We start from the raw sequence: 142209 nt of genomic DNA on the forward strand, positions 1-142209 counted from the left end.
GGTTTCTGAGCGAACTCTCCTGAACTCTGCACTCTGCAGCTGCTCTCTGTCCCTGGAAAATTACCACAGCTCTGGGAAAAATACTTCATCTGTCGCGGAAATGTTGACAAAACATCGAAGCACTGCCTTCAAACCATTATACGAAAAAAAAAAATCTGTCTTATCTAACATTCTTTTAACATTGTTCTCAAGAACAAACCAAGCACCGACCTCACACCATAGGAAGCACACTTTCATGACACCTGTAGGTACACAGACCTAACTAACTAAACAGTAAAAATCTCCAAATGTCCAAATCTCAATGTCACTTGCTTTCCATTGAAGGCACCTGTGTGCTGACTGAGGTACAGTGCATGTGGAAAAGCAAGAACCTAAAATGTATATTGACTGGTGCAGCCTAATACACCTGCTATAGGTCTACCCTAAAATGTGAGACTGCATGGCCAGTTTACAACTTCATGTTGGCTCCTTATGGCCTGGTCAGACTACACGATATCAGCCCGATTTTGGCCTGAATTTGTCGTGACCGACAAGTTTACAGCGCCGTATCCGATTTCAAATGATCGGGCACGACATCGAACGCGGAGTGAATCTATAATGTGACATGCTTCACGACTTGCGATTTGTCGTTCACGACGTTCTAAAACAGCCCGACAAAAAGACTGGCTTGTCAGAAATTTGATAGAAGCCGTATGACGCGACCGATGCTTTCGGTGTATGTGGCCACACAGAGAGGTTTTCATGGTTCTAAAATCGTATAGTGTGAAATGGTAGATCGTAAACGACAATCGTGAGCGACAAAAAAATCGTATAGTCTGACCGTGCCATTAGATGTTCAACAGTGAGGAACTACAACTCTCCTGTGACCTCCATCACTCATTCTCTTATTGGTAAGTGGGACAATGTTGCTTTGCTTGATCGATTAAACTGCTTCTGCGTCCTTTGAGGATAGCAATTGAGGACAGGCACAATTTTCAGCGTCTGTAGTGATAATGCAACTTTCAGTAACTTGGACTGAAACAGAACCATCTAAAATGGTTCAGTGTAGCCCCTGAGCAAACTAATCGTTATAAATGTTTTTTAAAAGATTGTCTCAAGCAATATGCTGCAATGTTGTCCTATCTTCAAAGAGGGTCACACACAAGGTTTGTTAATTTTGCTCATGCACACAAATGTGTATTTATTTTTGATAATTTTTTCCTTTTTTATTCTTTAGGCCTACTTATCAATAGTATCAATTCCCTCAGCCTCTGGCCCATGAGCAGCAGATACAAACTTGGCTAAAAGATTGCAGGTGACAATAGATACTTCCTCCTGAGCGTCCCTGGTCCTAGCAATGATTAACCAGTCGTCTTCACATTTTGTGTTGTGGTGAGTGAGAAACAGTCCACACTTGAGCAGGACTTCAGGAGAGGAGACGGGGACACGAGATACTGTACCATCCTCTGGTATTTACTGGTGCTCCCTTCCTTCGGCTGAACACCAGGAAATACGTCACAGCACATTAACATGATATTCTTCACTGACAAAAAGACTCACGGACGTGACTTAAACCAGCACAAGAGCATCAGGTCTATGCAGTGGGAGATAAAGCGCTCTCTGGGGTCAGCAACGTGCTCAGAGTTTTTTTCTTATCCTCTCTTTCCCCCTTTTGAGCCCCTTTTCTTGACTACCTTAACTTCTTGCTTATGTTACAAGAAACACACACACACTCTCTCTCTCTCTCCCTCTCTCTCTCTCACACACACACACACACACACACAGACGATTACAACACGATTACAACAATAACAACAACAACATTCCATACACACCTCGCGCTGTTTGTAACAGAGCAGGGGGGGAAATGAAAGCGAAACAGGCGAATCCTTTGCTGGCTTCTTCTCCACCAGATGGCATACTGCTGAGGGAACACTCCTCCTTGCGAGAGCTGCATTCTTGGCATGCTTGCTAGACTCCAGAGAATGCCGCCCAAACTCTCACTCTGCAAGACCTGATCTGTCTGAACCTCTAGCAAGTGCCAGCCTCAGCTCAAGCCTCTATTTTCTGTAATATCTGTACAAAAATGTGTCTAACAGAGCGAGTAGGCTGAATGAAGGCCCAGTAGTTCAGCAGGCCGCCGGGGCGGACAGACTGCTGATCAGGGCCTGAGGTACAAGCCAGCCATTCCTGTCGACATGGCAACGTGGTTCTCGCACGAGCCAGAGGCTACCAAAACACAACCTTGCTTTCACTTCCTGGTTCGTGGAGAGCTAGTCATTAGACACTCTGTTGTGGGGTGTGATGATGTCTGTACTGGCAGCTGCTCTATAAGAAGGTCACCGATGGTTACGTTTGTTAAATTTACAAAACACAAACCTTTGGCTAATATATATACATTAGGAATCTGGTGGTGAAAATTAAGAACTTCAGGTACAAACAAACAAAATGTTTGAGTTTGAGGTTGAGTTGATTTCCTTTTTGATGTAATGATTAATCAATGTTCAGGCTCACACTAATAGTCTTCATTCACAAAATCTCCCATCAACAAACTCCCGCCCTGCGAGCTATTCAATCACAACAGTCTCCGTTAAAAACACACCCTCCTCATCCATCCCTGGTGACGACGAGGGAACAAGCTAGTGCCTCAGTGGAATGAGCCCTGGGGGGGCGTGTGTGTGTGTAGCGTGTAGCGTAGTACGCTGCAGCACAGCACAGCGCAGGGCTGCGGGTTCCGTCCCACATAAACATTCTGTTCTTTTCCCGGCTGCTCTGGAAGAGGGGCTGACATTGCATCAGGTGTGTGCTGTGGCCCCTGGCAACTGGCACGCCCAGCTCTCGTTACACACACACAACTCAAAGGAGTGTGTGGGAGAGAAAGAGACAGAGAGAAAGAGACAGAGAGAGAGAGAGAGGGAGGGAGAAAGAGTATGTATGCGGCGGGGCGGGGGGGTTGGGGAGGGGGGATCGTAGTGTGTTTGTGTGTGGAAAATTCCGCAAAGCAGCCAATGGATCAATGATTGAAAGGGGGAATGACTGTCAGCTCCAGTTGTAGAAATACCTGGCATATGATCAACTGAATAGGGGGTCAAATGCCATGACATGCTCTGCTGTTCATATTTTGAGATGCCTTTCTTTTGAAAATTAGACCAGGGAGATCTGCCTGATTTTCCACAGCGTTTTGTTTGTGTAAGACAGGAAGATTGTTTAAACAAACTTCAATTAAAAATGCATGGCTAGCAGGTCTCAAATGTACAGTATGTAGAGGTAACAGGTAACAGCTAAACAAACTGATTCTCTCTCGAATGGAACAAGGCAATAGCTATTACCCTGCTTTGCAGTTTGTGTCTCCAAACACCAAAAATGCCCTGTCTAGTTGAACAGGTTTGCTTCCCATCATTTGAAGCTTTGGCCATGAGTCACTATCTGATCCCTGCCATCAGAATCATCAGATCTGAGGGCACCTCAGTGCAGTGCACTGTCATAATCTGTCATATCATAGTGCATATCTGGCTGCAGCGCTATCATCTCACCCCCGCTAAACTGAAAGCGTTCATCCTCTTCCTTAGTGATGCGAGCTTCCTTTGCAAGTTACAGCTTTTTAAAAAACAACAAAAAAACAAACAATAACGTGACGTTGCTGGGTGTGAAAAAAAAAGTGGAACAGTGTCTTGATGCCTCTGCAGCAGCTGCTTGCTCGGTGCTGGTGTGGGGTAGGTGTGGGGAAGGTCGGGGTGCGACCACCCCTCAGCCGTTGTCTGTCTGCGTTCAGAGACCACTTCCGCTGCTTGGCGTCCTGGAAGCACACACACAGGCGGCTACAGAGGCGGCGGCCATTACATCGACGCACACACACACACACACACACACACACACACACACACACACATATGTACACACACACACACATATGTACACACACACACACACACACACACACACACACAAATGCACGGATGCATACACATACACATACACATACACTCATACATACACAGATGTACACACTATAACACACACACACACACACACACACACACACGCACACTCTCTCTCTCTCACACACACACACACACACACACACATCCTGTGCATCTGCCTGCCCCCCACCCCACGCCCACTTCTAGAGTGGAGCCTTAGCCTGACAAAACCACTGCAATAATCTCAATCATGCTGGTGTCGTCAGTAGACATGCACATCTTTTCTGGAGGGGATTTCCCTGCTTTCCACACTGCGTGCCCCCACCCAATCTTGCTGGTTATGCCTCGGGCAATGTCACATCCAACCCTTGCTCAATATCCACCCCAGACCCCATCATCCCATACCAACAGTTACAGACACTGTTAAAAGCCTTCATGAAAAAACATACAACATGGTGATACCTCAGCTGAAGAAACTTTCAATGAGGCTTGCAGTGAGCATTAAACCACAAACACACACACACACACACACACACACACACACACACACACACACACACACACACACACAAACCTCTATGAGATATTGCTGATGCCGTCCTGTTACTTCCTGACAGCGCATCAACCAGTTCACAGTTGGCCTGACATGTTGAGTGAGGAGCCTCTACTGACACACTTTATTGATGTTCCTCAATGAATGCCTGCGTGGCTGACTCAGAGAGTGAATGTTTTCATTACAAAGGATGTAGCTTACAAAAAGGTGTGCCCTGGTCTCAAAACAGAAGTTTTCGATCTTTCTCATTCTTCTTACCATAATCCTTTTGAAACATCCAAAATGTCATCTTTGGCACCCACACTTCCCAGACATTGGCCAAAAAAAGAAGAAGAAAATTTCAAATGCTTTTGCCCAGTCATTCAAAAAAAAAAAAAAAAACTTCCCGTTCACGAGACACCACCAATTTTTTATTTTTTATTTTTAATGATTGTATGACGTAACCCCCATGCACGGGTCTGTCACTAGGGCATTTTGGGTATTTTCCCATAATGCTGCAGTGCAGGGTGAGGTGAGATGAGAGGGAACATTGGTGAGACATAGTTTGCAGAGATCGGGCCGTTAGTCCGGGCAGTGACTCATAGTGAAAACTCACACCTACAACCATTTCCAGACTCGTCGAGGGATTTAAACCCTTGAAAACTCTATACTTGCACTGTCGAAGGCAATGACGTTCAAGGCTGTTTGTTGACAAATCAACAATCACAATTATGTGACAACAACCATTTTTTTTTTCAGTGCCCTATGCTGAGAAATACCGGCACAACTATTTCCAGTTTGATGTTATGAATGTCATGGCAGAGAGGCACATTCTTAATCGTTACCTTTATTTAGATCCACTTCTAAAGCTCTTATACATATTGTGAGATTAATTATTTTTATTTCTCAAGTAGACACATACAGTGTGATAGATTTTCATAATTGTGGATGTGGAGATAGAATTTGAACTGATCATACAATACTTGCCGTGTGTGCCCCTGCGAAGGTCAACAGTAACAGTCCTTGTGTGTGTATATATACGCCGCAGTTATGCTTTACCTCCCGGATCGGAATGTTCTGTATATTAAGGATTAGGGGCCCCATAATGTTTCTGCACAAAAGAAAAACAGTTGGACGGCTGCTGGACACTAAAACAAGTCTGTAGTCATCTGCGGGCTGAATTCAAACACAGAGGATGAGAGAAACAACAGAGAGCCCACTGATTACTGGTACGACACGGCGGACAAGAAAGAAACATCCTTCATTTCAAAGACCTTTATTCAGACAGAAACCACTTCATAGATTTTCATCAACTATGCTGTTATCTCCGTGAGAATGCTAAAAGTCAGATGACAGCATTTCCTCAAACCCAGCCACAGTTTCAGCAAGACACTTTTTAAATCCTTAGATGAGGTGCCTCAAGATGCAATATTTCATGTAACTCTTGCCAGTTATGTTTACGCTTATATTCGTGTTTGTGGTATTTAGCAGACACTTTTGACCCAGGTATACTGTAAATTACTAAGTATACCAACAGTGGTAATTGAGTAGCTGTTGTTAACGAAACTGTGACAGTATAAAACCATTGTCAGGGAGGAAGTTTCATCATAAAACCAGAGCCATACAGCAGAGGTCTGCAGGAGCACCCTGTAGATAGACTATATGTGCAGTTGTCCTGGGTGACAGGAAGCCTCCCCCCTCCACCCCCTCCACCCCCAGCCCTTATTTTACTCTTCATGATGCAAGAGCTTTCTATGAAGGCCTCTCTGACATCCTTTGGCCAAGTTCTCAGCCTGCCTCGGCCTGAGCCTCAGCGTGAAACTGAGACCGAGTAGAGCCTGCACGTGTGGAGTCAGCTCTGAGTCGGAGGGGAGGGGAGGGGAACACATGAACACAGGAAGTTCCTGTAAGCCGTTAGCAACACAGCATCCAGCACTGTATATACAGTATAGGCATGAACGCATGTGTGTACGTGTGTGTGTGTGTGTGTGTGTGTGTGTGTGTTTGTGTGTGTGTGTGTGTGTGTGTGTGTGTTTGTGTGTGTGTGTGTGTGTGTGTGTGTGTGTGTGTGTGAGAGAGAGAGAGAGAGACAGAGAGAGAGGAATTACCAGCAGGACGCTGATGGGCAAATGAGGAGTTGGTGTCCATGTGACTGTCCTCTAAGGATCCGAGTGTGCAGGGGTTGGGGGGCGTGTGTGTGTGGGGGGGGGGGGGGTGGAAGCTTGTGTGGATGGAAGCTTCTCTTAAACTTAATAAAAGCATGAAAGCATTTTTTTCCAGAAGTGAGGAACTGAAAAGACCTCAGAGTACTTGCTAACAGCAGATCCGCGGCGTGTTACACCCTCGTTGCATCATGCCACGGAAAAAGCGCACTCTGCTCGCTCGTGTCTTCCCTGACGATGAGCGCTGAAGCTGGCAGAATTTTTGCTTGGGAATAAGAGAAAAATTTTGCCGTCCTTGTAAAAGACTGCGTGGGGCTGCGTCTGAGGCACAGGCCTTCATTAGCGGCTGTTGTGATCAAATGTCTCATTGGGTGCCCATCTGCTCCAGTTGTTTTGTTGGAGTGGTTATTTTTTTTATTATTATTTCAATTTTATTTTTTTATTTATTCAAATTCTTCAGGAGTTGAGTAGCACAGCAAATATAAAGTGTGGCGGTGTTGCTGATGGGGATTTTTTTGTCCACACACACAAAAGAGCACCCAAACTCTAAACAAGCACACACACACACACACACACACACACACACACACACACACAAAAGAGCACACTAACTAGTAAAAAGGTGATCACTCTCTCCTCACCGTATCCACCTTTGTTATTGATTGTGGCCTGACTTATCCCTCCTCCGCTCAGTAGTCTAACCTGGACACAAACCTAACTACAGTATGTACCTGAACGATGACCAGCGATGTGGTAACAGAGAACTGACCTCTGATAGTAATGGCAAACACAGGCAACGGCAGCAATAGCAAAGAAAAAGTGAGGCAGTTTTGAGAACAGTGAGGTTTCATGAGATGTGCAGTCTACATCTTGGACGTCTTTGATAAATAAATTTAAAAACAAAAGCAGCAGTTGCTGGCTCTGTGCCCTTATGGGTGTTGTGGTTGTGGCCTTTGAGCCTCACGACGACAACGATGATGATGACGACGACGACGATGATGATAATGATAATGATGATGATGATGATGCAACGCTCTGGTAATACGTCACTCAGATCCCAGAGTTCAGATGAGGAAGAGCAAAGCACAGCGTCTGCTCAGCGGCCCACTAATGGACCAAAACAGTTGGTATTGATCAAGTACCCATACCTCTCCAACCCCTTCCTGTCTTGTCTAAGTGGGTCATTTATTTTTGTGTGGAATTGGTTGAGTAAAAGTTTGCCAAGGTTTTGCAGTAATTATCTCATGCGTGTGTGGCGGGGCACAGCGGGGGTGCCTGGTAAATTACACATTTCTCTCCAAACTCCTGGATGGTTTATGGTCGTGCATTATGCATTACTGCGTAGAAGCGCCTTAAACAACCCCCGAGTGAATTGAAATAAAGTTGACGCTGCTCTTTGTTTGGAGCTCAACATAGTCTTTATTTGGCAGTGCTGAATCGGAGATTGTTGTAGCGAGAAAGGAGAAAGGCCTTAATTATTTTGGAGACGTTTCTCCCCGTTGGTTTGCGAACACCTGGGGTGTTTTTAGTGGGACGCCGGATCCAGATGGGCGGATGCTCGGGCGATTCCAGTGAGAAAAATGTTCGTCTTGCTGTTTCATTGGAGAGATCACTGTTGTGTGAAGGTTAAGAAAACACTCAATCTCTCCACATCCAGAAAAAAAGAGGGAGGGGGGGGGGGGAGGAACACACATACTGTAGATGAATTCACATAAGCGGCTCTCCCAAATGAGTCCCATAAGCTTTGCATTAAAGCAAGGCCATAAGTTACGCCATCTCCAACCTTATGATGAGGTTATGAGCGGGTTGTATGATCACACATCCTCTAGATTGAGTTTCTAGTGAGTGACCAAGTCAAAGGTTTACACATTTATGGTCTCATAATCATAATGCCTAACTAAGATTAACAACAGGCTGTAGTATCAATCTGGATAGATAACAGCTTATATTGACACAAAATTTATTTATTTATGTATTTATTCATTTATTATTCTACATTGGATAAAAAAAAAACATTTGTTATAGCGTCTGTATGTGTGTATGTGTGTGCTTGTGTTTTTGCATGCATATGCGTGTGTGTGTGTGTGTGTGTGTGTGTGTGTGTGTGTGTGTGTGTGTGTGTGTAGATATAATTTTCTTTGTCATTGCATTACAGTTAATACACAGTCCAGTTAGCACGTCCAGTGTGGTGTTAAATGCCATTGTTAACAACCCTGAATTAGTTGGGGTCAGGTCCAAGTTTGCTCGGTCAAACTCGGCAGGGCAGGTCAAGTCTTGACGGAGGGCGCCGTAAAGCTGCTCGCGGGTTAGACCACTGTGAGGGGCCAGCTGAGTGGTTGACGCTGTCGCTCCTATAGTAGCCTACGAGTCACACTCCCTCTTCCCACCTCCCCACTCAGTGAGCCGATGACTGTAGAGTTCCATTTTGTGGGCCGCGGTGCAGGCCCCCACTGCCTCTGCAGGGTAGAGTCGGCCCACACACGCAAGCCGAAGCCAGCCAAGGTAGAGAACACAGCAGAAGAACCCTATTTTTAGAAACACCTCTTCCTGTCTCAACACTTACTTCTTACCACACCAAAAAAAACTTGCTTGCTTGATTTTTATGTGACTGAAGACTGTATGTAATTAAAAACTATGAACATATAATGTTGTGTTGCACCACAAAACATTCTCAATATTAAAAAAAAATATGTAAAAGGTAATAATCTATGATATAATTACATTTTGAAAGCAGTGCTAACTGCATTACCTTTGCACTGAATAACTGCATTTATTTAGGGAAATATTTGAGACCATTTTGTTTCTGGAGCCAAAACCATATGGAAGATTACAGCTCCTCCAGCAAATAGCTGAGGGAGACTCTTTCATTAGGGATCAAATATATGTCCTCGGGGTGAGAGGGCAAGAGTTGAGCATGAATTTCCTCCATATGCTCACATACATGTACAGTACATCCCTGTGAAGCATTCCTCCACTATGCGGCAAGAGAAACAAATTGTTTTGAGAGGCTAAGAATTGACTTATTTATATCCTGTATTTCTTGTTCAAAACATGTACCTATTTTCATTTACAAATAACTAACAGAAAATGGATGTATTACAAGAAAAAACACTCATGACAGATTCTATACTAAATTCCAACGTTGCCATCTTACCAAATTACTTCTTTTAATGTTGTAAAAAATGAAATAAAAAATTCTGCTTGTGCGATTATGCTTGAATTACGGCAAATGAGGTATATGTGTTTTTTTTTCATTGCTGTTTATATCGAAGTTCTCATTAAACAATGCATGTGAAACAACTCGTTTGGCATTATCTTGCCCGTGCACAGGAACGTCCTTTAGGAGAGCACTTTGACCTTTCAAAGTGGAGCATCAAATAGTGTTTGCCTCAGCACTGCAATAATTATGCAGTGCACTTGGTTAACCTTGGATTGACACTGATGTACTTTTTCCAACATTATAGTTGACAAACTAAAATGTTAAAATGTTATAAAAAAGACTGAAAGACTCATAACACTGAACGTTTTGCTTTTAGTAGTAAATGTGTGAGAACTTATCAGACTTATCCACTTCAACAGCAATGAGTAAAAGCTTGAATGAGTGGTGTGGAAAAGAATCACAACCAACTATTCAGCACCATTGACAGAGGAGGGCTATATCGTCATTCTTGGTTTCAAATCACCTTTACATTACAAGATTTGTATGTTATGAGTCATTCTATGAGGTCACTGAAGTTCAGCTTTGGTATGGGATTTTTTTGTGTGTGCTCCTCATCTCGCTCCCATGACAATTGTGCACTGACATTGGAGCCAGGCTGTAGATTCCATTTGAAATCATCTATGTGCGCACGTGTATGCACACACACACACACACACACACACACACACACACACACATACGTACGCACACACACACACACACACACACACACACACACACACACACACACACACACACACATACGTACGCACACACATGCACATGCTCGCACATATTCTCTCTCTGAGTCTCCTTCTCACACACACACTCACACACACACACACACACACACACACACACACACACACACACACGTTGGAGAGAAAAACAGAGTGCTGCGGCACAAGATGAAAACAACAAGATAAACTAGTGCAGGATCCGTCTCTGGGGCCAGAGTGTTGCCTGTTGAGAATGGAATTAACCCTTAGCAGTGAAGCTTTTCACGGGAGTCTGCACACAAGGAATTACACACATAATTAAATACATGTACACATGCATTTGTTTACCTACTGCAATAACAGCAGCTGTATCAAATACATTTCAGATAATTATTTTGATAAAGCCGATTCAATCCTGTCGAGGAAAAAAAAAAGTTTTTGCCAGGAAGACCCAAACAATTTAGGATTTAGGCTCTCTCTCTCTTTTACAGAGGCTCCATGTTAGAGTCAAATAATGAAAACCTTCAAAGTCTTGGAAAATTCCACAGCCATGCTGGAAACGCTAAGCCACAACAACAGAAGAATAGTGGGGCGTGTGCATGACACACGAGAGCGCGGGATATCACAAAAAGATGGCCTGGTGCAGGCGGGAGGTTGAGGAGGAGAACGAGAGGGCCTTTCAGCACCCTCACCTGTGTAGTGGCTTTAAGGACTATCAGGTGACTACACCTGTGGCCAGCCATTTAAGATTTTTAACCTGTTTTAACTGACTTGTAACTCTTGTGATGTACCATGCCACAAAGTACACATCTGGGATGCATCACAGCCTTGAGAGAACACACACTTTGGGTGTCTGGGGCAATATGACAATGTGACAATCCACTATTCACTTTTTAGTGCACTCAGTGCCACACCAGTAGCAGATTGTTTATCCATGACGGAAGGAAGATCTGAGATTTTATATGTGTGTGTGTGTGTGGCGGGAGGGGATGGTGTTTTGGGTGAATTTCGACGTAAAAAGTCAACATTTGAACGTAAGTGAGCCTTGATTTGTCTGACCAGTCTCTGCCCTTGTCTTGTGTCTCCCCACAGCCCAGCACATGTTGCTGCTCTGCCCAGGGATGGCCAGGGGCCGAGAGGAAGGGCCTCCTGCAGCCTGGACTCACCACAAGCAGAGCTACTCTGGTGAGACCCCAAACACACACACCGATTAATACTCGGCTCATTATTAGCATCATTAGGATATTTGAAAAGTGAGTTGAAAAACTAAAACTTATCAAATCGGAATGAACCAGGCTCAAACTCCCAGCCCCCCACCCCCAAATAGCAGCTGGCTTAACAGCAGGTCAGGCCCATTTATGCACTCCTACGTCCCGATGCGCATCCCGTCGGCACAGGTTACTATGCGGCACTGGCGAGGGAGACCATGGGTGCTTTATCCGAAAGCGTCAGTGAGCCCCCACTGTAGATAGATAGATAGATACTTTATTGATCCCCAAGGGGAAATTCAAGATTCTGTGGTGTCCATGGAGACAGAAAGTGCTCAAAAAACATCAGTCTCTCACTATCATTGAACTAGTCACTCAGCACATGCACCTCAAACATCTCTCGAAGCGCCACACGTCCATCAGACGATGCTTGAAAACATAGTAGGAGTGAGTCACACAGATCCCAGTTTGTGACACATTTCATAGTTTGTTAATAACCTAAGAAATAAAGTTATTGTTTCATCATTGAGAGAAAAAACTCAGTGTTTATAATATAGGGACTGTGACATCAGTAGGGTTAAAGAGCCAGCTCCTGTCTGTGGTCAGTCAATGGCACATAACCATAGAAAAACACTAACCCCATACATGCAGGTGCAATCAGCATACACATACACCTCATGCTCAGTTAGTAGAGCATGAATTCACAGCTAGCTGTTAACCTGGGGTCAGAACCATAGCGAATTGGGCCAGGTTCAACTCTTGGGTCCATTTCTATCTGTCGTGTATGGTTTTGAGTTATGCTAATTTATAAGAGTGCAAGCTCTGATGTTCACTGACAGGCGAGGTGAATAATGACACACGCATTCTTCCCTTTACGTACCCCGGAGACATACAACACACCAACCCCCCACGTCTGCAAGCTTCAGCCCATGTATGAGGGAGCACTAACTAGAACCAGACAACATGTGTGTGCCCAGACACTTCTCCCTACTGGTCACTGATACATGACAGATGATGCGTTAGCACCCCCCCCCCCCCCCATTCCCCAGCCTCCAGTGCAGGGTTCCAATCACCTTTAATGGAGCATAGGAATATTAGACAATTTGCAAAAGAGAGTTAGGCCCCTACGACAGGGGACCATTCTCAACATGCTGCACTCTGCAGGATCGATACAAGGAATAGTTAGTGTTTTCAGCTGCTAGGCCGGGTTGAGTTCATATTTTACTGGGTATTTCCCTTCTTGGGCATGAAATGCACAGGATTATCTGTGGTATGTTAAGAAAAACATTTAATAAATAAATAAAACAATCATAATAATAAAAAGAAAACTAGCACATTTTTTTTTGGTTTAATTTCAATTTATTTCACAATAATTACAAACAATTAAAAACCCACATTATTCTTCAAAAATACATGCCGTTTATTAACAGGTAGCTATTTGTTTGGGGCTTGTCATAACGTTATAATAGATATCTCAGAGCAGGTCCACTGCACATGGACAATAACGGCTGTCCACCCTAATAACTCTAAAAATATATCTAATACAGTTTGCACCAACAGGTCACAGAATTATTTTTTGTTTTTTTTGTGCCCCCCTTCCCCCAACACACATACAAAGACGCTAATTAGCGTGTGCTACCCCAGGCGCAGTTTAGTTGGGCGCTTTAGCAGTTTAAGCAGTACTTATAACACAACGATGTGTAAACAAACACCGTGAGGCGTTTAAAAACCCGCATATCTTTTCCGTTTCAGTTCATTTAATATGATATTAGCCTGGCTGATGACACAGAAAATAAGTTGACTAAATAAGACCTAACCTGTATACAGGTTAAATCACACATGCACACATTGAATAATGGCTCATCAAATTAGCAGAGGATTCAATGGCCATGGGGTCAGCTATAGCCTACCACAGACGTTTCTCTCAACATCCTTAAATGTAAATCCACTCGTTAGAATGTCTGTCTAAACCGACACAATGACCTTAAAATGCGGCATCAGCAACATCAGCATCTGCGCAGCCATTGCAGGTGACAAAAAGCCACATAATGTACACTTAATCGGATTAGGCAGGCCTATAGGATACTGCCTTTATCATTGCAAGACAAATTCCTATTCTTAAAATTATTGAAATTATGATAATTATTAACAATTATGTCCAAAGCTGACTGGGACTTAAAAACTGCATGGACTAGTTGCAAACTGCATAACTTGACAAGCACACATGGCCTCTGAAGTGGAAAGCAACTCACTGTGAATTCATCAAATCAACCCATTAATGCGCTTGAACGGCAACTCTACCAGCCACAGGCTATGCAACTCCTTCCAAAAGACTATGAAAATTCACATAAGCAAGTAGTTAGGTCTGCAGAAAAATAAACTGCGGCAATAGTAGCCTAATAAGTGTATGTTAAACATTTGTTTAAGGCCATAGTTCCTTCTTCCTATCTTGACATGACAAATTAGAGCAAGCGATCGGAGAGGAGGAAGACAGAATTCGCAGATAGGCAATTAGGTAGGAACAGTGCGCACTTACCCTAGTTGTCGAATTTTCATATTTTATTGGAACAAACGCCTTAACTCGAGTCAGGTCGGAGACAGTCCCTGACAAAAAATGAGGGGCCTGTCCAGACACACTCCTCTCAACTACACTGGGTTTTCCTCGGACTTCCATATGGCATTGGTCTAAAGACTACCCGCAGAGTAGCTGCGTCTTACAGATGCATAGTATTTGAATAAATAGAAGGCAAAACATGTGTATACGAATACAAAATGCAAAACTTCCGAGGGTATAGGCCACTGCGCCGCCAGTTTAACTTTCTCAGCAGATACTTGAATGATTGAGTTGATAGGCCTAGTTAATTATATCAAATATGCTATGACATGATTGTGTTATAAAGTTTATTCGTGTACCTTGGCAGGAGACGTAACTCTGGAGCATTCTTAAGTCCATCACATAGGCTATGCCAAAATTGTTCAGTTGTTTAGTCCAATGTGAAGGAAGTTTAGGCTACCTGACATTAACCTGCTATAGAAACCGATGGGCAACTAAAACACATTTTAACAGTCGACTAGTCAAGGAAGATCAAACTTTAAATACTCGTTCTATTATGCTGTTTCAATAAGTTGAAATGTAATGCTGTTGTTATAGCGTTACATTATTTTTATGAAAGCCTGTTTTGGTATGGACAACATGGCCTTAGACCGTCGTAGTTGCCCACTACAGTATATGCAAACCTTTAAACTCTCACCATTGCACCGCTTGTCATAGCCAACATGGATCAACCCACAAATGTATCATTATCCCTGCGAAGTGAATCCAACAGGGGTGTAGACTATGTGTGAACATACAACAAGAATGAAAGGGATTGGTAAACATCAGTCACGTCTAACAAAATAAATTGACTTGTTTTACAATTTAACTATATGAGTAAATATAAATCCAATGCCTTCCACGACAGCACAACAATGAAAATGTTTCAATATCTCAAAGATCGCGGGTATTAGTCTTCTAGTTCAACCACGTTACAAATAACCTACTCACAAATTCAGTTCGCACAAGCGCATCAAAATAACGATGCCAGTTATGCGCAATCCATGGCTAACGAGAGCGTCTTACGCGCATCAAACTGGGCAACAATAGCCTGTAGCATATCAATAAAAGTTCCTTGTGTTAAACAACAGCTATCTATCACTGTTCTAAGGAGCATAAATAATCCCCACCAACACACAAGCGCGCTCAAAGGTCGACAATATACATCAGTTGTGAAAATAAGAATAAAAATACCACGGGAGAAATAAAGAGCCTACTGTAAGAAATAAGAAACGAATGTCCGTGTGAATAACCGCTCCGCATATGTTCTGTACAGGTTATGGCTGTGGGTTTAATACAGGAAAGGCTACGAATGGACACTTTGCTTATGTCATGGAATAGCAAATTAGTTCTGAGAATATTGAGGCTGGGCTACAAGCAGGGCTTACGTAGCCAAATCGTCTGCCCATGTGACCGTCTATCCATGGGATCTTCCAAGTGAAAGGGAGAATGTATTGGCCCTGGCTGATATTTTTCATAGAATATAGTGCAATTGGGCAATTAATATTCACATTTTCATGCTTTATTTCGATTTTTCATGTATTATTATTGACGTTGAGTAGTCCCATCTTCTAAAAAAAATCAAAGCATATGTAGTTCTAAGCGCAACGAAATCATGGCACTCCCCTGCCTTCCACAAATGGTATAGTCACAAGCTCAAATTCCGAGAATTGAGCTCTCCTGATTCTTAGAACTGGGGTTCTTAGAAGTGGTGATGCAAGAAGTTTCTAGGAAAGCACTACCAGGTGATTATTCTAAATTATTTTCTTCATCTGTAATCTGGCGCGATGTTGCTCGTGTGCTCTCAGGTTATGGGTCTTGAAAATATGACATTCTACCTTTTTCGAGCAGTATTTTTTAAAGGTCTCTATTCTGAATAGTGTTTTACTCAGTCATATGCTTAGGAATACAGTTAGTGTGGAGAGTGTTGGTTAATGACAATGCTCTGAACTGATCCACCTCTCTTCCCTTGTCTGAAGCCCCGCTGTCTTTTCTCTCAACGCGGTGCCTCAGCAACGGCAAATCGGGAGGCGTAGTATAAAGATTGCTCTTTTCGACGGAAACATAAAATACAGTAGATGGGGTTTTAGTATCTTACCCCGAGCTGTCAGATACGGTGGTCACATACAAATAAACAACTTGTGTAAAGTGTTCCGAAAGTGATACTTGAACTAGCCTATATGTATTTAACTTTGGATCACGAATTGTGGAGGCATATTTTTCTTTTGCGCTCAACGATTGCTTGTGTGAACAGAAATTATGTTGCGTATTTTCTGAGATTTCACATCGGACAATGTGGGACGGGGTCAGGGAGATTTCAGAAAGCTATCATCTGTGTTTCGTTGTATGTTATGCTAACTCGAAGTTTGAGAGTAGTGGCATTTTGAAACCTGGTTTGATGTGTAACAGACACAGTTTTCGCCAAATGTGCTTGTTACATATAGGTAATCAGTAGTTTCTGCGTAACTACTTAGCTTTAGTCTTCATGACAACCTTGTTTTTTTCAGTTTGCTGGTAGCTTTCCACTGTCGCAGAAGTGTGAGTAGGTTTGACATTGCGCTCCCGAAAAGGAGTTGGAAACATTGCTGTAAGATTATTTATAAAGCAACTAATCTTCGTCCTGCAGTGTCACACACTTCGCAGTTCATACATCTCCAGCAAAGGTTGTTGTTCCCCGATATTAAAAAGTTAAGAACACTTTTAGAGGAACAAACTGTCACTGCCGTGCAACAGCTCGCGGGCGTTACTGAAATCGCCTGCTAAAATTGTGAACTCGTGCGTCAGGCAAAATACTTTGGAGCTTCAGAACTCAGTGTGTTATTCGCACATTAATAACTGTTCAAATATCAGTTGGGTTAAAAATTAAAGTTGAATAATAATTATACCTCGCCCTGACCTTTACAAAATGCGGGGCAGATAAATCTTACTGAGTAAATGCTCTTTGATATTTCAGCGCTTGAGTGACAGTTTTAAAAACGGAGCCTATTTCAAGGTGTTTGGTGACAGCTCCTGCCGATACTTTGCCATTGAAGGGAGGCGGTCATAAATATCTACTCCGTGTTGCGTGTTACGAAGGGCTCAACAAGCTATTCTTAGAGATAGCCTACCTGTTCGATTTTAAGTTCATGGAAAACTGTGCAAGAGAATGTATTAACTCTCATTTTCCGATGCCGTAGCCTATGCAAGTTGCATGAGTGTTATTGTACATTTAGCCTACAGATTGTATGACAAAGTTAAATGCATATGAGATGTAGACTGTCCAAAATTATACCAGGTGGCTTTGACAGCTAAAATTGCACAAACTCCAAAACTGGCTATACCCACTTTGTTTTTATTTTTCTATCGCGGAATATTTTGGTAGACTAATGCGGTGCTGACATCTTGTGGCAGTGAAGATCGAGATTAAATACAAATTAAACTAAAAACCATTACCAAGGTTTTGTGGTTACTCTCACAATGTTGAATTGTGGCGGCGCAAAGACGCCCAAGTTATAGCCTAGTCTATTTAAGTTAATTCCATTTTTTTTAATCAATGCATAAAATAATGTTATGCTGATGTCAAAGTTTTTATAATGCAAAGTCGTTCTTCATTTAGCCATAGTAGGTTATGTAGACGTGTTTTGCTTGCCAGGGGAATATACATGCAGGTATAGGCTATATACCGCGTTGGCTATGTAAAGTTTAATTAATAGCAAACGCATGTAGATGAGGATGTTTATCGCTGTTATGTAGTCAATGGAAACTCAATCCGCATCGAGACAGAATGTAACTTGTACCATGTGAGAGACGCTCAGATGGCGCAATTATTTAAAGACGCCCGTGTTTCCCACGACGGTGCAGGTGCTGAAAGCAAGGTGCTTTACTTCTGCAACCAGCCTTTTCACTGTAGTGATCGTCAAATTGCTCAGCCAATAACCTGGAGATTTAACATGAGTAACATAATGGCAAAGACTTCTTTAATAAGACTGGTAAACATTTATTTATCAAACTGTTGGAGTTATAGTGTTGTTGTCTGTGTCTTGTTAACTGTTCACCATTTTTACATTTGTGTCTTCCACTTGAAATCATGTGTTTGGCTGCTCCCATAAAATCACTTTCACTTCTCCGGTTGTCATTCGTAATAATGTAGCCTACAAGTTGTTTTGCAAATCGCAGAATGTTAGGAGTCTAACCAGCTGTTTGTAATTGTATTCACAACATGGGCTCAGTGAAGAACTATCACGAGACAACTTGGCCCTCTATTCGTTTAGCCCAGTTTGTGTCAGCGATGGGATGTTAAAAAATGATGGAGAGATTTTAGGCTACACGCTACAGCCAAAAAAAAAAAAAAAAAAAAAAAAAAAAACTTCAGAAAGAAAACACTCGCTGATTTACGCAAGAGTTGCAAGTTAGAGAAATTTAATACAGTGGGGCAAAATAGTTTAGCCTGCCAACTCTTACGAAAGAGTAATATCACTGACCTAACTGAACACCCAAAGCATCCAGCGGTTGACTCGTTTGTGGTTCCATTGCACGACCTTTGGCGCCATCTAATGGCGCAAAACAGGACTGTCATACACGACCGTGCACCCACAAAGGGATCTTTGTTGTTCTACATTTTATGGACTGTCCCTCCTTGTATTGGTTCTGTTTGTTTTAAAAAGGAAGGAAAACGTAGTTAAATTTTGAATGCAGTCATTGTAGACTATTTGTTTGGAATATCCCATATTGCTTTTACTCATGGACTTGGTAGTCATATCCTAAAGTTCAAACTTACTCCAACCTCTTTCCTATACATGTAATGTATTAAGCCTTGAGTGATGCCCATTATAAATGTTCTGCAGATAAAAGTTACTGATATTAAAGGTTTGCCCCGTTTGTTCTAACGTGGTCTATTCTCTGTTACTTACTTGACAGATCTTGACAAAATGGCTTGCGCAGCTGACAGCTGCATCCAATTCACACGCCACGCGAGTGATGTTCTACTCAACCTCAACCGGTTGCGCAGTAGGGACATCCTCACAGATGTGACCATTCTGGTCAGCAGACAACAGTTTCGCGCTCACAAGACCGTCCTCATGGCCTGCAGGTTGGTCGCAAGAACATGTTTACACTGCTTTGCTTGTGTTTTGTTTTTGACAGATGCATGCGGGGGGTTGTTTAAATCATTATGTTTCCCAGAATGCAATTCTAAGTGTTGTGTTGTCTGCTCGTTGTGTAGTGGGCTCTTTTACACCATCTTCACGGATTCGCTCAAATGCAACCTGAACGCCATCAGCCTGGACCCTAAAGTGGACCCCGAGGGCTTCGCCATCCTGCTGGAGTTTATGTACACGTCCCGGCTGACGCTGAAGGAGAGCCTCATCATGACGGTCATGAACACAGCCATCTACCTGCAGATGGACCACGTCGTCGACACCTGCCACAGATTCATTAAGTCCAGGTGGGACTGACGCACCTCTGCTCTCCCGAGTCTGTGCTGTTGTCTGTGCTCGGCCAAGTAGAGTCCAGAGTCTTACTGTTTTTCTCTCTCTCTCTCTCCCTTTCCATCACAGTGACTCCTCTCTCAAACTGCCAAGAGAGGACTTCCTGGTCAGCCCCTTGCTGTTACCTCAGGACGTCCACAGCTACAGGCCGCATGACATGGCCGAGAACCTCCCCAGCAGAGTGACCCCCTTCAGGGACGGGAGGCCGTACGGCTCGGGCATGTTCAACGCGGTCAACACTCCGGTCAGCAGCTCCTACCACCTGTACAGCCAGTTCCCCGTGCAGGGCTTCCCCTTCCCCCTCTGCAAACTGGCCGACACCAAAAACACGTTTGCGGACTTCTCCAAGCCCGGCGTGATCCACCACAAGCACTGTCCACCGCCGCCGGCGGAGAACCCGAGTGCGGCGGTGCTGGCCGAGTACTCGCGGGTGGCCACCGGGGGCAGCGTGGCGGGCGTGTGCCACCCGGGCGCCTACTCCTCCCGGGAGCTGGTGCGCGACGAGGAGATGAAACGCGAGAGCCTGGAGGGCGTGGTGCAGTCCATCGGCATGGGCTCCAGGAAGCACGGCTACCCCAGCCTGGCGGCCGAGCAGCAGGGCCACCACGGACAGCCGCAGGGGCAGCCGCAGCAGGGCCACCACGGACAGGGGCATCAGGGGCATCAGGGGCATCAGAAGGAGGCGGGCAAGGAGCAGGGGCCGGCGGCCGAGGAGGAGATGGGCCACCAGCACTACCCCATCGGCATGTCCGCCAGCGGCCGCAAGGCGCTGGTGAGCAGCCCGCAGAGCCCGCTCAAGTCCGACTGCCAGCCCAACTCGCCCACGGAGTCCAGCAGCAGCAAGAACGCGGCGCTGAGCCAGGCCATCCGGCCGCTGGCGTCCCAGGGCTCGCCGGACCCCAAGGCGCGCAACTGGAAGAAGTACAAGTTCATCGTGCTGAACCAGAGCACCAAGGAGGAGGAGGAGGGCAGCAGCCCCCGCGACGCCCACATGCGCTCCCCGGCGCCACCGCAGCGTCTCGGCCTGCCGCCCTTCCTGCACCCCGCCGACTCCGAGCACCCGGACGCGGTGCAGTCCGGCACCAAGATCACCGAGCACCCCGAGGACTTCCACGTGCCCCAGGCCAGCCGTCTCAACAACATCATTAACAGGTGAGCGCCCCTCTCTCTCTCTCTGTTTGTCTGTCTGTCTGACACAGCCAGCTGCGGGCTGTAAGTAGGTGCGGAGAGCTTGCTTATTGAGTAGAGGACCCTCACTGCTAGTGTAACTTACAAGACAGATGTAGTCTTGAATCGGTGGAATTGCCCTCAGCCTTTCTCTGTGCATTTGTCCGCCCTGGAATATTGAGGGGTTTTGGGAGTTTTTGTCAAGCGGTAACACCTCCCATGCCCCCCTTTTCTAAAGCCAGATTGAATTTTCCTCATCCACCCCAATCCTCTTAGCACACTGGGGATTTACCTCGCAGCCTAGAGGTGTGAAATTCATTGAATGTCTCGTGAATTTCAAAGCGGGATGGCAGCAGTCATATCAGTGGCTCTGGCGGAGAGATATCAGGGAAATGACGTTTGACTTTTTTTCTCTCTCTCTCCCCCCCCCCCCCCCCCCCTCCTCTCTCTTTCTCTTCCCCTCCTTCACCCCCTTCTCCCTCCTTCCTTGTGGTGCGGGTGCTAGGACTCTGGAGGGATCCCAGCGCAGCAGTGACAGCCACTCGTCGCTGTACATGAGCCACTTGAAGTGCACGTCCTGTGGCTCTCAGTCGCCGCGGCACTCCGAGATCTGCCCCAACACTCCCGCCTCGCGCCTGGCCGAGGAGATGGCCGAGATGCACTCCGAGTACTCCGACTCCAGCTCCGGTAAGAATCTTAACTCCCGGGCGGGCTAGCGGCAGACGCGAGCGCCGCAAGTCGGCTTTAAGAATGCGCCGGAGCGGAATTAGCAGCTCTTGTTTTTGTTTTTGTTTTTTTATCGCCACTTACAAGGTATTTCTCTCTCTCTTTCTCTCCCTCTCTCTCTCTTTCCCTCCCTCCCTCTCTCTCCTCCTCCCCCCCTTCTCCCGCCCTTCAGTAGAAAACGGTACGTACTTCTGCAACGAATGCGACTCAAAGTTCATAGAGGAGGAGGCGCTGAAACGGCACATGCTTCAGGTCCACAGTGACAAGCCATACAAATGTGACCGCTGCCAGGCCGCGTTCCGCTACAAAGGAAACCTCGCCAGCCACAAGACGGTACACACAGGTAGGCAGACAGCAGCAGCCACTCACCAGCGACGGCTCACTCTTTCCGTGTCTTTTGCGTCATGTTTATCGTCAACAAACAATGAATGCGTGGTCTCATTTTCTTTCCTGTTATTTGTCCTGTCACTTCAGGAGAGAAGCCGTATCGCTGCAACATTTGCGGCGCTCAGTTCAACAGACCAGCCAACCTCAAGACTCACACGCGCATCCACTCAGGGGAAAAGCCATACAAGTGTGAAACCTGTGGGGCGCGCTTTGTGCAGGTGAGAAACAGAGAGAGAAAGAGAGAGAGAGAGAGAGAGAGAGCGTGAGAGAAAGGAAATGTGTGGGTGTGGAGAGTAGAGACCTCCAATGTGTAGCCAACCCTCATGTTTGTATATCTCGCCTGGACATGATTGAGGATGCTAATGCTAACGCTGCCGCTGTGGGTTTTTCTGTCTCTCAGGTGGCACACCTGCGCGCCCATGTACTGATCCACACGGGAGAGAAGCCATACCCCTGTGAAATCTGTGGGACGCGCTTCCGACACCTGCAGACCCTGAAGAGCCACCTACGCATACACACAGGAGAGAAGCCCTACCATGTAAGCGTTCATCACACAGAGCGCGCTCATGCTGCTCACACACGCTCTGCTTGAGTGTGTGTACAGCACTCTCCCGTTTAACCGTTGAGATGTGGTGATAAGGACATGGTGCATTGTACTTATTTCTGTTGTTTTTCTCTGGTACCTTTTTCAGTGTGAGAAGTGCAATTTGCATTTCCGCCACAAAAGCCAGCTGCGCTTGCACCTCCGACAGAAGCACGGAGCGATCACCAACACCAAGATCCAGTACCGCATGTCCACGCCGGACATGCCCACGGACCTGACCAAGACATGCTGAGGACGTACGTGCGCGCACACGCGCCACTTGACCATGGCATTCAAAAAAAGACCCTGACTTTGTACAATCATCCAAAATTGTAGTGCCACACTGTGTTAATGTGATGAGGGGGGGGGGGGGGGGGGAATGTACGGGCAGTCGGTGCCATCCTAAACGGGTTTCGTCCACATGTGAACATAGAACCACAAACGGTTTCTTGTAGTCACTTTATTGTTTATATTTACATATAGATGTAAAGAAACGTTGGGAGTGTTTATAAGCTTTGAGTTACATAAAGCTTTATTTTGTTGAAAAAGAGGACGGAATGTAAAACAATGAAATCCAGTTTTTGAGAATATAGTATTTTATATCAAAGAGCTTACTTTTCTGAAAGTATATGGGGGAATTTTGATCGAAGGGCGGTATATTTTGGGAATTTCTGGCTGTGTAAAGAATTGTGTAAACTATAGAAAAAAAAAGGTTTTATATGCCAACGCCATGAATACACCATGTAGAATGACCTCCCTCATGGGGAAAAAAATAGAAAACCCAACTGTGTCTAAAATGTTTGATATCCAAATTGTCTCCTGTTGTATACTCAAGAAGTGATAGCTGCTCATCTAAGAGGACAAATGCATGGGGTTGGCAACTACTGGCGGCGTTGGGTCACATATATATAAAATGAGTGACATAATGTGTAATTATATCCCTTGGATTGCTCTCTGCTGGCAGAATCAATCTGAAAATATTAAATGTTAAAATATGCATTTAAAAATGGTACTGCTTTGGTATGACCAAGAAGATATTTTGCTTCAAATGTATTTGTATAGAAATGTGTTAGTTTTTTGTTTTTATTTCTTTTTGCAAGTGAAGGTTTACAGTTTTGTCCTTGTACTAGAGGCTTAAGTAAAAGATTAAAAAAAAAACAGGTGTAATACTGTCCAGTTCTGTTGTTTTTGTACATACACTGTGTACTCCAGGTGCCTTTTTTCTGTGGTGACTGAATTCTTTTGCATTCAGCCCAGTTCTATTAAGGTACTACTAAGGGACAACACTTGTCCTGTTTTTGTTGTTTGTTTGTCTGTTTGTTTGTTTATGTTTATATTTTTTTCCAGTGTGTATATTTTTAAACTGCTTTTCACCGACTTTGAAAACATGCAAATTCATCATTGCTCGAGCTGTACATCTTATGGACTGGATTTGGGATTGGGCTTTTTAAAAAAAAGAAAAAACCTGCATTAAGCTTATTGTACAATATAGATGTATGAATGTAAAATAAATGTATTGGATTTCTATGTATCAAACCAGAGTATACTGTATTTGCCCATGTAAATATAAATGGATTTAGATACACTTCACATTTGAGCCATGTATTGTGCTTTGACAAAAGTAATATTACACATAACAATGGTAGCTAACAGTTATGACACATTCTTGGTCTCTAAAATAACAGCGCACTTGATAGGAAGTTGAAGAGAGAGACTTTGATGCCAGTATACCAAGGGACAAGACAGTACACCGAGGATTGTGCCCACAATATACAAGGGTCAGAGTGCAGTGCAAACAGTCTTCCATGACTCTCAAGACATAATTCCAGGATTTAGAAATAATATATTTTCAGAAATTCACATAAATTTAAAACAATTAGAAGCTCTGTATCAGCTTAAGTATAGCCCAAAACAACCTGAACTATAACTTCTGACAATGCCCACAATTATTTTGAGTCAAAACAATGGATTCACATATTTTAGGAATTCCCTCTCAGGAAATCTAAAACAAACTTACATCTGCAATTTTAACCACAAGCAACTTTGCTGGCAATAATAATAAATAAATAAATAAATAATAATCACAACAAACCTACACAGGATCCTAAAGGGACTGGCATTTATAGTGAAAAACAGAGTGCATTGGCAGTGTGTGGCGGGTGCGTTACCTGTTGGTCTTCATGCAGCACCCACGTTAACAGGTGAGAGCAGACACGGGGCCCAGGCCTGGCTCCAGCTCGAAATCTACAGAAATCATTCAGCACACATAATGTCCTCACTACACACACTCACACACACACACACACACACACACACACACACACACACACACCAAGGCTGAGAAGCATTGACTCATTCCAGAGTGTGTCACAGCTATGATTGGAGCATAATGGTAGGTATTGGAGAGAATGGCTCATAATTATGCTGTTTTCCCCCATAGCATTTTTAAATGATGCTCATAGCTCTCACCTGACTCCCGAGTCTGTGAACAATGACAATACAGATGCATAGTCAATCATGGGGTGTGTGTTCAATCATGGTGTGTGTCAGGTCCTCCAAGCTAGGCTGAAACAAGACAGAGAGCATATAGACCTCTGAAGTTCGCCTACAAAAAGGATCCAAAGCTGCCATCTTTGCCCATATAAGGAGATCCGGGAGTTAATTGAAGCTAACTGCCTATGGCAAGTTGCATGGTAAGTTAGCTCTGGGGTAGCAAAGATCAAAGTGTGCCGTCTTCACCTACCGAAGATCACAGTATCCACTAGACGGCAGTGGACAAAACTATGTAGTGAAAAACGTCTGCATTTCCAATGTCATCATCCCCGCTAGAGTTTAACAGGTGCGATAATTGAAAATCCCCATGTTATTTTCCCATAGAAAAAAATCTCAAGATACCGGATCTCCTTATTTGGGCAAAGATGGTGGCTTTTTTGTAGGCGAACTTCAGAGGTCTATTTACTGTGACATTATAATACAGACTCTCTTCTCACAGTAGATTTGCATGCTATTTGTCACTTAAATATTCAATCACTTTCTGATGTCTTTTTCCTTGCTTAGGCAATAGTTGCCTTTGTCATGTCAGACAATGATATTTGAAGTTAAGCAATGTGGCTGGCTATAGCTGGGGATGTAAGGAGCATCAGGTTGGCAGGTGGATGTGACTGCATCCCTGGAAGAAAGCACTTAGCGTGACCCCATAATACACAGCATGTCAGTCAATAGGGAAAATTCCCATGAACACTCAATCCAGCCAGACCAATGGACCCTATAGGCTACACCTACTCACACTCTTTAGTAGCTGTAAAGAAAACATAACTTTTAAAACAGACATACTCAAAGTATACTCATAAGAGACTGACAGCTTTAAACGTCAATATTTTCATATATCAACAACATCTTTGTCAGATTATAACAAGATTGGTTTAGGGCAGGGAACGGCAGTAGTTATTAAATGCATATTTTAAATAAATGTTTCAAATACAACAGTATTTTGTCATTTGTATTTTTCCTGGATTGAAGAAAATGGCTGCGTATTTTGAATCAAAATACTTAGGTGTGTACTTTTATAGTTTAAAAATACTGCCAAATAGTTTTGGTAAAACCAATACTTGTGGTGATGTGACAATATCATAAACATGCCAAACAATGAATGTAGCCTCAGACTGACGCTGCCTTAGTCATTTGCCCAGACTTGTGAACAGAATATTGAGGTTCAGGAAGAGGAGTCAGTGCAAGATGAGTAACGTGTTGATTGCTCAAACACACAAGGGCCTACAGTATGTTTGCTCTCAGCTTTGGTAGGGACATAAACTGGTCATCCTGGAGATGTACACTTTATGAGGACATGTTTGAATGGATACAACTTCACATAAAACATGTTATGAGTGCGTTGGCTAAAATATTGGCAGGAATAATTTTGTCATCCCCAAAATATTCATTTAGACATGAGCTTATGACCTTAGGCACATTGGACATGACCTTTTGCAAACTGCATGCAAACCTACGCCCTTGACACACACAATACACTAACCCACTCACTCAACCACACGGCTACTTGCTCACTCACACTTACAAGTTTGCCTGTTTTTGGAGAACTTTGGAACAACAACTGATTGTGATGTGCATGTGTTCTCCGAAGCTAGATACACAGAGCATATTTCTGAGCAATGTTCCTGAGTATTGTTGTTCTGACACATTCCCTTTGATATTGGGCAACTTATCTTTATTGAATTCTTTAATCATTTGTCGTAGGCAAATCAACATGATCAATCAGATTCACTCAGAGCACAATGTGGAACTTGTTATGTGGTTGTCCTGCTCATAGGGTTGCCCCATGTATCAGCCAAAGCAACGTCAAGCATTCTGGGCATGCACTGACAATGGCCGGGTTTCCCAGATTCGTTAAGAAGCTCTTCAGTGCTAAGAACTTCTTAGGAGCATTCTTAGAGCGCTCCTAAGAAGTTTTTAGCACTTCAGAGCTTCTTAACAAACCTGGGAAACTCGGCCAATGTCAGCAACTTCATTCTCCATATTCAGTGAACTATGAGTTTGAAGTTCTTAAGGTTATAGAATTGCATTGGTTTGCTTAAGCCCACATTCTGTGGCTCTCAGCATGTTCGGTGGTTGGTTTGTACCACTTGACAAGTTCATTTGTGACTTTTACATTCGTGACATCTATTACAGTATTTATGTTATGGGATGTAATAGGTAGGTCAGAATTGATCTGTTGATTGTTTGCAGATTTATGCCGTGTCTTATAGGCAGAGAATATCTGTTGCTCTTACAAACACTGTCTGTGTAATGATGAAGGAATAGATTAAATAGATTAGACAGATATGGGTTTGAAAAGGGATTTCATGCTCACTATAAAAAACATATTTTTAGTATTATAAAATAAAAAATATTTTGATACGTGGTGTGGCTACTGCATTTTGTAGCTTATTTTGATACTTCAAATTAGGGCATTTTATATTGTACTTTAAAATGCATTTTGATGTATTTTGCCCTTACCACCACTAGACCAAAACACACTACTTTTATTTCATATAGTTCATTCTCTGACTACTGTGTAAAACTATCACATCAGTAGGCCCATGAAAATGACGTCACCGTTTCTAAAGGAAGAGACATGATATACTACAGTCTAAGAGCTCCATCCTGTGTTGCAGAAATATCATGCACTGCCTTCACAGTAGCCTGCATCCGAGTTCCCCAACAAACTGCAAATGGCCGTGAGAGGCACAATACGCCATACCATGCTGTTGCACTATGTAAGGATTACATTCGAAAAATAAACTTTGCTTAACGATCTAAAGGTTCTCACACCAAGGTTCATTAATTGTTCAGTATTTACAGAGCTTTAGAAACATACCAGTCAACAGCATTTAATCTGCTTTTCCTAGGGAAACATAACGAGAGACTAGCCTGCCTAAGAGACTCAGTTGTGAAACATAATTTACGTCACCACCAAGTTTTTACTCAATACTTGGTCATTGCTTGGCCAGTCTCAACAACATCGGATTATTGAGTGATTGGCTCACCTATCCGAACAGCCTGGACTTTCTACTAAGTGTCAATCAGCATACTTGACACACGGTAATGCTCAGTTTAGGATTAGTCAAATCATAGGATTGGTTCTCTCACTGGTTTCCATTGTGTGTTCTGCCACTGTGCACTGTGCCATATGACAGACAGACACAGGGGTTCAGAGGAGATGCCGGTCTTATCTAATGCAGGCCTCTGCATCTGTGCAAGATCAGGGCTGCCGCTGCAACAGTCTCTGTGTTGGGAGTCAGTAGCCTGTATGCTACATTGCACATCTGGAGATCAGATCTCCACCCTGACCACTTTAAGAAAGAAAACAAAGAAAGACCTCAGTTGGATGGAATTTGATAGCTTTATTTTAGGAATGTTACATATTTACATAAATTAAAAGGAAGGCAGAAGCCAATAAAAGGCAGCCCTATATTGGCATTTCTTTGAATCATTCATTCAGTCTCTAGAAAATCAAAAGCAACCGTTTCATTGAGGTTCTCAGGCCCAAGCCGCCAGTGTTTTTCTTTCTTAGTAGATATCTGAGGAATGACAACAACAAAAAAATCTTTGCTATTATTTCTAGTAGGATTCCATGATGACTGCAAAAGAAAAGAGCTAATGCTCGTACCTCATCATCAGACTCTTCGAGTGTCAAGTTAAGTAGAGTGGAGCTGGTAACGTGGCATACCTCAACCTAGACATAAAACACAGGCAACTTGTGTCTTTTCTCATTTACAGCACAGCACTTGTGTCTACGGAGAACTGAGGGATGGATGGAACACTCTCTGTTACATAACAGCATGTGACAACACTTAAAGTCCTTGCCTCACAGGAACGGTTTTGAAAGCACTCAGCCAGTTGAAAAGGTAATATTGTTTGGGGCGGGGGCAGGGAGAAATTATGTCCTGCGTGACCTCGACACACTGGGACATGCTGGGCTGTGTGGACAGCCTTGATTAATTGTTGGAGCAGTGCACTGTAACTGCACCCACCTACCTCCTCCTCCTCCTCCTCCTCCTCAGAGAACTGCTCTTGATCAGGCTTGCACAGAGCGCTGAAGCTTTTTCTCACGCCTTGGTCCTGTAAGAGCAAATCCATCACTCAGCAAGCTTACTGGTTTGAAAAGTCCCATTCAGGAAGAAATACTGATTTCAATTCCCATGATTGATATCGTCTAGTATTTCCACATGTGTAGCCTATTAGCATTTGTGTATGAGGGAAAAATATCTAGGCTACTCTATAGCTGTTCATTTCTTTGTCACAGTGGAAATGTCAGGTGGGTGATTGAAGACTATAGCCTACTAGCTTTCTATCTTTATCATCATCACCATAGCCTATAGGCCTACTTACCATATTGTTGAGAGGAATCATTCAAACTCTTTAAGTGTTTGCCTGGAGAATGACAGTTAGGCAATGCTTGCACAGTCTAGCCTACAGAAGACTATAGGCCTATATCTCTCTGACATGCAGTTTAAACTAGATCATACGCAAAGAACAGGCGGGGCATAGATATTAGAAAGCTAGAGAGTGTATTGTCCGTCGAGTTCTATAAAGTGACCGCCATATTGATGGGGATAAACACCGTACCGTCTATGGGCAACACTTGCCAGCAATCAGAGACGCCTGATTTCCAATTAGAGACACCTGTGTCTCCATCCATTGGCTCAGTGATAGTTGCCCCGACCATGATCACGGCGCTAAGTTCTGGAGCGCACAGCGTTATCTAGCTTTCTAATATCTATGATGCAGAGTGCAACAGTCCGCCTTCCAAACAAGCAAATCTGATCCTGATAAAGCACTTGCAGACAAAGCTCCTTATTGGTTAATAATGTGCCAGGTTTCACAGAGGCCAATAATACACTGCAATGTTATATTTTGACCAGTAGGTGGCAGTGTTTTCCCACATTCCTTCCTAGATGTATTGATACCTTGCTGACTGAGTTCATTGAACATGTCACGCTACATTATTGCATTGCTGTGTGGTGGCTCCCTATGGGTGGCTCTGAGCTCTGGAGTTGTGACACTCTCTGATGTTGCCGCCACGATCAAAAGTTCCAAAAAACTGTGCTGAATGGCTGAATCGCAGGAGGGGGAGATGTAGCCTGGATGCTGGAAGGTGTAATCCATTAACTCACTGACTACTGACCAAGAGATTGGCTGTAAATAGTTCCTAAAGTCCCATGACGAGGAAATAGCCTGGAAAAAGCGCTGCCATTATTTCCTATGCAGGTCTGAGAGTGTCACCACCCTGTTTTAAGTGCTTTGATGCACGTCGCAATTCTCCCTATGTTCTTTAATCTGGTCATTTACATAAATAAATTACTTTAACTTCAAATAACAAATGTATGAGTTATGCTACGCAAACCTGCCCTGTCTTGTATGTGGCCTCCAATTATGGTTAAGGAGAATGCCTCGTCAAGTCACATTTATTTATAGCACCTTGGGTCAATTGCATTGTGGTTAAGTGTGCTATGAATAAACGCGACTTGATTTCTAGTTGATGGCACACCAACGACTTGGGTGGGGATGGGTTGGATGGGGTTGCATAAAGTAGGCCTACCAGGTTATCTGTTGAATAGGCTAGTTGTTTTAATGTATGATAATCAAAGGACAATGTTGAAAACTCATGATGCAAGCATATAGGCAAAACATACAGATATGCAGAATGCTGGTACCCAATGACTGCACCTGCTTATGTCAGAGTAATCTCATAAATCTGATCATTTTTAAGATTATTTTAGACCTCATTGGAAATTGCTACATCTTAACTACTCTGCGTCTAATATTTCGCTGGAAGTAGCTATATCTAAACTACTCGAGAGACAAAGATCTTAAATGTTAAAATGTCCAATGCTAATAAACGTTAACCCTGATATGAAGGCATCAATAATGCTGACAAATAATATATCGGATGAGCGTTTATTGCTATAATTGTGTCCAAAAGTATACATGCTGACTAACAAAAACCAGCAGAATTTTTACAGCCAATTTATTTGTTGGCATCTACCTCAACTTTATTACAAAATGATTGATATTTTAATCAAATGAACAAAATACGTTCAAAAGGTACAAAGACACAATTTACATGAGTTTTGAGTAAATGAGAAAATCCCTGTTGAAGGTCACATCTAAGTACAGAGTATAATTGTTCACAAAATCTTCAGAGGTGGGTAAAAAAAAAACCAAACATAATTTCACCATAGTGTAATGAACGCAATCATTCTTCTTCTATTACTTCCATACATTTACCACAAAGATATAACTCCCTATCGACAAAACAAATTGAACGTAATTTGGAGGGAAACCTTTCTTTACAAATATGCTCTGTCAATCATGTCAATCATGTCGGTTCTAAACGTGTACAACCCATGCTTCTCACACAGAAAGCATAACTTAAAGAAAACACTGGAAGAAAAAAGGAAAACAAACAACCATACAAGCATCCACACACACACACACACACACACACACACACACACACACACACACACACACACACACACACTCCCAGTCCAATCTCCGTCACTGTTTTTGCTGCATGGCCTCCTTGCGGGCAGCGTCCTGCAGCAGCTGGGTGTCCACCTCGTCCGCGGGCAGCTGGACGTAGCGCACCACCGAGCCGCGGATGAAGCAGTTCTTCACCGACAACTGGGCAGAGCGAGCAAGCATGAAATCAACACGGACGGACAGACAGACAGACACACACACCATAGTTTGTATCAGCATCTTAAAAACAAGATCTAATTTTCTCTTGCAGAGGTAGGCTACTGCACTGCCATTTCTAATTTTGAATGTTAATGTAGAACAGATGTCAAACATTATTGTGAAAAAATATTAACATAGATCAGCTGTGATGATCTGTGATCAGCTTTTGCTCCTCATATGTTCATTCTGACACCGGATATCTTGTTTGCCCAATAATAACAATTTTGACACACTTAAATCCTTCTACATTGTAACATGCTGATTTACCAGGTGCAACACTCAACCAAGTCCGTGTAGACACAAATTACATTAACAATACAATAACACTTGGTTCCACTGGCTATAAATGAGTCTTTCGTGCATATGGCCCACTATCTGACATAAACAACAACTAGTGTATTTTGGCAATGTATTGTTTAGAAAGCTGACTAGATGTTCACAGGGTGGAATAGAATGGATTTCAAAGTTGATACCATCACAACCAGCTGTCTCTAAGAAACATTTCCCATCTGCAGGACATAGCTTTAACTGTCCATTTCATTTAATTTCATTTCAAGTAACAGTTAATGTATCAGTCACTAGGAACACTATATCTTCATTTGCAGACAGTGACGTTAAGATTGCAAGGATTATTTGAGGCTCTTGAGTGAGAGGATGGTATGTGGATAATACAGTCAGTGTTGCCAGATTGGGTGGGTGAATTGGGCTTCTTTTATATCGTTCGGCGGGGGGAAATAAGCTGTAGGCGGGTAAATAACATTTTGAGTTCAATGGTTCTCTATGAGAAAAACGTCATCGGGCGTTTTTTTGCTGAACACGGCGGGGCGATTGGGCGGAAATCAGTCAACCCAGTCTGGCAACACTGAATACAGTGGGATTCTTAAATGTGAAACTGTTAAGGAAAACACAAACGTCCATATAAACAACACTTGTTGAATTCAACAACTTACCATGTGTGGATATTTTTCTGGGTCAGTAACACTGATGTCTGTCAGCTTGATGTTCAGATACTAAATTTCAGGGGGGGAAAGGAAGATTCAGAGTCAGTTCATGTGCTGCAGGATAATTTGCTGTATGTGCTGTATGTTCAGTTGCTGTATGTCCAGTCGCTGTATGTTCAGTTGCTATATGCTGCTGTATGTTGCTGTATGTTGCTGTATGTCCAGTTGCTGTATGTCCAGTCAATGTGTCTATGAGAAATGTGTTTATCCTGTGTTTTGGTGAGCCAAAGACAATTTTCCACCTAGGTGGACAATTAAAGACGTATTCTATTCGATTCTATTCTATACATAAGATCTGGTGTCCTACCTGGTCCACAGAGTGAAGTGTGCCGCATATACTGAAAAAGATGGACATTTTGAGTAAACACATAAATCAAAGGCATGAGTGGTTATACTGGTATATCATTACGTTAGGTGCAATTTGTACAAGACGTGCCACTATAATGTAATGTCGTGTACATAATCACCTCAGGTCATTCTTGAGCTCCACCACGACATCCTTGCCCACCAGGGATTTGAAGAACGAATAGAATAGCTGTAGAGAGATGATACTGACATGAGTATTTCGCTGTCAGACACAGTGGTCTATTTTTTTAACGACGACTAACGCATGTCATGGGGCACACAAGCACCAAGACATGAGCCAAACACGCTTTGCTGTGTACCCACTGGTCGTCTGACTCTACACAAGCTAGCTGATAAAAAGCTAGGTGCTCAATGTGGATCATCATGGACACTTCTTGACAAATCACTGATCTCACTTTGCCAAATTGTTGCAAGTACTTTCCACTTTCATCACCTGCAACTCAACACTGCAATCCTAAATATGGATGACTAATCAATATAAATAACCAGATTGTCCTTAAATGTTAGATATCTAGCCAACTAGCCGCTAGCTAGAGAAACATGACAATGAATGAGTAACTTCGTCACATCAAATGCGGATTATAGAACACAATCTGCTCACTAGTAAAAACAGGAACAGACTAAGGTTACATTGTCGGCATTCGAAATGGTAAAAAGTGCCCCTTAAAACTCAAAATGTACATTTAATGCCTCAAACATGCGTTATCTTACCATTTTCAAACGCTGTCTCGAAGTCGCATCAAAATGAAATCACACCCGGGAACAGTGTAGTCAAGTTCTCATTGGCTTAGTGTCCTTAAACGTCATAAATGTGAGACCAACACCAGTGTGCCCTCTCTTGTGCCTCGTATCCATGCTGTTTTCCGAGGTGTTGAATTGAAAAGACATGTTTTTATGTTTGTGGACATAGTGAAATGACCGACTCATATACTGGAAAAACGGATACTTCATATGGTGCAATGGCAATGGGCGTTGTCACCAGCGGTTGTGGACTTTTCCTAGCATCTTCCTGGCATCTCAGGGGACGTATGGGGAGTGTCATCATGACAGCTCTTCGGCGTAAAAGTGGAAGCAGTTTTCGTAAAACTGGCCTCTTGGGTGAAGAGGTAAAGATGACACTCGTAGTACGAAAGGACCTAAATATGGGTAAAGGGAAAGTGGCAGCTCAGTGTTCCCATGCTGCTGTGAACGCATATAAAGAGCTTCAGAGGAGAAGCCCGAATCTTCTTAAGCAGTGGGAGTCTTGTGGCCAGCCTAAAGTGGTGGTCAGGGCTGACAATGAGGAGTCTCTACTTGAACTTTATCGCCAAGCTAAAGAATCAGGCCTAGTTGTCAGTTTGATCCAGGACGCAGGGAGAACCCAGACAGCCCCAGGTTCAAGAACAGTTCTTGCTGTAGGGCCAGGACCCGAAGATGTTGTGGACAAGATCACAGGACATTTAAAATTGTATTGAATGTGTTATTATGCATGTCCAGGATTCACACCTGTTCGACGCTGTCTTTAAATGTAATAAAGTGTTATTTTTGTCAGCGGTTAAATGGTTATTTTTTTCGGCCTTTTGATATATATAAAAGATATATTTATATCTAGTTGGGTCTGAATAGTTTATGATAGAAATAAAAGTGGAATCTCGCTGCGACCTCTAGGAAATAGCCATAGCTATAACCATTATATTCCAGCAGATGGCGAAATCTAAGTCTTCGATAAAATGTATACCTGCACACCTTTTTCGAAGTATGTCATCCTTTCCCCGGTTTATATTTTTGGTTTAGTCCTTTATGCAGCATTGTCACTGATAGGAGATATTGAAGAGGTCTTTACAACATGTAACGTGTTAAAAGGTTACTTGCAATTTAGGTACCATTAGAATGCCAACTTTCAGTACTGTTATAGGGATGAAAACTCCACCATACTATCAGCCTGAAGGAAGACACTGTATGAACACTGAAAATGAAACACGGCTACATGGCATTTCACATGGAATAGTGGTCTATGGATGGATGAATATGTTTGATAAAACGCTTCAACATTTCCCTGACAACCTAGTTACCACTAAATCTGACAACCTAGTAGCAGACGTTGGACTTCACATTCACGGACATCTGCTGCAACCATGCTGGATATCCACTGACATGATGAGTTTGAAAAGATAACCACACTAAACAGCATGTAGCCTCCGCACAGAAAAAGGCTCTTTATTTTTGGACTATTTGTGTTGTTTCAGGTATGGACACAGGAGGGTGCTGATGAGCCGAGCCATGCTAAACCCACAGGGGCCTTGTCCAGTGCTACAGCCAGGCGTTTGGGGCTTTTCCTTTGGAACCCAACAAAAGAACAACATGGAAGAACACACACATTTGATGCATAGAAACTGCAACAAAATGGGAAAAAAAAAAAATCACAATGTACATCAGGGTTTCAAAAACCTCTTTAAACCTTGTGTTCTACTGCTGAAAAGAACATTATTTTCAAACGCAACACAGCATTCAAAATAAGACTATACACAAACTGTACATGACTTTTACAAGCTCTCGCTCATTCATTCATTCACTCATTTGTTCATGTATTCGTTCACTCACTCAAGCGCAGGTATTTATACTGAACAGGTAAGAGGAGGTCTGCTAATTAAATTTTCCATGGATACAGTCCCTGCACAATACAGGATAAAAGTTCACAAGAAACATTGGATTTTTTTTTTTACATTACATTCCGTTTGCGAACCTGCAGACCGTATTCTGAACCGAGTCAGCTGATGCTGCGTTGACCTCTTGACCTCCTGTGTTGACGTCTGAGCTCATTGTCTATTCACACGCTCAGCAGTTTATCTGGAGTGTGGTCTCCCTCTTGTCCTGATCTGGGGCCAAGCTCCCCTGCCCTGCCTTGACCCCTCCAGCCCAGGACCGCTCACTCCACCTCGGCCACCTCGGCCACGTGTGCCACCTCCACCTCCATGGTCTGGATGACGTCGGGGGAGTCGTCCATCTTGGTCCCGGCCTGCTGGGCCAGCACGTAGTTCACCACCTGCATGATGCTCCTGTCTGAGAGCGTGGCCACACCGGCCGCTGCTGCTGCCGCCGCCGCCGCTGCTGCCGCCGCTCCGGCCTCCACGGCCTGCACGGCCTCCATGGCCTCCACCGTCTCCTCGGTGATGAGCACCGTCTCGATCTCCTCGGTGCCGGCGGCGGGCTCGGCGGGCCGCAGCTCGGGCGGCAGCTCGGGCGCCAGCAGGCTGACGGCGTGCTCCACCTGCGTGCCCTGGTTGTGGAACTGCAGCGTGTCCTTCTCCAGCATGATCTTGCCCGGCAGGTAGTCGCCGTGCAGCTTGGTCATGTGCTTGCGGAGGGTGCGGGCGTCGATGTGCGCCTCCTGGCACACCGGGCACACGTACGGGCGCTCGCCCGTGTGCGTGCGCACGTGCCTCTTCAGCGAGCGGGCGTCGGCCCACGCCACACCGCACGTCAGACACTCGAATGGTTTCACTCCTGTAGGACAGGGGCAAGCAGAGCTGGATTAGCAACTATACGTGGATACATTCATTAAATAGCACCTATACATGGATACATTTCATTAAATACCACCTATACATGGATACATTTCATTAAATACCACCTATACATGGATACATTTCATTAAATACCACCTATACAGGGATACATTTCATTAAATACCACCTATACAGGGATACATTTCATTAAATACCACCTATACATGGATAAATTTCATTAAAGACCACCTATACGTGGATACATTCGTTAAAGACCAACTATACAGGGATACATTTCATTAAAGACCAACTATACGGGGATACATTCATTAAAGACCACCTATACGGGGATACATTTCATTAAAGACCACCTATACGTGGATACATTCGTTAAAGACCACCTATACGGGGATACATTTCATTAAAGACCACCTATACGTGGATACATTCATTAAAGACCAACTATACAGGGATACATTTCATTAAAGACCAACTATACAGGGACACATTCATTAAAGCACCTCTGGAGAAAACCAAGTGTTTTAACCTTGGTAACATGTCCGTATGGTGCCTGCTAGAAGATACATCATGTGTGAAATAACCAGTCAATGTCATTGCAGAGGATTTTTGCTTTGAATCTACATTTTAACCGAGTCTGGCATCAGGACATGAGTGAAACATTTGGGTAAAGCGTCAATCCTTAGTACTTGGGAGTGGGACAATTCTACATCAAGACACAAAGAACAAACAGTTTCTGAATGTACACTATGGGTACCTACAGTAGGTAACGGACTATAGGAATGTGATGATTGATTGTTTGATACTTTATCATCATCACAATGTTTCGAAGACTCATCTAAGTAATGCATACAGTATGTGCATGTGTGTGTGCATGTATGTGTATGTGTATGTGTGTGTGTGTGTGTGTACAGGTATGTGTGCTACTAACCTTGGTGGTTGTTCATGTGTCGGCGGTACTCCCGCAGCTGAGTGAACTTGCGTCCACAGTGCTCACACTCCCTCTCCAGGTTCTGCTTCACGCGCCCCTTCTTGCCGTGCGTGGCTTTCTTCACGTGCCGACGGAACAGGGCCTTCTCGTAGAACTCCTTCCCGCACACGTTACACCTGAGGAGGAAGCACAGGCACGTCTAAGACTTATCGCCAGTAAAACATCACAAGGCATTCACTTGTGAAAGCAAGGAATAAGTGAACCTCTCTTTCAAAAAGGCTAAAGCCCTAACCATAGCAGTTGTCACCCAGAAATGGTTTAGTTTCCAGGCGCAGTTATGTGGCTCTGGCCATTAGCAACTACCATCAAAATATGAGAAAGAAAAGACAAAGACTTTTCCCTTAAACTGTAACAGCTCATAATCACTCAATTACACTCCCAATCACAGAGTACTTTTGATGTTGCATCATTCAAAAGACCGATGCAAATTTTTAATTAGTAGTCCATCTCACACACACACACACACACACACACACACACAGCTTTGCTTGCATGTACAAGACCTTTAAAGCTCTTACAGAGAACAATGACATCAGTGCCACTCTGGGGAGATGAGCAAAACAAATCAGGCACTTGCCTGTGAATGGGACTGCTCGATTATGACAATAAGAGTATTTTTGTCTATTTTGGGACCACAATTATTTTAAAGGATTACGCAATGATTTTGGAATTCTAAATACTATTCAACAACAATAACAAAAAAAACAATAATTATTCAACAAAGATGGATTTAAAGCTCAAGGCATTGTAGCAAAACATAATGGATTGTTAATCAATCAATTTGATCAGTAGCACAGCCCTACCAGAGAAGAGGAGAATAACCTGTGAGGACGCAGCTCACCTGTAGGGCTCTGCAACCGTGTGGGACTTGACGTGGGAGTACCAGTCCTTCTTCCAGCTGTAGCATTTCCCACACACCTGACACTGGAAGGGTTTCAGGCCCAGATGTTTGTTCATGTGCTGCTGCAGGTCTTTGGCTTCATAGAAACTCTTATCACAGCTAGACAGAGACACAAACAAACAAAGATAAAGAAACCGTGCAAGTCTGCTGTCTAGCAGTGCACCGGGCAGTGTGTGTGTGTGTGTGTGTGTGTGTGTGTGAGAGAGAGAGAATATGAGTGGGTGATTGAAAAGGATTATGTGTATGCAATTTCTCAATTGTCATATCTTTAGAATTATGTTCCATTGTGTTAATAGCAAGTAGTCTATTTCATTAATAAAATCATATTCAGGTTATCACTCTGATGTTAGCTTTTCCAACATATGAGCAATCAAGGTAATAAAGACACTACAGTACATGTAACTTAACTGTAGAGAGTGAGAAAAAGAGAAAGTGTGCGTGAGAGAGAAAGAAAGAGATGGTGAATTGAAATGAAAGTGTTCTCACTGTGAGCACTGGAAGGCTCGGACCTCTGGTCTGGGCTGGTGTCTTTTCAGGTGCTTACTCAAGCCTGAGGCCCTGTGGAACGACCTCCCACACGTTGTGCATAGATATTTGGACTCCCCTGTGAGGCAAAATGTCACTTCAGTCATTTCACTTTTTTACTTTACTTTATTACTCATGACTTGCAGGCTCTACAAAAAGAGAGAAGGAAACTAGCTTTGGGGCGTTTTTTTTTTTTTTTTTTAATCACCCTATTTTGAACAGAAAAGCTCAAATGTGGTGCAACATCTTTCTGACAAAATGAGACTCATGAGAACCATTTAAATCATTTTTGGAGTCACTCACAATTAGTAAAAAAGATCCTGATCTCTGAATCAGAAAATGAAACTAAGGCACTCCCGTTTGTAAATATTTACTTGTATTTGAGCAAGACAAGATCCTGATCTCTATTCTACTCTAAAGAAGGATGAACCAAATTGCCTAAACTGTTTCCCTGTGTTTTTAAATATTTACCTGTATTTGAGCAAGACAAGATACTGATCTCTATTCTACTCTAAAGAAGGATGAACCAAATTGCCTAAACTGTTTCCCTGTGTTTTTAAATATTTACCTGTATTTGAGCAAGACAAGATCCTGATCTCTATTCTACTCTAAAGAAGGATGAACCAAATTGCCTAAACTGTTTCCCTGTGTTTTTAAATATTTACCTGTATTTGAGCAAGACAAGATCCTGTTCTCTATTCTACTCTAAAGAAGGATGAACCAAATTGCCTTAACTGTTTCCCTGTGTTTTTAAATATTTACCTGTATTTGAGCAAGACAAGACCCTGATCTCTATTCTACTCTAAAGAAGGATGAACCAAATTGCCTAAACTGTTTCCCTGTGTTTTTAAATATTTACCTGTATTTGAGCAAGACAAGATCCTGATCTCTATTCTACTCTAAAGAAGGATGAACCAAATTGCCTAAACTGTTTCCCTGTGTTTTTAAATATTTACCTGTATTTGAGCAAGACAAGATCCTGATCTCTATTCTACTCTAAAGAAGGATGAACCAAATTGCCTAAACTGTTTCCCTGTGTTTTTAAATATTTACCTGTATTTGAGCAAGACAAGATCCTGATCTCTATTCTACTCTAAAGAAGGATGAACCAAATTGCCTAAACTGTTTCCCTGTGTTTTTAAATATTTACCTGTATTTGAGCAAGACAAGATCCTGATCTCTATTCTACTCTAAAGAAGGATGAACCAAATTGCCTAAACTGTTTCCCTGTGTTTTTAAATATTTACCTGTATTTGAGCAAGACAAGATCCTGATCTCTATTCTACTCTAAAGAAGGATGAACCAAATAGCCTAAACTGTTTCCCTGTGTTTTTAAATATTAACTTGTATTTGAGCAAGACAAGACCCTGATCTCTATTCTACTCTAAAGAAGGATGAACCAAATTGCCTAAACTGTTTCCCTGTGTTTTTAAATATTTACCTGTATTTGAGCAAGACAAGACCCTGATCTCTATTCTACTCTAAAGAAGGATGAACCAAATTGCCCAAACGGGTTCCCTGTGTTTTGCACAGCAGTGCCCTGCGGACAGACCTGTGTGTATGCTGGTGTGCTCCTCCAGGCTGCGCTTGCTGACGAAGGACTTGTTGCAGATGCCGCAGTGGAACTGCTTGGCGGCGTCGTGCAGGGCGCGGTGCATCTTCAGGCTGTGCTTGTGGGCGAAGGTCTTTCCGCAGACGCGGCAGGCGTGCGGCCGGACGCCCGTGTGGTTGAGCATGTGGATGCGCAGCGAGTACAGCTTGGGCAGCGTCTTGCCGCAGATGTCGCAGACGAACTCCCGCTTGGTGCGAGGCTTGAGCTTGCCCTCTCCCTCTCCGTCGCCGTCGGCCCCCTCCTCGCCCGCGGGGGAGTCGTCCGCCGACGGCCGGGGCAGCGAGGCCCGCTGGGTCTTCTGGTGCTTGTGCCGGGCCATGTGGGCTCGTAGGGACGCCGCGTACTGGAAGTCCTTATTGCACAGCTGTGTAGGGGGAGGGAGGCAATGAGTCAGAGGAGCAAAAGTGCAGCTGTGTACTAAGAGTCTAATAAAGGGGCGTAACAAAGTGCTGAGACACCCGAGTATTCCTATACTATACTTTGATACTGGATTGGTTGCTTCAATCAAAACACAGAGGTGCGCACTCAACAAAACAAAACAAAAACAAAAACAAAACCAAAACAAAAGGAAAGAGGAAAGAGTATGAGGGAGACTGGTAATCTTTTTACATTACATTACTAATGTGGAACAGATTGTATGCTGGTGTGTACTTTATACTATGACCTCTTTCCAAGAATATGATTAAATGCACTGTTCATTAAGAGGCAGCAAGACTCCACAAGGACAGACACACACACACACACACACACACACACACACACACACACACACACACACACACACACACACACACACACACACACACACACACACACACACACACACACACACACACACACACACACACACACACACACACACACACACACACACACACAGCGGATGCCTACCCCACACTTGAATCCGCGGGACTTCTCGTGCTTGAGCGTGTGCATGATGAGCGCGTAGCGCCGCTCGAACACCATGCCACACTCGCCGCACGTGTGCTCTCCGTCCACCGCGCCGTCCAGTTCCGCTTCCGTCTCCGCCGGCTTCTCCGCTACGCCATCCATCACCTCCTCGCCGCCTGGCACTGCCCCCTCCGCTGTGGTTGGCGCTGCCGCCGCTGCTGTCGCCGCCACCTCGTCCTGGCTCTCGGCCTGCTCCACGCCCTCTGGTGCTGGCTCTGCCACAGAGGCGGCCGCCGCTGCCGTCTCCTCAGAGTCGCTCTTCTTGGGGGTCTGGGCCCCGCGGGGTCCTCTCCTCACTGCCCGTGGAGTTGCCTGCGCAGAAATACAAGAGATTGATGACATCCATGGAATAATTCACAGCACTGGCACAATGGGAGCACATACAGTATTCTCGAGCAAAATGTAAATTCTTTTCAAAAACTCTACAATCACTGCTCCTCAGAACTTATTGATGAGCGTTCTATTTTTACTGTTCCATTCCTGAAAAATTCTGAAAACATATTTCTGCACAACAGGGACATTTAAAAATAATAAAGACAGCGACAACCCAATTATAACAATTTGCGCAACAGTACTACACTTGAGACACTGGTCCGCAGGTGTATATTTATATAGCACTTGCATTAGCCTGTACCCATAATGGCATAAATGAGTAAATGTGCAATGACCTTCAGAGTGTTGGCACGTGGGGTTCCTGGAGCCTTCTTCTCCTCCTCTTCCTCCTCCTGCTCCAGGCCCATGTGGAGGCGCACATAGCCCCCCTTGCCCATGGAGCGCTGTCGCAGGCGCCTCCTGTTGGGGTCGTCCGAGCCGCTCTCTTGCTCCTCCTTCTGCATCTCCTCCAGCGCTGCCGGGCTGGGCTCCGGAGTCGCCACCTCCTCCTCGGGCTCCACCACGGGGACCGGCTCTTGTTTGGCTTTGGCCGGACGCCCTCGCTTCCGCTTCGGGGGAGGAGGTGCCGGGTCAGGCTGAGCGGGAACCTCCTGGGCAGGAGGTGGCGGAGGGTCCTCTTTCTCTGCGGGGGGCGCTGCAGCGGTCATCTGGACCACCGCAGGGGAGACCTCTTTCCCGGCGTCCACGCTGATGAGGAAAGGGCCAGTTTCCATGCCCTCGGGCAGAGCCGAGGCATCGCCCTGTGCGCCGTCTTCGACTTTCCAGCAGGCCTGAACCACAGCCAGGGACTCGCCTGATCCCGCCTGCCCGCTGTGAGTGATGACCGTCATGGTCTCGCCAGCGGCACCGTCCGCGCTGGGGGCCATCAGAGTCAGGGACTCTCCGGCCCCGACCTGCCCAGCTTGTGCGAGCAGCGCAAGGGACTCTCCCGCTTCAGCCATCCCTGGATGGGCAATCACAGCCAGGGGCTGTCCAGCTTCGCCGTCCCCAGTGTGAGTGACCACCGCCTGGCCATCGCTCTGCATGGTGACCATGTAGGTGCCCGGCTGGTCGGTGGCAGTCTGCTGGGGCATGGTCTGCGCCGACACCACCGTGTGAATGTCGCCCCTCTGGTAGACGGTGAGCTTCTGTTCCTCCACCTTCCGATGCACCGACTCGCAGATCTCCAGAACCTCGGACATGAGCAGGTGACGGGCCAGAGTGGCCACTTCCGCCATCACGCAGAAGTTAAACGTCAGGTTGGACGTGTAGGCAAAGTCCAACAGAGGCAAGATGCTGGCCTTGGTGAAACCTACAACAGAGAAGCACACACCCCAATGAGCAGCCAGGAATGAGCTCTGGGTCAGATCGCCCTTGTCTCATACTCATATTCAGCTCATTTCCAGCTAGACTTGACATCATCTAAGAATGAATCTGCGCCTTTTAAATTGGCTATACTCCAAGAGGTGGTGTGTAGCCCCCACACAGAGAGCAATTCCGAAAAGCTGAAGCTCGCCCTAAAAAGGTGAAAACTACCGTAGAGGCAGAGTAATGTCTTAAACATTTGTCAACGTCTTAAACGACTTGCTGTTATTTACAATGTGGTGGAAATGCTTCAGTTGACCCCCATCCTCAGTACAACAGACATTTTTGGTGTGAGCTTCAGTGTTGGCCCCTATAGACTTCAACACACATGCTATTTGCTTGCGATGATAGCATAGTGGCTAAGGAGCTGAACTAGCATGCAGTAGCCAGAAATTCAATTCCTTGCTTCCATCGTTGTGCCCTTGAGCAAGGCACTTCACCTCGGCATTGCCCTGGGAACAAGGGCCCTAGTAAAATAACTGACATAATGTAAGTTGTGCTGGATAAGAAGAATCTGCTGAATGAATAAATGTGACCCTGTAAAGCGGAACCAGTCGTTTCGGTAAAATTTAGTAAATTAAGTTATTGTGCTCACGTGAACGGCCATAAACTAAGCTTTCCAATGATATGTATATCGAGGGTATTACACAAACTATCGCTAAGATAACCGCATCCAAAGTTGACATGGTTCTCCTGTCACGATATGCCAGAAGAGGAGAAATCACCTGTTTAAGCGGCGCGTGCACAATGGGAATGACAGCAAATGTGTTGAATCTTCGCCGGGTTTAACAGTCAAAACGTAGGTTTTTCAGTGAAATGCGTTCACGATATGAAACTGTACACTGTATACAGCCGAATTATGCGAAAACGTGAAATTCAACATTTTAACCCGGAAGTTTGTTATTGTTGATTTTCTCAAAATAACAATGTGCGCAAAACGACTGATTTCGCTTTGAATGGTCACAAATCTAAATGTGAATGCGACCGATGCTTTTATACAGTGGCGGTTCTAGACTGAATTACTCCCTGGGCGAGATCCCCCACGAGCATACAGGACCATACCATACAGGAGTTTGCTAGGATCTCAAAACCATATTATGAACGTGCCTTGCCATAGAGAAACACATGATAACGTTGGATTATGAACATAGGCCATTATGCCACACAAAAACATGGGGTAAGTGGAGCTAAATTAAGTTACTATTTTGCTGTCACTTCGTCTGTTGTATGGCCTAGAAGGTTGTATTTGGTATCTGTGGATAGCTCTAGCTCTCCTCTTTCATCTGCCATGCGTGCCATATCTTTCTGACTGATTTCTCGAGTAAATCAAACGAGAGTAGCCTAAGCTATATGACATTATTATTTGTTTGTCACTTCGTCTGTTTTTATAACACAATCGATGTATTTGGTCGATGTATTTGTGTACCAATGGAAAGCTCTGTTTCTCCTCTTTCATTTGATATGCGTGGCATGTTTGTGTGACTAATAATCGCGGAGCAATGTAACAGACAAGAATGGGTGTGTTTTTTTGACGCACTTTACGTCAGTCGGTCTCATAGGGTTAAGCGCTCGTGCGGCCCCATACAAGATGCCGCCCCGGGCGACCGCCCGGTTCGCCCGTACCTAAAACCGCCACTGCTTTTATATTATATTCCCTCCCAAAGAACTTACCAGAGAGGTCCACAACTGCCTCATGGCTGGCCGCCGCCCCCTTCTCAATGAACAGCTCGTAAAAGTAGTCGCTGCAGGCAGCCAGCACAGCCTTGTGGGCACGAAACTCCTCCCCCTCGATCAGCAGCGTGATGTCACAGAACTGGTTACTGAGCCGCTGCTGGTTTAATTTGTCCAACATGGACTGTCCATGTTTGGTCAAAAACTGTTTTACCACACCCTTGGAGTCCACCTGCCCACACACACAAAGGAAAAGGGAGAAGTTGTTAAAGTGTGCACAAATCAGGAGACACACTTGTGTTGAAGTTGGTGGCGCGCCTACTGTCTCATACTGTCCTGTGCCACTCGCCTGCTGACTTCGGCCATTTGTCTACTGTCCCGTGCCAGGCACTCACCTATTGTCCTGTGCCACTCCCTTACGGTCTTCTGTCATTCGTCTGTCACACGCCACTACCCTACTGTCCCATGTCACTCACCTACTGTCCTGTGCCATTTACCTATTGTCCCATACCACTCCCCTACGGTCTTCTGTCATTCATCTCTTTCTTGTGCCACTCGCCTCTGTCACATGCCACACCCCTACTGTCGTGTATCGCTCATCTACTGTCTTGTGCCACTTGCCAACTATTCCATGGGTTAGAGTTCGAATTGGTTTGGTTGGCAACTGTCACAGGACAGTAGGCAAGTGGTACATGACAGTGTTGTGGACAATGGTGCAGGACAGTGGGTGAGTGCCAACAGACAGCATAGGCAAGTGGCACAGGACGGTGTCACAAGACAGTAAGCAAGTGGCATGAGACAGTATTGCATGGCAGCAGACAGGATGCCACAGGATAATGTCATGGAACAGTTCAGTAGGCGAGTGATGCGCACCACCAACAACAGTATAGTACAGTAAAGTACAGTTGTTGCTCCTACTGTAATTCCTGCCTGCTGGCCAGTTTAACATTTAACAGAAATACTGATCAAAGGTTACGATCTAAGGATACGGCCAGTTCTATTCCACAAACATGTTATTCTTTTCATAGATGTCAGAAGTAGGTGAGTCACCAAGACCCTCCATTTACAGCGCCAGCCTTTTAATATGAAACAGTGGCAAAGAAGCATACATGTATGTCAACATCATGAGGCACCTCAAAGTGGTTTAATGTATTTACACACAATGACAGCAGACTGGCCGGTCCCTGTTGATAAAATAAATCCTACAGGAAATACTGCACATACCGAGATATAACTAGTTATTGATCTGTCACTTACAAAAACCAGTTCGTGCTTGTCAACTCGAGGATTCTTCGATTTGGATTGGGTGGCCGAGACAAAGTCCAGATCTTCCATCTCTTCCTCATCTTCACCTTCCTCTTCATCGCTGACGTCCACAACGACAGTTCTGCGTCTCCCTGGTCGCCCACCAAACCCCTGAACGCCATCCTCGGTGGAAGCTCGACCGCGGTCCTGCCTGCTTTGACACTGGCTACATTCTCTAATGTAATCCTTGACTTGCTTTAGGATACCTGTGAAAGGGACAATTTACTGTTAACTTCACGCTGGTAGCTATGCATGCATCCACACAGCCAAACTGACGTAAATCCACACAGCCAAACTGACGTAATCCATGCGCAACATAATGTCAAGTTCATGAGGAGAGGCCCTGGTGATCCTGCCCAGTGAGCTAGCTCAGATGTCAAATTTGGATGTTACCGAACTATTCACTCACTGTAGTGTAGCCTATGTAAAGGAAGTCAATTTCGCCTCCGACTGAAAGTTTACAGGTGTTGCTTTGTCAAGTTAGGGTACTATTTAATGATGACGCATTTGGGAAATAGCGTTCATCTGTCACACTGCTGATAACACATGGAGGTTACAAGTGAGGTTACCTGTCAAAGTAGGCTACTACGGCTAATGTAAATTGGCTAAGGCTAGCTATTTAGCTAGCTGTTAGTGGTAAATCGGTAAGGTTATAATATTAGCTGAACGTTTATTGCATTGGACATTGCCTGCGCATTATTTCCTTACCTCTCCACCAGTATTTTTGAGAGATGGTTTCCCAAGTTTGATGTTGGTTGAGGTGTTCTCCTCCGGCAGTGATGTGTGCTTCATCGATAAGTTCCTTCCTTCGTCCGGCCTGTAAGACAACTTCCAGCTCGGTGAATTCATGCTGGCCCTTCTGCCGACGCTGGTAGTACAGAACTCCGTTCCGCACGACATAACAAGCAGCTGCCTTGCGTATCTTTCTTTTTGTATTACCATGCGTCCCGGGTGCGTATGGCTCCCGCTCGTCGGTCAGATACCGCCGGATGGCTAAGTAGCTCTCCTCGCACGACATATCACGCTCTAATAGCGCTTACACCAGAAAAACCTAAGCCGAAGGGAGGAGCCTCCTCGAACTTAAAATTTGCCCAGATATTTTTTCAGCCGTTATCAGTTTCCATAAAGCACCTTTAAAGCGACTCAAATCGTATTATTATTATTGTTTTCCAAGTGGGAACTGCAGTTCTTGACCGTGTGGGGTGGACTTTCATGAACAGACAAAATGGCTGCTGCACAACCGGATATTGCGTTAAAAATGGTGGACATGGTCTCCGGACGGGAGTGTAATCCAAGATGTAAACATTTCTAAATCAGTATTTCTCGCTGGATAGCACACACTTTGGTGACAGTTATCTTAACGTACTTATACATGCATGTTTAAATGATTTAAACGCTTTCTTTACGAAGGCCTCCGGTTTTTCCTTCCAATTTTGGAGTCAGTATTTCATAACGAGCTAAGTAGCTAGCATGCCTGCATGGATGACACATGAACTTCATATCAAGGAGACTGGCCTCCCATTTCAGCTCATTGCCTGCATCTGTGGGCTAAATAAGCGGCCACATCATGCGGAGCAGACAATCACCGTTATAGCGGCAATGTACCAGTTCGCATACTTCTGTTCTTACAATAAAACCCAATGAGTGAGCACTTGTGCACTCATTTTAGATATTGCAAGTACATCATACTAAATGGAGCACAATCATTATACATGTTTGGATCACATATGTATTCAATGTGAGAATTTATCATTTAAGTACAAAACTGATGGGGTTGCAGTAGAGTTTACTAACCTATTCAAGCAACAGGCAATTTCCATTACAATAACAAAATTGTTTATCGTGTTAATGTTTACATTAAACATTAAGCACAAGGCGCTCTTCCAGGGCTTAAAACTTATTGTGAACCATAGATTCATTCCTCCCTCTACTTCTCCCACATCAATTCAATTTAAAATATGAACTATCGGAACTCAAGAGGGGAAACATGGTGTAGTCCAACTGTCCAATTCCAGAACTCACAAGTAAAATACAAGTAATCATTAACCACAAGATATATTTTTCTTCATTCAGCCTTTATTTAATTTCAATGAAAACATGGCCAGTCTTTGTTTCAAGTATGTGAACCTATAAACACCATATCAAAACCAGTAAGCCTGGTCCCGTGTTTGCTTTGAAAATCTGCCTTTCATTTCAATGCACCAACTTCATATAGGGAAAGGTGCTACTGTGAATGGCCTTGTTGACAAACAACAATGACTATTTAGCAGTGGTCTTGATGTTTTGGAAGGCGTGGTCATCAATGGCATGGCAAACCTGTGGATAGAAGAATACAATTAACCCTTGTCATATACAATCAGAAAGAAGCAAAGTTCAAATCTCGCTCAGACATCCAAGGAAGGTACTTGGGGCCATCTCTGGTCGTAAGACCTCTGGTGGAAACTACGAATGGCAGGAATAAACGTCATCACAGCGAGGCTAACTAGACAACCCTTCAAATTACAAACATACCTCAAGTGTTAGAATCCAATGTCCAGTAATCCCGTCTGGTTGCCAAGAGCAGCATGACAAGTCTTTCCGTGTGTTCCTTCTATGCAGCGAAAGATGACAAAACCCTGAAGAAACAGGAGAAACACATGAGGCATCTTCCCCAAGAGGAGTTTCATAGCTTAACATGGACACTTCGCTCAGACATCCAAGGAAGGTACTTGGGGCCATCTTTGGTTTTGCAACCTCTGGTGGAAACTACGAATGGCAGGAATAAACTTCATCACAGCGCATTTGATAACAAGATTCACCATTTTGGGTTGACCAGGTTTACACACCTCAAATCACTTTTGTATCCTCACACTGTAGATGAAGGAAATCCTGGCCCCATCATCTAATGAAAAACACAGACAGGCAAGAAAATCACTGAAAGCACAATCATTCTTCCAACAGTAACAAATCCATTATAAGTTTCGCTCAGACATCCAAGGAAGGTACTTGGGGCCATCTTTGGTCTTACGACCTCTGGTGGAAACTACGAATGGCAGGAATAAACTTCATCACAGCGAGGCTAGCTACAACTCAAAAACCCATTACAGTACACACCTGATGCTCAAGGCCAATGTAGCACATCAAGTCCTCATTGGACCCAGTAAGTAGTAATGAGCTCCTTCAGAGCAGTCATCATTTCCTGGGGGTTTTGTGAGGACAAAACTGCCACATGGATGGATTGGATTCACAACCCAAAATTCTGTGAAAAGTGGAGAATTTGTCTTTCAAATACTTCAAACGCATTCAAAAACTAGACAGGCATGCCATCATATCTCGCTCAGACATCCAAGGAAGGTATTTGGGCCATCTTTGGTCGTAAGACCTCTGGTGGAAACTACGAATGGCAGGAATAAACGTCATCACAGCAAGGCTAACTACCTGGCCCTTCAAAGTACAACCACACACACACACACACCTCACAAGTGTTGGAATCCAGTGCCCACTGGACTACATCTCCTTGCCAAAGAGTTGATGGGACAGCAGTGCACATCTTTCCATGCGCACTTCTTTGCAGCAAAAGATGACTTTAAAACTCATACACTGTGGAGAAACAGGAGAAACACATGAGGCATCTTCCCCAAGAAAGGTTTCATGACTCAACATAGACACTTCGCTCAGACATCCAAGGAAGGTACTTGGGGCCATCTTTGGTTTTACAACCTCTGGTGGAAACTACGAATGGCAGGAATAAACTTCATCACAGCAAAATGAAAAACAAATGTCAAATCCAGGGTCAGATAGATGTACTCACATGAATTCATATTCTAAAACAGATCTTCTTGAATCAGCAGACCCAGAACTGTTAACGTCCACCTAAAATCAAAAGAGGAATGCATATATTAACACATTTAAAATGTAGACAAAAGGTAATTAAATCTAAACTTCGCTCAGACATCCAAGGAAGGTACTTGGGGCCATCTTTGGTTTTACAACCTCTGGTGGAAACTACGAATGGCAGGAATAAACGTCATCACAGCGAGGCTAACTAGAGGATCCCTTCAAACTACAAAAACACACCTCACAAGTGTTAGAATCCACTGTCCAGTAATCCCATCTGGTTGCCAAGGAGATTACTGAGCAGCATGGCAAGTCTTTCCGTGTGGCACTTCTATGCAGTGAAAGATGACAAAACCCTGAAGAAACAAGACACATGAGGCATCTTCCCCAAGAGAAGTTTCATAGCTTAACATGGACACTTCGCTCAGACATCCAAGGAAGGTACTTGGGGCCATCTTTGGTTTTACAACCTCTGGTGGAAACTACGAATGGCAGGAATAAACTTCATCACAGCGCATTTAAAAACAGGATTCATCATCTTGGGTTGACTAAGTTTTACTCACCTCAAAACACTTTTGTGTCTTCATTGTGTAAATCCAAGACATTCTGGACCATCATCTAATGAGAACCACAGACAAGCAAAGAAATCACTGAGAGCATTTCTTTTGACAGTGACCATTCCATTCTAATCTAGTTTCGCTCAGACATCCAAGGAAGGTATTTGGGCCATCTTTGGTCGTAAGACCTCTGGTGGAAACTACGAATGGCAGGAATAAACGTCATCACAGCAATGTCCTTTACAAGGCAGGAAAATTGACCAGATAACTCACCACTGTCTCCATTATTCTTGCTGCCAGCATGTAAATCAGGGCCACCCAGTCAATGATTCCAGGGGGCACTCAAGTATAACCTGAATGATCAGGGGATTAGAAGACATTTAAAAACCTATTTATGGTAATATTGTACATTGCTCAAAAAATTAAGGGAACACTGGTTCATAAGAGTATAGAATCAAGAAACAATGAATAAGGTTCACCTGCTTTGCAGTCAACAAAATGTACTACAGGTGTACAAGAGGGCCAACTATGAGACAGCAGCATCTGCTACTTTGAGTAAGGAGGAACAGTTGTCTCATAGTTGGCACTCTAGCACACAGAAGTAAATTTTGTTGAAATCAAAGCAAGTGAACCTGATTTACAACCACCTCTTTGACATAACTGGCCAAATCAATATCCCACAAGTGACAGACTTGATGCTATACTCCTATGAACCAGTGTTCTCTTTTGTGTATAATTCACAATCAACACTCGCTCAGACATCCAAGGAAGGTACTTGTGGCCATCTTTGGTTTTACAACCTCTGGTGGAAACTACGAATGGCAGGAATAAACTTCATCACAGCGAGTAAGACCAAGACTCATGTCTTTGCAAACCAATCTTCTCACCTGAATGACCCCCTCTGGAAATCGCAATATCATGCGATTCTGGTAATTCCAGACCATTCTGACGTCCAATCCCAAACATCTAACAGAAGGAAGAGTAAAAATCTGATCACTGGGGGAACAGACTCACTGTAAACCATGATATTTGACGTTAATCACTTTGCACATAAATCTCGCATAGCAGTAAATTCTCCTACACTGCACGTGCACCCTCCATTAATTTAATAAGTACCAGCATCAAGTCACAAAGAAGTGACTTAATAAAAAATCTGTACTTAACACGTGTTAGTCTTGGAGTCACGTGGGGGTAAAGAAAGATACAAATAGTATTATTGATAAGGTTAACTATGTTTGCCTACTCAATGCCACCTAACATACCCAATTTTCTTATAAAGAAAGTACAATTGGGATTGATTACTCTAAAGAAAAGTTGGTCAGCTAAGTTTGCTAGCCTTAACGTTAGCTACCAATCGTTATTCAGACGTGAACTGAACAATAAACTCTCCACTAACGAAACACTATGCTTGCAAGATCGTTTTTCTTCTAACATATAATACAAGTTCACATTAAGCTTTTAATAGAACACATAATTAACATGGTGAAATCGCTGTTTAACTAACTTAACGCTACATATCAATACTCACCAGCCAGCCGATACACGTGTGGTGCCCAGCGAATCATGCATACGAAAAGGCCTACAATGCGTGCCGCGCGGATAGTCTAGTATAGACGGTGACGTAGAATATATGCGACGGAAGTCAAAGAACAGTTAATTTTTTTAAATGTTAATTTAAAAAATCACAATAAATAATTATTATTAATAATAAGAACAGTATCAGGTAATTTCTCACCAATTCGTCCATGCTGCTGTCTCGTAAGAAATGTCACTGTTGAGCATTTAGTTCGATTAAATGCAAGGATAAATACTACCCTAGATTGACACAAGGGAGCACTGTTGCTTCAATAACAGAGCTCTGACCGATGATTTTGGCGAGATCTGCGCATGTAGGCCTATTCAACAAGTTATGATCAATGATGATAGTCTTTCTTATTGTAGTTTATTTGTTTGCGCTAAATTCTACATGAATTGTGGTGGGTGTTTTTGTTATGTACTAGGCTATTAGGCCTATTGTGTCGTTTTTACTCAACAGTGTAATTTATTGCTGATGAAATAGGCCTGGTCTAAATGAAGCCTCACACCTTCAGAATGTAAACCTATACATGCAAATATATTATTGAGTTATCTAGTCTTCACCTTATTACAGAGACAAACGATCAATGGTAGGCCTACTTCAGACACAGGTTGCTGGGTAACATAAATTACTCATCACCAGTTCCACCACTGCATCAACCCCTGCTGGTGTTGTCACCTGGGGAAGAGAAATTTCTGTCTAGGCTCATTCTGTCTTATACAGGCCTGTGAAATCTGTCCCATATGCTCATGCATATGCTCTAAAATTATGGTCAATGCAATCAGTCCGACCTTAGATCTATCTATCTATCTATCTATCTATCTATCTATCTATCTATAGCCTATCTACCACACGGACACGCACACTCATAGGCCTAGTGCCTATCATGATGATAAAGATTGTTATTGAAGTGCTCCTTTACTCTTAAAGAGCACATTTGACCTGACTAAATTTTAACCCATGGTTGTCTGTAGATGTCTGTAGGTTTTGATCAGAATCAGAATCAGCTTTATTGGCCAGGTTTGCGTATACAAACAAGGAATTTGACTCCGGTTAATCTTGACTGGTGACTAATGACTGGTTTTGTCGACAGTCTGCATATTTTAAAATATTGTCAGCTTCTTGAAATATTTTTGCTTGTAATCCAAATCATTGATGTTATGCATTACGGTAAAATGATTTCAGCTTAACCATTTATTCTTAAAAAATGACATTTAAATAACTTTCTGTTTTGTGTTTAACTATAGGCTATTATGCTCTATCTCACTTTTCACACAACTTTCTTTTGATGTTTTCAGTCAATAAATATTCCACAGGCAGAGGGCGCTAAAACGTTGTGTCCATGTGGGATTCCAGGAAACATTTTGTATTCTTGCCAAGACTGGGCTCCTGTGGGAGAGCTGTGTCGTGACTGATAGGTCATATCCCATTTACTGGAGGTTGCAAATGCTGTTACATTTTTTACCATGGCTGTACAGCACTCACAGCAACACAAACTGAGCCTCGGGTGCTCAGAAATAAATATGACTTACAAATAAGTGTGGCATCCACAACCGATTCCTCACATATGGGCCTGAGTCATTCATTCCTATGACCACTATGTTACTATTTGTGTAACGCTAGATCTAAGTGAGATATTGTCAACGTACAGAGCATACACTCTTAGTCTTACCACATAATGTTAGCTCTGCTTATGTTATGTTAATTACACTTCTGCTATTAATTTAAAGCAAATCCAATTGACAAAATGTGCTATGTAAATGAACTTGCCTTGCCCTGCGCTCTCCTTTGTTGTTCTTGAGAGTGAACAGAGGTTAATGACGGTTCTGACTCAGTATCAAAGGTCAGTATTTAAAAGGATAATGAGAGGATGACACTTGAATGTCTACAAAGGCATACCAGCCTCTTGTCTCACCAGTCTCTAAAATATTGGCCTGATGTGTCAGATACAGTGTGTAAGACTAGATTAGATTAGATTCAACTTCATAGTCATCGTGCAGAGTACAAGCAAAAAAACAAACAAAATGCAGTTTGCGTCTAACCAGAAGGCAATGTCATTAGCAAAAGAGCTCAGGAACAACCATGATGTTTTCCTGATATTATATTGTCTCGGATCTTACTAAAAGCTACCATGGCTATCATTTAGCACATTTTGATTGGGTAGACACCAACGAGAGGTAACACCAGAATGGCTCACAGGTGTGCAGGAAAAGGTGATATCTTTGTGTTTATTTTAGTTTAATGTAAGTGTGAAATCCTTGCTGTGTTTGTGTGTGTGTGTGTGTGTGTGTGTGTGTGTGTGTGTGTGTGTGTGTGTGTGTGTGTCCTGCCCAGGGCTTAACCTTGAGGCTCGACCAGGACAGGTAGTAGTGGGATGTTCCATTCCATTGAGTCCATTATGGCCCTCATCTGAAGTGGGCCCTTCAGCCTACGGTAAAGTGTTTACACTGTGTGTGGCCAGAGAGTACTCCACCTTGGTGCGGATCTGGTCTAGATCTGGCCCTGTGCCGGCCCAGGTTTGGCCCCAGATCCTCAAGGGCTTGCGTAGATTTACCCCAGCATGGCGGTGCTTACTGTAAACATGGCCTTTCTTGCCAAGTTCTAGCGGCTTAGCGTACGGGCGTCTCATTCACTCCCCCTTTGCAGTTGGGTGGAAAAATCTTATCTTGTGAAAATGGAGACATTCAGCCTATGTTTTCATAGCAGCTGCTCACACCTCAAAGATGTGACACTGGAAATGGTCAGGCAGCCACCTGCTTTGGGTTTGTACAGGAGGCAGAGGTGACTACTTTCATATGCCTGCTGCTATTCTAACAATATCACCACATGAGTCAAGTGGTTTGAGGACATCGACAGTGGACAATAGGCTATAGGAATACCTATAGGGGACTTATTTGGCCAATGTCTATGTTGATGGAAACCATTTCATAGACTTCATTTGGAGGCCTTGTGAAATTGAGGTTTTCTGGCATGAGAGTCTACTGCAATGTACTGTATTCACTGACCACAGGTGCCATAAAGCCATGGAAGGTAAGTATGATCCTGAGGGCACTGATCGAGGGGAGGTTGGGTGGGCAAAATCTCACAGAATTCTAGTGACCCTGTCATTGACATTCACAAGACTTTCAAGGACACACAGGGTGTCGCATACTATACTGATTATCCCAGTAGCTCCAGACCATTATATATATTTAGGATGGGGGACCATGTGGTCCTTCGTGTTCTGCCTGGGGCCTTGCCATGTCTCTCAAGGCTCCTCCACCCTGGAGTAGTGGCCCTTGACCTGTGCTCAGTGTTCCCATACTGGACTATTGTTGACCTGTCTGGACAGCGCATTTAACATTTTAAATCTAAACTCTTCATTTTATTATGATAATAGTAACAACTTGTAATCTTTATTTACTGGGAAAAAAAAGTTTCAAAGTGCTGTATGTGTTATCACAGCGATCATAGTGGCACGATGTTTTAAGTCACAGTGAGATGTTACAGTAAGTTCATTGTTCCAAGTACAAGAGCAGATGATTTTACCCTACTGATTTGTCCTCATACTAGTATAACTCTGTCCGACTATCTGTGTGATGAGTAATCAATTGTGTGAATATGAGCTTATAACATGACAGTATTGTGCAATTTACATAGTGAAACTCCACACCAGTGACCGCAGTGTTGTAATTTCGTCCTCATTTCAACAGAGGGCGCATTGATGTGCCATTTCTTTCATTCCCCACCAGGTGTAAATGAACTAATGTCAGAAATGTTACATTCTCAAGGACAACTCAGGCTGAGAGTCTCAGCACAAGGTCATAACAGTGAGCTTGCTGACTCAATATTACATTTCTAAAGCCTGGCTTTTGTATGAATGAAATGACTCATGCTTTGATTTGTTGTTTATCGCAGGCATCTTTGCATTTCCTCTCTGTCAAAACAGACTCTAAAGCTAACAGATGTACTCTGCTGATCTGGTCGATGGGACCACTCTGTGATTTATCACGCTTGTCAAACAGTGATCTGACAGAAACCCTGTTATAAGATCGAGAGCCACAAATCAGACTCAGGACTATGGGTCTGACTCCACCTAAGACAAAGACAACTGCCAAGGGGAGGGACAGCTAACAGGAAGACACAAAAAAGAAAGGAGGAAGAGAGAGTGGAGGTAGGAGTCAGGGAGAGAGAAAGAGTGAGAGAATGTGGGAGAGAGAGAGAAAGAGTAAGAGTGTAAACAGGAGAGAAAGAGAGATAGAGAGAGAGAGACAGACACAGAGAGGGAAGATTGCCTAATCCCATGACCACAATACATGAGTGTTGCTTCCCAGAGTACTTTACCATCGCCAGGCAACCACTGTGGGTGCCACAGATATACAGGCCATTCAATCTGACGCCAAAGGCGGGTAGGGGAGCTGTAGTACCTATTTATAAAGGAAAGAATTTTTGCCTGGTGTCTTTCCCCTACTACACAACCAGCCAGAACAGGAACAAGCAGGACTAGCTCTGTTTTTGCCCCATTCCTGAGACAGCCGTTTGTCCTTGATCTATTCTTCAGCAAGAGGCACAGACAATGGAGGTTTTGGGTTACACTTTCCCTGTAGGGATGTTATGGGACACTCACAAGTGGTGAGGTCACAGACACTCAGGGAAGACTGGGCGGAGAGGAAGGCACCGGAGATGACACAGGAAGAAGAGCTAACAGGACTGCACAGTTTCAGGAAATGTTTTTTTTTATAGTAGGCTCTCATAGTAGCTAGGCCTCTGCAAATAAAACCTTTCCTCAAGGGCTTAGAGACATGTAGGCTGTGTTCCAATTCACATACTTGCAAACTGCAACACAGTCCTAATCTGAATTAGCCTGGTTAGCATGCATACCTTCTCAATTGTAATTTGGTCTGGAAAAGGTTAATTGACTTATGACTTCCAGCTAGCAGTGAAATGAAACTTTACCGGCAACTGGAGCTTTAAACTCTTACCAAATCATTTCAGCAGTCTAGCAATCTTGTAAACATAGGTTTTAAATGCAGTTGTTCATTCAATTCCAAAGAAATACACGTCAATGCCGGATAAGCGTTTGTATTCGCGTGCCCATGCTTTAGGAACATTGGAAATGGACTTCAATGGCCTCTTGGCCAGAGGGACCAAATTTGCCATTGGTTCGTATGGGTATTCTAGGCTAAGTCTGAATAGGTTACACTGTTCCATTGAAAGCACAAGGCATTGGCTGTCGGGTTATTAGCGTCCTTTGAGTGGAGGAATAGCTATTGGGTTATGAAGAGATGTCTGTCTTTGGAACAGAGATAGCCTACCTCTCCATCTCATTGACCTGCCGGTGTGGGGGTTAGACAGGAGGTCAAAAGGTCAACTATCTCACCCAGAAGGAGTCTGTCCCTTGTATCAAGACTGTCCAAGAGGAAACAAATATTCTCTGCAATAGTGAACTGAAGATTTCTAACCATAAAGTTAGAAAAAGTGACCATCAGAGAACAATTATAGAGAACCAGTCACAAGTCATTCATCCTCTTGAGTTGATTCCTGTTTTTCATGCCTCAGTTAAACCCAAGATGTTAACAGTTTGGGCCCACAACATACTGTACCTGTGTATGGACAACACAACAGGGAAAAGCACTGTGTGCAGTCCAATTATTTTTTTCCTGTGCACACTCTCTCAGTATTGTCATTGATCAATTAACTATTTAAAAAATGAAATATTGAACTGTTTAACTATTTTAACTTTTTAATTATTTAACCTCGTCACACTTTCCAGGCACTCTGGCAGAGAGGAGGTAGGCAAGTTGCCCTGGGTTACTAAGTGTGGGTGCGTGGGGGCGGCGGTATCTTGGCCCGGCCCAGGTTGAGCATGCCAGGGAGTGTGAAAACAGGGCTGCGTTCGGGGCAAAGCCGGTCTGGGAAAGAGACCTGCTCTTTTCACAGTCCAGGCTAACGGCCAAGGCCTCGGATTAGTACCCTGACATGCTCCTCTAGGGGGAGCGATGCGAGCAGCGTTGCGCAATCCCCCCATGAGCCTGCACAGTTATTCCCCAGTGAGCAGACAACATTCTTCAAACATCAACGGGAGCAACCCACCTCCCACTTCTGTCACTGTCGGGAGCAGTGGTGTTTCCATGAGGAATAGTTTCCCCTCTCTCTAAAGGCTGGCCATGATGATTACTCTGACGGAGATACTGTATCACGTCACGCTCTGTCAGTGCAGAAGGAATTGTCACAAGGTCACGACACTACTTAAATATCAAAGTTTAAAGAGGTCGCCTTTAATACTCCATGAGGTAGATTGGACCGAAGATTAGCCCTTTCCAGTAAGATTGAGAAAAGCGGCTAGCTAAGTGTTTGGTGTAGGGTGGTGGTGGTGGGGGGAGACCTGTACAATGAGAGATTACCATTCCCCTTTGTCACAGCAGCTTTTGAGCTGCAGCACTCTTAAAATCCTGATTTATTCCCTGAGGTTTAATTAGCCATGAAGTCGCGGAAGCCCTGAATGGAACAAATAATGAGACCTTTGTCAGGAGAGCACTCTCAACAGGGACATGGGGGTGGTGGTGGTGGGGACCCAGGAAGAGGCTGGTGGCTCATCCTAAAACTGTGGAGTTCTGTTCCCATAATGCACTGAGATCTTCCCAAAAGAACAGAGATGCTTTGTGGGTACAAGCCATAGAACTAATTCCACGGTTCAGTTTGTAATTGCTGTTGGAGAAAATAACAAAACAGGTTCCCTGAACTAACAGATTCACCATTGGAGAGTTTATTGACCTGTGCATTTTCAGAAACACGATTCCCCAAACATAGGGAAAGGGAAAGGGTTCAAGCGTCTGGCGTAATTGCTCTTAGTGTGAATGAGTTTGTAGTCTCCTTTTCAGTGAAATGCCTGTCCTTAGACTGGCAATGAATGAGCTGTTTTAAATAAACAGTTCTTTATGTGCTTATGGACAAAGCCCTGTGTGCAATCAAGTATCCCGCTTACAACGACAGATTGAGAAGACACTCTTGAGAGTCAGTCTGCCAATTCTTATGTCATTAGTGTATCTCTAACACACTCAGACAAACAACCTGGCAGCCACCTAACTATCCCCATGCAGTGTGAGGGAAGCCCCTGGACAGTCCTTCTACCCTGTCTTTCTTCAACACAGCACAACACAACACAACACAATCCCTACGCACGTAGCCCTTGGATGTTAGAATGAGCACAAAGGTTTTGTAATCGTGAAACACAAACCCTGTCCGTATAAGTGCTTCACCGAACCAGCTGTGCGGCGCCTGCGTGTTTGTTGAGTTTATTTGACACTGTGACACATTGAGGTGGTTATAAAGTGCAGTGACCTTTGACCTCCATACTGGACCAACCCCAGCGTAACACTACACCTGTCTGTGCAGAGGAGCACAGAACAGGCTGTTTACCCTGACCGGCACCACAGCAAGGGCCAGCACAAGATCCTGTTTTCCTTTGCATCACTCAGATGGTCTCTCCCAACTCACTGCACCAGAGAAAAAGCTGGGGGGGAAGGTAGTGAGATGGAAATTCCTTAAAAAAAAATCACACACACACACACACACACACCGGCACGTATGGTTTGACCTCAACATTATCACACACACATGCGCACACACACACACACACACACACACACACACACACACACACACACACACACACACACACACACTCAAAACACACAAAACACCTCACACATACATAATTACTTGCGTTTATTCATGCAAACTTCAAACAGAGAAAAACATTTTGAGATTAAAGAGTGACAGCCCATATGTTTCACAGAATTGTGGCTATGGTTATGGTTATGGTTATGGTTATGGAATTTGGCAGATGCCTTTGAAAAAGAAAAAAAAAACAATACAATAGCTAACAGTGAACAGTTTTAAACATGAGCAGAAACAAGTGAAAAGTGTTCCTTACTCATGGATTTTGGAGCATATAGCCAGTATTATTCCTCAGGGCTGATTCCATTACTGTCTACATTCACCCAAGTTCCTCTCTTTTCATATGGCATAGCGTATAGTCTGCTTGCTGACTATACTTATATTCCCATAGCATGTTACTATCATTCTCTATCCACTTCCCTGGACGTTGTGTGCAAACGGACCAGGTGTGTTAAATGCATGATGAGGATTTCCCATTGACATTTCATATGGACCATTCTTCACAGGAGTGCACAGCTTGCGCTCGTGAACATGAGCAACAGCCGTGCTGTGTGGGACTATTGACCAATGTGGGAAACAGCTGTGGCTGTGATGTGACTATTCTGCTCAGTGCTTCAGGGGGAGCTACAGCTGGACTTCCCTGGAAAAGATGGAGGTCAGTGGTGCTCCTCCGAGGGCCTTGTGAGGCTGTGCTGATCTGAGAGGCTCAGCGCCTGATAGACACAGCAGAGAGCTCCGAGACATCAAGAGGCTGTTGTGCTCTGTGTCATTACAGGCCAGGGAGAACAACATGGCACTCACCTCAGGGGGTAACAGAAGTTTGGGCCCCTGCAGTGCTTTGTGTGTGTGTGTGTGTGTGTGTGTGTGTATGCGTGTGCGTGTGCATGTGTGTGTGCGTGTGTGCGTGTGTGTGTGTGTGTGTGTGTGGTGTAAAACAAGATGTTCACATGCAGCACAGCGTGTGTGTGTGTGTGTGTGTGTGTGTGTGTGTGTGTGAGTACTTGTGCGTGTGAGAGCATGTGTGTGTGAATATGTGAGTGTATATGTGTGTGAGTATGTATGTCTGTTTGTGTGTGTGTGTGTGTGTGTGTGTGTGTGTGTGTGTGTGTGTGTCTCCACTGGCACTGTTAGTCCCATTGTGGTGTCTACACGAGGGTCACAAGTGTGGTTGTGTGGCGTGGCTACTTTGAGTCGCCGACTCGTCCCACCGACTCGTCCACCCGCCTCAGCAGGCGACCGAATCGGACACTTTCACCCGGTGGCCGGACCCCTGTAGTGACCAGTGGTTTTAATGTCCTAATCTGCTTGTGGCCGGCCGGCTACAATATGGAGCCATCAGCCACTTATTCCCAAACCGGAGTGCCTAATCCCCAATTAGCCTGAAAAGTCCCCCGCCGGTCTCGATCTGGTCTCGGCCGCCGGCACGTTTGTCCTCCGGCGAGGCGTGCCTAATGGAACATGTCGTCTGGACCCCGGGCCGGCGCTCGGAGACTTCCGCGGAGGCCCACTAAAGAATGGAGCTCCGCTGCACGCCCGCTACGCCCCGGCACATGCCGCGCTCGAAAACATCACGTGTCCGCGACTTCAAACAGGCGCTCGCCGCAACGGCTTTGGCCCGGATCTGATGCTGATGTGGCCCAGCGCAGCGCTCGGGCCAGTCTGTTGACTTCAGGGATGGGCCTATAGCCCCAGCCTTGGGGCACACAGACCCAGCCTATAGCCCCAGTCTCGTGTTCTTGTCCTTTTGTGGCAGCCATGTCACTTTTGGTTCAGTGCAAAACAATCGGCTTGCAAAGTATGTTTTGTCCACCCATGCTGCAGATGTCTGTATAAACTGTCACATTGTATCACACATGCTTTGTGATGCTTAGAAAAAACAGGGTGTTCTTGTACTCTTTTGTTACACAGATTTGGCTTTTATGAAGAGGCATTGAAACACCCTTGTTTTAGTTGACATGTAACATAGAGTTGTTTGTGCTATTTGTTTTTGTAGTTTTGCTGTTTTGATACTTACTCCTCTGTGGATACACTTGAAAAGCATTCATTCCTATCACCCATAAACTGCTACTCTGAGGAGGACATGAAGATGAGAACAGCCTGCGGATCACAGGCGCTGTGCTAACTTAGAAACAGAGAACCTTATTTTTGTGTTTTTCATCAGTTTGGGATTTTTTTTCACTGCCAGCTTCTGGACTAAACTATCATATTTATCCCATAATTACACATTTGCCGTGACTAACGGGTTTTCCAGAGTGATTGTTGTTTAAATGGTGCAGTCCCACTTGTTCCTGCCTCAAACCATAATTACAACCATTTGAACTTTAATTGCATTTTGGGAATTGACAGTGTTTACATTAAAGCCCTCAGCTCAGTACTTAAAAGACTGGACTGGAAAGGTTGCTGAAGCAAGAAATGCATAATTGATAAAGTAAACATCTCCACCCATTCATTCTGCTATGAGAATAATCTCTCATCTCCATCACTGTCAATTGTGAAAGTGTAGCTACCAAGTGGTTAGGAGATGTGTTTCAAGTGTTTGAACTAATAAATAAACTTTCTTTGCCTCTTCATCACTCTGTTCATTTCATTTGGAGGAATATCAAACACACACACACACACACACACACACACACACACACACACATACACACACACACACACACACACACACGCACACACACAGTGTCCATTATATCCATTCTGCTTTGAGGAATCCCCCACCTCCAAGCACACACACACATGCACGCACGCATGCACACACATACACACATGCACGCTTCCTCCACTCCTACACACACACACACACACACACACACACACACACTGTCTCTACTCCTACTGTAGGTGTCTCTGGGGAGCTGCCTGTGTCCCCATGGCCAGTGACGTGTCCTGTCATCGTGGGTCGGGGCAGAGCAGCAGAGCAGGGGCTCGGAGAGACGGCTCGTGTTACTCTGTGATGCTTGGCCCAGTCGCCATAAATAAACAGAGCGGAGGGCCGCTGGCCTGGACCCAACTGCTCACACTGGAGAGGGCGCTTGCAGCTGCTGGCCCGGACCCAGCCGGCCTGCACCCAGCGCGGAGTGGGGGGTGGGACCAAGCCACTGACCCGCCACCCGCGCAGTGAACAGCAGCCCAATGGGGAATAGAGGGAGAGAGACATGGCCGGACCAAACGTGGCCCCTTGAGGAGGAGAGGACTGCAGCTCACAGCTGTCAGGGCACTTTCTAGCCACGTTCCAGCACGTCCTACTTAATTGACCATGAATGTGGTTTAGTGATAAAGCTCAGCTACTCTCTGAGTTAACCTAGCTCATCATTGCTAAACCACATTCTTGGAATAGCCCCATGACGCAATCTTTTAAAAAGTTGTGTGCTGACTAAATGCCATACAGGAGTATTAGCTTCTATTGTGTAAATATTTTGGTTTCCGATTTAATCATTCTATGAATCAATTATATTTTGGGCCCTGTCTTAAGGGGTGTAAACACATTGCTTCTGGAAAGTTCCAAGGCACGACTGGACATTTCCCTACACTATATTCATTCCCTGACACTTATTCCCATGCTTTAAGAGTTCATGCAAAGCACATTTGTATACATTTTCCAGTGATGAGCTTTCAAGTCTTATTTGATATTGAACAGAACTTTGTGGGCTATTTTGAGTCCCAGAATGTCTCAGAATGAGTGAATGACCTTGAATGACCTTCAGAACATATGTCTGCCTGTCCTCACTACTGAGTATAGCTTTCCCTTTTGCTTGTGCACTTCAACACAAACCGCAGATGGTGCTTCCTCACTGGTCACCGCTGCCTGGCCAGTATTGTCTTTGGACGTGCCATTTAAAGAGCTTTCAGAGCATACCACACACAGCCATTTCCTACCCCGCTATGTATTCTGAGGGCAGGGTCCCTGTCTTTAAAGCTGCTGGACGAGGCACTGGTGTGGGTTTAGTCTCTGACAGCCCAGACGTGGTGTGGCCAGGGCAAGCGAGACACGCACCACGCGACGCGGCCAGCAGACAGCAGTAATTACTGCCCCGCAGCGATAAGAGTCTCGAGCTGGGAAGCGTTGGCCACGCGATACAGTGTGATTTATGTCGAGTCACTTTGCTGGAAAACAAAACAGTAAAGTGCGCTCCTCTCATAGGGAATATAAGCGATTCAACTTTATCTATATTGATTCACCTTTCGATATGTGGCTTACAATAAAAAATGGCATTCAAGAAATGATTAGGAATTTGCCACTCATGCATGGAAAGCCCATTCTGTCTGCACTCTGGTAATGAACTTGCTGATTGCTTTGGAGCACATCAACATGTTTACCTGGAGCTAACACAACCCAGCAAGGTGCAGTATGTGGGGTTCGATTTATGTGTCACCATGAACGTTTCAGAGTATTTGCAGAGAGATGGGAAGAAGGAGAGACACAGAACAGGCAGACAAGGGGGGTTTGTTTAGGGCAGTATCATTTTATTAGTTTTATTACAAGTGTTTATATCACTGACATGACATCATGAATGTGTTGTAATATGTTTGTGTATTTCTATCTAAATGTAAATAACAACAAAGATTGATTAAGATCATAAAGAAACAAAACGATAACACACTAGGACACAACTAGCCTACATTACACAGTGTCAGTCAAACAATATAATAGAGTTAGTTTTTTACAGATACTTTCCATTTACAAGAGTAATAGTGGTTTCAAATATGAAAATGTATAAAAAGAAATGTGTGTGTGCAAGCACCATCTGTGAGTTGAACTCACAACTTTTTTTTTTGCTCTCACTTGAGTTAAAAATTCTCAAAGTGACAGTCGTGCTCTGTCATCCTGCACAGGGTGTACTTCCACTGCCGATCCCTAAAACAAAGCAGAGAGAGGGTTACTGTCTCCACGGTCAACGCCATTGTTTTACATCATCTGCAAAACAAAGAGGTATGTCAGGAATCTGCAACGAGAGGAGGGAACTCATTGCTGTCTGCCAACCTGAGCACGCCACTGAAAGTAGTGCTGGCCCCTCGGATGAAGTAGCCGTAGCTTGGGACGACAAAGTCAGATTCTTCTTGATAGTAGTTAGGATTCTCCTGGGTTTTCCTACAGAGGAGTTCAATATACACAGTCTTTCATACAGGCTGAGGACAACGTCCTGACATGGTAAACAGACATAGAGGCACATGAACTTCGTAATTTCCGGGCTTATACATTCATTTTGCACATTTTCTTCAGCTAGAGGTTAATACGGAGGCAGAATATTGTATTAATAGGCTTTTGTTTTTTTTACCTTGCATAAAACACTGTCCTGCGGCTTATACCCAATGAATATTACATTACACAGGAAATGACTGTATTAGAATGACCTGGAATGACCTGACCAAGACCTACCAGCAGGAGTATGGGCAGCGGCGGCTGTATCGGCAGCAATAGAACTGCCACTCGCGGTCCAGAACTGCGCTAAAGTACTGGCTTTGCACGCCGGCCACCAGACCGTTATTGGAGCACATGGAAGTCCTGGGAAGCACAAGAGACGGAAGTTAGCACATGTTGCAGGTTAAATGGGTTTGACGCAAATGGTTTTCTTGTAGCTTTCCTGACATGGTAATCTGCCATAACACTAAAGTTATTGAGCACACAAGGCTATGTAGAAATGTATTTATGTCCTTTCAATTTGGCACATGAAGGAATCAGTGGATGCCAATGAAAGAATAACACTTGTGTCACAGACTGAACATTTGTTATTAAATCACACTGTTGAAAATGTATATTTGCATTACATTTAGTCATTTAGCAGACACTTTTATCCATAGGCTATGTCAAATATATTACAAGGGCTACTGTCCCTCCATGGAGCAGCTTCCAACACTGCACAAAATGTAGGCTTACAACATAAATGTGTAGTGAAAATCATAACAGGGTCTATAGTGGCTAATGTTTTCCAGATGATTCGTTTTTCCTTTTGCAATTGGCAGTAGTCTTGTTTGCATTTAAGGATCAGGTGAAAATACATTTGAACCATGCCAATGGTACTGTATGGAAGCGGTAGTTTGCATTTGCAGACAGGCGTAGCTAAATGTCACCAGCTTTGCTGACATGAGTGAAGACCACTTTCAGAGAGATATAGTTCTCCAACAACATTTCTGCACCATCTCTGGTAGCATAGTGGTTGTGACACATGATGGATGTATTCTCGTTTTTCTGTCAAATTATATATATAGAACCAGTGCTTGTCAACCCCCTGTACACACACTTTCGTTTGTTTGTAGGTCGGTTTGGCCCTCATCAGAGCAGAAAATACAGGATATGTTAGTCTGACTTGAATTGTACGCCTTGAAAACCATAAATCACATTGTAATGCCTAGCTGTTTTTGACTTCTGCCTCAGTGAAAATGAGACATACCCGAGACCTCACAAGCACAGCAGGTTACAGGAATGTGAGAAGAAGAACCAATCTGACACGTCAACAACTGGAGAACAACAACTCCATTGGGAGCCACTGAAGTCCTCATAAAGTCTCTCGAACTGTCACCATGACGAAAGATTATTTGTACGCTAACTCACAATTATTCTTCACTCCAAAAATGATTCATATTTTGTGGAATGAACAAAGAATATTATTGTCATATCAGAGATGAACTCAGGGTGACCTTTTGGTGTTTACTCATCTGAAAGCTCCTGACAGTTATTCCTCTGTAATTAGTGGAGAATTAATTAGATACCCACCTAGCACAGGGGTGGAAACTTGGGCCTTGATGCAAGGCCGTGATCTTTCTGATTCGATCAGAGATTTAAGCTCTGGAGATTTTGATCCATCACAGCCAGAGTTAGCAAAGCTCAATCAGAGAAAATCTGAAATTGCACTGCAGCCAAAGAAAACAATGTTTAACGGACTACTGAGGATAGGTTTTCAGAAAGAAGACATTTAGTATGTGTGAGTGTGTGTGTGGAGTCACAGGTGGTGTTGAATTACCTGGAGCACCAGTGTTGTCCTAGGGTTTTGTGTAAGCACGGGTTTGTTTACAGAACAACCTGTTTATGGCCCATAATGGCTGTTGTCATCACAACAGAGCCACCGAGCGACATCAGCCACATGTTGCCCCTGCACTGTCATGGCAACACAGGCACCCTGGGCAACGGAGTCCAGCCAATTGGAATGAGGCAAGGCCTCTCCCGGCGGAGTGGCATTTTCTTTGCCTGAGTGCAAATCAAAGTGACTGCTTTGATAGAGTGAGGGGGAGGGCAAAGAAAGAAAAACTGGGGGGGTTGGGAGCCTGGCGAAACCCTTAAGAGTATCAGCCATTGATCCACAGGGTGGGGTGTGGAAGGGTTCAACCCAGAGTATTCACACTTTGTGTGGGGGTAAACAAGTCCACCATCGGATAGAGACATCAGGATGTAGCCATGTGTGTTCACATGCAATGAAGTGTGGACAAATGAAACATATGGGGATGTGTGTGAAGCAATCAGTGACAACGATGTGCCTTGTTTACACACACTTCAGAAGAGAACCAAAACAAACAGCTGTAAGTCAGTGTACAAGGATGCACTCTTATCTTTTGCGGTTGAAAATACAGAAGACTCAAGTCTGTGTTTGACCAACACACATATCGGCCAAGCAATCTTGGGTGGAGTAGCCGGGCTTATCTGTGCAGGGCAGACGTGCACAAAGGAAACCCTCATATCGAGGGAGGGTAGATGGGCATATTTTCCACTGCATGATGGGCAGTGTTGGCGCATCCAATTAACCTGGTGCCCAGCCCCTTCTGTGTGCCACTTTAACACACACTACACAGGCTCTGGGGATCACTGGTTCATTAGAGACCCAATGTGGGTACCACCTGTGTCTTTTAATAAATATTGATTCTGATACCTACAGTTCACAGTATTCCCATCTTCTCTCTACGACCGTCAATCTTCAGTGAAAAGTAACCAAGCTCTCTTTCTCTCTGTCTTCCCCCCATCTCTCTCTCTTTCTCCCTCTCCCTCCCTCTCCCTCTGGCTATCCCTGTCTGTTGTCCAGTAAGAGGAATAAGCCACAGGAGAGGGATAGGATGGGGCTGACCATGACACTGATCAACATGAAGTTCACTCCCCAGTTCTGTGCTTCACCAGCTTAGCTTTGTTTCTCATCATTTCCTGACAGCTTTGTTCCGGGAACTTTGAAAAGAATGATAAATGTTTCAAGAGTTACGATGTGAATTTATAAACTCGGTCATGTTTCACTAAAAATGTACGGTCATGTAAGGACAAACTACGTCAGGGCTCCCCGGTGCAAGAGGTGCTTTCACCAGAATACCCACCACCCAGCCAAACATGAGTGCTCCTCCAAATAGAAAGGATATGGCTCTGACATTTATGGGCCTGGAGCACAGACCCAACATGGAAAATTCTGTGGAAGTGTTGAGAGCGCGCCAGCAGGGATAAAGGCCCCACCAGAACATGGATCAAGAACAAAGCGAGGGAGCCAGACTGAAGCTGGCGAATGCCTCGGATACTCCAGCAACTCTTTGGGTTCTGTCTCTGTGGCACAAATCACTCGTGTCGTTCCAGTCAGCAGAGCCACATAGGCTTCAGCGGTCGTGTTTTTGCGAGGAGGAAGTTCATTCCTGGGCCCCTTGCCCTGGTAATTTTGGTGCCCTATTTGAGCTTTTTTGGGGAGTATACATTTAGTGAGGCCGCAAGCATGTTACAGGCTACATGGTTGTTCTTGTGACAAACTTCTGTTAACAGCTAGTTATTCTATTTAGAGAGTCAATTTACGGTGCTCTGCGTATCTACGTTGTTTTACACTATTTGTGGTTGCTGTAACATGGTAGTCAAAAACAAACTCCAAGTCCACATTAAGTGATGTAACAGACTATGCTTTACATATTTAATCACAATCCCATCCACTCACTCTGCCTCCTCAGGTGGGTTTTTGTAAATATCGCTTTTTGCGAGGGACGCTTTTCTGTGGCGCCTCTTGGTCTTTCAGATGCAGTAAACTGCCGTGACTCCCCGCAGTTTACAAGTCGAATAAACCCATAAGACCAGCCTGGGAAGCGGATTGGGAGGCGTTTCTGTGCCGAATAATACAGCTTATGTGGTCCCATGCTGCTGCTCTGCAGCAGGAGCGAACAAGCCTCTGATTAGAGAAGCCTGTTCCTTAGATTGCCTTAACCCCTTAGGAAGTCTGTGTGTGAGGACAGAGGACTGCTGTCCCCTGAGAGTGCATACATTTGCTAAGGGAATCAGTACGAGGTCTTCTAATGAGACTGAGAGGAAATGGGGCTTTGTTGTGTCTGTTTGGCAGCCATGTGTAGTTTCTGAGGCGTTTTGGTTTTCTTTTGTAGTTGCTTTTTTTGCTATGTTTTTCGTCTGGATATTTTAGGAATACACACATTTTTGTTTCTCTCTGGGAGCCAGATAGGGGCATTTATTATTTTCAGATGTTGGTCTCTAGAACAAGTAAATAAAATGCATAGTTCCATGTGGCCTGAATGAGATCAAACTGCATGGACTGGGACTCATTTGAAGGGCTGACGTCAGGCCCTGGGATCACATGCCACACGGTCTGCAGTCCATAAGCAGCCAGCACGCGTTCACCTGTAGGTGTGTTTCCACGCGTAGGCAGGCATACCATTCACACGCCGTGTCGTGAGGAGCAGGCAGCTGTCATGGTGCGCGCCGCGCTGCAATCCGCACACACACACACACTCCGCTGCAATCCGACTCCCTGAGTGCCCTTCAGCACATTCATCATCCCCATTAGACAGAAGTGCTGCTGCTCTCTGTCTGCCAACTGGTTCCCTACACAACCACATGACAGTGCTGCCTCAGGAAGCTTATAGATTACACATGGCTAATTGTTCCTGTAGTGATGTAGTAGGCTAAAGCTGTTTCATTGTTCCTGTGGCGATGGAGTAGTCGACACCTGTTCAGCTGCTCCTGTAACTCTGCAGTAGTCTACACCTGTTGAACACCAGCTCAGAGTTCCTGTACATGTGGTAGACTACACTGTGTATTATTTGATTCTTGTATTATGACTACACCTGGGTATTATTTGATTGTTCTTGTAGCGATGTAGTAGGCTACACCTGTACTGTTGAATTGTTCCTGTAGCATAGTACCTTGTTTAAGGTTGAATTGTTCCTGTTGTAGTGTAGTACACCTTGTTTACTGTTGAATTGTTCCTGTTGCAGTGTAGTACACCTTGTTTACTGTTGAATTGTTCAGTGTAGTACACCTTGCTTGTGGACTGCAGGACAATACAAGGGGGCGATGATGGCTCAGTAGGTGGAAGAGTTGCTCTGTAATCAGACCCCCAAGACACTGAACCCCAAACTGCTCCCAATGTGCTGGTTGGCGCCGTACATGGCATCCTCCACCATCAGTAAGTTTGTGTATGTGTGTGTGTGTGTGTGTGTGTGTATGTGTGTGTGTGTGTGTGTGTGTGTGTGTGTGTGTGTGTGTGTGTGTGTGTGTGTGTGTGTGTGTGTGTGTGTGTGTGTGTGTGTGTGTGTGGCACTTTGAGGGCTCATAAATACAGTCCATTTACCATGTCCTTTTTACTACAGTGACTTGATGGTCACTGAGCGGTAACCCATCTGGTCATTGTTCTTGGGTCAAGCCAGTAAAGCATCTGGTCATTGTTTCTGGGTCAAACCAATACTGCACCTGGTCACTGTTCATGCAACAAGACCAACGTCAGCCGAAGCAAGGCGACCTAGGGGCGTGTGTTGTATGACAATAATGACCTTTACGTGGTTTGCGTACATGTCATTGGTCAAAACATCCCTCAGTGTTGCAATGCAAGGTTATGCACTGAACTTGACAGGTGTAAATATACAGCTCAAGAAGAACACGAACATCGGGTCACTTATTGAATGCATTACTGGACATTACTTGTTCAAAACGTACAATAATTCTGTGGTCAGCCCATGAAAACCATGTGCAGAACACATTGACCTCAGGGAGCATGTGGAACTTGTTGCATTGAAGTGCCATGAAGTGTGCAGATGTTGGCTATACATAGACTAGTGTTGATACAGTACATTACTTACACATGCAGCTCGGGCCTATCTTTGTTAGTTGAGAAAAATAGCATGCACTTAGCAAGTGGAGATAATTCTAATGGAAGGTATGGGTGAACACTGAGAGATCTGTTATCCACTTTCTTTCTTAAAGGCACGCTTAATAATATGCTGAATGCAATGCCGAATAATAAGCTGTATTATTCGGCACAAAAACGCCTCCCAATCCGCTTCCCAGGCTGGTCTTATGGGTTTATTCGACTTGTAAACTGCGGGGAGTCACGACAGTTTACTGCATCTGAAAGACCAAGAGGCGCCACAGAAAAGATGTTTTTTTTCCCCATATCATAACAATTCTAAAATCGTGTTGATGGCACATAACCTCATAACATGATGAACACCACTTTTGCCATTGTCTGAGCGGCCCTCTATAGGTGATTACTGATCTAACAACTTTCTGTGTTCGGGTGCCCCTGCTGTCAGTGTATTCCCTCTATATCACATTGGAGTTATGTTCATACTTTGTTGAATAAGACACATATTTAGTTTTTTTTTATTATTATTATTGCGCTTCAAAACTGTAGGGGGACCCCATGAGCCTCTTTAACCCCTTTAATGCATATTGTTAATGCATGCACTATTCCAGAGAAGTAAGAAGGAAATGTTGGAAAGGCATCTTGAGATATTGAGAGATGATTTGCTTTAACGAAAAAAATACAATAGTGTTCATTGTCTTTAAGAATGCATTGGTAAAAGCAAAAAAAAAAGGAAAAAGTCAATGTCATTCTTTGTTCAAAAGCATTTTGCACAATTGAATTGCATTCACGTAACACTAATGCTGTAATTAAGGGCTTCTGATGTTTTTACCAGCATATAAAGATGAAATGACATGTTATCTTGAGAACAGGCCGACCACAGGTGGGTTGTGTCCAGGCCTTCTGCGCCTCACAGCCGGTGTGTGTAGCCTCACTTTAATGGTCATTTTGAGAGTCAGAAAGCAGCAGCTGCACTTCGCCGCGATGTTCTTGCGTTGAGAGGGAGGATGTGCAGTCATCGCTCCGCTCTGCAGCCAGAGTGTGGAACTGGACAGTAAATTGGACGCAAATGCAACAGGCACAAACACATCTGCCTTGCATCCTTGCCTGTTTCGAATTTATCAATTGTATAAAGCTGTCCACGATAAATATACAGTATGACTCAGACCCTAATGCTGAACAGCTGCTGGTGCTGTGCTCTGTTTGCTTTTTAGAATGACACCAATCAGACGTCCATTTTTCATAACGACGAGAAGTGAGAAGTGACCACTCTGACCACTCTCTTTTTCCCATTCCGTGTGTTATGTAAACCTATATGCAAAGGCTGGCCACAGGCGCATGCAAAGCATGCAAACACACAAAAAACATTCCTTATTGTTCCCCTCCATTGCTGGAGCAATCATACTGAGATGACTGTCTGTCTGGGTCTTCTGGGTGCTCCAATGTCTCCACTAAGATTGCAGTGTGAATACAGTTAGATAGAGATAGAGTCTTTATAGTCTTTAGAGTCTCTGAGTGCTCTAGTGTCTCCACTAAGATTGCAGTGTGAATACAGTAGATAGAGTCTTCATAGTCTTTAGAGTCTCTGAGTGCTCCAGTGTCTCCACTAAGATTGCAGTGTGACTACAGTAGACCGTGGATGATGGAGAGCCATCTTCCACATCAGCCTCTCCAAGAGGGTTTAACCACAGCTATCCTTCTTTTTCTGGCTTGCGACTGACATTGTCTATTGTCTTTTGCATATTGCATATCGTCCACTGTGTTATTCATATCTGGAATCAGACTGACTCCCTGGCAAACGTTTGTGGATCTTTTTACATTGAGATGTGTCAGTGTAATTACAGTGCATTTGTCACAGTGTCTTCATTTATACTGTCTACTACAGGCACATTTGAATGGATAAAAACCATAAACCATAAAATGTATATAAAATAAATGTCAATACATGTGATCTGAGATATGGATGCTACATATAACTTTAGAGTTATCGATATTTAGAGACCCATTTGTAAGGGCTTAACTTCAGTGAGAAAGAGATGCATTTCCTTTGAATTTCCAGAGAAACGCTGGAATGAAACTGAGATCTGGACTCAGAGTGAAGGCTGATTACACAGTTGCGTAGACACTCTGGCATGGATTCTTTTACTGAAAAATCAACTGCTATGTTGCCTTAAATGGCCATAGAGCTGCACCCATGAACATGGAAGAAAAAAATATTTTTAATGATAGAGGTTACAGTGGGGTTTTGTAGATTACAACAGAATAACTAAGCCTGTAACTAATGCACCTCTCCATCAAAGGTATGAGACACTCGACCATGTTTGTTAGCCCTGAAATTTTCGAAAAGTCCATCTCCTGCAGCATAGTGCCACACACTTTCTTGGTTCATTTTCTGCGAGACCAGATGACCTGGGAATATCTGCAAGCTGGCAGTCCGAAATGGCACCGACCAGATGCTCAGGGATAGGACTCTGCCACCGCTGGGCATCTGATGGCCAGTTTACAGCTCGCTCTAGCCAGCCATCACATCTTTCAGGCCACACTCATTAAAAAGTGACAAACTTTCTGCAACACACCGCGTCCATCTCTCTCTCACACACACACACACGCACACACACACACACACACACACTCATTAAAAAGTGACAAACTTTCTGCAACACACCACATCTGCAAAGCACAGAGGAGCCTCTAGACAGACACCAAGCAGAGAGACTCTTCTGATGTGATGGTCAGAAAAACACTGGTCTCTCTCTCTCTCACACACACACACACACACACACACATGCACAGAGGATGAGGGCACCTACCATTCCAACCCGGCGCGGTTGATGTCGTCCCACCAGCAGTCGGTGGGCTCTCCGAGGCCGTAGGGCGTGCGTTGGCACTCGAAGCTCCACACCCGGTCCATGCCCTCCTTCTCGCTGAAGTAGCTGCGGATGGCCACCAGTGCCTCGCCGTGCGGGCACTGGAAGTTGAAGCCCTGGCGGAACTGGTTGACCCACGGCTCGCCGTAGACGTAGTTGGGCTGGTCGTGAGGGTAGGACTGACCGTAAGGGTCGTAAGGGTACGACTGGACGTAGACCAGGGCAGTCAGCACCAGCAAGGGCAGCGAACGAGGCAGGAGAGCGGGATGCATCCTGGAGCAGGGCTGCCTGGTGTGTGTGCGAGTGTGTGTGTGTGTGTGTATGTGTGTGTGTGTGTGTGTGAGAGAGTGTGTGAGAGTCTGCGTCTGATTCAGCGTCTGGCTGGTGGTGGGACTAGCGAGCGATGCGACACAGCCGAGGAGGGGAGGTTTCTTGCTCTGCCCAGATGTTCTGTATCCAAAGGCAGGAGTGTAATTTTAGGAGCTTTAAGGACACGTACAGTTTGGAAACCGAGTTTTTATCCCTTTCTGGAGGACCTGCCCGCCGTTTACCCCTCCCACTTTCCGGATATAAGAGTAGACTTGCATGGCGCATTGCCCATAAACTGGGCTCCTGACAGGTTTACCAGGGATTACAAATGAATAAAAGGCTATTAGCACGAGGGATATTTATATAATGAATATTTACATCTAGAAAGGCTTTGCTTGCCTTTAGGTCTGGGTACTTCCCAATGTTTAGACGGAACGACAACAAAGGCACCAAAACAGGCCATCTGTGCTGTTGCTGTGTGTGTGTGTGTGTGTGTGTGTGTGTGTGTGTGTGTGTGTGAGAAAACCTGGTGGACAAAGGCCAATCGCTGCACTGGAGAAGGCTATCATCAGTCTCTTTTGACAATAAAGAGAAATCACTGATTATTCTGGCTCTCCACACAAATGAGTCATATCTGAACATATCCTGCTGCAGCAGAGCCTTCTCTTTTGTAGAACAATGTTGTTCGTCAGCACTACATGCAAGCGTCAAAGACCATCTTAAATGGAGCCTGTGTCAGCCCGTGTCATCTCTTTTGAGGGATTCGGCATTTACTGGCTGGCTCACAAAAGAAGTCGCTGAACTGAGACAGATGCCATTAGGATGAAATTACGTAGCAACACAGGCCTTTTATAGCTCAACAAACCCAAGAGCACATGTGAATAACAAAATGTAACAACGATAACTCAACTCCAAATTAGTTTCAATGTCTTCAACATTCCCATTAAGCTCAAATTCTATTTGCTCTGTCCCTCTCTCTCTCCCTTCTTTCTACTTTTCTTTCTCCCTCTCTCTCTCAAACCAATTAAATCACTACAGGTTCCTCCCAGCAAATGTTTCAGTGCAGAACAAACATTCAGTATCGGAAAGGGCTTGGCAGGCCTTGACACCCTGATGACCTTTCACCCCACATCCACACCAACACACTGTAGGGGGCAGCAGTGCAGGGCAGCTCAAATGAGAGAGAGAGAGAGAGAGAGTGTGTGTGTGTGTGTGTGTGTGTGTGTGTGTGTGTGAGAGAGAGCGACCTGAGTATTGTATGCATATGAAACGTGCATAATAAAAACGTTAAACCATATAAACTCTTCCCCATCTCTGTTTCCCACTGAAAAGAGTATTAATATGTGATGTGGAAATCTGTATATGCGTCTCCAGATCAAGATCTTGCCGAGGAGAATTAAATGTATTTAAGCTTTTGGAATGACAAACATAACTTAACGTTTCTCCAGAAGCCTTTGAGTTTATCAGCATCGTTAGTGTAAACATTAACTGATCTTATCAATGATTGGATGAGTAGTTGTGTAAACTTTGTCCTGAAAGAGCAACCTGCCATATTAAGAGTGCAGGGCATTGCTGAGTAGGATTTCGACACCTTGACTAAGTCACTACTACGTTTCTTTTTTTTGACTCGGGTGACACTTTGTTCTTTTCCAAAGGTTGCGCAGGATGCCTCCAGGTGACGGCCTGGACTCTGTAGGTGTGTGTGAGGCATGCAGCTGGGCTCTGGGCAGCGTATGTGTGAGAGAGACTCAAAGGTCACCCTTAGGTTTGAAATGACAATAACGGAGTTTTCCATTCTCCCTCGGGTGAGCGCTGAGGTTTATGGCCGACGGCGGAGTTCAAAGTTATGTGGCAGCGCAGTGGTCCCATAAACGTGGCTCATCGAAAAACCACCGCTGGTCAAGGAAGTCCAAAACCAAACAGGGAATTCGCATCACTGAATTGGAGAACCACATAACGCTCCCTGCAGAGTGGCTGACTCAAGAGTGACCATGAGTCCGGGCCAGATTAGAGCCAGATCAGGGCCGGTACTGAGCCAGCTGCCCAAGGCAGCAGCAAAGGCCTTACTCACACTTGGTTTATTAAAATGAATCTGGGGCAATTAGATCACAAGTGGACAGCTGAGGCATTTAAACCATTTAAACCTGTTTCTGCCATGCATCTCCAGTGTTGGTGCTGGCTGACCAGTTTTTTAATGGGACGCATCAGGGTACATACAGTATGTGGTTAAATGCACCCAAGACCACCTTGGCAAGTGAGTTGAGTATTAGATCATTATGTGATTTAGTGGTAAATTACACTTGCATTAAATAGTGCATGTCCATTCGTGATTCGATTAGCCTGGAAGGTTTTTAAAACCTTGGGTGGGTGGTGAGTGAGAGTGAGTGAGTGAGTGAGTGAGTGTGTGAGTGAGTAATTGAAAGAGTGAGTAAGCGAGTAATAGAATGAATGAATGAGTAATTAAGTAAATACATAGCAAGTTAGCAAGTAATCTTTATTCAAAAGCAGCACTTACAATTGAACCATTTAACATGTTAAAAGCAGAACAGCAATTGACCCACGGTGCCTACTAACATGAACAGAAAGAGAAACACAATTCATTCTTGAGGAGGAATTTCAAAATGGCCAGGCAATGTGCTAGGCTATGCCCATGAATCCTCTCAGGGCAACGCTTAATCAGTTAATGAGCAATAAAACGGCCAGTTCCAATCACCTTATTGAGCACCTGCTGAAGACATGCCACTTTGGGTAGAGCTTAAGAATGAAGGGGAGCTCAAATTAAATTAAATTACATTGATTCTGTGTGCTGTAATCTGACACACTGCCTTTGATCTCGCTGGAAAACTGCCACCCTTTGGAGGTCTAAAAATAACCGGACCAGCTCCAGGAATAGAGTGTGAGTTTAAAGTATGTGAAGAGGTCCAGAGACATCGAAGTGGAGCACCCAGGAAACAACAGTATTTTTAGACTATGAACCTAAAAAAAAAAAGACCAGCTGCGTCTCACCTGGTGAATATTTGGTCCTGTTGGTCAATGAGTTTTGAACTGTCCCTCGTGAGGGGGAGAACAAGACATGGAAGGGCAAAGGAAGGGCAAGAGAAAGAGAGGGAGGGGGTTGAAAAGAGAGAGAGTGACAGACAAAAAGAGCAAGAGGAAGAGAGAGAGAAAGAGAGAGAGAGAGAGAGAGAGAGAGAGAGAGAGAGAGAGGGATAGATGAGAAGAAAAAGACCATGCCTGTAGGGTTTGTGTGTCTTTTCTACTAAGTGGAAAGTGGAGTCTCCTTCTCAGACACAGGAAAACAGAACAAACAGCCCATACTTGATTCTATGTGAAGGACATAAAGCACATAACTCAACTTCCTCTCTCATGTCTCCTGGAGTTTTCAACAGCACAGAAATGCATACAAATGTCACCTTTGTACATTTAGAAACGTGGCTTTCTGTGACTTGATGATCTTTTGATGATGTTTTTTTCCCTGAGCACTTCTCACTAACTCTAAAATAGCTTGTTCTCCTGTGGGTGTCAATTAGATATTTAGTGTGATGTGTCCATGTAGCTACAAATCTGTGGAGGTGCGAGACACCCTTGCTGACCGGGCGTAACCGAAACCGTTGCTTTATTTTGCACACGTGGCCATTGTGAATCATGCGTAAACAGCTACTGCAAATGTGGCCATGTAGACCCTGACCAAAAACAGTTAGAGTTGACACACAGAACATATTCTACATTAACACAAGCCCAAAGACTAGGCCAGCTCCCTTGAGATTACGGGTAATGACAGGATAGGTCAGTTCACAGCTACTTACAGTCACCCATGTGCAGGTTTAAGGTTTTGGATGTTAAGGGCAGCCAGAGCACACAAAAAAAAAAACAGTAAAAATGTTGCTGGTCCATCCCAAGTTGTCCATTATGTTTTGAGGAGCATGGACCATTTCAGTCTGTTTCGGGACAATTGAGATAAACAAGCAATGAAGGCAAAGTTCTGGGATAAGATAAAAAAAAAGACACAATCAATGCCAGATAGCAACCATCTGCTCCCTGCCGTCATGCTCGCATCTGACCCCTCTAGAGCGAGAATATAGTCCCTCTGACGGCACCAAAATCACTGTTTACACCGAGACACAGTTGAGGGCCAAGAGCCATTGCGCTGACACTGGGTCATTCCCAAAGAATTGCACTGCTAGCCTTCCTTCCCTCTCTCCCAGGCCCTTCATATCTCCAGCATGAGAGCACACTGGGGCCTTGGCCAGAGGACACCAGAACGAGCCACAGGAGATAGAAAAGCAGTCGGGACTCAAGAATGTGTTTTAATGTATGCTCTGTGACCCTGCGTCTGACTGCATCAGATCCGAGTGGTAGTTACTCACACAACCACTGTGGTCGGAGGTTTTGATGACAACAGAAAACCCTTTTTTCATCAAAACGTCTAAAAAAAAAAATCAGACCAACAAGTAGTTTCGTGTTTGGTTAGTTTTTTTTTACGTTGTTGACAGTCACTGTTTCAGATTTTTTAGAAAAAGGCTGAAAGTATGAAAGTATGTACAGATTGATTAGTCATCTGTACAATCAATCGTTTGTGTTTCACTGACAGTTCAATGTAAATACAGACAGCTAGTATCTTGTTTGTGTTTTTTCTGTTTACATGACACCTTGTCAATAAAACAAACAAAACTTGTAAAGCTGTTAGTGACTATCAGAATTTGTATCAGGGCTTATCTACTTTGAAGAACTTTCCCGCGCTCCGTCCCATTGTGATGCATCCTGACAGCCTTCCCATCATCCCACGGGGCGTGAGAGCTTGATGGGGAGACCATTAGTGAGCTATTGTCTTAGCTCTCCAGTCCCTCACACCTTTTGTTGTCTGAGAGCCACTTATCTCAGTCAAGGTCATACAGAGCTCTCTCAGGCCCATCTCGGTTGCATCACAAGCTTCACAAATTAACCTCGGCCATCAGCTGGGAGTGAAACTTAAATATCCCCTAACAGATCCCTGTCAATGATTCACTGTTGGGATGGTACTGGGAGTGTGATTTCTGTGATGTCCCAGGAAGTTCACGTGGCGAGAAAAACCTGACTTGAATGTGTCAAACAGAGAATGATTACAAATATCTGTAGTACATTGTTCAATTTATCATAAAAGATAGTTCAGTTTTACTCACTGCAATCAGGTCTGCAAATCAGTTCAGGAGTATTAACTGTGTTATTGCTGGGAGTTACAGTAAGATAATATCGCTGACTTTGGCAGTAGAAGATGGACAGGGCTAGTCAAAGAAAACAGTATTGTGTTTTCTTCATGAAATCACCCAGGCTGCACAGAGCCATAACTATGTGATTTCACAGTGGCCAAAGACCACGGAGTCTCCATTAAGAGAAAAAAAAAAGAGTGGTTTCCCGCGAACGTCGTCCCATGCGAGCGAAGCAGGGTCCAGAGCAGCTCCAGGGTCACCATGGAGACCGCGGCCAGCCCCCGGCGGTTGACTCCACATCCTCTCTCTGGCCCTCTCTTTTCCTCGGCCAACGATCTCTCCGGACCCAGTTTCCTCACGCTGGACCACGGCAAGCCTCAACACTCTCTCATGGGCCATAAAAACAAGCAACAAGCTCAATGTGCTGGCAGCGTTCATCTATGATCATAATGCTGGGTTCAATGGACGCCATGTTATACAAGACATACAAGGGCATGTCCTTCTAAACATTCACAATTATTACACTAGCTATAATACATGCAGCAAACCCACATACCAACACAGCCATACATAACAACACGTCTCTCTCTCTCTCTCTCTCACACACACACACGCACACACACACAGCAATGCAGACAAAGGTTTTTCCAATAGGTGACAGCTCAATAGCTTGATTGACACATTCCACTTCTTTATGATTTGACGCTGTTAGCTAAACCAAATCAAGTGTATATTCTATTACTGAATGTCTGTGTCTGTGTGTGTGTGTGGTGTGCACAGGAAGCCACCCTGTCTGCATCCAGGTGTGTGTGTGTGTGTGTGTGTGTGTGTGTGTGTGTGTGTGCACATGTGTGTGTGTGTGTGTGTGTGTGTGAGAGTGTGTGTGTTTGAAAGCTGACAGTTGTTCGACTCCCTTATGAAATGGAGGCCAAATCTGTGCAAGGAGACTCCCTCATTTCACCGTCAGAATCATGACCCACATACTGAATGTGTCTCACTCAGTTTAGCTGCCTGTTTTCACACAGTCTTACCAGCAGAGGGGCTTTCATACAAGCACCATGTCTGTGATATTTGTGAATCAGTAGAATATAAAAAACATTCAGTCCAACAGCAAATGATATTGTCTTGTGATATTGACTGTGTAAAATGCATGCTTAATCCTTGCCATGGTAAGAGTTTGCCTCGGAGGGGGCGTTTGGTTCCAGATAAGCATAATCAGTGCAAATACTATATCAGGTCCCCATAAAGCGAGGCTGGATCTTTAATAGTCCAGTTATGTGAGGCTTTTTAGCAGATCATTTACTCAGCCTGAGCCTTTGAATCACTTCAGATAAGCTGCTAGAAACAGGAGACTCAAAATGTCTGCATCTTCGTGCAATAGAGTTCTTATAATGTCAGCATTGTATTGAGACCAGGATGCCAAAAGACTCACATTCTGATGTGACTTAAGAGTATTATATGATCTGAATAGAGTTACATACAAGTGCTCGTTTTGTCTATTGTTGCTCTATTTGTTTGTGTATTTTATTCACTGACAAATTTACTTAGTCACACTTCTCTGACCCTGAGTTTATGGACCTTGATATTTCCCTAGAGGACATTAAATCACCGTGAAATAAGCACAAAAAATCAATGGTTTGTTATTGATATCGCCATAACGTGATGAAACCATATGCCTAGATAATGGGTAATAATCGTTACGCCTGAAGAGGTCAGGTCAAAAGTTCAAAAAGTGCTCAGGATAATTCAGTGAGACTCTTCGACAGCACATTAGAGAATGCTTTTTTTAAAAAAATATATATAACTTCTAAGAACTACATTAAAGAACAAAAAAAAACCCTCATGCTAACTCTTAGAGTAATGGTTACACAACCCCCTTCCTCTACACAGTTCTGTGAAACTTTCCTTTGAGACGGTTCCATTGCTCCCCTCCAGACCTTTGCAGTTTAATGGGCCTTCACTGATGAAATTAAAGAGGCAAACCCAAAAGGCCACCATTCATAATATCCCCTGAAAAACACGGCGCCGCTCCGCAGGGCAGACACCTCATTAGAGCAATGCATCATGGGATCTCCGAGGCCGCGTCCGAGGCTATTGTGGAGCGGGCGGCTGTCTCACAGTAAGTCGCACTGACAGCAGGGATAATGGGTAGAGATGGTCTGGTATACCAGTTAGTGGGGTGTGTGTGTGTGTGTGGTGAGTGTGTGTGTGTGTGCAGTGTGTGTGTGTGGGTGTATGTGTGGTGTGTGTGGCAATCATTGGGAAAGTAATCACGCCCTGAAGAGTTTTCAGACGAGCTCCATCGCGGCCAGCTTCTCAGTTTCTGTGTCTGTTCCCTCCTCTCCCTCCCCCCCCCTGTTTCTCTGCCCCCCCCATCTTCACTCTCTTCCTCTCTCCCCCCCCCTCTGTTTCTTTGCCCCCCATCTTCTCTCTCTTCCTCTCTCCCCCCCACCCCCTCCCTCTGTTCCTCTGCCCCCCATCTTCTCTCTCTTCCTCTCTCTCCCCCCTCCTTCCCTCCCTCCCTCTCTCCCTCTCTGTCTCTCCTTTTCCTCATGTGCTATTCTGAAGTGACACCTGCAAGGTTATTTAGTTCGGTTGCAACCTGCTGGGCTGCGTGTGTGTGTCGTCTGGCCTCTCTCCCCTGGGCCCATGGAGCAGCGCGAGAGAGAGAGAGAGAGAGAGAGAGAGAGAGAGAGAGAGAGAGAGAGAGAGAGAGAGAGAGATAGAGAGAGAGAGGGACGTGAATGAAGAGACCCAACAGTGTCCTCCACAGACTCCCATCAAACCTAATTACCTCTACAGCTCTGCCCACGTGACCAACCAAACCTAATTGCCTCTTACCCTCTTCACAGAACTGGACATGAGAAAATCTGGTGGTATAATCTTTATATTGCAACACACGGCAGTATACGATATCGTCCATATCACCAGAGATTACAATGTATGTTTGAACTTTGTATAGGTCAGAAATAACACAGATTATGATCATCTGAATGTATGTTTGAATAGGTCAGGATTGACATAGAATATGATATAATCTGAATATATCACAAGCTGATTCATAAAGACCTCTTCTGTCCAGTGCACTGGTCATTAACATGGCAACATGGCAGTATGCTATATCACCTGCATCATCACAGTAGATGACAGTGTATGTTAAACTGGTCAGAAATGCCTCCGGGTGTGTTTGACAGTGTATTTTGCCGACAGTGAGCGAAGTCAGACACACAAAGTGGGCAGAGTCAGGCCAAAGTTAATAGATAAAAGATAGATCACAATTGTGAACACTGGCGGCATGTGATTGGTTGATTCAGTTTCACACCACTGGAGAGGTCCCGCCTTGACATAGCTTCACACTGCCTAAATCGCTGTCCAACTCAGGGCCACAGACTAGTTCCTAACTTAATCCAAATCTCTCCCAAGCGGATGCATGAAGGCAGTACTGTCCTGTTGGTGGCACGAGGGCCTGTCTCTCCTCGTTGCCATGTGCGCTACTCTGACACACTAATTGGAATTCCATCAGGAATAAAGACCCCCTGTGATGAAGCAATAGTGTGTTCGCGCTGCAGCACATAACAAGCAATTGTCTGAGTTTCATATCAACTGAGTCTCAAATAGTCTTGGCAGACGACTATAATGCACAATCATCAGAACATTTCAGCATTGACTCTGCATTAGAGCATTTGTTTGATGACTACATAATTCAACAATTAGGAATGATGATTGCAAACACACACACACACACACACACACACACACACGCAAATATACACATTCACAAAAATAACACAATGCAACCTATACCTATTATACTCACAGGCCTATCTCCCCCACTCTCTCTCTCCCCCTCTTTCTCTCTCTCTCATCTTCTGTCAATCACACTCTCTCTCTCTCTCTTTCTCTATCTCACACACACACACACACACACACACACACACACACACACACACACACACACACACACACACACACACACACACACACGCACACACACATGAGTATGGTGCAAAAATGGGAAGACAGTGGTTTTGTGGGCTTCCTATAAAACACTTTAAGTCATCAGTGACTAAGTGTCACCCGTTCCTTTACAAAACACTCACACACACACAGGCTGTACATACAGGCTATACGCAAGGGCGCCATCAGTTTTTTCCCCCTGAAGTGCCATTACTTTCATATGACTCACTGGTTTTTGGTCTCTTTTCACGGTCTGATTGAGTAATCAGCTCGCTGCCTGTATTGCACACACACACACACACACACACACACACACACACACACACACACACACACACACACACACACACACACACACACACACACATAAACATACACACACACACACACACACACACACACACTCATATGTTTGCTGCGCTCTTTTCCATTGATCCTGATGACCTTGTGACTGCCCCTGTCTGAGTGGCCTTTGGCGAGTGAGCATCACCCCCCCTCCACACACACACACACACACACTGCCTATCCCTCTCTATCATGGCTGAGTGAGCTGGGTGCTACTTTTAAACAAACCACACTGGTCCACCTCGAGTTCACCAATCAGAGCGCTCCTTCTATGGGTCACCTGCATGTCATCACCGCTTCTGGGGCCCTCCCTTCCTGAGAGAAAAATATTGACTTTGGTGTTTCTCGCACGGTACTGTCAAGCTGGCCTGTCAGTCAGAGCAGAGAGTCTCGCAGGAAACCTCACCCTCTCTGATGTAGCCAAGCCGGTTCCTATTCCTAATGAAGTCTTCACACCACATTGATTGGGCAATACTGCACACTATCATCAGTGTGTGTGTGTGTTTGTGTGTGTGGTTGTGTGTGTATGGGTGTGAGTGTGTATGTGTGTGTGCGCACATGTGTGAGCTTGAATAAAGCACAGCAGAATGTGAGAGTCAATTTCATTTTCTCTCATCCACACACGTGTATTCAAACATGCGTCCGCTTGCACACACACACTCATACACACAGTTTTAAGAGAGATAGAGAGAGGGGGAAAGAGACAGATAGGGAAAGAAAGAGAAAGAGAGAGAGTGAAAGAGAGAGGGAGAGAGAAAGAGAGGGAGAACAAACAGGCCCATCTTTCAAACACACTCTTCCCTTGCACTTCCCTCTCTTGCCTCCTCTACTCCGTTCTCTTTGCTCTACACTGTGACTAGTGCGTATAGCGTCTGCACTCTCCTCCCCTAGCAACAGTAATGATGGATGTAGTATTCATTCCTACCTAAGGTCTCCTGTGCACTGGAGCTTCCATACCATTCCCCATTTTTGCAAGTCGTTTTGGACAGAAGCATCTGCTAAATGAATACACGTGGGATCGTTACGCTGTGCTCCAGCTCCTCCAACATTCTGATGCCCGTTTGGCCGACACACTGGCCGGTAGCCACACAGGCATCTCTCTCTGTGTGTGGAGTGTGTCGTGACGCTGTGGTCGACTGGAGCCAGAGCTGTGTGTTATTGATCCGAGTGCTGCACTGGACCGAGAAGCTAGCGTCCCTCTCTCCCCTCCGGCTAAGCAGACAGGCCGTCCGTCCAGCCAGTTAGTAGCTCTGCCCGTATAGTTTCCCAGACCGCCCCTCCCTAGTCATGGGCACGGATCCCCAGCTGGGCAGCCCAATCTGGCCAGTGGTCGAGCGATCCAACGGACAACATAATAGCCACTTCGTATCCGTGTCTACTAAACACCCAGCTGAACTCTCGAAAACCTGCACGTGTGTCTTCACAGTGGGAGAGAGACCATGTGCGCTCAGGGAACGTATGTTGCGCAACAAGAGACACCTGGACATAAGAGGTGCAGATATTTCACATAGCTTCAGCTCGGGTGAGTCTAATAGCAGTTTTAATTCAGTATGACATGCAGTATGTGTAAAACCTGAAGAATACAAATGGAAATATTGAGTAAAACATGATATATGACACAATTTGAGGTCCGGTTCTCCCAAGTCAAAAAGGGACAAATACGAGAGGAATTTGGCATCTACCCTCTCCTACAAACATGTGCGTGCACACACACACACACGCACGCACACACACACACACACACACACACACACACACACAGACACCTACACACACACACACACAGACACCTACACGCACACACACACACACACACACACACACACACACACACACACACACACAGACACCTACACACACACACACACACACACACACACACACACACACACACTACACACACACACACACACACACCTACACACACACACACACACACCTACACACACACACACACACCTCTGACACTATGCTTCCCTGCTCTCAGAGCAGCCATTTTGGGATGGGAAATTTAATTCACTGCCCATCTCCCTGCGCCACTGGGCCATGCTAGGCTAGGATGCCCGCTGCCAACACCAGCTGCCACCCATGGCTGCGCCACCCTGCCACTCAATTAAAAACAGCACGACACTCAGAGCAACCCCTTTCACTCACACAGCCATGCCCAGAGTATATTAGGATCATGTTACCAGTGTCTCTATGGTTAAGAGAACTTACAACCTTAATAAACAGTGAATCACATAAGAACATATACCAAGGGAGATTTCACAGAGCTCTGCACACAATGTTATTTAAGATGCAAGAATACAAGAGTAAGTAAAGGCATCAAACAGTCTATTGAATGCTTGGATACTCCTCTCTTAAGAGGTGTATGTTCATCTACTACGTAAATAACAAGGCGTGCTGTGTTCGCAGAGTGGATTATTGACCTCAGTAAGAGGTCATTGCTGATAAGGGTTTGTGAAATCTTTACATAAATGCAAGATCCAGACAATCACTATGCCATGGGATTTACGCCTTATCTTTCGCAATCTGCTAAACAAGAAGAGAATGGAATGCCTCAAAGCTTACTGAATGGTAATAGGTGTCACACTTCAGATTTTCTGTTCCAAAAAACAAACCTGAGGCATCCATTGCTCTCTGGCTCTTATTTCCCCTCCCCTGGAGTGGAGGTCTCTGCCATATTAGCTGCTGTGAATTCTCTCATCACTTTATATCAACAGCCCAGTAAAAGTGACCCCTAACCAACATCAGTGCAAACAGCAACGTGCAGAGCCCAGGCCTGTTAATATTGGCCACAATTCAAGTCTACTCTGTCTCAACACACAGCGACTTTGTTGACATCGACGGTGGGAATTCTCAGTTGATCTGATGTTGTAAGAGACTTGAGCATTGTGTGGCCAAATTTATTTTCATTTAGCAGCTTTCCCAGGGAAGATAAGTCACGTCTCCTGTGTTTGGCTTGTAAGAAAATTTGCGTCGCTGAGGAACTGTGACTGAAGTCTGCAGACGAGCTTAGCTCTCGCACCTCTCACACTTTAGACAGAAATACAGTTGAGAAACTGACAGGTACAGTCTGCCTCTCTGGCGAAAGGGTGTTAGTATTTGAGTGCTACAGCCAGTACCATCGAATGACACCCAAATGGCACACCCTTCCCTCTGACTTCTGAAGCCACATGGACATGTACTGTCTATGTACCATGTATGAATCGGAGTGAGCCACTTTGGTTTCTGTTTACATAGCCACAATATGTTTTGAGTGTGTGCATAGACACACACACACACACACACACACACACACACACACACACACATACACACACACACACTGCTTCAACTTGGACTTGCAAGTGTACTTGTTGTTTTCAGTGAGTTTACTTGGTGTTTTCGTAGCACTGCTTACCCACCTGTGTTAGGAGAGAGGCCACGTCTTTGCTCTGGAGACACCGGAGGTGACCCCACGCGGCGGGGTGCCAGGAAACGGGCCGCGGAGCGCGGAGCGTCCAGATGGGTTGCCGCAGGGTCCGCAAGGCATGGCGAGGGGCGTGAGGGCCTTTTGATCAGGGCTATGAGATGTCCGGCGGCCTGACCGCTGGGCAAAAAAAAAAAAAAAAAAAAGTCCTGAGATTTTTATTATTTGTGCGAGCCTGCATTCCAGAGTGATGGCTCTAAGTAAATATAGCACGGAGGTGGAGTAAGCAGACCATTCACTCCCTCTCTCGCTCCCGCTCTCTCTCTCTCTCTCGCTCCCGCTCTCTCTCTCTCTCTCCCAGCATGGTTTGGCTCTTGCAAAACAAGTGCTGTTATTCGAGAGAGGAGAGCACATCATTCTGAGATACTAGCAAATGCGCAGAAGTTGAGAAACACCAAAGCTCTGGAGTCTTTTGTGTCTTTTGATGCATGCTATATCCCTACCCCAAGTTTACTGAGTGGAGCGCACAAGTAAGAATTGCACTGTGCAGAGATGCATAACTGACAATAAAATGTCCATCTATCTATCCATCTACAGTATCTATCTATTTATCTATGTAAAAAAACAGCCCCTCTTGTCACAGAATAGAGACAGATCAGTGAAATGTTGTTCTGAAAGAGTCCATCTCCTGCTACTGAACAAACAGTGAACTTCTTGTACAACCTGGAGTCGTGAGACGCCAATTATTTACGGGGACTAAGAGGACGACACAGTCCTTGCCGCTTTTTTTAATTTTACTTTTCTATCTCAATCAAATGCTTTCAGGGTTGCTCCTGCTCAATGTGCCATCTCATTTCATCTCTCTCTCTCTCTCTCTCTCATCTCTCTCTCTCTCTCATCTCTCTCTCTCTCTCTCTCTCTCTCTCTCTCTCTCTGAGGCTCCACAATGTAACATAACCCCCTGAACTGTTCAATTACACCACGGTCCCTCTATTTCCTCCTGTCAGCTGAGGTTAAGAGACAGATACTGGTCTGGACACACTAAAGGGACAGAGGCCCAGACCTTATCGGTACCCAATGTCCTTTGATGGCTATATATCACACAGCTAAAGAGAGGACGTTTTTTTCCCCTCCTCTTGTGTCTCTGCGCATAAATCACCATAAAAAAACATTGAAAGTTAAACCCTTAACTATGAATCTCTTGAAGTGGTCGCTGTTGTTTCACACAAATGACTAAATACAACAGCGTAGTTGGTGGAGGATAAATCCAGCCTGTGCTGGCAGGTGTGGAACTGTGTCATCACCACCACCGCTGCCTCATCTCCCCTAAGAATAGCTTGCTGTTAGGAAGTCCAGACGGATTCCCCTGCCCTTGCTCACTACCACTACGCAGCCGGTTGGTTTTTGACCAAGAAAAGCCATGCCTGTGTTTACGCCATGCTGCAGGGGCGGTGGTAAAGGGGGCGACTGGACGGAATGTGTGGAGGCCGTCTCTGGGTCCCTGTCCAGAAGATGTCATCTTTACGCGCCACTGCATAGGTATGCCATTGTCGATGAGCTGGGACTGGGCTGTCCGGCCACATGCCAGGTTCAATCCACAACCTATCATGGAATGCTGCACCTCACAGAGGAGCTGGCAACCCCTCGAGCTGTGCAAACAGAGAGCCCCATGTCTCCTTATGGACGGCTGCTTTATCCCTGAGGCACACTGGAAGGGGTAAATGCTCAAGAAATGTGTTCTGCGGTGTTAAACGAGGATACATATGCTCAACACAATTGTTTGCACCGTGTAGTTGGTCTGATATGTACATTTAAAGTGGCACCATCTCTACAAAAAAGAATGAAGGAAAAAATAAAACTGTAGTAATTTAATAGATTATATTAACAATATCTTCTCTTTAATTAATGGTTTGGGTACATGATGTATGGTTTAATGCAGTTATTTGGCCTGAGTGGCTGATGAAATAACTAGTCTTGATAATATCTATATGACATACACACCAGACAGTCTATAATGCCATAATGGCATCAATCCTAAAAATGAATGACTTAAACAAACATTTGGTGTATAAGTTACTACGTAGTGTGATTAGCGGTCCATAACGGTTTTAAACCAAAGTTCTTTTCAATCCTACAACATGAGCCTGAAAGTCTTTTTTATTGTTATTATTTAATCAATTCCACACAGAAAAAAGCTCCTCTCTATCATAACTTTGCATTTTTCTATTATCTAAATTATGAAGTGACAACCCTTCTAGTTAAACAGCCTAGACAAGGCCACTGTGCAGAATCACTGATACAGCTGAAAGTATGAACCAAGAACCACATCCGATGAGGCCTTCACTGTCAACAAATTGACTGGAAAACCGCTACTACTTGATAGAACCAGAAACAACTGCCACAGGCTGATGTCTTGACTAATATGTCTTAGGTAAATTTTCTTTAAAGGATGAATTTAACTCTGTAGTTGGTGCTTGACTGCTTCATGCTGTTCACTGATCAGGACAGTGTGTTAGGCTATAGCACACCACCATTTCCATGAGTTTTGCATTCACCATTAACGTTTTCCATTCTCACATGCGTGTGGGGAGTAGATATTTGCTATGGCAGCACTGCAAGACTACATGCCTTTGTGGGTTGGAGAGGACTTGGCAAGACAGACTGACATGCTGATGCATGCATGTACAGCATGGTATGACGTACGCACATGGACCACTCCAGCTTGGCGGGCAAACCCACTCAGGAAGGTGGAACCAAAGCCTGAGGTAGCCACCTTACACTAGCGACAATCACGTGAATGGGGGAAGAGAGAACAAGACTTCCGCTGGGAGGGACACAGAAAACAACTCTGCACTCGGTGGTTAAACATACATCAGTTGTAATAGCAGGACACCACTTCAGTCATCCACCCATGTATAGCCTACTTGAAGAGCATGCATTAACGCAGAGCCAGAGGTGCATGTCAATTAAGAAAATCACACAGGATTTGCTTATAATAAAATAACATGGGTCTCCAGTATTGCTAGTGTAATGACTTGATTTTTTTTTTGCAGGTAAGTAAGAGCGTTTGCTTTACTATACAGGTGGAAACAGCTCCGCCCACAAGTGACCTTGAAAAGGCACTCAGTCATTGAAGTGTCTTGCAGACAATGCCACAATCACTGAATATTACATTTACTATCATTGGAATGACCGCAAATCTCGAAAAATGAAATTTCATTTCTTAATGTTAGCTTGTTGTATCACTAGTAATAGAAGAGCCAGGGAAAGTTACAGTGTTTCAAAATGACTGAAAGAAAGCGATTTAGATACCCTGATGGACAAATATTTTTACACGACAGCGCCATCTGTTTCGTCTGTTTGGATTCTACATGAACCTGGTCCAAATAGAAACACGGTATCTCACTGGTCGAGATTAGTAAGAGCTGGCAAAGATAGAAACACTTTGGTTGATATTTGTTTATACAGAAGCCTAAAACTAAATCCTAAATATACACCATGTGCAATGTTTTCCATGTCATAGTCTAGTATTGTGACGAAACAATTAGAATCTTACTGAATTTCTATGGGGGCGAACCATAGACTGTAACAAATAGGGGCGAACCTTTGAATAACATTAATATCAGACAGAATGGTGAAAGTGATGTGAGCCCTCACCATGCGGTAGATTGTGACGCCTAGAATCCTTCATACGATTGTGTTACGCAAACGCATGTCTGCTGGTGATTTGTCAGGTTTGGCCCTCCCTCTTTGTAGGTAACTTATTAAAAAGAGTTTGCAGGCGGAGTCGGGCACCGAGTGGGATATATTGGGTGGATACATCAGGACGCACCGGGTACGACTCTGTCCTTTCAGGAAAATTTTGAGGACTTCAGTGTCAACCCTGTACGTAAAGCCACCCAACACAGAATCAACAATCGCCTAAAAGGGAAGTTTAAAAAAATTCAGTATGCCGGCGGCCAACAAAGATTCTGAAGGTGGATGGAAGAGCTTTGTCTGGAATTCTGAAAGGAAGGAATTTTTGGGACGTACAGGAAGCAGTTGGTGTAAGCACACTTTTTTCATTTTCTGGATATATTTGGTAAAGTCGTGTCAACGTGGTTTGTGCGTGAGTAGTCCATACGCAGCGCCGGCTCCACAGAGACCATGCATTACGCACACCATTTCCTGACTTCGAAAAAATAGCAGCACCTGTTTGATCGAGCCAAACACGCCTCGTCTTGACTTCGTTTTGTTGATAAAAATCCTCAATAGAAAGGCATTTTGTCGAAGAATCTGATCAAGGCATTTTATCGATGACCTCACATGTATATCCCCTTTCCTGTGCGTTCACTTGTTGGATGGCAACTAAGCCCAGTCAACAAGTAGACAAATGTAGCTTAATTGGTCTGTACAGACGTTCAAATTAAGTATTTATGCTTGAATTAAGAGAAGGCTAGATTGGAGAATGATAGTCATGATCGTACACTATTTACGCACAGGTGGGCATCAAAAAGCAAGCTTTGATGGGTGTCCTTTGAGAAAGAGGTCATTTTGAAGGACGTAATTGGGATTGTATGACTGTAGGCAACAGGAAATGGTATTACAACTACAAACATCGCCAAATATGCCAGATAATCTTTTACTTTTTGATAAATGATTGATTTAACATGCTACCCATTGTAAGATTAAGCATCACTCTCGCCATTTCTTTGTCGTGTTCTCTAAAAGAAGACACTTAGAAAGCTCATGTCTGAAGTATCACAGTGTTACTACAGTGCATTCTCTATGTTTTTAATCATACGATCTAGTGGGTTATATGAGATTTTTTTTTCTGAAAGTCTATTTTTGTCCGGAAATATTCATGTAGATGTGTAGCTATAGCCTGGTAATGTAGCCGATAATTGCCATAGATTAACAACAGACAGTGAATCCCCTTCCTGTTTCCATGTGCCGCCGCAATATTTCTCTTTTAGTTATAACCTTCCCTTGAAGCCTGTTTTGCCTTTGCCGGCATTTTGCATTTGCAAGGACTGGGGCGTTGTGTCACTTTATCAGTTTTCCCCGTGCGTTTTTATCTTACAGGCCCAACTGTGGGCAAATCTGAATAGATGTCCCGAAGACTAGGCTAGACTACAGCTACTCACGTGCTTTGTCGTCAAGGCCTACTTATCCGCAAAGTTTTTCACTCAACTTCCCGATAAGATATTGTTACATTTAGGTCATTAACTGCATCTTATTGTCATGGAAAAGCCTCGCAGTGTCTCCAAGGCGACTTGAACAGCCGGGGCCACTACAACCGACCATTTTTTCCCCCTGCACGACTTTGATTGAATATCGGTGACATGTGGAATGTCATGTGTTAGCCTATACCACGGAAGGAAAAAAATATAGGTAGGCCTAGGCTAACAGTGCGTATGAACTTGGATGGTGAATTTAATGTCGGATAATAACTTATGTCAGTTTTCGTGAATGGCGAAAGTTGGACAAAACCGGTGTTCCATGTTCCTGACAGTTGTTACACAGTAACAAAATACTTAGCGAATTAGTAATTGTTTCCGTCACGCGACGAATTGCAACATTCACCAGGCTACGCAACTCGACCAGACATTTGCTATCGTTGTTGAAGTAGTCATGCAGATGTGTTTGCGCTTAATGTCCTCTGTACGATGTCGTTAATAGACTTGGGGTAAAAAGGACTTCTTATCCTAAATTCACCCATTCAATGTCGACGGCTATGTTAAAACATGCTACTGTTGACTACGAGTTTGAGTTTCAGTGTCAATCGAGTTGAGAGAAAACCTGTAGTCTCTGGGATTATATAATGGGGGAGGGTCTGTGCCATAGGCAACATGAAAGGGAAGTGAAAGGCACCAAGAAGCACCTCACCATCGCGTTTGATTAGCCAATAGCAACGCTAGGATCTCCCCCCCTTTTTTTTCTTTTTTGAATTGTTGGTTTCAATTGGCCTGGAGCTGACACTTAATGCCTCAAACAGACTATTTACTGTATGTTTGCCCTTTGCAGTTTATTTTGGTTTGTGAGCTGATCATCAGTAACCCTATGGCTGTCATGTTCAGTGTTAGCATTTGCTTTTTTTAAAATGTATTTTGTAGATTATACTGTAGGCCTATTCTTGGAGATAAGCATTTCCAACACATTCCCTCATCCTCTTGATACTCAATCTGTTGGCATGTTAATCCATTGTGTATTCTAACAATGAGGGGTACAATGTGTTTCCTGGAGATTTGAATGCCACTGTATGTGTTACTGTCATCATCTTGGACAGTATTTGTGCAAGTTCTCCAACGATCTGAATTACTAGTTGTACCAGTTAGCTTGTCTATGTGAGAAGGGGGGATGGGGTGACAGGACGTTGTCTCTCTGAGAAACCCTCCAAGAAGAAGCAGCGTAGAGACTGAGTTGCTGACTGCACTCTATTGAGCCACAAAAAAGGTTGTTTTTGTTTACGCCTGTAAATTGGCCTGTTGAAGATCACTATGAAGATGATCAAGCTAAGCCAGGTTCTTCGATACCTAGTGGTATCGAAGGAAAGAGTGACAGATTAAACAAGATATGTTGCTTTGCATCATGTTTAGATTTAAATCAGAATGCAATCAGACTTAGTCTACACTAATGACACTCTATTAGAAGGTTATACATATCTTATGACAGAAGTATTTCAATATATAAGCCTATGTCTAGTGTTAACAACTAGTATGTGACTACACCCACATCATTAATAATGGGATATTTTATACGTAGGCTTATATATTACCCTAATAGTAACTTTCATGGAGACCTTAGGAAACACAACTTGATGGCTTGGACAGCATTTGTGAGTTTATGTAAAAACTATAAGAGGTAGTATAAGATTGTATTCTTAACAGATGTTTGATGGTTGAGACGACCTTGTGTTACCTCTGTCTAGAGAAAAAGTGAAAATTAAGTGTTTTACACTGTGAAATTCTTGATTCCAACTCCTCCCTTGGAATTACATCTCAGATACCAGATTCAAGAAAGGACTTAGTGTGGAGCTGTGTCCAATTCAGTCCAAAGTGAGATGCTATCTGCCATATTCTCACCAAGCTAAAGCCTGTTTTTACAGCTTATGAGACCGCATTCCTTACAGTCTACGAGATCATATTCTATGAATCTTCCAGGAATCTCACATTTTTTTAAAAACGTCTTTAATGACACAGACTAATTTTACTTTCTTTCTTTTACAGTTAAAATTTTTATCTTCTATGTGGTCTTCTATGGATGCCTGGCTGGAATCTTCATCGGCACCATTCAGGCCATGCTGCTCACCCTTAGTGACTACAAGCCCACGTACCAGGACAGAGTCGCACCCCCAGGTGAGTGCATGCCTTTAGCTGTGTTCTTTTCTGCCCACATGCCATATCTGTCTACTTAAATGCCAAGGTCAGTATGAGATTGACAGGCTTTTGAGGTTTGTTATTGTTATGCTAAGCTGGGGTATTAGCATATTTCAAGCTACTCCTGTTACTTAATACCTGAAGCAATTAGCCTACATAAACTAAATGTATGAATGTTTGGGGTACGTTTTGACATTTGTTTTTGACCATCTTTGACCTCTGATATGTGACCTCTGTTAAGTTATTAATCATTTGTGAAAAGGAAAATAAAAAAAATTAGAGGTTTGAGGAAAGAGCCTTTGCAGAGTTTGTCATGTCATAGCCTACAGATCGAGACAGCTCTCTCTTGCATGTGTCTGAAGGTCTGCACGACCTCTCCCAGATTCAGCCATTTTGTCCTTCATTGTTCCTTTGCCCCACGCTGCTTCTCCCCTGGGGGAGGGAGGTGATGTTCTCAGTGATTATCATTACAATACTGTTGAACTGCTAACAGCAACCAACACAAAACATTCAAACCCAGAAATGTTAAAAATGAGATGGACTGCTACACATCTGAACTAGGGGAGAAAAAAACAGCTGTGCAGTCCACACCTTTTGGCCTCAAACAACATACATTGAGAAACTGTATGGCTGTGTTGTTTGGCTCTTGTGTTTCGCTATTCTCTGAGGAAGTTCCCTCTCTGTTGCCTGGCATCCGCGGCAGGGCTCAGCCCACCTCCCCAGTGTGTGCCAATGAATGTTTGCACAGCGCACACGGCCGCTTTGCCGTTTACACTCAGCCGTATTTCTGAGGAGCTGGCTGAGACCAAAGCCACCAGTTCTTCTTGCCAGGGAGGCGAGTAGCGAGCCATGAGTGGCCATTTCTCCTTCGAGAGGCAGTTTGAACAGGCCAGGGGCAAGGGTTGAGGAAGTGACACGAGCTAAAAGAGCGGTCCGGGGCCTTCATTGGCGCCATTGATAAAGGAAGGAGGTGGACGACACGCTCGCTGCACTCAAGCCCCGCCTTCTCTGTTATGGGCCAAAAGTTTCCATTGTGAGAGGGGAGCACGTGAGCTGGAGTGGATGAAGGTGTAGAGGGGTGGGGGTGGGGGTTTGGCGGCGGTTGGAGGGAGAACGGGGGGAGGTTGGACTTTTACAAGCTCTGTCTGAAAGTAGAGGACCCAGAGCCAGCGCTTGTCTTTCAGTACCTAACAGCAACGGGGCTGGTAAAGATCCTCCTGTGCTTCCTGCCACATTCTTTTAGGACAAAATAAACGTCTGGCGTTCAAAAATAAAAAAAGGACGCCTAGCTATTAAACTCTGCACTAGCGCTGTGTGTAAGTGCAGCAAATCTGCTGTGAGAGAGGAGGAGAAAAAGAGAGTGAGGAGGAGAGAGAAAGAGAGAAAGAAAGGGTGCCTTTTGAAAACAATACAGGGTTCCTCCCACTCAAGCTCCTCTTCTCACTCTGGCAATGCCACGCCTTACTCTGGCCTCGTGTGTGACTTATGTGGAAAATTACTGCCAAGCTTAGAGCACAAGGCTCATCTAAGCCCTGTGTGTGTGTGTGTGTGTGTGTGTGTGTGTGTGTGTGTGTGTGTGTGTGTTTGTATTTTGTATTTTGAGAAAGGGAGAGATAGACATGGAGAGAGTACATAACCATGGCCAGACTTGCTGCTAACACTTCATTCATTGTCCATAATAATGTTTACAGAGAGCACAGGCACATATTTGTCTTGTGTGAAGTGAAGTGGACATGTACCCAGCTACGGAGACAGTTTATAGGAGTTACTCTGGAGAGTGTTTATACGAGTTATTGAATTGGGTCCATTTGACTTATGAGTCTTATGAGGCTATGAGTCATGTCTTCTGTGGTGTAAACAGTTAAACAGGTGTGTGTAACGTTACCGAGTTTGAATAAAATAAATCCCTCTAACTGGCTATGTGTCGAAGTAGGGAGGAGCAAAACAGCATCTCTCGTCTTGGCTTCACAATGCTGAAGCTCTCTCAGCAAGACCCTGACGATTGTTTGCAATGTCTCCCAGTGCAAAGACTCTCATTTTTAATCAGACTTTAACATCAAGCTCTTTTGTTTGTTTTTAGGGTTGTCACACACCCCACGTTCTGACAAAGGAGAAATCTCCTTCACCATGAATGACCCAAAGTCGTACGAGAAAATTGTCTCTGCAATGAATACTCTGTTGGAAACATACAACTCCGCTGCCCAGGAGGACCAAGTGAAATATGAAGACTGTGGCAGTAAGTAAAGCATAATAACTAATGCACAAATTTCACTTACATACATTGCTGCACAGATATACTTTCCCCTACAGCATCTTCTGGCTGTTTTATGTGTGTCATATAAGCATAAGAATGTGCTATCTGTTTACTGAGTATTTAATTGTCATTCCTTCCTTCCTTAATTCATTCATTCATTCATTCATTCATTCATTCATTCATTCATTCTTCCCTATCTTCCCCTTTTCTCTTTATTTTTGTCAATTGAAGTCTATGTCAAAGCCATTGAAATGTCCAGTGTTCAAAGTGTTTTCCTCTCAGTCTTATGAAGAGGAGTGAGCATAGTTACAACTGAAACTATGTATCAGGTGTTAAACTCAAGTCTATATAAGCGAACTAGTTCAGCAGTAAACAGACAACTGACTTCGTAACAACATACTAACTTACTAAGCTAAAGGATTACCGGTAGAAGTCGCTCGAACGAAAAGCACACTCCTACAGAAAGTCTGGACTTTTCAAGTGGCAATCTACAGCGAGAGCCCACTGGTGGGCCATTTTGGCTGTTGCTTTGCCACTTTTGGCTGTTGCTTTGCCACCATACTGTGTAGAGTAATCTTTTTGCTTGCTAATTTTGACACCAATTTCAAGTATGAGTAACTAATGCAGTACCAGCATTAGCCCATTAAAGAATTCTTAATAGGTAAATGGACGGTAGACTTTGGATCTATAGTTGCTGCACACTTATTAAATTGCGTCATGGTATTGATAAGATGCAGATGAATTAAAGTCTGTATTTCAGCTGTTTTGTTTGTTTTCACTCAGTTGACAGTTACCTCAACAAGCTAACTATGTAGGCTATTGTTTATTGTTCCTGTATTCATGGCATAGCCAAGTGAAAAATAACTTTAGTGGTTCTAATGGGTGTTGTTGACTTACAATATAAACTATATAGTGTTGATTTCAAGAATAGAAATGTTTATTTTAGCAGCCTGTTGACTGTGACCGAGTTACATTTGTAAGCTGAAGTATCTATGTTCAAAGGTTTAGAATTGAGAGACTACTGTTTTACCTCAGAAACTTGCTTGCTTGACTGATGGGCATTCTCCTGTTGTCTTCAGTTGTACCAGAGGTGTCCAGGAACCGTGGCGAGCTGGACGGAGAGGGAGGGCTCAGGAAAGCTTGCCGCTTTGACAGAGATTGGTTGGGAAGCTGCTCAGGCGCCGATGGCCATTATGGCTTCAAGGATGGCAAGCCCTGCATCATCGTCAAGCTCAACCGCATCGTCAACTTCACACCCAAGGTAAGCAAACAGGCATCGTCATGTCATTCTCATGTCTTTAAAACCTCAGGATGTGATTCTAATCCAGATAGACAGACTACTCAGCTGTCTGTTCATTGTGATGGCTGTTGGCATATGGTCCTGGATTTGTAAATGGGAGATGAACATACTGTAGTGGATCAGGTGCAAACCATAAACAATTCATGAACTGAAAAAGCAACAGCATTGCATCAGAATCACAGCCGACTGTACTTTTAAGTTTGCGTGTGATAAAGAACTAGCTGGGTGAAGACTGACCTACATGTTTTCTTTCAGGTGCCAAAGACCAATACGACCCTACCATTAGAAGCCCAGGCCAACTTCCAGGCTAATGCGCTGCCCATGTACTGCACCAACAAGGTAAGACCATCAGAAGGCATGGGGATCACTGGCAACACTGTACAAGCATACAGTACAGTATATGCTAGTATAAGTATATTTCTACTGAATAAGCAATAATATATGGTGTTTTTATTATTATTATTATTATTATTATTATTATTGACTAACAGTGGTTTCAGATTTAAAGACATGCGAGGCCCGCATTCTGTATTTGTTTAAAAATGTTTGACTGCAACTGCTTAATTGAAGAAGTTGTCCTCACAGAATCAGAATTAGATCATCATCACACAATTGTAGAACCTGGTTCTTAACAATCCTGTCTTCTTCCACCAGAGAGAAGAAGACAAGAACAAGATCTCAGGGATTGAGTACTTTGGGTTCAAGGGAGGCTTCCCCCTGCAGTACTACCCGTACTATGGCAAGCTGCTGCACCCCCAGTACCTCCAGCCACTGGTGGCCGTCAAGTTCAACAACCTCACCTACGACGAAGACCTGCGTGTCGAGTGCAAAGTATTTGGAGCCAACATTGACTACAGTGAGAAAGATCGCTATCAGGGACGCTTTGAATTCAAATTCAATGTCAAATCATCATGACCTCAGCTATGAAAATAGCACTGTTCTCTGCCCATTTCAACACATACTGAATTAGAAAAAAAAAAATTGAAAATAAAAACTGATAAAAAAAAACAAAAAAACACGACTAGTCTTGAACAAACTCTCATAACCTATGGGACCTACACTTAATCTGTACGCTTTACACTAGCTTTTCTGCATATGTCTAGGGTTAGAATGTAAATTACAGGAAGCGATAGCAGGTAGCAATAGCAACTTATTTATTCTACTGTAAATGAAATATTCCTTGAGCCATGGGACATCTTCATTTATTACTGTAAATTATGATTCCACTACTGACGTAGCGAGCAGTGTTTCTGTCCCATAAGTATTTCTGCCTAGTGTGGTTTTCTATATATTTTGGAGTGTGTTGTGCAGTAATCGCATACAGTGGTCCTTTCCAAGCCATGTTGTAATTTTCTGTCGTCTTATGTGAGTAAGCTTTAGTGGTCCAAGGTGTGTGTGCGTCTATGTGTGCGCGTTACTCTGTACGTTAGTCTGTGTGTTTTTATGTGAGTTCTGAAGTCATTGTGTGTGTGTGTGTGTGTCTGTGTGAGTGAGTGTGACAGAGATAGAGAGAAGGGAGGAGCGTGAGTGTGTGTGTGTGTGTGTGTGTGTGTGAGTATGAGATAGAGAGCAAGTGTGTGTACTTTACTAACTGAAAATACTGGCATGGTACGCCCTAGTCTCTTCAGAGTGTGTGTGTGGGTGTGTGAAGGGCTGCACTCAGTGGAATCCTTCAGTCTCTCTGTGTCTTTTTCAGTTGATTATGGGAAATTTTTATTTTTATGTCACATTTTTTTCTCCTTTCTTTTTCTTTGGATCATCTTGCAATGGGTTATAGGTTGATTACATTTCTGTTTAATTCTTTTACTTCCTTTGACTTTAGAGTGTAAGCTGGTGTGTGTTCAGCCTGATGTGTTTGTCACCATAGCGGCAACAGTGGCAACTCGGAGCTTTCAAAAACATTTTTTTTTTGTTGCTGGAGACATCACAATGTGGTGTAACTTTCTAATGAATGTTTTAGCCATTTTCATGGTGGAAGAGTTTTATATTTATGCAGTTGTACAATTTTTTTCTGCAGGAAAAAAGTGTAATGTATGAATCCAAATACCAAAGTCAGTGGTCAAACATAAAAAAATTCATCAGACGCGATGCAGTACCCCTTGTAATAGGATGTTTTGTCGGTGTTTGAAGTGAAGTCAATGTTGAACATCAGAACATCTGTCGAGAGTCCAACTGCTCTTGACATTTTATTTAATCTGAGAAGACCTAAACAAATAAACGGACAATACTTTGTCAGACTCAATTTTTGTTTTTATTTACATAGCTTTGTTCTTAGAAAAAACAAACAAACAAACAATCATCCATCTAAAATCTTGAAGAAATATTGTACCTGTAGAACACAAGAGAAAATATTGTTAGACTCTCAATCTGAAACACTTTCTAAAGATGGAGTTTTAGACCATCATGATGTTCAAATAAACACATGCCCATCATTTCCCATAAATATTCAGTTCATCTCAGTTTTGTTATTTTCATGCGACTGTGTGAACAATCAGGCCTGCCAACTGTCACAATGATAAATCACATGTGTATTTGTGAGTATGACACTATGAGTGTGTGTGTGTGTGTGTGTGTGTGTGTCCACTGAGACTATGGTCCTCGGAATGCGGCTGCTCAGCCGGTCAGTTGGCAAATGATTAACAAGGAGCCGTTTGTCTGTCGGCTGCTCAACAGATCAGGAGCTTGAAACAATGACGTCCAATGGGTCGAAACAATGTTTCTCTCTCTCTCTCCCTCGCTCTCTCTAAAGAAACCTTGCTGTTCGCTGCCCACCCCCTGAGGCTGGGTGATGTGGGACCGCCTCCGCCTACTTGGCCGGGTCATGAGACCCAGGAAGCCGACAGAGCTGCGGCTCTGCTTTCAGCTGGCCTTTTCTGCTTGGACTCACATGAGAAGCCAGTAATTTGTGAAGGCGAACTCTGAATGCCACCAAAATGACTCCTACTTGAACTGACTTCATTGAAAAGGCTATATAGTATGGTGTTTGCCTGCATGAGTGTGTATGTGTGAGAGTGAGAGACAGAGATTGAGAGATTGTGTGTGCGTTGCTTTCTGTAGTGTACCGAGTGAAGCGTGGGTGTGAATCGGGACACGTTCTTACCTCCAAGACACTGTCCTCAGGCAAGTCTGTGCAGTGGACGGCGTTCTGAACTTTGTTCTTGCCGTACAGCGCTCTTAAAGTACTGGGTCGTATGTGCCGAGCGATCTCCTGTGAAAGCAAAGCAAGACCAGGCCCGTCATGTCAAAGGTTGGGATGGCAGAAGTGTGTGGGTGTGACAATTTTAAAAATGGAAGGAGGGAGGACACACGCTCACATCCCCAAAGATTACTTGTTGGGTGCAGAGTCAAAGCAAGGGAAAAAAGAAAAAAAAAACAATCTCATACATCAACAGCTCCCGACCGTTAATACTTTGTGTGTGCCGTTTTGAGCGAACTGCTCTTCCCCAGACAGCTTTTGCTTTTGCAAATGAGAGGAAAGGAAAAGGAATGGTTCTTGTCTCTCATTCAGTAAAGAGAGAGCCAAACACACCCAGCGAACCAAAGCGAACTGGCAGAGAACACTCATTCAACATTCTGAGCATGTGGTCCTGCAGCAGCGCACAAAAAACATGGCTGTGGGGATGGGCTAACTGAAACAAACCACCATCAAAGTCATCTATAGTATAGGATATAGTGACTATACTATTAAAATACAGTCTGTGATTCTGATGATATTTTGTTTGTTTTGGTTGATATTTTAGCTTAAAAGCTAGTACTGCACAAACACTGGAGTTTTGTTTGAGTGTGCACAGAGAGTGACAGAGGGAAGAACTGTTTTGAATTTAAATAAATACATAAATAAATAAAATCAGACTGCGCCTTCAACAGCATGTAGAGATTGAGAACAGGAAAGATGTGTGGAGAGAGTTTCAAGCAAGGAGCTTGCGTGTAGGACTCACACTCACACACACGACCGCTGTTTACTCAGGCGAGGCCATATGCGACAGATGACAGAGTCGTGATCAGCCCTGCTGTGTTCGTTCTGAGGTGGACTCCACATCCTCCGTGTCTTAAGACAGCACTCCCCTGTGCTGTGCTGCACCCTGCTCTGGGCACTGCACACTGGCAGCACTTCGCCACAGTCGCCCGGTTCCCTCGCCGCCGCGCTCCTTTGCTTGGACGGGCAGCGCTTGGCCACGATCCCGTGGAATCACGGAACCAGAACTGGGACACAGAACTGAGAAGTCCGTTTTATTTTCACGTTTTCAAAGAGAGTCGTGTTGGGAAGAGTTGGGAATCTACAAGGGATTCGTTTGGAGCTGGCCACAGCAGCAGGCCAAAGCCACAGCTACAGACGACAGGCCCAGCACTAAAATGGATGGTGACGAAATGTCCTCAAGGACAAGGCCGGGCTCTACTGTCCTCTGCTAATCTCTGCCATGAGGAAACGTGATCCCAATCCTCCCCACCCCCGGCCCCGTCCCCCCTGAGCAGCTCCAGCAGGGGAGGCGTCCGCTGTAACGTAAACACGCCGGGTGAGGAGAGAATGGAGAGAGCAACAGGCATCCGGCCCCCGACAACTCTACCCCTCTTCCCCTCGGCTCTCTACAGAAGACAGAGCCACCCGACGACTCTACCCCTCTTCCCCTTGGCTCTCTACAGAAGACAGAGCCACTTGGAGAGAGCACACTCTTAACGGCTCAAGAAGCGTTTACAAAACACACAACACAACACACACACACACTGAGCCTACCTGAGGACCTCACACAACCACAACGCCAATTACCTTCGAAGGTGCTCTTTAGAGCAATAGATGGATATGGAGATGGAGCCCACACACTTCCATGGGAAATACTCATCTTGGTGATTATAGTTTGGGGTAACTGGCAGGGGAGAACAGGGTTTATGCCATCTGTGAGAAGAAGACTCCCTCTTTTGGACAGGATTTAGAACCACCTCATCATTTTCACCTTCAGAGGCTGGGACAGACTGGCTGGAATTACCCTTTGAATTACATGCACAGTGACATGTACTCATTTAGCAGACTTATGTCAATTACATTACAAGGGCCATTGTACTCAGCGCAGCTCGGGGATTGAGTGCTTTGCTCAAGGGCACAACAATGGAGGCTGGGAATTGAACCCACAACATTCCAGGCTACTGCATGCTACATGCTAGTTCATGCTAGTCCACACAATGCTACCATCACCAAAAATGAACCATTTATTGCAATCAATAGAATGTATTATAGGGCTCTTATGTTATATGTTGGGCTTTCATATTTAACATACTGTATGACCGTTGCACATTACGAGTCATTTACATTAGTAATGGAAACAAAATATCAAGCCATATGCAGGGGTAAAGCACTAATATCTAAAAATAGAGCATGTGTGTCAATGAACTAAGAAGACACTGCGTCCGTGATGGCCAATCGGACATGACACCAACTTCCAGATAAGATTCCCATTCAGTCATATTCTAATTCTCCAGAACTTTATGTAATGCCAGAAAGCCATGGATGCACTCTGCACGCCCAGCTGCAGCACAGTTGGTGAAACGTGTCGTGTATAATATAATATTATATCATAAGGTTGGTGAAAAGTGTATAATATAATATTATATCATAAGGTTGTTGTACATGTTCACTTAGCTTGCTGCACAGTTGGTGAAACGTGTCGTGTATAATATAATATTATATCATAAGGTTGTTGTACATGTTCACTTAGCTTGCTGCACAGTTGGTGAAACGTGTATAATATAATATTATATCATAAGGTTGGTGAAAAGTGTATAATATAATATTATATCATAAGGTTGTTGTGCATGTTCACTTGGCTATATTCCAAGAGCTGTATCGGAAAGTGGTCATAATGACGGGATTTAACATCTTAATATAGCTCCAAACAAGTTCACAATCTGCATTAAGTCCGAGGCTGGTAACAAGCTCTGTTTCAGTGCCAACAAGACAAAAGGTCCTCGTCCATTTCCCACACAACCGGAAACCATGTGCTTAAGTCTCTATAATCAAACCATTTCTTTCTCTGCAAATAAGTTTTCTTGTCTTTTTTTGGCATCTGTTTTGGTGTTTTGGTACCCCAGCTGAGTCAGAGTGATATTTGTTGCTTATCTCATGGCATACATGGTGTGCTTGGAGGACTGAGGCAGAAAGGAAACTCTGGAGATCTGGGCTCACGGAAACATTTCCCAGCCAAAAGTCGCCTGTAATTGCAATAGTTTCCCACAAGTGACCTGCAGCCAGCGACTCTAATTCCCCCCTGATGAGCCCTCGGGGACTGGAGGGGAGCGTGCTCACGCGATGCGACTGCCGTGCGTTCACAGAGGGTGGGACTGGACTGGACCAGACTGCTGCAGAGGAATGGGCCGCCCTGGTACTGGTCCTGCCCACCATAGACACAGCTTACTTTGCTGAGGCATGTTTTGATAATCAAACAAGGAACGTGCATGCCCATAATGCCGACTAAAAATGCATGCAAAAAGTTCTTTAGTGGAGTAAACATTCACATTTGTTCCTTTATAATGTTGCTCCAGCATAAACCTGCGTTGGATGAACACATATACTTCTCGTTTTGAAGACTGAGTGACAGGCAGTGCAGCCCCTGCTGCTGAGCAGAGGGTGTGCTTGGTGAAACGGACCTAATCTCAGAGACCTGCCACACAGGGCTGTGCTTCAGCTATAGTGAGCTCTGTCTGTCCGTGTGAGTGTGTGTGTTTGTGTGTGTGCTATGCGTGTGCGTGTCTGTGTGTGCTCTTTCATAAAAAAAAAACAAAAAAAAAACGCTCTCATGGCCCCCACCATCCCCCACCCTAAACACACTCACTCACACACACACACACACACACACACACACACACACACACACCCACCCACCACATGGAGAACGTCAATACAGATGATAAACTAACGTCACACACTGTCTGACTGAGCTAGAGACAAATAAGCCTGCACCTCATGGCTGCACCTCCTCCTTGCTCATTCCCTGCGTGTTGACAAAATGGATCCTATGTGTGCCAGGTCCATTTCTGTGACACTGCCAAATAAACATCTGGGTCTGTCTGACTGCAGCGACGCTCCTGAACTGAGGAGCAGGCTGCACAGTACACACACTGCACGGCTCGTGTGTGCGTGTGAGTGTGTGTGTGAGAGAGAGAGATAGAGATAGATAGATAGACAGAGAGATAGAGAGGGGGGGGTTGTTTTTGTCCATGAAGAGGTCAGTTTGTTTGTGTTTGAATCCATATGTGCACCTGTGCATGTGAGTGAACATCTGTGTATCTGTGTGTGTGTGTGTGTGTACGTGTTGGACACAGATCATAACAAACGTGACCATATTCAGCAGCTGCTGCTCACACACTGCACTATGATGACAGCAACACAAAGGTGTGTGACTAGGTGGGGCAGGCCAGCCAACACAACAGCCCCCAGAGAGAACACTGTGCCAAGGGGAGCGCTGTGGCGCAGCAGGCTACAGCGCTCATACCACATATGGGTCCGAGTGCCAAGAGAGGAGAGACCAAAGATTCTAGAACAGAGCTCTGTTTTAGAACCTTTGGTAGAGACTGTTCCCTCATTCACAGGAGAGAGCTCAACACCCGTGGAACACAACATAACAGGACCAGAGTAAGGAGAGCCATCCTCAGTCGTGGGGGTTGGTTTGGCCATTAGTTCCCCCCAGTAATGGTGCCGTGCAGCGTGACCAGTGATAAGGCATTGGCTATTTGCTTTTGAATATGTCCGCGGAGAAAACTGGAGAGCTTTGATTGATTTGTTTGGCTTAATGTGCCCTAATCAAGACGCTTTGTGTGCTTCTCTCAGGGCAGCAGGAAAAGCGGGAGGGAGGGGCCACACTTTGTTTGTCACGACTGAAGGCTGCCCGCGAGGAGAGCGTCCTTACATTTTCGCATGACGCTCAAAATGGCCTTCTGTTTTTGTTTTCCACGACGCGGAGCAGAGCAGCCCAGAGCAGCAGTTGCCCGGTGCACTGGGGCTCTGGAAAACAGAGAGAGAGAGAGAGAGAGAGAGAGAGAGAGAGAGAGAGACAGCAGCAGGAAAAAGTGAGGAGGTCTTGCTAAAGTTCAGCCGATGTCACATGGCACGGCCCCTGCTCCCATTGACAGGCTGATGTAAGAGTGCTTTAATTAAGCACCGATCAATGCCCTGGGGCAGAACTGAAGCCCAGAGAGAGAGAGAGACGGAGGGAGAGAGAGAGAGCGAGAGAGAGAGAGAGAGAGAGAGAGAGAGAGAGAGAGAGAGAGAGAGAGAGAGAGAGAGAGAGCACACTGCCATGGTTACTACAGGGGCTGAGGGCTGCTGCTGCTCACTCCCTTTGGAGGCAAACGATGACAACGACGACGACGACAGTACAGGCGGCACACAGAGAAGAGTGCCATTAAAATCAAATAAGATTTGTCATTGGGCCCCTTATTGAATAAGCAATAAACAGAATCTGGTTTACATGCTGTTAGCCATCATGCGTTCCTCTCATATTACTTCAGTAGGGCATCTCCTGATCAGGTGGCAATGGCACTGAGTTACTTCTATTAGCATACGGAACATTGAGGATCAAGTTGCACTTAATGTGATTACAGATTATTTTTAGAGAGGGGCATATGAAGATGAGAGGAAGACACAAGAGAGGCAGACACTGTTTTCTGTTTGTGAAAAATTGTATTGTTATCCTGATGGGGGGAAGCCTGTTGCTAACTGCTTGCTCAAATGGCTGCTGCTCTTGCTACTGTAGCTCAGGCTCTGTGCAGGGCTGGTCTGTCCAGCATGTTTTTTTTTTCCCTGCGTTCTGCCGACACAGAGCGGGCTAAATTAGCAGGTTTAATTCCCACACAGCAGCCGGGGTGATCCAGGAGGTCTGTTTGGACAGTTCAGACGAGAGCTAAGCCTGAATACAACTAGGAGTTTTCCCCAGAATGCTTTATGGGCGTTCTCAGATTAAAATGCCAAAGAACTGGCATGTACGTGACATGTTTCACACCGGCAATAAAACGACCATTCATCTATTCTGGTGCTTGGTCATGTCAGAGGAACTCTGATTTACAGCGACCAACGCCACACTGAACTAATCCAAACAAACAGCACTGTTGGACAGCAGATTGCCTCTGTTGTCCAGCGTCCGAGGACAACCTCGGATATGTTCAGGGCATACAAAGTCAAATTCAGGGAAAAAGCTGAAACGTTTTAAATAACTCGAAAGCTACCCAGGAATGATTGAATGCAGATGGAAAAGGAGATTGTCCTCGGGCCATGCACAGGCGAGTGGGAGACAGCATCGTGGCCCCATTAACTAGCTAACTAGGTCATCGTTTTTACAGTTGTATCAACTATTCAATACTGTAGCTGTCTAAATAACAGTACAGTCCTTCCTCCAACACCCATCTGATACATATTCATACTCATATTCACTCAAGTCGGCTCGCTTGGAGAGGCCAGTTTGGCAAAAACACTCACTTTTAAGCTGTCAGTTTAGGACATGTTCTGTTGTAATGTTAATAGGTAGGTAATGCTGAGACTTGATAAGTGCGACTCCATGATTCTTGACTATTTTTATTATTATTTTATTTTATTTTAACTTCAGAACTCCTTACTGTAACTGCCCATTCAATTTCTCAATCATCCTGTCATGCCTGTGTCTATGCTTACAATGTGCACAAAGCTGTCCATATCTATGATTAGAATGTACGGTAGCAAAGACGCAAATACTATTTGAATACATTGGCAAACTCAAGTTGCTCTTGATAGAAGCCGGGTTTTTCAAAAGAATGAATTCGAATGCACATGTGACTAAGCCAAACAAGTGCATCATTTAGGTAGGTGTCAGAGTGACCGCCAGGGCCACCGTCCCTGAGAGTGACCGCTGGCGTGGGCATCGAGGCTCGGCCTGTGACTCTGTAGCGCCGGGGACAGAGATGCTTTGTTTCAGCGCTCACATCAGGTCGCATCACAAGACAGAGGCTTGTCTCATGACTGCTAGAGCCGTGTTGTGCTGAGCCCATTGGAGGAGCTGGTGGTGGTCAAAAGCGCTGCGGCACTCTACTCTCCCGCGTACTCTAAACTCACAGGAGGGGGAGGCGGCTAGGTTATCCAGGATGCCTGCCAATCACATTTTAAGATAGTCAGGTTTTCACCATACTAAGCTCAATCTTTTAAGATTGAACATTAGTCTGACGGGGCTGCGCTTTGTTTCTACTGCACTTTGCATCGTTTAAGCTTCGTTATCGTCACGTCACCGGCCAATAGCGCGCAAGGACTAGAGTATGGCCATTTCTGATTGGAGCCAAAGGTTCTGGCAGTAAACAGAGGAAAAAGATCTACTGGTTTCCAGCCTGAGCTGCCGGGCGAAATTCAAATTCTCCGGAAGTTCAGGCAGGGTTCACCCAGCCTAATTTTAAGATGCATCCACGAATGTTTCCCAACCCAAGGAACTTTTAGCATATGCATTTCAAGTAAGAGTACATACATATACTACTGTCTACACTGCATTATATATCCGATCCTGTCTATGCACCACCTGTCTATACTTTGTATATCACATTGCACTTTTCTGCTTTTTTTGCACTTCTGGTTAGACGCAAACTGCATTTTGTTGTTTTTGGACTTGTACTCTGCACAATGACAATAACATTTAATCTAATCTAATCTAATCTAAAATGGAAATGGACACAGGATACTGTAAACAGACGAGAGTACTGCAGTGGAGAACTGTTGAGTAGCATCACAGCCTACATTAAATGAAGCCTTATTAAGCGGAGGGGCCGCCCCTGTGACATGTGCCTGTGTGAGACTCTGGAGGTGTTGGGTTTAGCTGCTGGAGCAGAGAGAGATCAGTCAGTCATTGACGAGCGGCCGCTTGAACTTTGTCAGCTGATAGTATCTGTACAATCCATTATTCATTAGAACACAATGCCAGTGAAAGTTAAACTACGGCTCAGCCCACTGCCGAGCGTTCTCACACCAACTCAAACGTAATTAAGCTGCTACTGCAGAAACCACACAAAAAAACGTTTGTCGTGTCGTGTCGAGTTCTACGTCATTCAGATAAATTCGGTCCTAGATATCTCAAGTAGGAGAAGTATACAACAGTGAAAAAGCAACCAGCAATCAGGTGCAAGTTGTGGCATCAACAGCACAAATACTGTAGATCTCAACTAACATCACAAATCATTCTTTCAAGTTTGCTTCAGGAAGGTTATTAGCACATTCTTACTAGGGCAAGCGTTTCATGAAAGCAACCTTTGAAGTAACAGTAGGACAGATACACACAACCAGTTGAAGAGAACACGATAAGATATGTCAAACACACTGTCTCTTCTCTGGTGTGCTGTGCCATAAAAGATTACATATCCAAACAGGACTTCTGCACCAGCGCCAGTAGACCCACTTTAAGACTGGTCTGGCCATTCATATTATTCCGATAAAGACTTTGAAGAGGGAATGCATTTCGATAGCATGTTGTGAAGGGCACAGCCTGTTCTTGATACGGTTCATACAAGCCAACTGGCCACTTCTGACGTGTTAAAACAGTGAGAGAATGTAAATAAAAAGAGAATGTTTAATCTGTAGTCTGATCGATTGAAGATTTGAGAGGGCATAACTGCGTATTTCCCCATAACATCCACACACTCATTATCTATTAGCAGGGAGGTGGCCTTAACAAAACGGGTAAACCATGAAGTCATTTGTTTCCTGAGAACATAATGACAGCAGTGTTCAGACTGTCCTTCCAGGATGACCTCACACGGCCAACTGGCTGGAAAAAGGAGACGATATGTTGCGCGTCATGACTGATGAAACTACGCTTACTCAGGCCATGTTAAGAGCAGACTATACATCAGATGAGACTTCCAGGACACGTTGTTTATTCTGAAAACTCTTTTGGTCAGGAAGTCATGAGAAACACACACACACACACACACACACACACACACACACACACACACACACACACACACACACACACACACACACACGCAATAAAAACACAAAGCTGAACGATCTCTGCGAATAAAAAAAACAAAACAACTAAAACCTCAAAATTCGGTTTAAGCATGCACAGCATGTTGAAGCAATTGCACCCAATAGGATCTAACCACTTGGTTGAGCAGATTTAAGAGTATTTGACACGCAAATCAGGGTGAATTGTGAGCATGTGTGTGTGAGAGCGTGTGTGGGTGTGTGTGTGTGTGTGTGTGTGTGTACAAAACAAAGGGTTCTAATCAACCATGGGGCATTATAAGACTCCGAGGGGCTCTCTGATAACACCAGAGACTTAACTGCACACATGCCTTCTTGAAGTAAGTTTCGAGTAGACAATAACAACAATTACATCAAGAACAAGAATGTGTTTTTGGGAGAGTTTTACCACCATCAATACACTAATCCAGCGCGAACTTTATGGGCGCTGCCATCTTGAATATCGCCATTACTGCGTGCCTGCGAGTGTGACGAGTGACACTTGTCTGTGCTTTTCAATGAAAGCATCCTGTCAGAGAATGTCTAACGAGAGGACTGCTAATGAATGAAAATGTCAGGTGAAAGGGAACATTGGATCAATGATGTCAGACTGTACCAAAACGTACCAATGAAGGTAATTTATTAACACCATAAGGTATTAAGACGTGTATTAATGACAGCTAACTTCTGCAACAGCCGCCTATGGAACCAACGAGCTAATTTCTTAGCAGCCAGGCACGCAGTAATGGCGGTTTTGTGTTACTTCCGTGTTTCGCTGGATTAGTGTATACCATAGTACGTATGTAAGTGTAAGACCAATAAGTCAGATATCTGTCACTGAATGGTCTCAGCATGTGAAGGGAAGGTCAGATGTGTATTCTGGATGCACTGTCTGCTATGGCAATCTTGGAACTTCAAATGATTCAGATCATTTGCTTGCTTATCTTTCACCCTGAGTTCAGAAGAACACAATGTCAACTTCCTCCGCTTCTCCCCACGGGCCGTTTCTGAAGACTAACAGAGAGTACCGGACCACGTCGCTCTGACTCCTTCAAAGGAATCAGTGGACACTCAGGACTCCGATGACTCTTCTCTGCCAGTGAGGTGGACGCCTCCTGTCACACACACACACACACACACACACACACACACACACCGTGTACCCAACAGCCTCGCGGGGCTCAACGCCAGAGAGGCCCGGCAGGCTGTGGCTCTCGTCCAAGTGCTCAGCAGGAGAGTTAGGGAGTTGTCAAGGGGAGTACACAAAGCTTGGCACCATGCCAGTGACCAAACTAGCCACTCATAGCCACAGCCCATTACTCTTCTCTCTCCATGGGTTCAACAGGGTAAGGCTTTCAATGTGGGCTACCAATGACACACCAACAGGTGAGAAGACCCTATTCTGCCATTACTCTTCTCTCTCCATGGGTTCAACAGGGTAAAGGCTTTCAGTTTGGGCTACCAATGACACACCAACAGGTGAGAAGGCCCTATTCTGCCATTACTCTTCTCTCTCCATGGGTTCAACAGGGTAAAGGCTTTCAGTTTGGGCTACCAATGACACACCAACAGGTGAGAAGACCCTATTCTGCCATTACTCTTCTCTCTCCATGGGTTCAACAGGGTAAAGGCTTTCAGTTTGGGCTACCAATGACATAAACAGGTGAGAAGACCCTATTCTGCCATTACTCTTCTCTCTCCATGGGTTCAACAGGGTAAAGGCTTTCAATGTGGGCTACCAATGACACACCAACAGGTGAGAAGACCCTATTCCGCCATTGCTATCGCTATTGAGCTGAACACATCAATCATGTCGGACTTGCCGATGCATTTCAAAATTGCGAATTATTTTTGCATTTTGCAAGTAGATTTAAATACCCGGGTGACTTCACACCACTCTTTTGTTTTTTGTCATTGCAGCATTGTAACTATCAAATACCACTTTAACAACAGGTTTTGCATGTGTGAGTGATCTGGCTGCAGAAGATTTTCATATGCCTGCTATATAAACATCTTTCTTGTACTTCGAGGCAGATCCAAACTTTATTTTGAATATAATATTGCGGATCCTTTATACACCCATGACAAACAAGGTCCAGTATATTAAAGGCCACATACTGATATCTGCACTAAGCAAGACAATGCCTCTTTTGGCATCAGCAGTTTCTGCATATTGCAACAATTACTTTGCAAGCTCTTAAGACCAACAGGTTTTCTTAGGTGGACGCAGGACTCGACTGAACCGTGTGTTGACGAGGAACACACAATGTTCTAAGGCCACTCCAACTTACGATAAGTACGCTCACAAGCAGCGATGGGATTTTGGAGCCTGCCCCAGAAATGAAAGGTAAACACACCTCCAGGTGGAGGCAATTAAGACAACAAGAGAGGAGCGAAATCTCATCAGAATGGGCTTCAACTCATCCCTAAGCTTTTCCCTCTGGACAACGTCATGATGGATCCTCCACAGCCATACAGTGGGGAGAATGAAGATACAACCATCTAGTAACAACTGCCCATGAGTATGGGAAGGTTTGTGGAGTTTCAGCCTTCATGTAGTTTTTCTGGAAACACTTTACTTGAAGGTATCTACATAAGAGTGACATGACACTGTTATGACGCATGAACCCTAACCCTAACCCTAACCCTAACCCTAACAGTCATGATGATCTTAAAGAGGAACTATGCAGGATTGGCGATTTCATCTCTGGTTTCGGTTTCGTTTTTCGTTTTCGCTCGTTTTATGCTTGCATTTTCTCTACAGAGCTTCCCCGACAGCTTTAGCGTGTATATTTATACATGTATAGGCTATAAATATATAAATTGCAAGCGTGGTTCTTCGTCTCAGACTTCCAGATGTAAACAAGGAGCGATCGTCTCCTGCAGAAAGTTGCATAGGGTCTCTTTAATTTCCTAACCAGTCATGACAAAAAACGAATGGCACTTCATGACAAACATTATGTCATAAACGTTTCTAATGCTCATGACACGTTCATGACAGTGTCATGATACCTTCAAGTAAAGAGCAACCGTGTTTTTTTTTTTTTGTTGCTGTTGTTTTTTGACTGTTTTCCACATGCAATAATTGACAATTGTTATCAGAAAAATGGAACGCCACGATCCTTCAATTGACCTCTTTTCTACTTTTCTGACAGTTTAAGCAATCTGTACAAGAAATACAATAGAGCCTGGGCGATAACAAGATAATGGTATTTATACAGTACACTACTGTTTCAGGTTTACAGTTGCACTTGCTGAGCAAACAAGAGCCGGCATGATATCCCTGTGTCAATAATATAGTGGAGTTCAATTTTACATAGGAGTCATGATGTTTTCCTAACTAGGAAGAAATGCTGAAAAAGGTGTCAACCACACCCAGGCTTGCCCACTGATCAGGTGATGGAGTTGAGCAAGAGGTCATGCTTCAGAACTCCAGGGGCCAACAGCTGAACAGTGAGGGGCATCGTGTTTTGTGACTGAACAAACATTTACCCATGGCTTTCACACACACACACACACACACACACACACACACACACACACACACACACACACACACACACACACACACACACACAGACACACACACACACACACACACACACACACACCTCCCTCTCTCTTTCTCGGTCCCACACACTCGCACACATCATCATCAACACACTATGGAAGAGTACAAACAGGCCCCTCCATTTGTAATACTTATTGCACCTGAGCCATGGTGGTTTTCATGGCCGTCTCATCTAGGACAAGCAGCAGACCCTGCTGGAACAGGCAGCACACACACACACAAACACTAATGTGTGTGTGTGCACAGGCAGTGTTTAAGAGATAATACAAACACTAATGTGTGTGTGTGTGTACAGGTAATGTGTTTTAAGAGACGTGCAGCGCTTTGTCCTGTGGAAAAGAGGAAACATGGCTGGGCTGGAAGGCTTCCAGGCAGGCAAGACGACAGGCAGGAGTGTTAAGAGTTCAACCTGCCTACAGTACTCACACACACACACACACACACACACACACACCCTGCAGAAACCTTTCCCTCCAGTCTCTCAACACCTCTGTGACAAGTGTCATAATCAGGCTGTGTGTGTTCGTTATGAGGCGCCCACGCAGCTCCACAACCCAGCAGGCGCGGGTGACAGACAGAGCAGCCAGACGAGGCGTGCTGAAGCAGCGGAGCCGCACAGGAGAGGATACTCAGAGGAGGGGGGGGGGGGGCAGAGAGAAATATATGGACAGAGAGAATGAGGGTGGGTGAGAAGGAGAGGAGGGAGGGAGGGAGTCAGGGAGAGAAAAGGAGAGAGAGAGAGAGAGAGATAGCGGGAGAGTGGGCCAGAGAGAGAGAGCAGGAGATAGAAAGAGAAAGGGAGGGAGCCTGAATAAGATAGAGGGAAAGGTAGGGAATGGGAGAAGGGGGGCAGAGGGAGAGAGAGAGAGAAGCAAGGAATGGGAGAAGGGGGGGCAGAGGGAGAAGGAGAGAGGTAAGGGGTGGAAGAGGGGAGGGAAGGAGAGAGAGAGAGAGAGAGAGAGCATGAGAGGGGTAGAGAGAGAGAGAGACAGCGAGTGACGGAGACAAGCTGATCGGCTAGTGATGGAGCATATGCAGAGCCCTCCTCTCCCCCACTGGAGGCTGCTGGGAAAGGGGGAGGGCAGAGGGCGGAGCCTCCTCAGGAGTTCTGTTCCGGAGCCATGATTGAGCAATCTGCTCTGACCTTGGGGAGAGGTCAGACACAGGGAGGCATATTCAGTCTGCATTTCAAGCGGCCACAGCGTAGCCACAAGTATGCCTACGATGGAAATAGCCGGGGCTGGACGGCTGGCGACAAAGTCCACTTAGTAGCACATAAAATTTGTTTTCTCTCTCTCTTGGAGCAGAACTAGTTTGGGGAACAGCCTTTTCTAATTCAGGAAACTCATTCGCCCTTCAAAGAGAAAAAAGAAAAAAAAAAAGAAACCCCACAATGGAAATGTGATTATGGAAAACAGCAAGCGCATGGCTGTCTCCTTGGATGTGGCACGACTTTGATTTCCACAAAAAAAAGGGACAGTGTTTGCAACTGATAACATTCAGCGGAAATCCACAGACAAACGTCTTTAACTGAGAACATTTCTGCTTTATGGCTTTTATGCAACAGTCCCTTCTGACCAGTTCAGTTTAGTTTATGCCACACCCTCTCTTTCTCCATCTCAGTTCCTTGCTGTGGTTTTGACCTTTTGACCTTCCGGTTATGGCCCGGTCAAAGCGCCCTCTGACTCGTTTTAATGACTCAAGTGCTCTCTAACATGTTAACAACTCTGTCTTAAGCTCAGTGACAAACAGTTGCGAGAAACCAGAGCAAAGCTGGGGACGCAGGAGTCCTTGTGCGAGGAGAACTCTGGCACAAACAGAAGCATTACAGCTGAGCGGTGCTATGCCAGGCGTTTACACTTTCAACAGTGCGCCCGCTTTGAAGGAGCGGCGGCACGCAGGCGATCGGGTGAGGAGGGCGCAGCGGGGCCATTGATTATGGGTAAAGTCCACGCTATTATCAGGGCCCTTTTGTATAGTTTACAAGGCCAACGAACCCTCACCCCGGGGACTGACTTCAATTGTTATCTCACAGGGCTGGCAGCCTGACAGTTGTGGACAGCCCGCACCTTGTGCGTTCTGCTGGCATCGGCACAACTGTAAGTAGGCTCGGAGGGAGAGGAGCCAGAGGGGCTACTCGGTCCTCTCTCTTCCCTCCCTCCCTCCCTCCCTCCCTCCCTCCCTCTCTCCCTCTCTCCCTCCCTCTCTCCCTCCCTCCATTCCTCCCTGCTGCCCCTCAGAGGATTATGGGAGATATGGGCATTTGTGTTCAGTATGTAGCCATGGCAACCCTGCGTGCATACTTCAATGCATCAGTTCCTGGCCTAATACAGTATACATTTCATCAGCCCCTCACGGAGACAATGAATGCTTTGAACTGGGAACTAACTTAATGGAAATAGAAGAAGTTAGAACTAAACAAGAACGACCAGAAGTAACCGATCCAAGTGAAGGCTTTATTACACCTGTTGACACCTGAACTTTAGACTTTTTCTGTAAACTTTGCCTTAACTGTTTATGTGTTCCACTGGCATGTACGTCAAAGCAACTGGTGAATGGGGCTGTTGTGTGCAAGTTCCTTTTTTATTTTCCTTTTTTTTCCCAGAGCCTAATCGTTGCACTGAACGTTAGCTTACAGTCAGGACTTACCGGGTCGGCTGGTCCACAGAACTGTCGGAAGGCTGTGGCTGCGTCTGAGGCGTGAATCTCCAGAGCCATGCACGGTCCCGAGGAGAGCTCTGCCACCATCCCCTACACAACAGCACACAGGCCAGAGTTAAAAGCGCCGACTCATAGCGTCCACCTCTAAGCTAAGCCCTGTGGCAATGAAAGGGGCTATTATGCGCGGGCAGACCTTGGAAAGACATTGGAGCAGCTGCGAGACCCTAGCTGTGGACTGAGTGGGCTCGGGTTTCAGGACTACCCAAAGAATAAATATATAAATAAAAAAAGGTAAATAAAAGTGAACAATCCTTTTCATTGTGCGAGGGCTCGGCCGTTTTCCAACAGGATTCATTTTTCATACCATGTTAATCTTGGTTTTATGAGATATTTTCTGTAACAGTGTCGTTGAAAGAGAAAGCTGGTCGAGGATGAGGTGGAATGGCAGGGTCTATGTTAAGAAGCTGCGAGATGACAGAGGGCAGAGGGAGAGAAGGAGGGGGGAAGGCTAATTTTAGCTGGGCGTTCACACTCAAACTGCCCATACACAACGCATTAGATCAGAGAGTGAGATTACTATTGGCCAGGGAACACAAACGTAGAACATTTGAACTAGGAGCTTTGGGGAGTTTGTTTTTGGACACATTAGCTTCCTTAATTCATCTTTTAGACTAGTATCCGGGATTATTATTTTGTTGGTTTGTGCTACTTTCATTGCACGTTGTGTCTCCAATCTCTGACGGCAGTACTACAAAGCAAGGTACCTGGCTAACTCAGGGAATTTGAGGAGTAACCACTGATCTCTAAAAAAAAACACTGCTCTAACCAGCTATTGTTTTTAAACAGATAGCTTACCTGGGTAAACCAGTAACCTTGCTTCATAGTATACCCCTATGGTCTGAAACCACACCCCTTCTGCTGCTGTTGCTTTTTTTCCTATGCAGTCCAAGAGCTGGCTTTCACTGGAATCAATATCACATGGAAAACTTAATGCAAAACATGACAAACTGTTCCACCCAGAATGTAATTGTTCCGAGACAGGTAAAAATGTGTTCCTATTCCTGAAAAGAAAAAAACAAACAACAAAACAAATAAATAAATAATTGGAAAGCCGCTTCCTCTATGGCACAAAGGAGCGCTGATTGGGATCTACTGAACAAGCTAATAAGCATGATTAATTACTCCGAGTGACTGAGAGACGCCGTCAAGATAAAGAGGCCAGCTCAAGGCCAGCACTTCAGTTCAGCTTGGGTGCTGCTCCCACTATCAGTGCCGTATACTACAGGTCTCCTGGCCGCACCTGAGCCAGGACACACACACTAATGGTTAACAGGAAGGGGAATGGCTGTGTCCACTATAATCCATTTCCTGTCCTTTTGTCCTTCAGGGATGCATGCACATGGACTCTTGCCATTGTTTTGCGTCAAAATAAAAGCCTGGAGAGAAGTACATTTATTTTAGTATTTGGTATTAGGAGCTGGATTGTTGGCTGGTGTTGGGTCAGTCTTGGTTCCCATGGTAATAACGGAAGTGAAAGAAAAGTAAGGGGCGGGCTGGACTATGGGCCCTGTGAATTAGGGATGGGATTAGAAGGTTACCTTTGTCTTTCTCACTCTAAAATTATATAATGGGCTTAATGTCAGTAGAAGGGTATTAAGTGGATGAAGTAAGGTTTAGAGATTGGGCCTAAATAGGTGAAGCCGTTGTTTACCACACGGTAAAAATGGAATTATTGGGTCAAACAAATGAGCAACTGTAGCAGGAATCGGAAAAGTGCATTCCACTTAAAGTTAAACTTGGACAAGCAGGGATGAAGGAAGTGGGGGCTAAACGGTGACGTGACGTGGTAGCGCACTGGCTGCTGTTTACGCCAAGGTCAAATGGAATTATGGGATCACACAAACAAGCAGCCGAAGCCCATATCGGAACGAGTATCGAAGATATGGGGCTAATTGGCGATGCGACATGGTACCTCACCGTGTAATGTGAGAGAGTTAGGGGAGTATGGGGCGGTCGAGGGGAACCATGGCAACCAAGCGGCGGAGCCGAATATAGAGCCGCAGATAAGATGTGCTCGTCTGCACGGTCTGTTTTGGCAGAGCGCAGAGGAGGCTGCAGGAGCCACGTGTGAGGGAACCTTCAAACACGTCTTGCTCTGGCAGTCACGTACGTATGTCTGGGCGCGGACGCACAGCAACCCAGGAACACCCCCAGCTGAGAGGGATGAACACTACACAGGGCTCACAATAACAAAAAAAGCGCCGCAAGGTTTCTAGTTCAACACTTTGCCGGATACATTCCTCCCCTATTTGAGTGACTTTTTTTTCAACAAATGTTTGTATGAGAATGGGCAGCTATTCGTCTCAACTCCCCTCTGTGTCTCCCTGTAGGTCTGTAAAGAGGATGATAAGTCCGTGTTCAACTGGAAACACATGCCGTAGTGTAGAGGGAAGCTCCTGACCTTTATGACGCATGCCTTTACTACCAGCTAACATATGTGGATGGTATTTGCAATATGGCAAAAAACAACAAACACCAAAGGCAGCAAATCCTTTCCGTGTGCCCGTCAGATTCTATATTTACCGTGTATTCCGTCACAACCCCTTTGTAAACTTCAAAGAATTCCTCGGCGTTGGCACGGTCCATGTTGATCTGCAGGGAAAAATGTTCAAGCCAGTGTAATCAATAACCATCTCATACCTTAGGCAAAAGGTCAAACAAAACTATCCCAAGGTCATCCAAGTGGAAACTGCTACTCCCATGACAGCTGAGAAATAGTTACCAATTAAGTGACTGAAAATGGCGTGGTGTGAACATAAACGGAACAATGGTGGCTTGAAATGGGATAATTACCATATTTAACTTAATTGCACTTTATTTTACACATACTGAACTTCTTAACCTCTACAGGCAATCAGATGAACGTTAATATGTCAGTCATGTTAAGCCACCAATCTTCAACCTTTTGTGAGCCAACACTGGTGACAACTGAATGAATGAATCTAAGTGGAGGAAAAGAGAGGATATACTCTCCACCCAGTTCAAATTCACTGGCCATTCACAACATGACTTTGTGCTACATGCAGCCACAGTGAAGCAAACAGGAAAACCTCATCAGCCTGACAAGCAACATCTTACATTCAGCCAACCCTGTACTAATGACAGCTCTTTAACACACTCCTATCATCAAATTTTATGAGCGTTATCATCCCAATTATCTTATTTACTAGCTTCATTACAGTGACCGCCATCAACAGCAAAAAAACGAGCTGATTGATATTGATTAATACTGCTTCTGCATGTGCAATGTACTCTAGAGAGACCAAGTTTAGCAGGGTCACACGACCTGGCTTCTGCACTCTGATTGGAGGGAGGCAGTGGGGAACTGAGGAAGGTCACTGATTCCAGGACTGATTGCCTGATCAATGCCAGGGTCAGTTTGGTCCAGATACAAGAAGAGAAGCCCCGGGTCACATGACTATGTGTGGTACACTGGGGGGGGGAGGGGTCCTGATCTACATCCAGCAAAAATTGATAATCCAAAACAGATTTGCTTTTGGACCACAAGGATGTGTTACGAATTAGGTGCATTTTTTTGAGGTGATGATTTCATAAATCAAGCTTTGTAAGAAATCACATTTCATGTACTGTACCATCTTACCATCTGCAATGCTGTGATTTCAAAACCGGCATCTATGATGGATCCCAGGATTTTTCCGGTCAGGGCTGTTACAAGATAGAGACGGGACAGGGGAAATGTTAGAAACAAAGAAAAGGACTCTGAATAAATCATATCCCGACATGCTCCAGTGAGATGGTGCTCTCAGTTCCACTGCCCTGATTTCCATCCTCATTTCACATGCACGAGCTTAACTCATACTGCACAACCAAAATGAACAGCACTTGATATATTGCTGGGGGTTTATTGCTTTTGCACAAATACACAGTACCTGTCTCTTTGCATAGCTTATCATTAATGCCATCACAGGGCCCGTCTTCTTGACTAAACGTTACAGGCGACTGACTGGTTTAGATCCTCAACAGAACGCACTGTGCAGAAACCCACGGCGTTCATGGTGGGTATAGCATGATATGGGATCAATACGACCTCTATAGGTCCTAGACAGACAGCAGGGCTAAATGGTATTGAGGGCGAGGGGTTGAAGTCCTGAAGGATTGCTCAGATAGCAAGGGAGTCTGGAATGGAGACGGTCCGGGCCGGGCACAACTTTCATTAGCTGAACCCAATCTAATCAATTAATCAATTGATGGATACAGCATATTAATAGACACATTAGACTGGATGGACGGATGGACAGACACAGAGACCGACAGACAGGCAGACAGGCAGACAAGCAGGCAGACAAACAGACCCTTCAGAGAGACATTGACTTCATCCTACAGACTGCTGTATTCTGAGTGCGAAAAACATGATGTGATGACATATGGAATCGGAAATGAGAAGGGGGGAGAAACGAGGAGGAAGCGAGAGATGACGTGTTCAAAACTATTTTGAAATATAATAATGCTCCCAGTGGGTTCATGGCCTTCTGCGTCTCTGCCTCCTGATGATTCATGCCTCCTGAGGAGCCAAAGATATTAGGGCTAATATATTTCACTATCCGCCACCTGTCACCAGAGCAGCAGCACCAAGCAAATGAGCATCAGACTCAGCAAATGAGGCCAAATGTGGGATGGAAAATATATGATGATGATTATGATGATGATTTCTATAAACAGACAGCAAACGGATTATTGTATAAAAGCTAGAAGAACGGTAATGAACCCGAATTATTCAACCATTATTTTTGCCTCCGTGTCTGTCTACAGAGATCAAGCGTTATACAGTTTGCCCCCTCAGGATACAGCCACGGTCATCCAGATGAGGAGTTGGCAGGCTCTGTTGATGAGCGGATTATACGTGTGGACGTGTGTGCTCTGTGCTCTTCCCAAGTCACGCCGCCTGGCCCGCCGTTCCGTCACAGCATCTCCCCAACGCACCAACCCTGTTGCTAGGAGATGGATCTCCGGGTGCCTAGCAACACATGTTTCCCTATTCCAGTCATGAGCGAGGCAACAGCAGGCTCGTCTCATTGGCCGACACTCTCAGACAGAGGAAGGTGTGACTAGGTGTCAATCGGCTAGACCCCGAGGACAGAAAAAAAGGCCAGCCGGGAGCTGCCATTGGCCAAGAGTATAAAACGGAGCACTGACCTCCAAGACGTCTCATTGGACGAGGACACTAAGCCCTCTGTGCCAGCTCAGCCTCAAAGAGTCATAACTAACTTTTATTATGATGGACTTTGGCAAGGGGTGGTGTGGGCACTCTAAGGGTTAATGAATAATGCCCTCCTGTTTAATCTATACTGCTCTAAGCGACGGCGTTAACTGTGCCCCTAATGACCCAGTCCAGGGACACTCTCCTAAATCACGCTTTGCACACTGACGCAACCCAATTGGCCACAGGGGACATGTGTGGAGAGGGAGAAGAAAATGGCAGAAAATGGCAGATAAATGAGGGGAGGGAACAAAACGGGCGCCGTACAAATCACGCCGCTATTAAAAGTCCGTCAGCGTAATGAAGTGGGGCATGTGTGCGCGATGCATTTTTTTTTCTCCAATATTAGCTCCTTCACCGTGAGCATGAGCAAATGATTAGCCAGGTTTTGAAGGATCCTGCCGCTGCCTTCGGGCCGAGCCAGTTCAAGGCAGCGGAGAACGGCGAACATCACGGAGCTGCCTTGCCCTGCGAGCCACAAATATGTATCTGTAATGATTAAGCTTTTCCATGATCAGCCTGAACGAGGCTAAAACAGGCCAAACCCACCACCATGGCTCCAAGAACACTTCTGCTGCGCTGTGCACAAATACACATGCATCATTTCTATCAGAGAGCACTTCCTGTCGCTGACTAGTATCAGAGCATGATTCATGACACATGGGGACAGTGAATGGGACCAAACTAAAAGTTGGCACACTGATGAAGCGACTCTGATCAACTCACACTTGAGGAATTGTTTGATCTGCGAACAATACTCTGATATGGATTACATAACCCAGAGTTCTGACCATGCTGGTGACCCACGTCACATGGGCAGCCCACAGAATTAGCAGGGTGGCTGCCGCCTAATCTCTGTAATTATTTCCGTAGTCTTGCGCTCTCTCTCTCTCTCTCTTTCTGTCTCTCTCTCTCTCTCTCTCTCTCTTGCTCACTCACTCTCTTACTCCATCTCTCCTTCTCTCCCTCTATCTCTCTCTGCAGGGGCTTTGTTATTAGTATTAGTCATTATTTGTGGCTCCTGTTGCAAATCCACAGGGTTCCAGATCTCCCAATCAAATTGTAATCTTGCCCCAAATCCTCTTTCAATTACCTGGGTTCGGCGGCTACAGATATGAGCACTGCAGGGGGGCTGGCTATGTGTGAATGTGGATGCTGTGCATGTATGTTTTGGTGAATACATGTCGTGTGTGTAAGTGAACATATGAGTACATTCTCTCTGTCTCTCTCTGTGTGTGTGTGTGTGCGTGTGTGTGTACATGTGTGTGGTACATGTGAGTGCGTGTGTATGCTTACATGTATCATGCATGTATATCTGTGAGTGTGTGTGTATTTTTTATGTGTCTGCATGTGTGTGTGTTCCTTTGCAGCCAGCAGGGTCTCTGGTCGGTCTTGCCAGGGTGGTGAATGAGTCACAACACAACATAACACAAGCACAAGCTGTCGGTGGGCTGCTGGGAGTGAAGAGCTCCTTGGTGAAAACCGACCAACACTGCGGCATTTCCCTGCCATCTCACCAGCCGCTCTCTCTCACCCTCCCTCCCGACACGCACAGCACAGCACAGCACAGCACAGCACAGCGCAGCACACATACCTCCCTACAGACAACCAGACAAACTCGACAGGCGTCTGCTTTTCCACTGCTAGGCAGAGAGGTAATCTAGCCTAACACCTCTATGCCTTCAGGGCACTGTAAAAGCACTGTAGTAGATCTATTGTGAAAGCGCACTGCCCACACAGAGAACTGAAGTGTGTACTTTTAAAAAGTGAGAGCTCCACCCACTACCTAGTTGGCAGTCAAAGAGAAGTATCTGCTAATCCTGGGCTTAGCCAAAATATCTGCCATGGATCTGGTAAGTCTGTCTGAGACAAAGAGACTGAGAGGAGGGAAAATACATGCATCTACGAGCACGCAGTGAAACCTGCATATGGCAATGCAGGGGAATAATCAACTCCAAGGTTTACTGAGTCCACTGGACACGCACACGGCATGCCGCGACAATAAAACAATTAGAACTCCATTGTTTTTAACGGAGCAAAGCCCACTGGAAACGTCTGCCGTGCAGCAGCCGCACAGAGATAGAAAGCTATTCTAAAATCCTGCGCGTCAAACCCAGACCGCTGAACACCGCTGAACGGCGTGTCCGGTGGGCGCCGGGCTTGAGAGGAGGGAAAATAAATGTATCTACGAGCACGCAGTAAAACCTGCAATATGGCAATGCAGGGGAATAATCAACTCCCAGGTTTACTGAGTCCACGGGTTTAGACAAAACCCCCCTCGGAAAGGGACAAGCGCTTGTGTGAAATGTCAACTAGTGGTCCAGTCAGAGCAGGGCGATGTGAAATATCTACCACTGCTTGGGCCAGAGGATTTGAGATTTCACAGGTCAGCGCTCCCGTGGCATGCTCCACGAACAGGGATCAGAGAGGGGATTTGGAAAAATACGGAGGGAAGGTTGGTTAAGAATATGTGCTGGCTTTGGGGGGGGGGGGGAGTGACGCAGTCCTCAACATATAACGAGCAGAACAACAGTCCAGGGCTGAAGGGGAAAAAGGCACTTATATAAAGAGATAAGATTGAGCTGAATGGGAAGCAACAGGAAATCACCTCCGAAATGGGTGTCAGTTTCTTTAGCCAGGTGAGCCGAGACATTACCGCCTCACTGCACCACACACACGCACAGAACAATGATGATGAGAACAAGCCACGGGAGTAAGACCTCTTGGAAGCATGCAAGCACATGAGAAGCCATAATGACTCATCAATTTCTTTCAAATGTGGGAGTAATGACTAGTTCACACTGAGATGCAAAATAGCCTGAAGACTTACAAAATAGTCTTCCAGAACACCTCTTCCTGACTAATTAGAACTGTAATTTAAGGCCCAATCTATCCTCAAAACACAAGGCACGGACACAAGCACAGGCGCGCGCGCACACACACACACACACGACACACGACACACACGACACACACACACACGCAGCAAAGGCATTAACGTGTCTTACTAAAGTAGCCAATTAAAATCCCTAAAAGAAAAGGGTGAACTTGCGAAAGCATTTCTATCTGCAGTGAAAACACGGATTCAGTCCTACAGCCTGACCTTATGACTCGTCAAATCAGCTACTCCCTACACGGGTCATGAAGAGGCAGATGAGAGAGGACATGAGCAACACAAAGAACAACATGTGGGGAGTGTTGCGAGTGTTGTGGTTGCGGTCCCACTTGGTGTGCGTCAACCATGCTAGTGTGGGACTGCGCTGTTGGGATTGCGCAACAGGAGAGGCTGCAGAGCGCCGCGGTGGCTGCTGGTGTGCCTGATGCGTGAGGTGAGTGGCAGGGCAGCAGCTGCAATAGTCCTGCCTGATCTGGAGGAGTAGAGTTGAAAAGCTCAACCTACAGGGCGGGAGGGGTGGGGGGGGGGGGGGGGGGGGGGGTGGGTGTGGGGGGGGGATGTGTGGAGGGGGGGTGTGAAGGGTCAGTCAGGTCAGGGGTGAGGTCGGATCAGTGGGTTGGGTCAAAGATCCTTAAGGCGGAGCAAAATACTTTGTCGTAGTTCATCTATGGGCGCAAAATGGGGATCACTTCCTCTGCATAAAGGGGTGTGTCATGCCCATAGACTTCAATGGAACAGCTCTGCATAAAGGGGGATTTTGCCCCCCCCCCCCCCTCCCTCTTGCGATTCGGGTTCCAGGAAGTGGCTTCTCATGAAGAATCTTGCTCCGCCCTTAATGATCTTTGGTTGGGCTAAGAGTGGGGTGTCGGGCCGATACATACCCTCGGAGATGGCGTGTGGCTTGATGACACAGCATGTGCTGTCTGTGTAGTTGGCTGTGTTAGGGGGTCCGTGGCCTGCTGTGGATGGGAAGAAAAATTCCAGTTCCTAAAAAAATGAGATATCATTTTTAAAACACAATTAAGACTGCGGGCCATATCTGTGTTTAATAATCATGCACACGTAATCTGACTAATGTATTGTACAGGATACATTACTGAATCTTCAGAGAACAGCATTGCTCTCATAGTGAAAGTCTACTGTAGTTAGGCTGATAAGCAAAACATTTGTGCATTTTATGACTAAAGCATGAAAGTTTCACCATATAATCTTCACCCCCTAAAGTTTAATTTCAGACGTGGAGGCACTTCAGATCTGACCACTCAGCAAGAGAACACATCACTCGTAGCCAGGGTGCCCAGATAAGGACAGAGCTTTTACCCTCGCAGCAGATGCCAGCGAGTCGGAACCGTGCGCAGCGTTCCTGGTGCCATCTGTGCCAAACTGGGAACGCAGGCTGGACACCGCCTCTTTCCGTGCCACGGAGGAGTCTGTCGGGCCTAGAAGTTTCCGCCAGGCGGACACGGCTTCGTCGCCCATCAGCTCCATGGCGATGACCGGACCAGAGGTCACAAACTGCAGCAGGTTGCTACAGAAGAGGGGAGACATGTAGCCATGACAACCAATTATGATTCTTATAATTGATTTCTATAATGCCATTAACAAATGACATTGTCTCAATGTGCTTGAGACGCCCAAAGCAAACTTGTAGGCAAGGATGGCAAGAGAAAACTCCTATTTTCAGTCGTCAATAGTCACTCAATTCTTCTACGTATATTGGTGATCTGGCATAGATGCAATGATTAGCATACCGGTAGGTGCAAGTTTGTTTATTGGTCTGTATTTGCAATTTCCAAATGAAGTGATGATTCACAAAATCATTTCACTCTTCAAGTGAACCAGTGGACCTAAACTTAAGTGGCCCATTGTCCAAATTAACATCTAACAACTGCCATCTAAATGCTGAAATTCTGAAAGTCATTCAAAGACACACACAGCAATGTCATTGCAATGTCAGAGGAATGCTGTGATTAGTAGTTTGACCAGTAGTCTCCTTGAGAAAGGCTTTCCAGCGGCTCCAACACACACTAGTCAATCATTCACCCCAACAAGACTCACTTGAAAAAAGACTTTGACTGATGTTCCGTGTAAAAGTCTGCCGCCTGCTTCCTGCAAAGAGACCCATAAAAGGTGCACACGGTTAATGAATGATCTGGCAAACCCAGAAAATCTCCACTCAATCCTATATCAAGACAAACTGCACTCTGTCTCTTAGACATCAATATAAAAGTAGGACAGGGGAAAGAGCGTAGTGCTAGAACTGAGATTCTCTACACACGGTACGAAGAAAATGTCTTCCTGACCTTCAAACTTATAAAGGTCATCAGTACTACTACTACATTTAACACAGAAAAATAAATCAAGAATTTAAAAGCGTAATTAACACCTGCTATTAGATAATCTTGCTATAAAAGACCGGAGTGTGATTTTTACATGGGCAACATAAAGAGTGATATCTACATTGGGCAATATAACTTGTGATATTTACATGAGTAATATAAAGACTGATTTTTACATGGGCAAGATGAAGAGTGAATTTTACATGGGCAAGATGAAGCTCAGTTTGTGTGCTAATAACAAGGCAGGTTCCAAAGAAATAGTCATGAGGCATTTCAGAATAACCTGACTTACCCCACGGTCTCTTGACAAACAAATAGCCTAGCTCTCACTTTTTACCCAGCTTTATCTTTATGAGTTCGAGGAAGGATTACACATTAATCAGTCTTCACAAGGGGGACCTCAAAATATCTGGAGGCCAATATTTTAAAGGTGAAAGAAGGAGATTAGCCTTCCAAAATGGCTGCCAAGTGTGTTTATTTCACATCAAGGTTAGAACTCAAGGCAAAGTGTATCAAAACTGCATTTCCCCGAGTGCAGTTCCACATTGGCTTTTCCTCTATGTCCTTAACAACAGCAGACTCATCTAGCACAGAACCCTCCACTTAATGCCTTGCTTGTTTTCAGCGTTGAAAATAGGCATATTTCTCAGACAGCACGTGAGGCATGCTGAAATAGCTCGCTTTCAGGCGGGCTCATGCTTCGGAGCCGTTGGCACAGGCTGTAATTCTGCACATTCATCAAAGACACTAAGCACTGTTGCTGCGAGAGCGCTCGCTCGCTCTGCATAGTCAGGATCGGTGCTGCCACCATCTGCTTGCCTGCACAGCAGCCTGCAGACGAGACAGCCTCTCCCTCCCTCCCTCCCTCCCTCGCTCCCTCCCTCCCTCTCTTGCTCCTCCTCCCTCACCCGTGCTCACCAGGGGCCAGTCTCCAAGGCGCTTCCCCACGCAATGGCACTTTCACCTCCGCGCTGCACACACTTCTCCCGTACGCCGCCGCTGCCACCACTGGACCGTACGCTGTTGTTGTGCGGCTTCGGAATCACTTCAGCCTAATTAGACAGAGCTACTGTACGAGCATAATCTGCAGCGCGGAGGCTTGCGTATTGGAGAGTAATGTTTACCCTTAAGCCGGGTTGCGTTAATGGGATGACGAGGCTCAGCGAACGGATATCATTAAGCTTCAGCGGGATGAGATAATCCACAGCCAGCGCAACTGTCTACTGGAGCCGGTGGCTCTAGACCACGGCGGCCTGGCTTCACACCAGTACAAAATGGAGTGGGAGAGAGCACATCTTGCCCTAACTTCATTACAACATAATGATCAGGCACCACATTCACATCACTTCCAGCCATCAGCCCCACAAACATTCAGTGACAGGACATGCACATACAGTATTGGCCCAGCTGACAGACAAGCCCAACGACCATGGCCTGTAATTTGAATGTGGTTTGTGGAGATCCCACGTGAACGTACGTCACTGCCTCTCTGGGCTAATTAGAATATTTCATGCAAATACCACCAAGTATTCAGAGCCCCTCCTCCTAGTGCAGGTGTCAGGTGGGGAAAAAAAACCCCATTCAGGTGCCAACGTTTATACAGTGATGACATGTCAACCACATATTTTCCCTCTATGAAAAAACAGATGCTCTGCAGAGACAGCGTCACTGTGATACAATCACTGTGAAAAGTGGTTGAGCCTTTCCATTCCTGCTACATATCTTCTCCCATTCTGAGGTTTTGTGAATATGAATGACTTTGTAGAGGAAGAGCTGCCAGAGGCAGATTCACTGTTTTAGTTGAACAGGTTCTTCCTCCTACTCTTCAAGCAGACTAGACAAGCAGACAGACAAACACGCCCACATGCTAGAGTATAAGAGGATGGCAGCAAGGCCTGGGGTTTTGAATTCATATAGTACAGTTTGGACTCCCCCAGAAAACCTGTTTGGCAAAATGTGGAGAAACAGGCCTCAGCCTGAGCTTACCAAGTAAACTTTGTCATCTTGGCTTTTGTGATGATAAGGTTGGCTTCGTAGATCAACTGTATTATATCTCCCACTTTGGTGACTGCATCTGGCTTGATCATGGCCAATGTCCTGAGCAGAAGGAGAAAAGGGCAAGCAGACATTAGCGTTGGTAGACATTCCTGAGTGCAGCACTGAGATAAAGAGGGAAAAGACAGACAAGGAAGGATTTGCCAATAATCACTGCTCAATGAGCGGAAGTAAGACTACTGATCAGACGCACTGGCACACACTGACAATGTATTCATGCTCAATAATCCCGGGCAATTAATCTGTCAACAAAAAACAAAACAAAAAAGCTACAAGCTGTTCTAGGAATGCCATTAAACCAGAGAACAACAAAAATCAACATCAATCATGCAGGCCATGCCACAAATTACACAAATCAAACACTGCTTGATATATTCTTGGATGAGGCATGGAAGCTATTCAGGAAACCTGCTGAACCAGAACAAGCCATCCTGAAAGCCTTGGACAGCGAACGCAAGCGCTAAACACTCCCACCAGACAGGCTTGGTTTTAGCCAGACTGCGTCTGGTCCAGGGGTGATAGACTAGCGCAAGAATGAGACTGGACACGCTCACTGTCCTGCCAGACGAGGAGCCTCAGTAACACTGGACTGTAAACACGTCACTCTCTCACTGCTACTCTCATCTCACAGACTCCCTCCACCACCCTCAGCATCACACATCTACACCCTACGCTGCAGCTCAGGCTGGAAACAGATCTGGCCCAGATTAGGACCAAATCCATGCCAGATCTGGGCCAAACCCATGCCAGATGAGGGCCATACATGGGCCCAAATCCATGCCAGATCTGGCCAAGATTAGGACCAAATCCATGCCAATTTTGGACTAACCTATGCCATATGAGGGCCACATCAAAGCCAGATCTGTAACTATATTTTGATGCATATTACAAAACAGATAATCAGGTTTTGCATGGAGAGATTACCATGTACAGCATGGCCGATTGGTGCTTAAAGTGGAGCTTTAAAAGTGCTGGTTGGCTCGTTTGTCTGAGAGGCAGTAATCAGTAATCAGTAATCAGTAATCAGCGGACTGATTGAGCGACACTCTGAGCAGGTCGGTGCGCCGCTCTTCACCGCTTCTCAAGGAGATGTGTGCAGCTGCCAGCCTGGTGCACGCGGTGCTGTTTAGCCCAACACAGAGCTGATGAGAACTCCTCTGGACGGGAAGGTCAAGAGGCAGAGCCCAGCACACACAAGCCAGAAACACCATCTGCCCGGTTATTATGGTAGACTTTCTGCTTCCTTGCACTGAACTATTAAACTATTTTTCTTTTTTTCCCTGCGTTATGTGCCTCCTGCTTTATTTGGAATGGGGAGAGACACTCAGTGAAGCTGGAATGCATTCTTGCTCTGTTTCAATGAGCCCAAATTCACTGTTAGCCAGTGTACTGAGGCAAGACAAATTACAGCGCTGACACCACATCATGTAAAGCTGCATTTTGTTTTCTGCAACTATTTAATTGAGAAACACTTTTGGGGAGACATAGCTTACATCCCTCAAAGAAGCTCCACAAGTCAAACCAACCTATGGAGAAATACTTCATTTGTATTTGACAATTTGTGATGTAACTGTCTGGCTTGAAGACAGCATCACAGTATAGTGCACAATTTCATGCTTCAATTTACATGCATGATCTCTAAGAAACACTTTTTCTTGCTAGTTGAATGGCTGTGTACTGGCAAATAGACTACATCATAACACAACACTCAATTTCATGCTTCATGCATAGCATTCAAAAGACAATAGGGATACCTTTCTTTTTTGCTACCCAGTTTGTTGGCTGTGTACTGGTCCCCGTAGCCAATCAGATTAAGCTGGCGGGAGAACACATTAATGCGGTTGCCCACAAAAAGGTCTTCCTGGTGAAGCTCATCGTATTTGGTCCTCCGCAGGAAGGTGCGCTGGTTCTTCATGTCAAACTGGTGAGACAAGGGAAGACGTGTCACTCTCTCTGCAATTCACTTCTCATGGGCTCACTCCATCAGCCTTCATCTCAGGGATTCACATTTTCAAAACAACACACTGCAGCTCAGACTCATCTGGACCCGTTCAGGGCCACAGTCAATCCAGACCAAGCACTTGTTGACAGGCCTAATCAGACTACATATAAATTAACAGGCTATAGAATGATAAGTAGCTTTCACACACAATTCAACAGGATCAAATTGAAATTCCCTGTCTTTGCAAACACACGAGGACATCATTGAACTAATGTATTCGTTCATTTTCATCGTGACAGTCAAGACATTAGCTTCCCATGCAGTCATAAATTCTTGTTTAGTGCTCAATTAACCAGTCATCTAAATTTCATTGAAACCAATTAGGTTTACAGAGGAAGTGGATGGGTCGGGTTGAGGTCAATGATATTTCAAGGGTGCATGGATGCAGTCTAAAACCATCATTGTATGGTAATCTCAAACAGTGATGTGAAAAATAGACACACCCTTGGCCACATAGAGATCAATAGTGCTAATGCAGTCTGCCATTAGGGGGGGTGAGACAAGAGTGGAGGGGACGTGGGGCAATTCTATTAGGGCTAATTTCAGGTCGCCATCCTGAAAGGCTGTGGGGGGAACGGATTATTAACCGGATTAGGAACAACGTGACATTCAGAAATCTGGATATCTGAATGTCACGGCACAGGATTACTGTGTCTCATCACCGCGACAAGTGCTCCTGTGGCAGGGGAGGGACGCCATCGCTATGATGAACTCGGATGGTGATGACTGCAGCTCCAGGCACGTGAGCTCGCTCAGTTCCCCTTTACCCAGAAGCCCTGTGCGCTCCGCTCACCATTTCCACGGAGTCGTCTCTGGGGTAGAACAGCAGCTGGTAGCGCCGCAGGAGCGCCGCGCTCGGGTCGTACCACTCGGCCAGGAAGGCAAAGCGCTCCTCCTGGGGAGACAAGGGATACAGTGAGCCACAGGGAGCAGAGGAGGTGCAGGAGCATGTGTGTGTGTGTGTGTGTGTGTGTGTGTGTGTGTGTGTTGGAGTTCACAGAGCTGACCTCCAGCTCCTGCAGACAGGCGGACACAGCTTCTTGGCTGACCCCGGCTTGGAGGTGACAGTCCAGGCAGCCTGCCATGTCAGTGTGACCCTGCTGCAGCTTGTGAACCAGCAGCAGCATGAGATTCCCACCCCCCCTCCGCCCCTCCGCCCCTCCTCCTCCTCCACCCCACCCCACCTCACCGCTCCATGGCCCGGTGCTCTCCTCCCAACTCCCCCCAGGGACCGACAGCAGACTCCAAAGCTCCAAAGCTGGGGGAGCACATCCCTGGCTGTGAAGAGCTCGAAGGCTAAAGACTCCTGCTGTGGGACTGCCAAAAGGTCAACATGTTTTTGTTTTGTTTTCTGATCTTTTTTTCCCCCCCTTCCACCCCAAGCATTATGTATTTGAACAGTTGTGTGTGGGTGAGTGAGTGTGTGCCTGTATGTATCTAGAACAGGGAATCCCAAGAAGAGAGAGTACTCAAGTACTCAAGTGGCATTTCTCAGAATGTGTGTGTGTGTGTGTGTGTGTGTGTGTGTGTGTGTGTGTGTGTGTGTGTGTGTGTGTGTGTATTGTGTGTCTGTCCTTTGAGAAATACTTGCTGTGCCTCACATTTCAAGCTTTCACCTTCATCTCCCATCAGCAATGCCCTTGAAATGAAACATGGAGGCGTCTCTGACACGCCATACCACCACCCAGTGGGTGGAGGGACACATAACTCCAATGCCTGCAGCTTTTCTTTGACCGGAGCACAAACATGACACCTACATGCAACACGCACACGTGCCCCAGCACCGTGAATTCACTTTCAGCGTAAATATTCCTGGTATGGATAGAGCTTTTACTGCTGCAAATGGCACTCAAGGACAAACAGAATGTGATTTATCAATGCCACTTGGCATAAGCTACATGAAGTACCATGGCATACCATAGTGTCAAAACAAATAACCTGACTGAATAGACAGAAGATTCTTAACACAACAGAGTATCTAAAAAACCTTATTAACTCCCTCACATAGCTCCTGTAAGTAATAGCCTAATCAAAACGGTACCATTGACCAGTCATATAGGTACATTTGCACAACATGTTCACTTCCATTTGCTTATCTGATCAATCATTCACCTCCTAGTAGTAATAAAGACCATAAATAGTAACCCATTGATTGCTGTATGTACAACCATTAATGATCCGGGAATTATGAAAGCTTCCCTGTATATGGGAAAAGAGACACAGGGCTGCTCTGTGAAAATACATTCAGAGGATATAGCCAAGCCTAGCCTAGCCCACGGATGATATGACATTAAAGTAAGCCAATACTAAATATGTCCTCTCATATAACCTCTCATCAAGCACATATTTCAATCAACACAGTCAACTTGTCAGAACTAGAATCACTGTACTTAAACACTAATATTTCATTTCATCCCTCTGAAGAGTGCTGTGTGCGTGTGTGTGTGTGTGTGTGTGTGTGTGTGTGTGTGTGTGTGTGTGTGTGTGTGTGTGTGTGTGTGTGTGTGTGTGTGTGATCTGAGACCCTCGCTCACATAATTGAGCAGTTTATCTGTCTGGTGGGGCCCAGCCCCCAGCTACACAAACTATTTTTACTGCACAGGCAGCTGTGCTGCTGATAGTATTGACAAGCACGGGCATCTCTAGGCAAATGAGCAGTGGCTCACTGGCTATATTGGTAGAGACACTTCTGCTAGGAAACCCTGTTTCCTGTGAGCAAAGAGACACACACACACACACACACACACACCATCAAATTACTCCATACCAATGTCCTACAGTCATCCCCCACTGTCCAGCCCAAATAGGGAACTATCGATTTCATCAACTCTCACCAGTGCAGCCAACATGGCCGCCAGTCAGGCCCCAGAGTTGATTTAGTCTGCGTTTCACACAGAAAAAGAACATACATCTGATACTCATGATTGCTAGGTTGGAATTTTCAGACCCTGTGTGGTCGATGAAATGTCACATCAATCAAAAACTAGGCTACACTCCTCCCCTACTCGCATACTAATATGTCACCAAAGTCTAACTGAGGCATAGTTTGATGGTTTTGCAAAGCTTCTATATTTTCCCCTTGAATACTCATTAAGCGTGCTTGCACATCTTTGGATACCTTTGGATGACTTTGGATGAAAACATCCACCACATGACTAGCTGTAACTGAATCAGTAAATGCTATGCCATGGGCCTACTCATGTAAATAAAGTGTAATGTGATCATCAATTATTGACGTGTACATGCCATGGAAATTGAACCCAAGCTTAAGTTATTGTCTATTGTGAACGGGATTCGCTCAGGCCCTGAGGTGTTTATCTTTCTGACACATGAGTGAAGTCTCAGTGCGAAACGTGCCGTGCCATGGCCTTCTGCCACGACTGTGAAACGACTCGCTGGGATCCCCGGATTCCTCATGCTTGTCATGCTGGAGGTGGTGAGCAGCTTACAGACGTGAGAGATCTGGTGTCGGGACAGAAGGTCAGAGTGTAGCCAAGGACAGCTGAGGATCACCGGCTTTGGGACCCCGAGAATAAAACACTGGACCGGGCCAGGTACTGATCCAGTGTAGCTCTAGCTGTAGCATCAGTTTCCCAGTCTGCAGCTATCTGAAGGCTATCTACTAAACTCAGGACACATAAGGCACTGCCACTAGCGAAAGAGACAACCAATTCCTTGACTATTTTGCTCTATTTAGAGCAGTTCAGCTACAGAAAGACAGGCCTATATGTTTTATTTCATTTAAACAACAACAGTATACTAATATACACTTACAACTTAACCACTCTGAAAGGAATATAATAAGGCCTGTGGTTATCCACAATGGAAACTCAAAACAACAATGCTAATTGGTTTCAGAGCTATGATATCTTTCAAGCAACAGAGAGCTTGTATTACAGACCACTTCTTGGAAGTCCAACAACATAAATGTTTTCTCAGACACCTACCGTCTCCTAGTCCTCCTAGCTCTATGATTGGAAACATTTCACACTGCCGACTTGCACACACTGCCGACTGATCAGTGGAACCAACTTTGAGACAAACATAATATAACTTTTGGTGGTTATCTTTTATGAACAGAAAAGCTTTCAAAGTGCTTCATACCACAAGGGCAACAGCATACAGTAATTTCCTGTGTATTAGCCGCATTGGGTATACTACGCAGGACAATGTTTTACTTGAATTTCCCCTTGGGGATCAATAAAGTATCTATCTATCTATCTATCTATGCAAGTTAAACTAACAAAACCATAGTAATATCAAATTAATTGCCTCCGTGTATTAACTTCATAGCTCAAGAATGTTTGCAAAATCAATGTATAAACCACAGCTAATAGTTGGGAAATTACGGTAATATTGTGGTCTATCAATAGCAGCAGAATTAGGCTATGAGAAGTAGATGAACACTTATTGAAATCACGTAAAAGGGTAGGCCTAATTCACCCTCAAATGATTCTTCCATTATCTGTCATTCTCCGGGGAATTGGCTAACTGTTTATAAAAGATTTGTTTTTCAGTAGAACACAAACAGTAATTGAGTAAAATGCAGACCACATCAAACTGCCCATAATGTAGCCTAATGTAGCCTAATGTACCTACACAGAACATGACTGCAGTGTTTAAACAGCCCAGCTCTGATGAAAGGTTGTTGAGATTTGTGCTCAACAGTCGACCAAACTCCACCCTCCCTTCCGTGCTCTCAAAACCATGTGTTGATAAGCTGGAGTTGTTTAGGGCTCATTCTGAACCACTATTGTTGTTGTTTGGCTAGTGGGGTCCGGGGATCCATAGCCAAGGGGTCCGCGAAATAATTTGCTTTATTTAATTAATTATAATTGTGAGATTAAGGCTATTATTTTTTCTTTTAAAATGTATCTAGAGATGACGCCCCTTTTCTATTAGGCCTAAATCGTCTCTATTTGCTCCCACCCACACTAACATGTAACTTGAAAAACGGTCAAGAAGAATCATTCCTACTGGCTTACTTGTCAGCTACTGTAGCTAGCAAGCTGATAATTGTGTAGAAATGTCTGAGTCAGTCCATGTCATCAAGTGATGCAAAATCCCAAACTAACAGATAGTGGACTGGGCCACAACTTTTGAGAACACAAATGGTATGCTTAATTGTTACAGTTGTGAGGGGTCCACAGAAAATGTTAAACCCCAAAAGGGATCCTTGGAACCAAACAAACTGAGGTGCCCTGAGCTAGAGGACAGTGAGGAGAGATTCACTAAATATGAGGAAGTGCAATGGAATTAAAATGCACTCTACCTTGTGCATTTCACAGATAAAGAACAGCAATAAAGCTGTAATGATGAGCAAATGAATGACCAAATGTTCTATTTTACATGAACTAACCTGTTGTTTTAATGTAAATGCATGATGAAAGCCCAATAACACCCTCACTGTCAAATGCAGCAACAGGCTTGGATGACATATCAATGGATGCAGTTAGACTATATCTCATGACCAGGTCTGTCTAAACTTAAGGACATGACATGCAGGCTTCCACCACATCCAACGTGTATCACCACACACACGTGCATCGAGTTTAAGACTATTGCGAAATGTCCTTTGGCTAAAGTTTAAGAAACAAAACTGGTTTGGTGAGTTATGTTAGTCTTCCTGTATGTACTTGTTGTAGCATCAAAAAGACAAATGTAATTGCATGGCAGAGTTTAAATGTTGAGTCATACTGCTTGTACAGACAGACAGCAGCTCAATCAATCTGGGAGGCGAGGCCACATAATCTCTGAAATAACTGTTCAGCTAACATGTAGGCGTAATTCCGTTATTCCACTCACTACACCCAACTACAAGTAAAAGTGAACCAACATAGAAATATGTGCTTGTTTATGAGGATTCCCTATTGAAAAGAAAACTGAAAAGCTGCACTGAGAAAGACACCCTACAAAGGGTGAAGACATACTGTACGATGCGCTGTGTCTATGACACATGCCTCCATAAAATCACAAACATAACATGCCAACAGTAACCAAGGCCTAACTTTTGCATCAATTAGGATGTCATTTTTGAATATCATTAGTGTCTTAGGTATTTAAAAAGTCGGAAAATTATTGATTGGTATAAAGTGTGTCATTCTGTGTAATACTTACAGAATCCTTTGAGAAATGCATGGGTGGATCAGTACATTGGACCAGCCATGCCCAATAGTGATATAACATGAAAAGCAAAACATTACAAGGGTAAGTGATATTCGTAAAAAAAAAGTATATTCATTATGAAAGGGTAGATTCTCTGAACTCTGAACTAAGGGGAACCCTCAGGCTTGGGGCCCAATGACTCAGTGCCATAGAGATACGAAAATTGTGACTGTAATGACTAGGCTAATCCTGACATCTAGTGGTGGTATATGGATTTGAACAGAATCATAGTGTGTGCTATGCTTCATTGTAGTAGCCTAGTTATGTACATTTATCAAATAATCCAGAATTGGATTTCACAGGTCAACAACAGCAAAGTTAGTACCTGGACCCCAATGTAAGGATAACGTTGAGCTACGAAGCATTTACAGAATTTATCTGGTAAGATAACGTTACCCATATTGTTGCTTGTAACGTCAACTTTCATACTGGCTACTAAAGTATGCCATGTCTGTCATTCAGTGAAAAATATTACTCTCCCACCGGTTTCACCGACCAGAATTAAGAATAGGCTAGTTGGAGACCGTACTAAAGTTGCAAAATAATTTAAAGAACATCCAAAATATGACTGACGCTAGCTGCTGCTGACTAGCACTGCTAGCAGGCTATCCAAGCATGTTAGTTAAATTGGTTCCAAACCAACTTATTTGCTGTTGATAGTGTAATACTTCAGGGAACCTGGATATACTCTACTTCCTCGATTAACACTACTTAAATGAGCCATCCATCGCTAAATATCAATCCATAACATTGCGTGAAACAACCAGCCAGCAGCAACAACCAACATTGACAGTTAGTTAGCTAACGTTAACGTTACTTTGGTTTGGTCTGGCGTGTCCTACAAAATATCTACACTCAGTACACCCGAATAATATATATTTATGCGTCGAAAGGAAACAGCCTGCAAGCATAACACAGACAAATATTCATGTAACTTTACCATTGTAGTCGGAGTCCTCGGATAATGTTTATCTTAGCTAAAAAGCTCGTTCTCTCCTCCAACAACAGACTGGAGCTTGAAGTCTCGTAACCATAGCAACGCATATATTAATAAATTATTTAAAAGCCATATGCACCTAGAAATCTATGATCTCGCATATGCAAAACAATTAATTCAGTGATTATTTGAATATTTTTGAAAACGATCAAATAAATGATTTAGTAAAATATGTGATCCAACCCGGAAGTAGTACTATGACCTCCTGCAATGTGTGCAACCACTCTGTCAAGATGGTTTTGCACTCTGTGTGCAGAGAAACGTACAACACAAGACAGTCAGAATCAACAAATGTTTTGTTTGGGTTCTAGGCCTGTGTATTCTCAAATTAACTGCCCAAGATAAGTTTTATCTAATTTAAACGAAAAGCCATGTCAACTGTGATTTTGAGAACGGATCCTTGATCAACAAGGTGGCTACATTAGAGCAAAGTACAGCTTTGTTAGCTGGTAACAAAGTTACTTATTAGCAGAGGCATTATAAAGTGCTCTTTTTGCCTGTTCCCATTCGACAATAAGTCCCCCCAGATGTCAACTCTGTAATATCGAGGCAAGAAGAAATGACTGAAAAAGGTGCGGCAAATATCTTCATTTTGGACGGAGGTCTATCGACAGAATTGGAGGCAGCTGGGTTTAAAATACAGGTAGCCTACATTAGAATACACCACCAAATTGCACATTGTCTTGTGGAGATGCATGTTTTCACTGTCCACAAACATTGCAGGGCGATCCACTGTGGAGTGCTAGACTCTTACACACAAACCCCAAGGCTGTCAAGGATGCACATCATAGGTATGCCCTTTTTTGACAGGCATAGCCAATGTGATCATAGTTTGATTTGTAATTGTATGGCTATGCTTGTTGCGTTGTCAATCTGGATAATTGGCTTTTTACAGATTTCTCAGCAGTGGCTCCGATGTCATCACAACAGTTACATACCAAGCCAGCATAGAGGGATTTGTACAACATCTGCACCAGACACCTGACCAGGCTGAAATACTGCTGAGGTCAGGGGTTCAGCTGGCCAAAGAAGCAGTCAGCGACTTCACATCTGATAACTTTCCATCAGGTAGGGCCCACAATCCCCTCATCAGAGTAATCAAATATTCTGAAAAACAGAATTTAATGAATGTTCAAGGAGGTAATGCTGTCACAATGTAATTAATTTGGCCCTGATTGACTGGTTGTCTCCTAATGTATAAAGTCACAGAATGCTCGAGGCTATCCATGACAGACAAGTCACTCACCAGACACCCATGTGGAAAGTTTTGACATCTTAGCCTGTTTGATGCTATGTCTTTACTGCTTAATTATTTAACCGTGTTGGCACCTGCATACCCCAGCTAATGTTTGCTTACGTACACATTTCTCCTGAAGACCGTAAGCAGCCTCTAGTGGCAGGCTCTGTGGGTTCCTATGGAGCTTTTCTTCATGATGGGTCAGAGTACACTGGATCATATGAAGCTGGAATGAGTGTTGAGGTGAGGCTTTGCATGACATGTAACAGTACTGCATTTAACGCATGTGCCACCTGACACAGCCTGCCACGTAGTGACTGAAGCATCTGCCCTCTGCGCTCAGGAGCTAAAAGCCTGGCATCGGCCTCAAGTCCGTGCCTTGGTTGCTGCTGGTGCTGATCTTATCGCCATGGAAACTATACCAAGTTTCAAAGAGGCAGAGGCTTTGGTGGAACTGCTGAGAGAGTTTCCAGATACGAAAGCCTGGCTGTCCTTCTCTTGTAAGGTAACATGACTGTCATGCTTCTTATAGTACTACTCTACAACAGGGGTTCATAGGCCTAACCTCTCCAAATGTTAAGTGATATTAATTGTTAGTATTTGTCATATGTGATATCAAAACGAGACTAGCAAATTGTATTATTTTTAAGGATATGCAAACTATTTCAAATGGGAAGAAATTCAGTGAAGCTGTGGAAATGGCCTGTCGATCAAAGCAGCTGGTTGCTGTCGGACTGAACTGCTGTCCTCCTGCACTGGTCAAGCCTCTTCTAGAGTCCATCAGGTCACTCAGGAGTCCTGACGTGAGCTGGATTGCGTATCCCAACAGCAGCGAGGGCTGGGATCATGATACGGGGTGAGGCCTTTTAGGACCATGAACAGACTCTTGCGTCCTGCTACAATGCTTTGACAGACAATATAACATTTAGAAAAATGGATGAATTGACCAAGTAGGTTCGTTTGAAAAGTCGTGCTAATTTTGACCACACCTGTGTTGTTGCCCTTAAACATTTTTTTTACAGCTTGGTCATTGAATGAGGTGTCATGAGGATCACAGACAGAACTGTGGATTTTAAAACCTCAATGCATCCTTACAACTAAGACATTGCATTAAAATAACCTACAGCATTTACAATAATCGAATCTAACCTAAAGCATTTAAATGCATGCAGTTATGGTGTTTGTTTAATCTGTTATGTATTGTATGTAAAGGTGGATAAAATCAGAGGAGACACCACCCTTCATTTGGCAGGCACCGGAGTGGGCAGCTCTGGGTGCTTATTGGATAGGTAGGTGCAGATATTATAATCGTGTCATGAGCGTCATGTGATGTGGCCTGATCCTTTACATTTTCAGTTGACTGGAAGCTCTGTTTGGCAGGAGGATGCTGTTGTGTTCGTCCTGCTGATATTGCAGAGCTGAGAGGACAACTCCTCAGTACACTGCAATAACAAGCTGTTCACGTGCTGCTGATACAATAGCATGGGTGCTGCTATCAGAGATTCAAAAGAGAAAAATAATAATTGTATGTGTACAATCATGGAATCTTTGCCATTTGCAATAAAAGTCACCACTGATGTATACGAAGTTGTAGAAATTTTTATTTATAAAGGAGAACTACAGCAAGGTAGCACAGTTCTTTGCATGTACAACCGTTTTAGTGACTAGACACTTAATACGATGTTCCCATAGCAAAGGAAGGACAGGCAGAGCCCGGTACAGCACAGGTAAGCAATCATGCAGACTTTTCCTCTTGTCTTTCTTAGAATATTCATTCCTAACTACACAGAAGCTCAAAATATCCCCCTGTACAGTAATAAACCTAATCTGCACTACTTCACCCTGTACAGTAATAAGCCTAATCTGCACTACTTTATTTGTCTTACAACCCACTCTGAATACCGTTAAGTTACAGGTTTGATAGGAAGGATATAATTTTGCTCTTAAACTATAGCATTTTATTGCATTTTAGAGACAGTCTTTAGGCCCTGCATCTACCTAAGTGCATCTGCCTAAGTCCGAATATGTAGTGTTTGACAGTAGCAGGGACAGGAGTCAAGGTGCAGGACAATGCTAATATGGACACTTCTTCCGAGTTTCTCACTATGCAAAAAAGGTAATGTTCAGAAAATAATTCTTCACAGATTTTGTTACGTAAAAAGTGCAGTTAAATTACTTAGAAATAGTAAACAGCTATTGATAGTATAGCTATTGGTAATAGTATAACTATTTAATTTTGATCTCCTGATCTTCCCAATATAGGATTCATCCACTTAGTGGGTGCAATACATATACACAGGTTTAAGATGCTCGGGAGTAGGCATTGATAGTAGTGTCTGCTGACACAGACTTTAAATAGGAATGTGGCTTGAATGAGGATAGATTCTTGCTCACAACTACAACTGTAGCGTGTCCTTGTTCATGCTCTACACTTCACAGGACGTGTCCTCTATGGCTTAATAACCATTTAAATAACAGCCCATTACACTTTGTACAACCCTGCACAGCTGCAGGACTCATCGCTCTCATGCTTTGGTCAGCGTATTGCAACACTTGGTTGAGGTTTGCCCTCTTTACTTTACACAGTAACATTTTCCATTTAGGTCAGCTGATGGAAGCAAAAGCATACAACGATAGGATGTTGCCTTGGATGTTAGCAGTGCTCAACACATTGCTAGCCACAAAGTGCACACTTAAAGGAAACTATTCACTCGTATATGCTCTGTGTCGTGTGCAAGTAAAACATTTTTTATGATCCACACTACACGTAAGACATGGTCTTGAAAGCTGACTGAAGCTATTGCGTCGAACAAATAAAATGCCTAACCTGCTTCTTGGGTGGGTTTTGGAGATGAAATACTGCACTGTACTTTATCATCAAATGTACAATGACTCAGCACAATTCCCCAGTCAGCAGTCAGTCGATGTCCTCCTCTAGGTCGCTGTCGGGCGAGCTCCTTTGTCTGTA

The 142209-nt window shown here is 44.5% G+C and overlaps 9 protein-coding genes, 2 long non-coding RNA genes and 9 other non-coding genes across 24 annotated transcripts in view; 4 read left to right on the forward strand and 16 right to left on the reverse strand.

Annotated features, from left to right (window-relative positions):
- The first annotated feature begins 16019 nt into the window (after positions 1-16019).
- On the forward strand, positions 16020-23012 carry bcl6aa (BCL6A transcription repressor a). 2 transcript variants are annotated; one of them, XM_062556243.1, is made up of 9 exons: positions 16020-16057; positions 19209-19380; positions 19513-19734; positions 19847-20929; positions 21450-21631; positions 21843-22013; positions 22145-22275; positions 22458-22595; positions 22750-23012. In XM_062556243.1, exons 1-9 carry the CDS (start codon positions 16027-16029, stop codon positions 22891-22893), a joined length of 2274 nt encoding a protein of 757 aa, XP_062412227.1. In that variant the 5' UTR covers positions 16020-16026; the 3' UTR covers positions 22894-23012. The 2 variants fall into 2 exon arrangements, with proteins under 2 accessions (XP_062412227.1, XP_062412228.1); XM_062556244.1 differs by having other exon boundaries at positions 21846-22013.
- A 5505-nt stretch (positions 23013-28517) lies between these two features.
- Positions 28518-28872, reverse strand: LOC134102639 (uncharacterized). Its single transcript, XR_009941536.1, has 2 exons — positions 28804-28872; positions 28518-28714 (listed from the first exon to the last, which is right to left on the reverse strand). It is a non-coding gene; the product is annotated as an uncharacterized LOC134102639 (long non-coding RNA).
- Positions 28873-31080: 2208 nt separating this feature from the next.
- Positions 31081-34047, reverse strand: smx5. 2 transcript variants are annotated; one of them, XM_062556723.1, is made up of 6 exons: positions 33959-34047; positions 33349-33416; positions 33189-33219; positions 32831-32890; positions 31654-31823; positions 31081-31619 (listed from the first exon to the last, which is right to left on the reverse strand). In XM_062556723.1, exons 1-5 carry the CDS (start codon positions 33959-33961, stop codon positions 31698-31700), a joined length of 288 nt encoding a protein of 95 aa, XP_062412707.1. In that variant the 5' UTR covers positions 33962-34047; the 3' UTR covers positions 31081-31619; positions 31654-31697. The 2 variants fall into 2 exon arrangements, with proteins under 2 accessions (XP_062412707.1, XP_062412706.1); XM_062556722.1 differs by having other exon boundaries at positions 31081-31823; positions 33959-34045.
- A 23-nt stretch (positions 34048-34070) lies between these two features.
- Positions 34071-34780, forward strand: LOC134102577 (peptidyl-tRNA hydrolase 2, mitochondrial-like). Its single transcript, XM_062556721.1, has one exon. It carries the CDS (start codon positions 34162-34164, stop codon positions 34699-34701), a length of 540 nt encoding a protein of 179 aa, XP_062412705.1. The 5' UTR covers positions 34071-34161; the 3' UTR covers positions 34702-34780.
- Positions 34781-35418: 638 nt separating this feature from the next.
- Positions 35419-47650, reverse strand: zbtb11 (zinc finger and BTB domain containing 11). The gene is made up of 10 exons (XM_062556024.1): positions 47152-47650; positions 46396-46649; positions 45139-45370; positions 42399-43414; positions 41671-42042; positions 40720-41143; positions 39129-39246; positions 38583-38741; positions 37682-37857; positions 35419-36730 (listed from the first exon to the last, which is right to left on the reverse strand). Exons 1-10 carry the CDS (start codon positions 47459-47461, stop codon positions 36153-36155), a joined length of 3639 nt encoding a protein of 1212 aa, XP_062412008.1. The 5' UTR covers positions 47462-47650; the 3' UTR covers positions 35419-36152.
- An 855-nt stretch (positions 47651-48505) lies between these two features.
- LOC134101963 (uncharacterized) lies at positions 48506-52406 on the reverse strand. Of its 2 annotated transcripts, none has more exons than XR_009941470.1 (11): positions 52345-52406; positions 51704-51782; positions 51090-51169; positions 50823-50877; positions 50500-50615; positions 50234-50295; positions 49898-50022; positions 49537-49681; positions 49269-49324; positions 48955-49058; positions 48506-48759 (listed from the first exon to the last, which is right to left on the reverse strand). It is a non-coding gene; the product is annotated as an uncharacterized LOC134101963 (long non-coding RNA). The 2 variants fall into 2 exon arrangements; XR_009941471.1 differs by having other exon boundaries at positions 50500-50641.
- On the reverse strand, positions 48824-48919 carry LOC134058351 (small nucleolar RNA SNORD14). Its single transcript, XR_009934996.1, has one exon. It is a non-coding gene; the product is annotated as a small nucleolar RNA SNORD14 (small nucleolar RNA).
- Positions 49127-49222, reverse strand: LOC134058356 (small nucleolar RNA SNORD14). The gene has a single exon (XR_009935001.1). It is a non-coding gene; the product is annotated as a small nucleolar RNA SNORD14 (small nucleolar RNA).
- LOC134058380 (small nucleolar RNA SNORD14) lies at positions 49404-49499 on the reverse strand. The gene has a single exon (XR_009935024.1). It is a non-coding gene; the product is annotated as a small nucleolar RNA SNORD14 (small nucleolar RNA).
- On the reverse strand, positions 49756-49850 carry LOC134058353 (small nucleolar RNA SNORD14). Its single transcript, XR_009934998.1, has one exon. It is a non-coding gene; the product is annotated as a small nucleolar RNA SNORD14 (small nucleolar RNA).
- LOC134058352 (small nucleolar RNA SNORD14) lies at positions 50093-50188 on the reverse strand. Its single transcript, XR_009934997.1, has one exon. It is a non-coding gene; the product is annotated as a small nucleolar RNA SNORD14 (small nucleolar RNA).
- Positions 50366-50461, reverse strand: LOC134058349 (small nucleolar RNA SNORD14). The gene has a single exon (XR_009934995.1). It is a non-coding gene; the product is annotated as a small nucleolar RNA SNORD14 (small nucleolar RNA).
- On the reverse strand, positions 50680-50775 carry LOC134058355 (small nucleolar RNA SNORD14). Its single transcript, XR_009935000.1, has one exon. It is a non-coding gene; the product is annotated as a small nucleolar RNA SNORD14 (small nucleolar RNA).
- On the reverse strand, positions 50956-51050 carry LOC134058354 (small nucleolar RNA SNORD14). Its single transcript, XR_009934999.1, has one exon. It is a non-coding gene; the product is annotated as a small nucleolar RNA SNORD14 (small nucleolar RNA).
- On the reverse strand, positions 51567-51662 carry LOC134058384 (small nucleolar RNA SNORD14). Its single transcript, XR_009935027.1, has one exon. It is a non-coding gene; the product is annotated as a small nucleolar RNA SNORD14 (small nucleolar RNA).
- Positions 52407-64503: 12097 nt separating the features above from the next.
- On the reverse strand, positions 64504-74436 carry dpt (dermatopontin). Its single transcript, XM_062556137.1, has 4 exons — positions 73901-74436; positions 65432-65557; positions 65036-65143; positions 64504-64909 (listed from the first exon to the last, which is right to left on the reverse strand). Exons 1-4 carry the CDS (start codon positions 74227-74229, stop codon positions 64843-64845), a joined length of 630 nt encoding a protein of 209 aa, XP_062412121.1. The 5' UTR covers positions 74230-74436; the 3' UTR covers positions 64504-64842.
- A 16516-nt stretch (positions 74437-90952) lies between these two features.
- On the forward strand, positions 90953-100315 carry atp1b1a (ATPase Na+/K+ transporting subunit beta 1a). The gene is made up of 6 exons (XM_062556143.1): positions 90953-91212; positions 94375-94503; positions 96605-96760; positions 97858-98039; positions 98334-98417; positions 98733-100315. The coding sequence occupies exons 1-6, from the start codon at positions 91116-91118 to the stop codon at positions 98991-98993; spliced, it is 909 nt and encodes a 302-aa protein (XP_062412127.1). The 5' UTR covers positions 90953-91115; the 3' UTR covers positions 98994-100315.
- nme7 (NME/NM23 family member 7) lies at positions 100307-138205 on the reverse strand. 2 transcript variants are annotated; one of them, XM_062556140.1, is made up of 12 exons: positions 137948-138205; positions 131636-131737; positions 130595-130761; positions 128772-128882; positions 126505-126555; positions 125767-125974; positions 125328-125433; positions 119934-119998; positions 118856-118924; positions 116261-116362; positions 101179-101286; positions 100307-100407 (listed from the first exon to the last, which is right to left on the reverse strand). In XM_062556140.1, the coding sequence occupies exons 1-12, from the start codon at positions 137948-137950 to the stop codon at positions 100375-100377; spliced, it is 1125 nt and encodes a 374-aa protein (XP_062412124.1). In that variant the 5' UTR covers positions 137951-138205; the 3' UTR covers positions 100307-100374. The 2 variants fall into 2 exon arrangements, with proteins under 2 accessions (XP_062412124.1, XP_062412123.1); XM_062556139.1 differs by lacking the exon at positions 137948-138205 and adding an exon at positions 136960-137050.
- Positions 138206-138261: 56 nt separating this feature from the next.
- zgc:172121 (uncharacterized protein LOC337599 homolog) lies at positions 138262-140824 on the forward strand. The gene is made up of 8 exons (XM_062556141.1): positions 138262-138647; positions 138728-138795; positions 138900-139072; positions 139381-139484; positions 139585-139746; positions 139892-140097; positions 140454-140530; positions 140622-140824. The coding sequence occupies exons 1-8, from the start codon at positions 138564-138566 to the stop codon at positions 140690-140692; spliced, it is 945 nt and encodes a 314-aa protein (XP_062412125.1). The 5' UTR covers positions 138262-138563; the 3' UTR covers positions 140693-140824.
- Positions 140825-142209, reverse strand: part of LOC134102135 (basic immunoglobulin-like variable motif-containing protein) — a 6091-nt gene continuing 4706 nt past the window's right edge. Inside the window, exon 10 of the mRNA XM_062556138.1 lies at positions 140825-142209. This exon is cut by the window's right edge and continues 246 nt beyond it. Coding sequence (XP_062412122.1) covers positions 142159-142209 — 51 coding nt within the window. The 3' untranslated portion in view covers positions 140825-142158.

This window comes from Sardina pilchardus, chromosome 15 (assembly GCF_963854185.1).
Source record: "Sardina pilchardus chromosome 15, fSarPil1.1, whole genome shotgun sequence".
Taxonomy (NCBI): domain Eukaryota; kingdom Metazoa; phylum Chordata; class Actinopteri; order Clupeiformes; family Clupeidae; genus Sardina; species Sardina pilchardus.

Coding starts and splice junctions, on each gene's coding strand:
- bcl6aa (XM_062556243.1), top strand. CDS start 16,027: ATGCAAGAAGTTTCTAGGAAAGCACTACCAG. Junction 19,381..19,512: donor ACCGTCCTCATGGCCTGCAG/GTTGGTCGCAAG, acceptor CTCGTTGTGTAG/TGGGCTCTTTTACACCATCT. Junction 19,735..19,846: donor CACAGATTCATTAAGTCCAG/GTGGGACTGACG, acceptor TTTCCATCACAG/TGACTCCTCTCTCAAACTGC.
- smx5 (XM_062556723.1), bottom strand. Junction 32,891..33,188: donor CACTTCACTCTGTGGACCAG/GTAGGACACCAG, acceptor CCTGAAATTTAG/TATCTGAACATCAAGCTGAC. Junction 31,824..32,830: donor CAGAAAAATATCCACACATG/GTAAGTTGTTGA, acceptor CGCTCTGCCCAG/TTGTCGGTGAAGAACTGCTT.
- LOC134102577 (XM_062556721.1), top strand. CDS start 34,162: ATGACCGACTCATATACTGGAAAAACGGATACTTCATATGGTGCAATG.
- zbtb11 (XM_062556024.1), bottom strand. CDS start 47,461: ATGTCGTGCGAGGAGAGCTACTTAGCCATCCGGCGGTATCTGACCGAC. Junction 43,415..45,138: donor GGCAGTTGTGGACCTCTCTG/GTAAGTTCTTTG, acceptor TCTCTGTTGTAG/GTTTCACCAAGGCCAGCATC. Junction 41,144..41,670: donor CCCGCGGATTCAAGTGTGGG/GTAGGCATCCGC, acceptor CCCCCTACACAG/CTGTGCAATAAGGACTTCCA.
- dpt (XM_062556137.1), bottom strand. CDS start 74,229: ATGCATCCCGCTCTCCTGCCTCGTTCGCTGCCCTTGCTGGTGCTGACT. Junction 65,558..73,900: donor AACCGCGCCGGGTTGGAATG/GTAGGTGCCCTC, acceptor TGTGCTTCCCAG/GACTTCCATGTGCTCCAATA. Junction 64,910..65,035: donor ACTTTCAGTGGCGTGCTCAG/GTTGGCAGACAG, acceptor GCTTTGTTTTAG/GGATCGGCAGTGGAAGTACA.
- atp1b1a (XM_062556143.1), top strand. CDS start 91,116: ATGCCGGCGGCCAACAAAGATTCTGAAGGTGGATGGAAGAGCTTTGTC. Junction 94,504..96,604: donor GGACAGAGTCGCACCCCCAG/GTGAGTGCATGC, acceptor GTTTGTTTTTAG/GGTTGTCACACACCCCACGT. Junction 98,040..98,333: donor TCGTCAACTTCACACCCAAG/GTAAGCAAACAG, acceptor GTTTTCTTTCAG/GTGCCAAAGACCAATACGAC.
- nme7 (XM_062556139.1), bottom strand. CDS start 137,028: ATGTTATATCACTATTGGGCATGGCTGGTCCAATGTACTGATCCACCC. Junction 130,762..131,635: donor GAGACGACTCCGTGGAAATG/GTGAGCGGAGCG, acceptor TTGTCTCACCAG/TTTGACATGAAGAACCAGCG. Junction 119,999..125,327: donor GCCACACGCCATCTCCGAGG/GTATGTATCGGC, acceptor ATCTTGTAACAG/CCCTGACCGGAAAAATCCTG.
- zgc:172121 (XM_062556141.1), top strand. CDS start 138,564: ATGACTGAAAAAGGTGCGGCAAATATCTTCATTTTGGACGGAGGTCTA. Junction 138,796..138,899: donor GTCAAGGATGCACATCATAG/GTATGCCCTTTT, acceptor GGCTTTTTACAG/ATTTCTCAGCAGTGGCTCCG. Junction 139,485..139,584: donor AAGCTGGAATGAGTGTTGAG/GTGAGGCTTTGC, acceptor CTCTGCGCTCAG/GAGCTAAAAGCCTGGCATCG.